Source organism: Lolium perenne, chromosome 3 (assembly GCF_019359855.2).
Source record: "Lolium perenne isolate Kyuss_39 chromosome 3, Kyuss_2.0, whole genome shotgun sequence".
NCBI lineage: Eukaryota > Viridiplantae > Streptophyta > Magnoliopsida > Poales > Poaceae > Lolium > Lolium perenne.
In genome coordinates, this window is record NC_067246.2 from 26150512 (window position 1) to 26294690 (window position 144179).

Below are 144179 nucleotides of genomic sequence, written 5' to 3' on the forward strand. Positions count from 1 at the left end.
GATAACCAAAGTATGGGACGTGCTCGTTCGAGCAGTCGCGTCAATGGGCACATCTTCTTCTTCATCGCTAATATAATAAATTCAGCGACAAGATGAGAAAACAATTCGGAAAAGTATCGACAAGGGACAAATACAGTGCATAAAAAAAACTTACGAGCTGATAAGAGCAGCATCATAAAGACCCAAAGCCTTCTCCCCGGCATCGGGCACAATCTTTTCGGCACGGGAAGTATCGGCTTTGGAGGCGCCAGAGTCAATAGTTTCATCTCTTTTCCTCTTGCCTTTCGGAGAAGCAGCAGGAATAGATGAGCGTGTCGACGAAGTAACCTCCGTTTCATTCTCTTTTTCAAGAGAAGCCGCGGATTTCTGGGAACCCCCGACTCCACTTTAAGGGCGAGAAGCACCCTGGTTGTCGTCGGTGACAATAGCCATTTCTTCGACTTCCCCGCCCTCGGGAAGGGGAGTAAGAGAAGTTAAAGTAAGGTGACCCTGTGGAATATAACGAATATCGGCAAGACAGTTATATTTCTATACCAATAAAGTGGTCAATAGAAGTAATTTGGGAAGACGGCATAATAGTTAAGAAGAACAATTACCTCGGGAAGAGGATTGGCGTTACAAAATGGCTTAACTTTGCAAGAAGATGGAACGGTGTCCTTCTTGTTAAGCTTGGAAATTCGTCGAATTGGCTTCTCCAAGTCCTTTGCAGGAAGATCTGTGGAGAGCCTCTCGACGTCTTCATCACCAGCATACATCCAAAGGGGATTTTTTCGAGCTTGCAGAGGCTGCATTCTAATCCTAAAGAAGTAGGCTGTGATTTAGATACCCGACAGCTCCTTGCCACGGGTACTCTGAAGCTCACGAATGCGAGTCATCAGCGCCTCTGTCGCCAATTTCTCTTCTTCAGTGGCTTCGGCATCCCAGGAGCGGCGGCGAAGAATTTTGGTTTTTCCGTCGAAGGGGGCAATGTTGTACTCTACTGAATCAGAGCTTTCTTCATGCACATACAGCCATTTCTTGCGCCACCCTTGGACGGAATCAGGGAATTTGACGTCGAAGTAATCAACGTCCGAGCGAACACAGATAACGACTCCGCCAATATTATAGGCGACGCCGTGGGAGCCATTGCGGCGGAGGCAGAAAATGCGTTTCCACAAAGCCCAATTAGGATGGACTCCGAGGAAGCATTCGCACAATGTGATAAAAATCGACACGTGCAAGATAGAATTGGGCGTCAGCTGGTGAAGCTAAAGCCCATAAACATAGAGAAGACCGCGAAGAAACTCATGGATAGGAGGGGAAAGACCGCGGATGAGATGATCGACGAAACTAACCCGGTACTCCATTGGAGGAGATGGGTAGCTCTCCTCGTGGGGGAAGCGAAGCGCATCCTTTTTCTTGGCGAATCCCAGCTTCTTCAGCAAGTTCATATCCTGGCTGGAGATCTTGGATCTCTCCCACTCCAAATCTTCGGTGGCCATTGGGGATTTTTTTGGAGCGCGGTGCTGGATGTGTCACGAGGATGATGATTTCTACCAGAATGGAGCAGAACAGAACACCCTCGGAGGAGCACACAAAGCGATGAGAGCAATGGAGGATTTTTTGCAAAGGAACAGAAGTGCGGCGCGGGGGGAAGTATTGATTGAGCAAGACGATGACCTTATATGCAGGTGCGGTGAAACGACGCACCGTTGGATGAATAAGTGGTGGACCAGATGCTATACACGTAGTCCAGGGGTAAAAAGGTAATTTCATCATGACGAGAAATTACAGGTCCTGCAGTACATGTGCCAGTAAAAGCGGAGACGTGTGTCCCCCACTTGCACGACGTGTCCATCAAAGAGGGGATTTTGGACCCACGAGGCAGTGAGAAAAGCGGTTTTCGCATGTTTCCAATACAGTAAATCGTGGCTATCATCAGCAATGACGTCATTAAGGCAAAAAGAAAAACCATACTAAGGAGCATGGTGAAAATATCGACAACACAAGATTATTTCGAGAGCCTTTGATCAAATACAAGTTTTTGCCCAAATGCTCGGGGGCTACTTTGGAAAAAATGAAAAGTTCGAGAAAGACAAAATAAAAATGGTATGAGCCTATGATCAAATACAAAATATTTGCTCATAGCCTCGGGGGCTACTCCCATCGGGAGCGCTGTTCGCGCTCCCGAGAGATTTAAAGATTTCGGGAGAAAAAGAAAATATAGCGGCATAAAACGTGGAGCCTACACCCAAGTACAAGTCCTTGGCTGTAGCCTCGGGGGCTACTCCCATCGGGAACGCTGTTCGCGTGCCTGATGAAATTGAAAGAAAAAAAAGAGATAGAAGTACAAGAGAGTATATTTCGAGTTAAAATAACTCTACATATACTCCCATCGGGAGAGCAATATAAGTCATTCGTTGACTCAATAAAATGTGCTATTCCAACAGCCGAATAAAGCACTCGACAATATATTCTCCGAGCGCCGAAGTTGCGAATAAATCTCTGAATGCCGCAAAATTTGCGAAGGTAAGACCCCAGATCTGTTCTGTGCGGCGTAGCGCCGCCTCTGACGTCGGTTTGCTACTTTTTTCCGTATCAACAGATACGAAGAAAAATCCTAACGGACGCGTTAGGTACCCGATAAATATGACTGGGACTCGACAGAATGGTAAGACCTTAAGCGGCACCTGTCGAAGTTTACACCAGTATCCCGAAATCTTGTCCAGGGATGTGATTTTGAAGTAGGTTTTTGCGGATTGCTACTAAAGCAGTTAACTAGTACCTGATCCGTCAGATGAACTAGCCCCAACTACCATTATCCCTGTACAATATAGAAATTTGTATGCAAAGATATGTGCAAAAATTCAGAGTTGTCGAATAAATATAAAGCTGGAGATTTTCCCTGACTCTGCGATTCAAGCAAAATCTCGGGGGCTACTGACATAGGCATACCTAATGGGCCTGCCGAAGATGGTACCCGGGGTTTACTGAAGGCCCACGACCCGAAGAATAAGAAGATTCGGAAGCCCAAGATACTGTTAAGGAAAGCTAGAGTTATAATAGGAGTCCTCGTTTGTAATCTTGCGGGATGGGTTAGAAACCCTCCCGGACTCTGTAAACTTGTGTATCACGAATCCCTCGGCTCCGCCTCCTATATAAGGGGGAGTCGAGGGACAAAGAAAGGATCGAATCATTGTCTTACAAACCCTAGCTTTTATATCGTCGAGTACTTTTCGGCTGAAACCTTCAAGATCTACTTGCCCTCTACATCCAACGAAATCCTAGTCTACAATCTGTAGGCATTGACAAGTTAATCCCTTGTCAACAGCAGAGGTCCAAAGGATGGAGGTCGTGACCAAGTTGCTTCCGGAGGAGAACCGGATCATGTGACGTGTGTTCACCCACATCTATCATAGGTTGCTTCATTTTATCCGAACTTATGTTTCTTTTGCAACTTTATTAGCTATTGTTTATGCGTACTTTGTGATTGACTAAATTAGCCGTATTTTGAACCACTATTTTTATTGTCTGTATGACCACTTTGTCTCATGACTTACTTTTTTGGTGAATTTAGTTGAAAAAACAAAATTTCGATCGCTGGGCTACCCGATCCAAAGAGACATATGAGCCAATGAGACCAATTTCATATCTGTGGTTCAATTCAAACGAAAACAAACGTAGCACATTCATTTCAAAGCAACTCAACAATTTCAGAGCACAACAACATGATCATATAGACCCGGGTGCCAAAACTCCATTCCCTAGAAATCACTATCATTAATGATTACATTACACAGAATTCTATTTGCGACCATTTCGATGACTACATTTAGAAAAAAATTATTTGATATTATAAGAGCGGCCTATCTATTTATGTCGCTGTTGGTGAGCTAAATTCAATTGTTCCCACACCCATTTATGCTAAACTTTTTTACTTCTATATAATCAATTTTAACACGCAATGTATGCAATTTTTTAGCAACACTTCATTCGTAATACTATCATAAATTTCATACATAAATAACAAACTTAATAACATAATCACGCATCCACATATGAAGATACATATTTATAACATATTGCTAGTTATCATTACAAATATTTTTTAAATTAGATTTCATTGTCAATTATTATTTTTATTCAGTTAGTTCACACTATACAAGATAACAATTTAATAGGATGGGCTTCACCATAAATCCAAGTGAATACACAACATCATATCTTAATGTACCATGGTGTTCTTAAATATCTACAAAACATAGTAAAATATTCTAAAGTATACCAGTCTAACCAGTACACCATAAGGTTTCTAGAGTACAAAACTATCGAGTTTAGGTGTAGATTTTTTTTCCTTGGTTTAGGTGTAGTTTTTTTTTATGTTAGGGTAAATAAAGAGTTTGTAAAGTGCAGTGTTAGTTGGGCCGCATTTGAACAACATCAGGCCGATCGTCCATCACCAATCAGGCCTTCTTCTCCCTTCTCCCGTCAGTCTCCCTGCCCAACCTCCATGGTCGCCTCATGGTAGCGCACTAGCACCACCCCACCCCGCCTCCCGCCCATGGCTCGCCGCCTCCTCGCCCGCCACCTCTCCCCCCTCCTCCGCCTCGGTGCCCGCTGCCCCGCGCACCGCCCCTCTCCGGCTCTCGCCGTCACGCGCCGCCGAACCCTTGGTCCGGCGTCATGTCCCCCGGTCTGGGCTCCCCAAGGTGCGGCTTCTCCGAATTCAGTCCGTCCCTGCCCCGCTCCCTCCCTCCCTCTGATTATAAGATGAATTCCCTGCTCTTATTGTGTCACCACCACCTGCAAATGCTATCTGAACTTTCTCATACCTCGCAGTGACGCATGATATGTTCTAGTGTTTTGTAACCTATGTGTCTGAACTCTGAAGATAACTCAACACTATGATAATTTTTCTGAGCAAGGCACATGAGAAATATACGGTTCCCATGTTGCTTATGCGGTAACTGATCACCTGTGCAGCTACCGGTGAAATCATAAATTATTCAATTTTGCATATGTTGTAAATTTCTGGTGTTTGTGAATTACTAAGGCACTTAGCGGATATGGTACTTTCTGAACTATATGCTGAATAGCAGGGTCTTTATATCGGAAGCAATATGTCTCTTGATCATATGAAATAGCGAGAGTACTATGTTGCCATTCTTTTAGTCAATGCATATGATGTTACTCTCTACGAGTCTGGTGGTTTTGTATCTTTTCACTTGTTGTATGGAAGATATGCTTGCTATGGTACTATCACACTAAATGGTATCATGATCTATTAAAAGTTCCACTCGATGTCATTCTTCATGTTGATGAATGAATTCGTACCGAATCCTTGCTGAGTACAATTGCTTTCCTGCAAATGCATTTTACTGAAGGCATTATCTTTCTCCAGGAATACGATTCTTTGCTGATGATCGTTCACACTACGATCTGTTTGGTAAAAGAAGGCCAGGCGATGAAGGGTTCAGGAAAGCTTGGCAGGAGAATGTTGACGAGGAGGACTGCCTCTGGACAGCCAGTGAGGACGAGGATGAAGAGGAAGAGAATGACACAAAAATGGAGAGGGAGATGAAGAAAGTGAAGAAGCAAGCCAAGGAAAATGCAAACCTCGTAGATGGCGACGACAGTGACGAGTTAAGAAGTATATGCCCTGAGAGCGATGAAGACGATATGAATCTCTGGAGTGGTAGTGAAGAGGACGATGACAACGATATCCCTACCGAGCCACACCCCAATGAACGCAGTGATCCATATATTGATAAGGTGTTTGAATTTGATGAGGCACCCAAATACCGCACAATCTCTGAGCTGTTAAAAGCTGAGAAGGAACCACCAGAGCTTTCGCCAGGAAAGCAAGCAAGAAAACTTGCTGTAGAAAATGCTCTCAAAAAGTTGAAAAAGGGGCCTGATGGACGCTACATTAACGTGTTTGATGTTGTCACTGATATAGATATCCTGATTGGAGCATTTGAGAACATTGTCTCGGGACCAGAATATGCAGAGCTGCGGGAGGGTGGACCAAAGAAGCTCAATATCCAGTTCTTTAAGGATATACAAGCACGCATGAGAGACCCAAATTTCAAATTTTCTCCGGAGTTAAAGTTAAAGCCCAAGAGTAAGTTAGTGCCTAAGAAAAAATGGCAGAAAGCACAATCAAGGAAGAGAAAGAATGACAAACGTTGAGCTGAGATAAAACGGCCTTCAACAGTCATGTAATTCAAATCCATAACACTTTCTTCAAATGGCGGACAAGTTTCTGTTGTGTAGTGTTATCCACAATGAATATCTTCTGTAACATGGCACAAGTACTTAGAGGAGTATCTTTGGCCATATCATTTTAATGTATTCAGTTTGGCAAGCAAATGGTCTCTGAATTCAGCAGTTTATTTTAGTTTAACAGGCAGGGAGTATGATTCTATCCATTCAACTGTAAATTGGTTAGACCTAGGTGGGAATTATGCACTGAAATTCTTGCTCTAGCATACTTCTCTTTTATTTAAGGTATCAATGAACTTTCTTTGAAATACTTGCTCAATATGTGAGTTCCATCAATAATAGTAGCGCTAGAGCGCTAATTACTGCTGACAACCTGTTGTTGCTTCTGAGGATACTAAGGTCAGGCTTTGCCACTCAGACTTGTATTTTTACAGCATTAGAAGCTTGAAACAACTGTCTCCCTTCTTTCATGATAAGGTAACAGCATCATTTGATTAATTGTTCCATATAGAGAACATATATGTCCATAGTGCTGTTTCAAATTGGAGACATGCATTATTCTTCTCAGGTTGCCTTCCTTCTTTTTTCTATTGATTGGGTGCATATGTGGGCATTCCTGGGATGATAAAATCTAGATTTACACTTTCTATTTTCTGCGGTGGTACACGTATGCACTTGGAAGGTCATATGCTTGTTCTCTGTGCTGTCTTAAAACTCCAAAATCCTGGTTTAGGTGATTAAAGCATGATCAGATGTTACCTCTTTGATTGGAGTACTGCAGGTGCACACACTAGTGCGCTAATAGCATAATACTAACTTGTTGTCATGACTGTTGGCACTCCACTACACCATGTCTGATAGGTTGGACACTGGAGAGATTCAGCTTGCATGTTAAGAAAGTTAAAATTTTCCCAGAACAGTCCAAAGCAGCTCAACCTGGCTTGCTTTTAATTTGCAAGCTGGATCAGATTGTCATCCTAACCGTGCACAAAAACATGCCGGCGAGTGGTTATAGATATGCATAGCATCCTGTTGGCAACTGAACTTATCTGGCTTTCAGAATGGCACCCATTACTCTGTATTATCTAGTATATATACATTTTATGAGAAGTTACCTTCTCAGCGTACATAATTGTGAAATCGGCAAGAACAGTTGAAGGTTGATTTAATTATTTATTAAACAAATGGAATATTTTATCTCAAAGACTATGGGGTTGTCGAAGAGTAACATGCTGACAGTTTACCTGGATTTGTTTAGTTCCGCCTTTCAGGAAGAGAATGAGCAGGGAAAGGAAGCTTCGTGTGTAATCATGCAGGTAAGTGCTCGTGCCTCCTTGTAGTTAATCTTATTTATCCATCCACCTGGCCTCAATTATAGCCTCGGCCATATTTAACTGTACCCAAACAGTATTATAAGCTTCGCCGTGCTAAGCTTCTTATCTGGAAGCTCGGGTGCCGAATCAATATTTAATTATTTGAGTCTGCTGTTACTGTTCAAATGCTATTAGTAGGGCCTGAAAAGCATATTGTTCTGAAGTTTCCTGGATGGGTACTGTGTTCAGCTGGCTCCACGCCTATCATTACTTTTTCTAATGCTTTAGACTAGTTTTGTGGAGATACTTGGTTTATTTTCCACTTTTATGCGACAAAGCAAAACTAAAACATGCACTGAAGATTCATCTAAGGTTTTAGGTGAGAAAAGACATTACTTTTTAACCATGGAGGTTTGTTCTATTAATTCAGAACTTCAGACTAGGGGCACTTTCATGAAGATTGTTGTCCTTGATCAATTGGATATGGTAAGTACATCTGCAATTATGACTTGAGCATTTCCTATATGGATGCTTATCAGAGGATTTATATCGCCAAGCCTTCTGTTTTGGTTCTTAGTTTTTAGAGGTAGTTTCGCGACCTCCCTGGAATTAATTTCTTGAGGTTATATTAACTGAAACAGAACCTTTTCACCACAAAAGCAATTTCTTAATCATGTCCTTGATTGGAGTAGTCATTCTCTTGAGTGTTTGGGTGTTATTTTTCTCCTTTCCTGTGAGCTGCCATTCTAAGCTGGTATCCCCAGGAGCATTTGTTGTGTACCGCTAGCCATCTGAGGCTTTCTTAGTTTAAAGCTGGGCTCTTGAGTCTTTTGTCTGAAAATCGTGCAACAGAAATGACACCACTTCACTGCATTCATACAATGTTCGTGCACAGCAACTTTAAAATTCCCCAAATTGTTTTCACAAATATATAACTGGATAGTTATCACCCCAAATATCAAAGCTCTGAAGAAAAACATTACTGTAGCATGTCTATTCAGGTGAATGCTAAAACGCCATCACATACCCCAATGGTTCTCTGCTTTCTTGTTCATGTCGCAGGGGCCAAGTTTCTTGGTAGCTGCACGCACCAATTCACTGTGCTCCACAACTGCAGGTCAAAAAGATATACCCCAACGGTGCTCCTCTGCAGGCCTGGCTGTCCCAAAGCCCCCCTCCTCCCTGAACATTAGCTACTCCTTTTCATGCCGCTGCCCCTTCCCTATCATCATAATCCCCTGTACTAAAAGCAAGCAATATATTATAACCTACTCCAATGATATAATAAAGCTGCCTTGTGCTAAAGTCTAGAGATGGTCTTTTGTGCTTAATTTTACTGTGCTTGGCTTTCCTTGCCCTCAGCTAAGTTCCAGCTTTTGTCCTCTGCCTTTTCTGTTCTGGTCCTTCATCAGTCCTCACTGCCTTGTTGATGAGAGGCCGGCTGTACCTGGGTCTCACTCTCACATGTGTGTGCGTGCGTGCGTGTGTGAGGGAATATGTTGACTGAAATGACGAGAAACCTTTATCTCAACTCCACCAGCATGGTAGCACTGCTATGGTAGTGCCTCTTTTTCATCTTTTTTCTATTTACGAAAAAAACTACTTTCCCACAAAGCCACTGTGTTGGGCACCGATATGGTAAGCGGCACATAGCTTTAGCTGCATCTCTAAGGGCATCTCCAGCGGCGCGACGCAAACGGTCGCTGAGCGACAGTTTCGTCCGCCGTGACCGGAAATGCGTGCCTGTTCCAGCGGGGCGACGCAAAGTGACCGGGCCGTCCGCGGAGACGCAAACCTGGCCCAAATATGCGCCAGGTTTGCGTCTCCGCGGACGCTCGGCGGTCGCGGAAAATGTCCGCGTTGGGTACATCCGGGCCCGGTCGGCAGTGACTAGGTAAGCAAAATATTTTTTCATTACTTTTGATTGGCCAAAAGGACCATCTTTACTGAGATGGTTAGTCGAGTTAACCTAAAACTACAACGGCCGTACCTACTGCCGTCGCGCGGCCTACACCGGCCTCGGTTACTCGCGATCGCGCGCCCTACTATCGGCCGCCGGATGGGCCGGGCGCCGTCGTCGAAGCGGGAGCGCTTCTTGCACTCCGCGCGCCGCGCACGCCGGCGAACGGACATCTCGTCCTGCCCGCTGCGGCGTTCGAGACCTCGGCCAGGGAGTCGTCCCCACGTGGCCGTCACCGTCGCAACGGCCACCTTGGTAGACGCCGCCTTCGGCTGTCGCCGGGCCTCCTCCTCCTCTGCCACCGCACGGACCGCCGCCGCCGCCGGGCCTCTCTCCTCATGCCGCTGGACCCCCGCCGCCGCCGCGTCCTCCTCACTTTGGACCGCCACTGGATCGTCGCCACGTCGGCGACGAGCGGGCCTCGCCCTAGCCGCCGCCACGCTTCGTCCCTGGCGGCGATGGCGACCTCCGCCTCCCGGTTCTCTGCTCGACCCGCGCGGGAGAAGGGCCCCTACGCTGGAGCGAGTCCAGGTCGGAGCACATTAACCCCCGACCATGGCCATCGCATAGCCGTGGGCTTCCTCCTCCGCCACCCAAGCTCGACGGCGCGGGCGTCCCCACCAGGGACTCGAAGGACGCAAGCGTAACGAGCTGGTCACCGGCGCACTCGGCGCATGGGCACGGGGACGTCGTCGTCCGCGATGTCGTGGATGACGGCGTCGGCCGGAGGGCCGCGATGGCCGCCGCGCCTCCGCGAGCTCGGCTCCGGTGTCGGCGAGCTCGGCCATGGCGTTGGCGATCTCCGCTCTGGTCGCTGCGAGGCGCCCTTCCGCGCGCTCTGCCGCCTCCGCCTCCGCGACCTCCGCCTCCGCCGCCACCACCTCCAGGTCCAGCTGCTGCGCCTCAACGCCGGCGGCGGCTACCTCGTCTTCCTCCTCCTCCGGGTGGAGCTGGCGGCACATCTGAACAACGTGCTCCCAATTCATGTGGTCGGCCATGGATGGATGGTAGCTTGAGGTGTGCCCGTCGCCCCCGCCGGTGTCCACCATATATAGCCACGGCGGGGCGGGAAACGGCGTTGGCGCGCAGGGCGTTTCCCGCGCGCGCGAACCGCCGACGAAACTTGCCAATGTATTGGGCGCTCGCGGGAACGATCGTCGCCGCGCGGAACAGTTAATCGCCGGCGGCAGTCCTCGATGGGACGTAAAACGCCATTAGCGACCTTGACGCTGTCCCGGGATAAAATATGCGTCCGCACCGCTGGAGCTACCCCCGACGCAAACGGTTGCCCTGGCCCACAACGCGTCCACGGGCCGGTGCAAACGGACATTTCGGACGTCCGAAATGCGTCGGCCCGCTGGAGATGCCCTAAAGGAAAAAAATAGGGTCCGTGATCTGGGTTTGGCTTGCTTGGTGTCTGTGTGCACATCGTTTTTGTCCTCTGCCATTTTGATTTAGGACCATCAGTTTGGTGAGATGGGAGTCTGTGCTGGGAAATTTATTAACTTGTTCTTGGGGATCAGTGAGCTTGTTAATGTTTTTTTTTTTCAGATAAATTAGCTGCTGACATGCATGTCATAGAAATGTCTTTACCCGCTTGCATTTGTGCTCCAACTCCGATCCATGGAATTTCTTCTTTGCACGTTAGTATGTTTCAGCTACTATAATGCTAGGCTTTTACCCTTCCATCAGCTCCAATTCATGGAATTTCCTTCTCCTGCAGGTAGCTTTGCACGTTACTATTAGTCTATGCATCGTTTCAAAAAAATAAACAATTAGCTTATGCTGATCTTTTGGATCTTGCTTTGAGTTGACCATCCTTGCTGTAGCTGCTGCACACCCGTGCAAGTAAGTGTTTGCAATACTATAATCATCATCGTTTCCAGTTTAACCCAGACATCGAGGAGTAAACAAATCTATGTAGAGCAGTTTTCTTTTCTCTAGAATCCTATACATTCTTACAAAGGGGACTCAATTGCCTGCTTTGCACTTCAAAATATTGTCTTTGTAGTTCGTACAGTTAGCTAACTATTTGAAAAACGGACAAACTGTACACCAAAAGTTCTTTTAGATAGGTGGGCTTTATAATTCCATCTTTGCAGCATGCTCACCCCAGTAAGAAAGATACCAGTTACGGGTATAATACTACCAAAATGAAACTTGTAAACCGCTAATTGCGGCCTTAGATCTACCACTTCATATTTGCTTGTCTCAATACATACTTGTATATTTGGTGGGTGCATTATGAAGATGGGGAAATAAGAATTTATTTTGGTTAGGGTCTTAGGGACCATTGGGCTCGTGAAGGAGATGCAATCATTCCGGTATGCATTCATTTTCAACCACCTTTACCAGCATAAACTTTTCATCATGAAACATGATCATAATTGGCATCTTTGTTTTTTAGCTGGCCACAATGTTTTTTGAATCCTCCCATGGAATGGTCCTCCCTTAGAAATCATCCCTGAATTGATCGCCCATGCTATAGGTCTGCTAGTTTCCTCTCGATTCTTGGAATCTATTTGCAATATATAGCTGCTTTGGTTCTTGGAATCTACTTGCAATGTATAACTGCTCTCCTATTCTGTCCACGATATTTCCCCACCTAGAACACTGCCCCGAGAATTTGTTCAGTGTAAAATAAGGTGTCATGGCTTAACTGCCAGGCCAGTCCTATGTACTTAATTTACTAGCTAATGTTCATTTTCTGTTCACATGGCATGCTCACTGGCTCCACTCATATGTCATGATCATCTTTTAGGTCAGTGTGGGACAATTTCTTCCAGCGGTACAGCACCCCAGTATTGACAGCTAACATTGGATTAACCGTTCACCGTTGAGTCTGATTCCATGGTCACCATTCGCAGCATAGAGGTCCACAACCACAAAAGACCAAATATACAATGCATGGCAAGCCAGGCAGGGCAAAGCACTAGGCAGTCAAAGGTAATTTACACTACACTGTCTGATCATCCTCTGAAGTGCCACTGCTTTCAAACACCACATCTAAGTCAACATCCATGATCCATTCTCGATAGTACAAGAGGAAACAATAAAAGCAGTAAAATACTAGTAAAAAAGTAGTACGACTGCATCGATCACCATTGCCAATCTTCATCACCCAACTCTCTACATTGTAACACCGCTAGATACAAACAATCCTACATGACAACACAGCCCTTGGTGTTCTCGTCACTGAACATGGTCTCGACATCCCCAGTGCCGGCGCCGGTGGGATGGTAAGCAGAGCTGCTGCCCGCAGGTTGTTGGTAGTAGTAGCTGTACGGGTTGTAGTAGGCGGTGTACGGGCTGATCTGGGGAGACCGGTGGTACATCATCTGCGGCTGTGGCTGCGGCTGGTGCATCATCATGTTGCCGTTCAGGCCCCTCATCATCGCCGCCGCGGCTGCCGGGTTGTTATGGAACCCGGACTGCATGCTCGCCATCAGGTTGCTGTTCTGCTGCTGCTGGAGGTGCTGTTGCTGAAGCCCTCCATAGCCGGTGGCAGCATAAGATGGGTGGCTGTAGCCGCCTGTGTAGCCCCCAGAAGCAGCGCCTCCTGCCCCCAGGCCATGGTTCAGGCCCATCAAGCCATTGATGCCGCCGGTGCTCTTCTGTGCACCATTCCCCAGCTTGCCATTCGCCCCCGCAGCCATGTTCATCTTCTGATTCTGGTGGTGGTTTCCCACCGTGGCACCACTACCCCCTTTCTTTCCGTTGCTCTGGTTATTGTTGACATTGGCACCGTTGCCGTTCTTGTTCTTGACATTGGCCGCCGCAGCCGCAGCTTGCTGCCTGAGGATGCCGAGCTGGCTCACCTTGTCCCCGATGAAGCGGAGCTCGTCTTCATAGTCATCGTCAAACTCGTCATCGTCTTCGTCATCATCATACATGTCATCGTCGTCCTCCGAGCTCAGCTCAGGGAGCTGGTGCTTGTTGTGCTGGCTCTTGAAGGCCTTGAGGCCCTGAATGAGGTTCCCAACTCCACCATGCTTGCCGCCCTGGTCCTTGTGGCTGATGTTGCTGTTCTTGTTGTTGCCATCCTTGCTTGGGTTGGCAGCCTGCTTCTGATGCTGCTGTTGCTGCTGCTTCTGCTGATTGTTGTTGTTGTTGCCCTTGTGGTGGCCCTGGTTGTTGTTGCCGCCCTTCTGATGTGACCACAGCTCTGCGTGCTTGCCACCTCTGGTGAGCTTCCTGATCAGTGTCTCAGAGTCCACATTGCCAGTCACCGTGACCTTGTGGTTGTCCACATCGATGGCCACCGAGTAGACGCCTGCAAACAGGAAGCAGAGAGTTCAGTTTCACAGGCTGCTCGTGAGCCACTGTAATTACAGAGTACTTACTACTTACTAGTCACCAATTAATTAAGTATCACAAGATGCAGGCCTGTGCAGTGAGTGGGGGTTCATTCATCCTGTGTGTTCTCCTATGAGCCGTTCGTGAGATTATCTAACAGCAGTACATCAGCTACAAGGGTGTGAATTTGGGCCTATTCACTAGCTCGGCAAATACAGATTAGCTCAAGCTGGTAAACAAGTTCAGGGGTTCTTGTTTCTCTTCACTTCAAACTTACTACATCCATTTAGTCTGAACATTAGTATGGCCATGGACACATCAAAAGTAGGGATTTATTGTCAAGTAAATGCATTTAATTGGCAAGGCTCAGTGGTGCTTTCAGATGCAAGTGGACAAAGCTCCCAAGCTTTTATATCCGGGCAGAAGATATTTACAGCAAAGTAAGTGTCAAGAAAAAAAAGGAGAGCTACAACCAGTACTACCAGCTTAGACCACTGCTAGAACGGCCACATGCGCAGGAAGGAACCAACAGAAAAACCATGGGAGGATTGGAAGAAGCTGTGTGTGTACCTTCAATCTTCTGGAGCATCTTCTTCACCTTGTGCCTGCACCCATCACAGTGTATGTTCACCCTCAAGACATGGGTCTGCAGGAAGCAAACAATCAATCAATCCCCAAGAACAGTTGACCTCTTCCTCAAACACCTCACACAAATCCACACACTACAGAGAGAAACAGGGAGTTCCAACCAAGAGAGGGAAGGAAGGAGAGAGGTACCTGGATCTTGACCAGCTTGAAATCCTCATCTTTGGTCATTCTGAGAGCACTCACTGTTTGCAAGCTGCCAAGCTGTGTGGATGGAGAGAAGATGGAGCCGGAGGAAGAGAAGAGAAGAGAGCGTGTGTGTGTGGGAGCAAAGCAGCAGCAGTGGCTAGTGGAGGAGTGGGGAGGTGATGGTGGCGCTGGTGGTGCTTCTTGTACCGTTGCAGGAGGAGAAGCCACCACTTGCCTGCATTTAAGAATGGGTTCTGCCTCTACTCTTCCTGCTCTTCTCCCTACGGCTACCACTCTTCTTCCCCACCACCACACCTCCAGCTCTCGTATATAACTCACTCACTGGTCACTGCCCCTCCCACATGGGTGAGGGGGCCTTCTCCTCCTGCCCCCACGACTGTGGTAAAATTATATTGCAAATTCTGTACTGCATACAGTTACAGTTACAGTCTCTCCCTCTCACACTCTTGTTAGGATAGTGGTAAAATATCAATTTTGTAGCTTCTCCACGACATTGTCGAGGCCTGTGTGGGCTTTGGAGTTTGGACTCGGCAGGGAGAGAAAACAGCTAATAGCCGTACGTGCGCGTGCGTTGTACACATGTGTAGTAGCTGCCTGGCTGGTGAAGAACATGTTGCAGGCTTAATTAGCATGTTAAGCTGTTTGATCTGCTCCATGGATCTGGTGGCTGTGCTTACGGCTGTGAGAGCTCTGTAATTAGAGCACCGTATTTTAGTAGACTTATTATGCTTTCCTGCGTCAGAGTGGTTAGAAGCCAAGCCAAATTGGTCAGACCAGTTTTAATTGTCTACTAATGTACAGTTTAGCCTCCATCTCTTTTGCTGTGGTTGGAAGATTCATGGTACCATTAGGTTGCCACTTTTTTATTCATAGAGGACTTGAGTGCGGTGTTTAGTAGACCGAGCTACAGGTTGAAAGATTCATGGTACAGTGTAGCTCTTTTTTTTGAATATTTTTAAACTGATATTTTAGATTTTCAAAAATTCTGAAACAATTCTAGATGTAGGTAATGACATATTCTATAAACATGAAAAAATTGAACTCAAAATGCCTTATAATTAAGGCAATCCAAAAATAATAAAAGTGGAAATCTGAAGTACTGCAAACTTTGAAACCTCAAAATATAGTCAGAATGTGTCATTTCAGTGTGGTCCAAAATAAAGAAGGTGTTTTGAGTTGAGTTTTGGCACGTTGATAGAATACCTCATTATCAACACCTAGATTTGTTTTATTTTTTTTACTTTAAAAATGTAATTTTCAATTCTTTTCGGTAAAATTATCTACATGTAGCCTGAGCAACATTATAGTTTCCGTAGGACTTCAGCTATCTAAGTTAGTGAACACCCAGAAGTTGCTAGTGGAATCTGAACCCTTTTTTAAAGAAGCAAAAAAAATGCTATATTAAAGTTTAAAAAATCAAATTTTCAACGCAAAATATGATTGTATGTGGCCTAAAAAAGATAAAATATGTAGATAACACTATAATGATTGGAGTTAACTATTCAAGAGAAACAAATTTCCATTTTATATTGTTTTATGTAGACCATATATAGTCATATTTTGTCTGGAAAAATTTGCACAAGTAAGTATCAATGTCCCGCCGCTATTTTGCCCTGAAGCTACAGGTAAACAGAATAAACAATTTGAAATAGAAATTTGCATATGGTTGCCATTAATTCATAGAGGGCTTCATCTATCTAGTTAGTGAACAACCACACATTTGTAGAGAGTCACAGGTCCAGAGCCTTGATGTCTGCCACTGCCACCGTGCTAGTTGATGTGTCTAACATAAAATGCACAAGATGGATCGCATAAAAATTAGAAATGATGATATTTTACCCTTAAACGTAAAAAAAACAGCATTGTCCTTTCTGAAACTAACCACACCCACGGATTCATGAAAAAGAAGTATTCTTAACCCATTAGTTGTCGGGTTGTCAATGGAACAATTTTGCCAAGCAATACAAAACTGCCGTGCATAATGGTACAGTGGTACCAGACATATGGATCGCTAACATGGGCCCACATGTCGGCCTCGCAACAGTAGCTAATTTTTGCATGCATGAACAAACAAACAGGGAGAAGAGCAGGTGAGTGATGTGGACTTCCAATACTGCTGGGTACCAGTAGCAACGGGAGCAGAGGAAGGAAAAAACTGATGAAAAATCCAGCCAGAGCCCTCAGCCCTGAAGGTGAAAAGCAAACAGCGACGTGACGACGGTACTCCACCTATCACTGCCTCGCTTTCTTGCTCCAAAGTTTCGTACTCTCTCCAGTAGCGAGACACCCTACTGCGATTCAGCTGCTGCTGCTCAAGATTTTGCTGCACGTCATCGGTCCTGCTGTGCTGTGGAAGAAGATGCTAGCCTCCGGAATTCAAGGATGCTAGCTACCGCTAGTCGTCTACTGCTATGCTACAGCTTCGCTTGAAGTCCATCTCCAAGTACCATGTACTATCTATCTATGTATCTATATACCTTGGGTTTTGTGCTACATGTATGTATGAGGACCTGATCCTGACATACTACATTCATTGCTCTACATGATTTCAGATGCCAAGATTTCAGTAGATTTCAGAAGATCTACTGGAAACAGAAACTGAACGCATACATGATTCTCTGAAGACAACACACTACAGGGGGCACGGCCAACTGACCAAAGCTAGGAAGGAGAACAATGCACTGCAGGTCCATCAAAATTCACAACTTGGCTAAATATTTCTGCACTTCCCCATCGATTGTATACACAGATGCTGAGTAATTAAACATTTTTTCAATGGAATGAAATCCCTACCTGCATCAAAATTCAATGGAGTATTTCAGCATTTTTCACAGATGCTGCATATTTCAGCGGTTTTTCAGTGGAATGAAACCCCTACCTGATGACAACAGGAGCTGTTGTTATGATCTGTGGCACCACCAATGCATGTGCATCACGAGACAGTGGCTGGAGCCTGGAGCAGAGTATTGCATCGCCACCGCAATGTACTGTTCCAGCACTGGCGCGCGCCACAGTGCCACTGCGTACTGTAGCTGCTGATCCAAAAAAAAAACACTCTGTTGATCCTTCTGGTTAAATTTTCGAGCTCCACTCCAGGCATGCAGTGCGTGCTCCCTCCAACGGGTAAGAGAGGAGGACGACGACAGTGCACGGGACCCGCGGCGGCAGTGCTTCACGGTGACAGTTTAGCTGTTTGGAGCGTGTCCTCTGGCACAGTGTTATGATGGTGCTGGTGTTACTTATTACCATCACCTTGCTAAGCGTAAAAAGTGAGAGAGGAGGAGAATGTAGGGCCCTTGACAACACCCAACAGTGGCTGCATTTCTTTTGCTGGATTTCAGGGCTGTGCTTTTGGCATCTCTCTGTTGGCCGGCCGGCCGAGCTCCGCCATGGACTTGGGTGGGTCATGGTTGTTGCAGGTGCAAATGGATGAGATGGTGAACGTGTCTCCTTCCATTCCATGTGCATACACCAAAGCAATCTGGATCCTATTCTGCCACGGTCTATGTTTTTATCCAAAAAAAAGTACACTCTGTTGATCCTTCTGGTAAAAAAAAAATCTGGATCCTATTCTGCCACGGTCTATGTTTTTATCTGGGTTCCCTTTTTTTTTTTTTTTTTGCCTCATCGAACTGGATGAAAGTGGATGGTCTGGATGAAGATACGCATGCTTCTTCCCCATCAGACAGCCAAGGAGGCCTCAGAAGCACATGCATTCACTGAAGGATCTGATAAGAAAATAGTGAATAGGTGAGGAAATGAAATCGATGAAGCTTCTTTAGCTGGTGTTATGAGCTGCAGAGCTCTAGATAGTTATTGCTCGATCGATGCCAGTTCTTTGACCTAAGTGACTATTTTTCCAAACTCTAGATCACTTTTATCTCTTTGTAAAAAATTATAACTTGTATAGTTTTTTCTGGTGTTAGTGATGTATTAATAGTTGGCTTTCTATTTCTACCTCTTGGTTTTTCTGTTAGGACGTGGCTAGCCAGCATCCGGTGCTGGTTTGTCCATCCCAGCATCCGGGTGCTGGTTTGTTTAACCCAGCATCCAGATGCTGGTTTGACCGATTCAGCATCCAACCAAGAAAGAGTGAGGCTACACGTAAGGTTAAAACAGCACAAAACAAAGCGTGAAATACAAAATTTGGCAAACTACTCCAGCTCTTCTTTCTTTCTTCAAGACTAACTACTTCTTGGGCTTCTTCCTTTATGCAAGACGAACTACTCCTGGTCTTCTTCCTCCTCTAGAACTCCGTGAAATCTGGATTTAACCGAAAACTGCGAGTAGATTACAAAGTAAACACATCAGCATCCAACCAAGAAAGAATGAGGCTACACGTAAGGTTAAAAAATAGCACAAAACAGAGCGTGAGATGCAAATCTTGGCAAACTACTCCGGCTCTTCTTTATTTCTTCAAGACAAACTACTTTCAGGGCTTCTTCCTTTGTGCAAGACGAACTACTGCAGGTCTTCTTCCTCCTCTAGAACTCTATGGAATGGAATCTGGAGTTAACCGAAAACTGCGAGTCGATCACAAAACAACACATGATCTCCTCCTGCACGAAAACAACTTAGCATCAACGTTAAGGCAACTTTAATATTACCTTGAAAGCAACTTAGCATCAATGTTTAGAAAGGTTAGACATTACTAGAAATAGACTTTACAAGGGAGAAGCGAGAAAGTTAATTAAATTGGATAATCAACTTACGTTGGCCAGCAACCTCGGTGGGCTTGCGCTCACACTGGGCATTATGGACGCCACCACATGCTCGTGCTAGGCGCCATGGCCTCCTCCACTACCGCACAGGAAATGTACTAGCTACGCCACCATGGACTCCACTACCGCACTGGAAATGGTACTAGCTACGCCGACCAGGATCCACCGCTTCCCGGTAAAACTTACCATTATCACATATAAGAACTTTAAACATGTTGACAAGGCAACTCAAAAGAAACAGCTACATAAATTGTACTGATACCCATCAAGACTGGAGCTTGCAACTTCCCCAGATCAGCAAGAACAAAGAGACATAAAGAATAAACCTCATGTAAAATGTTGACTATCAAACTTAGGTAGATTAAGTAAGCAAATTTAGCCGCCTTCAGAAGTCAACTTGATTAAATTTAAAAACCAACTATCCTAAAAGATGGGACACAAAGAATAAACCTCAAGCTAAAATGTTGACAAATCAACTTAGGTAGATTAAGTAAGGAAACTTAGCCATATTCAGAAGCCAACTTGATTAAATTTAGAAGCCAACTATTCTGAAAGATGAGACACAAAGAATAGCCTCAAGTTTAATGTTGACTGGCAACTTAGTTAGATTAAGTAGCCAAACTTAGCCGTGCTCAGAAACCAACTTGACTAATTTTAAAAACCAACTATCACAGAAGATGAGATCCAAAGAATGACCTCAAGTTAAAATGTTGACTGCTAACTTAGTTATAGCTTAAGTAACCAAACTTAGCCTTGCTCAGAAGCCAAGTTGGCTAAATTTAAAAACTAACTATCCTAAAACTAAAAGATTAGATACAAAGAATGACCGCAAGTTAAAATGTTGACAACCAACTTAGTTGGATTAAGTAACCAAACTTAGCGTGCTCAGGAGCCAACTTGAGTAAATTTAAAAACCAACTATCCTAAAAGATGAGACAGAAAGAATGACCTTAAGTTTAAATCTTGACTAGCCAACTTACTTAGATTAAGTAACCAAACTTAGCCGTGTTCAAAAGCGAACTTAAACCAGATTTAAAACCAACTTAACCTCACATTTGCAATGAAAAAGGGTGATATTTCAATTCATTGTGAGAAAACTACCACTCCACTTCAAAATAATTGCCCAAAAATAGATATATCTACACGCTAAACCATGTCTAGATACTTCCATTTTTAGGCAATTATTTTGAACCGGAGGGAGTACTACGTTCATGTTCGTATGTCACTATTATTGTCAAAGAATGTCCATTTATGTCGTAGGTGATACTGGTGCTCTAACAATTCGCTTGAAGTTCCTGTGTTCAGTTGACAGCTCTATGATCTATGATCTAGCTACAGCCGCAACACACAGAAATAAATCGTCCGGCGTTATTTATGCTACTGATGTTGTTGAGTTCATCTGCAACCAAGTACAATGCACTAGACTGTCAAAGACTAGAACTCCTAAATAAGAGGTTGGTTCAGGGCCAAATTCTCCTGGAACAGCTTCAAGAAAGTGTCTCAAAGGGCCAAGATTTTTGGTGCATTTGGCTTTTTTGTTGCTGTTGAGAATATTTACCCAGGAACAATTTTTGATCTTATGCCTGTGAATATTCCCGGGATTCTCATCACAGAAGTTAGGCAAAACAAAGGTAGTTTATCCCAGATGGAACCTTATTGTCAGTGTCACCCATAGACCAACTTAGTTAGATTTAGTGACCAACTTACAACCGAGTGTTCAAAAGCCAACTTAGTTAGATTCAGTAAACAACTTAACCGTGTTCATGACCCAACTTAGTTCGATTCGGTAACCAACTAAGCTAGAAAGATGAAACACAAAGTAAATCTAGCGGGTGATTAACATGAGTTCAGAATCAATGGAGGAAATTCATTACCTGAATCTCTAGATTAAATGTTCAGCGATGTTGTCAGCCGCGACTCAATCCTTAGGTTAGACTATCAAAGGACGAGAGATGAAATTTGGAGCAGTGGTAAGGAATATGGAAATTGGAGAGGTCAGCTATACAGGAACATCAATCCGCTAAATCAACCGACGTGGCCAGGGCCAACGCATAAGCCTTTATTCTGAAGCAATTCGTCAAGCCTGTCTTGGGCAGCTGGGGTTGGCTATGGGTTGGATGGGGTCAGCAAACATTTTGATATGCGTTCAGAAATGCATTTTACACTCTGTTTCATCTATGCGTTAGTGTTATTTGTGGAGGCTGCACCCATTGGTTGTACAGGAGATCCGCCCCCAGTAGGTACCTAGAGGGTGTTGTGCACCATTCAACTAATTTTCCCACGAGGAATTGCAACATCGAGATGAATCGAGCAGGGATTGAATAGAGTGTGCAACATGATAATTGAACAGATATTTACTTCCCAATAATTCGAACCAGCAGTGGGGTTGTGCATGCTCACACAAAAACAAGGGAGATAGGCACCGCGAGGTAAACATCCCCGGCCTCTGTACGAAGAAGTGGCATCTGATTGCCTTTCCAACACAAAGAATTGCACGTATTTGATGGGTTTCGACCTAGGGATTACCTGTGTCGCAAATCCTCGTCTCTGAACGCCCCGTCGCGGACCGCTTGATCTACGCCATGTCGGTCCCGGCCAGCGCGGTCCTCTCGCTCATCGACGCAGAGCTCACCGCACGACCGATTCGTCTCGCTCGTCGACGCAGAGCTAGCTGCACAACCGGTCGTCTCTCTCCTCGACGACAGATTTCGCCGCACTATCGTGCTACCCGCCCATCGCTGGCGAGCACATCTCCCTCCAGCACGCACACGCGCTCCGATCCGCCGACGAACATAGCGCCTGCTCCCTCGCACACCCCCGCCGCTGCCAATGAAATCGACGGAGCCGACGAAACCCTAGTGTTGCTGGGACAGAGAAATGGGGAATGGCTTCGGGAGAGAGAATGGGGCTCTCAGGTGGGGTTTGGTCAGGGCCAGATGATTTTGGTCGGATGTTGGGTAGGACGCGGCGCGCAATCGTCTCGTCGAAGACGGATCCGACGGTCCGTAACCGAGTGCTCAGTTGGCCAAATAGCATCCAAGCACTTTTTAGCACTTGGGTTCTGTTAAATATAAATAGACTGCCTAGTCTCTTTTCATCATTTTGAATGTTTAAAAAATTTAGCTAGTGCATCAATCTTTCATGGTATCACAGCTAAGGGGTCTCAAATTCAAACCCTACTCGTCCAGTATTAAAAACAAAATAAAAAAGATTCTGCAGCATGCATCGAACCCACGGAAAGAACTAAAATAGTCTAGATGCATGTAAGGGAGAGTGTTGAAAGATAAATACACTACTTAGTCTCTTTCCATCAATTCGAATGTTTGGAATATTTAGCTAGTGCATCCATTTTTTATTTTCCTTTCAGACACACTCGTACTTATACCGGCCCTTGGCCTCATTATATTACAAGATGATTTAACATGGTATCTGAGTTTTTTTTTTGACCCTTTAGGTAAGAAAAACATGTAGGTCACACTATTTAGTATAGCTAGACTCAAATGACTTAGTCAATTTTTTTGCACAGATTTTTTAAAAACCTGCCAACAAAAGTGAGTGATGTGTCGTTCATTTGAGTTAACTCAAGGGGCCACGAAAATTTTGAAGTTTCGAAAGGGGCAAAAAAATGGGTATAGTTTGGAAAGGACTATTTAGGATAAAGAACACGGTTGATGCCGGTTGCAGATTCCATCTGTTGATGTGTGGCCACTCTGCGTCTGCATTGTTTATATTTTATCACTGGATTTCTTGCTCGATCGCCCAGTATTTTGGCAATGAAGGTGATATGAGAGAGTGCAGAGCTGGAGTGTCCAAGCAGATGAGAGAGTGGTGCATGGCATGGGTCCTGCTGAAAAGACCAAACAGTGGAGCTAGCCTGCCTGCCTGCCGGGAGGTACGTACGTCGTGTAGAATTTATCTTTGGCGCCCATTGCTGCAGTCATGTCCATGATGTAGATGTAGTCCATGCTGTTCAAGTCGACGTGATGGATTACAAAAGAGTTTCTGGATCTTGGATATCTCCCGGCTGGTTTCGACGTGATGGATGTGTTTCTCATTCTGTGAGCAGGGTTGTCACTTGGGAGATCATGATGTTTTCTCCTGCTCGCCGAGGAAGCTTCAGTCAGGTAAGCCTCAGATAAATCATAACATTGTAGCAGCTCCGTTTCAAAAAAAAAAAAAATACGACAACATTGTAGCAATGTTCAGATAATCCTTAGAGGCATCTTCTTTATGTATAGAAAAAATCAGATAAACTGTACTATGATCCTAACTTATATACTAACAGCTTCAGGCAGGCAGGGATTCAGGTGAGCATTAGGAGAGCGAGTACACGCCTGACCAATGTCTCCCTGCTCGAGTGGTCATTTCGGGAGCGGTACAGTTTAGGTACAGCCGTATGAATATCTACATACACTACACAGGGGCCTGCCGTCATACGTACGTGAGGCGACAACGCCCTTCACTACGGTGGCTGAAATGCGCGCCAGGAAAACTTTTCAAAAGAGAAGAAGAAAATATCGACATGGAAGGAGATGCAGTAGCGATTTTGTCCTGGCTGCCGTAGGGCAATGGCAATCGCACACACACCCTAGCTGCCCCCGTGCGTGCCTATCTAGCTACGGCAACTGTTGGTTGTCTCTTTGGCTGTCACCGGTGTCCCGGTGTCATTGATGCAGTCAAATCAGCTACTACGAAGCAAAGCATAAGCACCACGAGTACTTGCAAGCTTTTTTCCAATGGCGACTATGCATTGGGCTACAGACGTGCATTGCTTTTGGCATCATGGCAGCGAGCGAGCCAGTCTGGTTGCTTGGAAAGTCGCCAACCTAGCTACCATGCATTGGCTAAACCCTGAATACTCTACTGCCGGTGAGAAAGTATCTACTAGTACAGTCTACAGAAGAGAAGTGTGCTATACTGTGGCGAGGAGAAACTGTTTGCTGCAACAGGAGAGGAACTTGTTCGTCGGTCGATCATGTGAAAGGTGTGTGCGTCGCCTACCGTGCTAATTGATTGAGGAGCTCAAGAATTTTCAGGGAATCACTAGTGTTTCTTTCTGTTCCCAAATGACTTCTTCTGAATACGGCATCTCTGGGCTATGTTCTATACTAAGAGCATCTCCACAGGGGCTCTCCAAATAAACGTTGGTAGGTGCGCCGACAATATGATATGGGGGCGCCGACACCTGCTCCCAAATTTAGGGAGAGGTTACAGACAACTATGGCCCCGAACAGGCGATACCAATATAAATTTTATAAAAATTGAACTTAAAATTCGGTGGGTTTCATTAGAATTTGTACAAAGTTTGACAAATTTAAACTTTAAAACAGTAAATCCTAATCTAATGACGGCGGTTGAACGTGCTGAAGTCATGGCTGTTGGCGCTGTCACCACCGCCGCCTTTGGAGGAAGAGCCGAAGTTGAAGTCGCTGCTCTCTTCAGCGTCCTCCTTTTTTACCGTAGTCGCTAGTGCCAGTGACGGTGAAGGGCCGCCAAGGTCGATGAAGTTATTATTGTTGTCCAACGCCGACCACCACACCGCTTGTCGTTGCGTCGCCGCCGACACGTCCTCGTCGATCGACTGGTGCACCAGCAGATGCTGGCCCTGACATGGGTATACCATATCAGGTACTCAATATTATCATACCTGGTGCAAAGTCCAGGAAGGAATAGGCGAAGGCCCATGAAGAAACCTACATGAAGTCGAAGCCCAATTAGTTTGTAAATAGAAAAGCTAGGCCCATATCGGGTGAAGTGACATATACAATGTCATTAGACCCCGATGTGGACTCTGAGACCTAGCCTACTGATACGTCCCGAACGTATCTATAATTTCTTATGTTCCATGCTACTTTTATGATGATACTCACATGTTTTATACACATTATATGTCATTATTATGCATTTTACGGCACTAACCTATTGACGAGATGCCGAAGAGCTAGTTGCTATTTTCTGCTGTTTTTGGTTTCAGAAATCCTACAAGGAAATATTCTCGGAATTGGACGAAATCAACGCCCAGGGTCCTATTTTTCCACGAAGCTTCCAGAAGTCCGAAGAGGAAACGAAGTGGGGCCACGAGGTGACCACACAACAGGGCGGCGCGGCCCAAGCCCTGGCCGCGCCGGGCTGTTGTGTGGGCCCCTCGTGACGCCCCTGACCTGCCCTTCCGCCTACATATAGTCTTCGTCGCGAAACCCCCAGTACCGAGAGCCACGATACGGAAAACCTTCCAGAGACGCCGCCGCCGCCAATCCCATCTCGGGGGATTCAGGAGATCGCCTCCGGCACCCTGCCGGAGAGGGGAATCATCTCCCGGAGATCTCTTCATCGCCATGATCGCCTCCGGATCGATGTGTTAGTAGTCACCCCTGGACTATGGGTCCATAGTAGTAGCTAGATGGTTGTCTTCTCCTCATTGTGCTATCATGTTAGATCTTGTGAGCTGCCTATCATGATCAAGATCATCTATTTGTAATGCTACATGTTGTGTTTGTTGGGATCCGATGAATATTGAATACTATGTCAAGTTGATTATGAATCTATCATATATGTTGTTTATGTTCTTGCATGCTCTCCGTTGCTAGTAGAGGCTCTGGCCAAGTTGATACTTGTGACTCCAAGAGGGAGTATTTATGCTCGATAGTGGGTTCATGCCTCCATTAAATCTGGGACAGTGACATAAAGTTCTAAGGTTGTGGATGTGCTGTTGCCACTAGGGATAAAACATCGATGCTTTGTCTAAGGATATTTGTGTTGATTACATTACGCACCATACTTAATGCAATTGTTTGTTGCTTGCAACTTAATACCGGAAGGGGTTCGGATGATAACCTGAAAGTGGACTTTTTAGGCATAGATGCATGCTGGATAGCGGTCTATGTACTTTGTCGTAATGCCCTGATTAAATCTCATAGTACTCATCATAATATATATATGTGCATTGTTATGCCTTCTTTATTTGTCAATTGCCCAACTGTAATTTGTTCACCCAACATCTGTTTATCTTATGGGAGAGACACCACTAGTGAAATGTGGACCCCGGTCCTATTCTTTACATCTGAAATACAATCTAGTGCAATTGTTCTTTACTGTTTTTCGCAAATAAACATCATCATCCACACTATACATCTAATCCTTCGTTTACAACAAGCCGGTGAGATTAACAACCTCACTGTTAAGTTGGGGCAAAGTACTGTGATTGTGTTGTGGAGGTTCCACGTTGGCGCCGGAATCCCTGGTGTTGCGCCGCACTACACTCCGCCACCAACAACCTTCAACGTGCTTCTTGGCTCCTACTGGTTCGATAAACCTTGGTTTCTTTCTGAGGGAAAACTTACTGCTGTGCACATCACACCTTCCTCTTGGGGTTCCCAACGGACGTGTGTCTCACGCGCATCATGACTGTTTTCTGGCGTCGTTGCCGGGGAGATCAAGACACGCTGCAAGGGGAGTCTCCCACTTCCAATCTCTTTACTTTGTTTTTGTCTTGCTTTATTTTATTTACTACTTTGTTTGCTGCACTAAAACAAAACACAAAAAAATTAGTTGCTAGCTTTACTTTATTTACTGTCTTGTTCTCTATATCAAAAACACAAAAAAATTAGTTACTTGCATTTACTTTATCTAGTTTGCGTTATTTACTATTACTAAAATGAATTCTCCTGAAAACACTAAGTTGTGTGACTTCACAAACATTAATAATAATGATTTGTTATGCACACCTATTGCTCCACCTGCTACTACAGCAGAATTCTTTGAAATTAAACCTGCTTTACTGAATCTTGTTATGAGAGAGCAATTTTCTGGTGTTAGTTTTGATGATGCTGCTGCCCATCTTAATAATTTTGTTGAACTATGTGAAATACAAAAGTATAAGGATGTAGATGGTGACATTATAAAATTAAAATTGTTTCCTTTCTCCTTAAGAGGAAGAGCTAAAGATTGGTTGTTATCTTTGCCTAAGAATAGTATTGATTCATGGACTAAATGTAAAGATGCTTTTATTGGTAGATATTATCCTCCCGCTAAAATTATATCTTTGAGAAGTAGGATAATAAATTTCAAGCAATTAGATAATGAACATGTTGCTCAAGCATGGGAGAGAATGAAATCTTTGGTAAAGAATTGCCCAACCCATGGACTAACTACTTGGATGATTATCCAAACCTTTTATGCAGGACTGAATTTTTCTTCGCGGAACCTATTGGATTCAGCTGCTGGAGGTACCTTTATGTCCATTACTTTGGGGGCGGCTACAAAGCTTCTTGATGATATGATGATACATTACTCTGAATGGCACACGGAAAGAGCTCCACGAGGTAAGAAGGTAAATTCTATTGAAGAAACCTCCTCCTTGAGTGATAAGATTGATGTGATTATGTCTATGCTTGTGAATGGTAGATCTAATGTTGATCCTAATAATGTTCCTTTAGCTTCATTGGTTGCCCAAGAAGAACCTGTTGATGTGAACTTCATTAAAAATAATAATTTCAACAACAATGCTTATAGGAATAATTCCGGTAACAACTATAGGCCATATCCTGCTGCTAATGGTAATGGTTATGGTAATTCTTATGGGAATTCTTACAACAATAATAGGAGTGTACCCCCTGGTCTTGAAACCATGCTTAAAGAATTTATTAGTACACAAACTGCTTTTAACAAATCTGTTGAAGAAAAGCTTGATAAAATTGATATTCTTGCTTCTAAGGTTGATAGACTTGCCTCTGATGTTGATCTTTTAAAATTGAAAGTTATGCCTAATAAGGATAATGAAAATAAGATTGTTACTACAGCAAATGCCATCCAAGTTAGAATTAATGAGAATATAAGATTGATGGCTGAATTGCATGCTAGGTGGGAAAGAGAAGAAAATGAAAAACTAGCTAAAGAGAATAATGTAGCTAAAGTTTGGACTATTACCACCACTAGTAATGATAATGCTTCACATGTTGCTACACCTCCTACTATCAATGATAAAATAATTGGTGTTGGCAATGTTTCTACTCCTAGTGCAAAGCGTGCAAAATTACCTGAAACTGCTTGTGATAAAACTGCTGAAATTTTTTCTAACATTGGGGACAATGATCCCATTGCTGTAGGTCATAATGATTTAGACTTTGATGATTGTCACATCTCTGAAGTTATAAAGTTCTTACAAAAATTTGCTAAAAGTCCCAATGCTAGTGCTATAAATTTGGCCTTTACAAAACATATTACAAATGCTCTCATAAAAGCTAGAGAAGATAAACTAAAACTTGAAACTTCTATTCCTAGGAAGTTAGAAGATGGTTGGGAGCCCATTATTAAGATGAGGGTCAATGATTTTGATTGTAATGCTTTATGTGATCTTGGTGCAAGTATTTCTGTTATGCCCAAGAAAATCTATGATATGCTTGACTTGCCACCATTGAAAAATTGTTATTTGGATGTTAATCTTGCTGATAATGCTATAAAGAAACCTTTGGGGAGGATTGATAATGTTCGCATTATGGTTAACAATAACCTTGTCCCCGCTGATTTTGTTGTCTTGGATATTGAATGCAATGCATCTTGTCCCATTATATTTGGAAGACCTTTTCTTCGAACTGTTGGTGCTACCATTGATATGAAGGAAGGTAATATTAAATATCAATTTCCTCTCAAGAAAGGTATGGAACATTTCCCTAGAAAGAAAATGAATTTACCTTATGATTCTATTATTAGAACAAATTATGATGTTGATGCTTCATCTCTCGATAATACTTGATTCACACTTTCTGCACCTAGCTGAAAGGCGTTAAAGAAAAAGCGCTTATGGGAGACAACCCATTATTTTATTTCTGCACTTTTGTTTTATATTTGAGTTTTGGAAGTTGTTACTACTGTACCAACCTCTCCTTATCTTTATTTTATTGCATTGTTGTGCCAAGTAAAGTCTTTGATAGTAAAGTCAATACTAGATTTGGATTACTGCGCAGAAACGGATTTCTTGCTGTCACGAATTTGGGTATGGTTCTCTGTAGATAACTCAGAAAAATCTGCCAATTTACGTGCGTAATCCTCAGATATGTACGCAACTTTCATTCAATTTGGGCATTTTCATCTGAGCAAGTCTGGTGCCTCTAAAAAATTCGTCTTTACGGACTGTTCTGTTTTGACAGATTCTGCCTTTTATTTCGCATTGCCTGTTTTGCTATGTTTGATGGATTTCTTTGTTCCATTAACTTTCAGTAGCTTTGTGCAATGTCCAGAAGTGTTAAGAATGATTATGTCACCTCTGAATATATGAATTATGCACTGACCCTCTAATGAGTTTGTTTTGAGTTTGGTGTGGAGGAAGTTTTCAAGGGTCAAGAGAGGAGGATGATACAATATGATCAAGAAGAGTGCAGAGTTTAAGCTTGGGGATACCCCCGTGGTTCATCCCTGCATATTTTAAGAAGACCCAAGCGTCTAAGCTTGGGGATGCCCAAGGCATCCCTTCTTCATCGACAACTTATCAGGTCACCTCTAGTGAAACTATATTTTTATTCCATCACATCTTATGTGCTTTACTTGGAGCGTCTGTTTGTTTTTATTTTTGTTTTGTTTGAATAAAATCGGATCCTAGCATTCTTTGTTTGGGAGAGAGACACGCTCCGCTGTTTCGTATGAACACATGTGTTCTTAGCTTTATCTTTAATGTTCATTGCGAAAGTTGGACTATTTCATTCATTGTTATATGGTTGGAAACGGAAAATGCCGCATGTGGTAAATGGTATAATGTCTTGAATAATGTGATACTTGGCAATTGTTGTGCTCATATAGATCATGTTTAAGCTCTTGCATCATGTACCTTGTACCTATTAATGAATAACTACATAGAGTTTGTTAAAATTTGGTTTGCATGATTGATCTCTAGAGTCTAGATATTTTCTGGTTAAGGAGTTTGAACAACAAGGAGACAATGTAAAGTCTTATAATAGTTACAATATGTTCATATATGAGCTTTGCTGCACCTTTTATACTTGAGTTTGCTTCAAACAACCTTGCTAGCCTAGCCTTGTATTGAGAGGAATTCTTCTCGTGCATCCAAATCCTTGAGTCAAATACTATGCCATTTGTGTCCACCATACCTACCTACCACGTGGTATTTCTCCGAAATTCCAAAGTACATTACTTGAGTGCTACCTTTAAATTTCTATTCTTTGCCTTTACAATATATAGCTCATGGGAAAACTAGCCTTAAAAATTATTGTGGTGAAGAATATGTACTTATGTGTCTTATTTCTTAATAAGTTGCTTGTTGAGCAGTAACCATGTTTCTGGGGACGCCATCAACTTTTACCTTTGTTGAATATCATGTGAGTTGCTATGCATGTTCGTCTTGTCTGAAGTAAGGGCGATTTTCATGATCAAATGGTTTGAGTATGCATACTGTTAGAGAAGAATATTGGGCCGCTAACTAAAGCCATGATTCATGGTGGAAGTTTCAGTTTGGACACAAATCCTCAATCTCTTATGAGAATATTAACTGTTGTTGAATGCTTATGCATTAAAGAGGAGTCCATTATCTGTTGTCTATGTTGTCCCGGTATGGATGTCTAAGTTGAGAATAATCAAAAGCGACAAAACCCAATGCGAGCTTTCTCCTTAGACCTTTGTACAGGCGGCATAGAGGTACCCCTTTGTGACACTTGGTTGAAACATATGCTATGCAATGATAATCCGTGTTAATCCAAGCTAATTAGGACAAGGTGCGAGCACTATTAGTATACTATGCATGAGGCTTGCAACTTATAAGATATCTTATACATAACACATATGATTTATTACTACCGTTGACAAAATTGTTTCTATGTTTTCAAAATGAAAAACTCTAGCACAAATATAGTAATCCATGCTTCCCTCTGCGAAGGGCCTATCTTCTACTTTATTGTTGAGTCAGTTTACCTATTCTTTCTATCCCAGAAGCAAACACTTGTATCAACTGTGTGCATTGATTCTTACGTGTTTACCTATTGCACTTGTTATATTACTTTGTGTTGACAATTATCCATGAGATAAATATGTTGAAGTTGAAAGCAACCGCTGAAACTTATATCTTCCTTTGTGTTGCTTCAATGCCTATACTTTGAATTTATTGCTTTATGAGTAACTCTTATGCAAGTCTTATTGATGCTTGTCTTGAAAGTATTATTCATGAAAAGTCTTTGCTATATGATTCATTTGTTTACTCATTATCTTCATCATTGCTTCGAATCGCCGCATTCATCTCATATGCTTACAATAGTATGATCAAGATTATGATAGCATGTCACTTCAGAAATTATCTTTGTTATCGTTTACCTACTCGAGGGCGAGTAGGAACTAAGCTTGGGGATGCTTGATACGTCCCAAACGTATCTATAATTTATTATGTTCCATGCTACTTTTATGATGATACTCACATGTTTTATACACATTATATGTCATTATTATGCATTTTCCGGCACTAACCTATTGACGATATGCCGAAGAGCCAGTTGTTGTTTTCTGATGTTCTTGGTTTCAGAAATCCTACAAAGAAAATATTCTCGGAATTGGATGAAATCAACGCCCAGGGTCCTATTTTTCCACGAAGCTTCCAGAAGTCCGAAGAGGAAACGAAGTGGGGCCACGAGGTGGCCACACAACAAGGTGGCGCAGCCCAAGCCCTAGCCGCGCCGGCCTGTTATGTGGGCCCCTCGTGACGCCCCCTGACCTGCCCTTCCGCCTACATATAGTCTTCGTCGCGAAACCCCCAGTACCGAGAGCCACGATACGGAAAACCTTCCAGAGACGCCGCCGCCGTCAATCCCATCTCGGGGGATTCATGAGATCGCCTCCTGCACCCTGCCGGAGAGGGGAATCATCTCCCGGAGGTCTCTTCATCGCCATGATCGCCTCCGGATCGATGTGTGAGTAGTCACCCCTGGACTATGGGTCCATAGCAGTAGCTAGATGGTTGTCTTCTCCTCATTGTGCTATCATGTTAGATCTTGTGAGCTGCCTATCATGATCAAGATCATCTATTTGTAATGCTACATGTTGTGTTTGTTGGGATCCGATGAATATTGAATACTATGTCAAGTTGGTTATGAATCTATCATATATGTTGTTTATGTTCTTGCATGCTCTCCGTTGCTAGTAGAGGCTCTGGCCAAGTTGATACTTGTGACTCCAAGAGGGTGTATTTATGCTCGATAGTGGGTTCATGTCTCCATTAAATCTGGGACAGTGACAGAAAGTTCTAAGGTTGTGGATGTTGACATAGGCATCCCAAATGGGCCTGCCGAATATAGTACCCGGGGTTTATTGAAGGCCCACTACCCGAAGAATAAGAAGATTCGGGAGCCCAAGATGCGTTTAAGGAAGAAATAGAGTTGTAATAGGAAGTGTTGTTTGTAATCTGGCGGGACGAGTTAGAAACCGTCCCGGACTCTGTAAACTTGTATAGCACGAATCCCTCGGCTTCACCTCATATATAAGGGGGAGTCGAGGGACAAAAGAAAGAATCGAATCATTGTCTGCAAACCCTAGTTTTCATAGTCGTCGAGTACTTTTCGGCTGAAACCTTCGAGATCTACTTGCCCTCTACTTCTAACTAAACCCTAGCCTACAATCCATAGGCATTGACAAGTTAATCCCTTGTCAATTGGCGCCGTCTGTGGGAATTAGAGGCGTAAGGAGCTGATCTCGATGGCACGCTCAAGATCTTCGACATCGTCAACCGCAAGCAACACAATGGATCGAGGTAAACAGATCGCTACTGGTCTTGTCGATTTTGTTCCTCACCCACCCTCCCGTTTGGATGCATATGCGTATCTGGCGGAGCCCATGGAGATGACGTTCGGAAGGTTCCACTTTCGCGTCGAGAAGGAAGGATCGTATCGTGTCGAAATTCCGATTTCGTCGGGATCATCAGTGGCCGATTCCGATTTTTCAAGCTATGCATCGTCAAACGAGTCAGAAGAAGAAGAAACCTCGGCGACACGCTACGTCGCATCGAGCAAGAGAGAAACTCGCCAAGATCTTCAACGACATATCGTTTGAGTCATCTGCGGACTCGTATATAAGCGATGGCTCAAGCGATGTCGACGATCATGACTTCATCGACAAATCTCTCACAAAGGGCAAGGTCTTCATCAATCTCAACGATGATGTCACCAAACCCAACATAGATCTGAGTACAAGGTATCATCAGATTTACGCCATTGAAGGTCAAGAGGAGACATCTGAGGCTTTCGACAGTTTGGGAAATCCATACGTCGATCCCTCAAATCTGCGACAAGGCTTGGGCAACAAATACGTCGGGCCAGAGCCGCGAGATAAAGTTCAACTTTCACAAGCAGCGTGGGACAGAGCTGCGAGAGCTATGAACGGCACAGAACCAATGGCTACCACAGCCACACCAGAAGAATTGCAAGCATATCAATATAGGCTCGCACGAGCTGCCAGGGAATTGGAAAAACAGACACCTGAGTTGAACAGGAGAAAGGAGGCAGCTTCTGCATCCAGCAGGAGAAGGGCAGATCTAAGTCGACAATCTAGAACTACGGGTGATAGCCATCGGGAGGCGCGGAACAGAGCAAGATCAAGGCTGCAACACATACCCGAGGCAGAAAGAGAACACTTGGTTCAAAACCTCGACATGTCCTTTATGTCGATAGATACAAGAGGAAACATCATCCCTAAGACACCAGAGGCTGGGTATATGGCGACACATGCTTTTATCCTTGCATCTAAACCACCTCCGGGTGACCCAAGGGAAACACTGTACAATATGGCGGTAGCAGGAGTTGGAGCTATGGGGACAGCGTTTATATCAACGCCTCCCGAAGGAGTGGCAAGGCAAAATCGTACGCGACCGGCAGCAAGCAACAGCGGCAGCACCGAAGGGCCAAGTGGAGCAAGAGACACAAGAAGCACAAGCAAGAGTCGACAGAGCGCGGCAAAGCAGAAGGGATCATCGGCAATCCCCGTAACTTAACGACGAAGATATGTGCGGCTTACCATGCTTCACGAGGAGAGTCCGAAAACGCGAGTCCCCTCGGGATTCAAGTTACCCGATAATTTCAAGAAATTCGACGGCCTTCAAGATCCAGAGGATTGGCTAGTCGACTATCCGGAGACGGTGAAGGCGACAGGAGGAACTAGGGCAACAGCCATGCAAAGCATCCAGGTGCACCCGAGTGGTGCCGCACGATCATGGATAAAGAAACTCGCTCCAGATCCATCGACAGGCTGGGAAAGTTTCGAGGACGTGTTCGTCAAGAACTTCAGATCCACGTGCAAAAAACCCGCATCGTTAGAGGAGTTGAGAGCGTGTCGACAAAAGCCGATGAGCCAATGAGAAAGTACATCCAGAGGTGGAACATCATCAAAAACTCGGCAGAAAACATATCTGACGAGAGAGCAATAGATGCGTTTGTCGCAGGAGTCAGGCGTGGAGACTTTGTCGAGGATTTGGGAAGGACCAATCCAAGGACAGTATCCGCGTTAATGGAGATAGCAAATAAATGGGCAGATGGAGAAGACGCTGTCCACAACAAACGACACAGTGTCGCCGAGGAGGACCGTGGTCGAAACTATCAACCGAGGCGAAGATTTCCTCGGACGTACCGTAACTACGACGCCCCGGGACAAATTTCGGCAGGTTTTCGGACAAATACAGGAGGCAACAGAGATGATTACCGGAGAAGCGAAGTGAACAGCGAGGAGAAAACAGGGATGATTTACGCAAAAGTCAAAATAGTACGCCGAGATTTACAAGACCTTTCGTGTCCCCCGAGGAAATGCTGAACGGACCGTGCCGATGCACTTCTTCCTCGACAAAGAACGGGAAAAGACCAGGGGCACTGCAGAAAGACTGTCGAAATTTTCAGGCAATGTTCAGATACGCAGAAAATGCTCACGCTCGAGCAGCACAGAGAAACCCTCGGGAGCCTAGGAGCGAGGTTCATCTACCGCCACCTCCCGCGATTACAGAGGACAATCGACACCAGCTAAGAATAGCGGCAGCACCCGCACCACCACCCTATGTTGATCCTAACTCCAACGGAGCAGTGTTGATGATTCAGAAGGGAAGGCCGTCCAATAGAGCTCAAAAAGTAATCTCACGACAGGTGTTTATGGCAGAGAAAATGCCTCCACCAACAGTTGAGTACCTTAATTGGTCAGGACAAGATATCGGCTTCACAATAGCAGATCATCCGCAGCAAGTTCCTCGACCAGGGCAGTCAAGCACTTATTCTCGCCAAAGGTTATCGCAGGATTTGATGTCTCTCGAGTGTTCATAGACGGCGGCAGCAGCTTGAACCTCATGTATGCAGATACATTGAGGAAGATGAACATATCCTTAGCAAACTTGAAACCAACAGACACAAGATTCCACGGCATCACACCAGAGAAACCAAGTTATCCATTGGGAAAAATCAATCTCGATGTTCAATTTGGGACCCGAGAAAATTATAGAATCGAGAAGCTCGAATTTGAAGTCGTGGATTTTCCATCACAATACCACGCTCTGTTGGGACGACCGGCATATGCTAGATTTATGGCAAGTACCACACTATACATACCTGTTGTGGAGGTTGCCCGGACCAAGAGGACCAATCACGGTCAAGGGAAGCTTTGCCTTAGCCGATAAGTGCGACAAGGATTTTCACAAAGTTGGCGAAACTTTCGGGATGCAAGCCGAGTACTTGGCGTCAAAAAGCATGACTGATTACGACGCATCGCCGGACGTTGGAAGGCCAAATAAAGAATCAACTTTCAACACAGAGAAAAATTCTAAGGAGGTGCAGATTCACCCGACAGATCCAAAAAGACGACATCTATCGCAAACGATATGGATATCGCATAGGAAAGCGCGCTCGTCAAGTTCCTCCGTGAGAACTGGAAAATCTTTGCATGGTGTCCAGCTGACATGCCAGGAGTACCTGTGGAACTTGCCGAGCACCACCTAAATTTGGATCCAACAAAGAAAACCAATCGAGACAACCTTTGCGGCGTTTTGAACCAAACCGCAAAGCCATGCTTTCAGAGATAAATCGACTCGAAGAAGCTGGTTTTATCGTAGAAATATCTACGAAGCCACATGGGTAGCTAACCCAGTGATGGTGCCGAAGAAAAACACGACAGTCCTTCGCATGTGCGTCGACTTTACGTGTCTCAATAAACATTGTCCTAAGGATCACTTTCCCCTCCCAAGGATCGATCAAATTATCGACTCCACGGCAGGTTGCGAACGTCTTTCCTTCTTGGATGCATACTCTGGTATAACCAGATCAGATTAAAAGAAGATGATGAAGCCAAGACAGCGTTTATTACACCTTACGGCGTGTTTTGCTACAAAACAATGCCCTTTGGTCTAAAAATGCGGGAGCAACATATCGAGGATGATGCGAAGTGTTTAGCAACACAGATCGGGAAAAACTTGAAAGTATACATCGATGATGTCGTCATAACATCAAAAAAGGGGACAACGTAGATCGATGATCACAAAGAAAATTTTGACAACCTCGACAAATTCTGCCTCAAATCGAACCCGACGAAGTGTTCTTTTGGCGTCCCAGCAGGAGAACTTCGGGGTTTCTAGTTTCGGCAAGAGGGATTGAAGCAAATCCCGACAAAATACAAGCCATAGTAACAATGAGAAAGCCAACAAAGTTGAAAGAAATACAGCAGCTAATCTGGCGAGTCGCAGCTTTGAGCAGGTTCGTCGCCAGGTTAGGAGAAAAGCGTTACCATTTTATGCGCTGATAAAACAAGGAGATAAATTCCAGTGGAACGAAGAGGCCGACGAGCTTTCGAGGATCTGAAGCGAAAAATCTCGACCCCACCCATCCTGGTGGCTCCAAAGGAAAAGGAACCTCTCCTACCGTATATTGCAGCCACGCCCCAAGTGGTTAGCACAAGATTAGTTGTCGAAAGAGAGGAAGAAGGGAAAATCCATGGAGTGCAGCCAAGTATACTTCGTGAGCGAAGTCTTGTCACCTTCAAAACAAAGGTACCCTCGCACCAAAAGCTAGCATATGGAGTGTTCACGACAAAGACGAAAATTGCGCCACTATTTTTCGGCACACCCGATCATAGTGGTCAACGAAGCTCCCTTGTCAAATATACTGAATAACCCAGAAGCTACGGGTCGTGTCTCCCTTTGGGGAATAGAACTTTCCCCTCGGGACATCACGTATGAAAAAAGAAAAGCAATAAAGTCGCAAATACTGCCAGACTTCATCGCAGAATGGATGGAGTTGCAAAATACAGGACCTCCAGATTTATCGAGAACTTGGACCATGAACTTTGATGGGTCCAAGAGACTAGAAGGAGCTGGCGCAGAGTAGTACTCATATCACCCGAAGGCGACAAATTGAAGTACATCCTCCGGATGACGTTCCTTAACGCATCTAACAATGAAGCGAGAATATGAGGCCCTCATACACGGGATGAAGATGGCAAAAGCCTGTGGAGCAACTCGATTAAAAATCTTTGGCGACTCACAGTTGGTGGCTCAGCAAGTTATGAACCAATGTGATGCAATCAATGATAGCATGATGGCATACAAGGAGGTGTACAACGAGCTTGAGAAGTTATTCGATGGATGCGAAGTAAATCATATTAGCAGGTTGAGCAACGACGAAGCCGACGTTCTTGCAAACATCGGGTCACAGTGCCTTCCGGTCCCGCCAGTGTGTATTCTGGGAAGAGATAACAGAGAGATCCACTAAGCCAACAAAGTCAAAACAGAAGGAGAAGAAACCCTCGGGGGCTGCCAAGGAAAAGCAAGAGGACGAAGAAGAGGATCAGGACTTGGTCATGGTGATACAGATACCGTGGATGCAGCCGTACATATCATACATCATGAGGAAAGAAATACCCGATGATCCGGTTGAAGCAAGGCGAGTAATTCGACGCTCCAAAGCTTTTACGGTGGTCAAGGGAGAATTGTATAAGCGAAGTATTTCAGGCGTTTTGCAAAGGTGCGTTACACCCGAAGAAGGAAGAATAATCTGAAGGATGTACACGAAGGAATATGTGGCCACCACGCAAGTAGTCGAGCTATCGCAGCCAAGGTTTTTCGGGCAGGATTCTACGGTTGACAGCAATCGAGGACGCCAAGGACATAGTAAGAACTTGCGACGCATGTCAAAGGTTCGCCGCAAAACCTCACTCTCCGAACAGAGCTAGCACCAATACCATTGTCTTGGCCCTTTGCTCAATGGGGACTTGATATGGTGGGTAAGTTACACAAATCCTGGCCAGGAGGAAAGGAGTACATGCTAGTAGTGTCGATAAGTTTACAAAGTGGATAGAAGCGAAGCCGATAAATTCACCAGATGGAGCATCCGCAAAGAAAATTCGTAAAAGGCCTCGTCTTCAGATTTGGAGTGCCCCACAAAGCATCGTCACGGACAACGGCAGCAACTTCACATCCCATGAATTCAAAGATTATTGCGAAGAGGTGGGTATTAAGCTGAACTTTGCGTCGCTTGCACATCCTCAAACCAATGGGCAAGTCGAGAAAGCCAATGGCATCATCTGCAATGGTATCAAGAAGCGCTTGTTAGGACCACTGGAAAAAGCTCGACATACCTGGCCGTAAGAACTACCAAGCGTGTTGTGGAGCATCCGAACAACACCAAACACAAAGAACGCAGGAAACTCCGTTTTTCCTGGTTCATAGAGCAGAGGCAAGACTACCAATCGAGATAGAGCACAACTCTCCACGTGTCGCTGAATATGATGAAGAAACGTCGAGAAGAGTGCTAGAAGACGACGTCGACGCACTTGATGAAGCTCGAGATGAAGTATTATCTCGGGTAACCAAATATCAACAGGACTTGAAGAATTACCACAGTCGACGTTTGCGGCCAAGATCTTTTCAGGTGGGAGACCTAGTTCTTCGGCTCACGCAAAAAAGTCATGAAAAACTCGAGTCACCATGGCTTGGCCCTTACATTGTCACGGAAGTAATTGGAGGAGGAGCATACAGAATAAAGGACAAAAAGACAGGGGTGGAGGAGCCAAACCCCTGGAACGTGAGCGCAACTTAGGCGTTTTACGCCTAGAGTCAAAATATAGTCTTTGTAAAGCTTCAATGTCTTGAAACGCCCGCGAGTTTTCAGACGCACTCTTTTCCTTCTTCGGGGCACCGAGTGGGGCCGGAGAAGGTTTTTAATGAGGCGGGCTCGCGGTGCTGCAATATAATAAAGATAGTGACAATATAACTTTTCTTCTTTATCGACATGACCAAAGTCTTCGCTCCGACGAATTTCAATATAGTTCATCGACAAAAGGAAAAACTTGCCTTGGTATTCAAATACCTCGTGAGTCAACAAAAATACAAAATAGTACTCAATAAAAAGCTTGGGGGCTCATATTCGCCTTAAATATATAAATGCCTTGGTTCAAAACCTCGCAAGTATACAAATATAGTAAAGAGTCACCGAAACACTCGGGGGCTAAACAAACAGAGAAATATAATGATTGCTTTACAATATAGTCATGGATTACAAAGAAAAAATATTTACAAGAAGAAACTAACTAGTCTTGATTCAATATGTCATCAAGAGTAACCCTGTTTTCCTCAGGAGCAGCACCAAGAAAATCGGCATAATGGCCATCGGCAAAAAAGTCGGCATCCATCCGAAGTAGGTCTTCAATCATTTCTTCGGCTATAGGCGTAACCTTCGTGTTAATCCTGTCAACACCAACTCTCCGACGTTTTACTTTTTGGTGAACCTTCTCGACAACCTGGGTAAGGTCAAGCTTCGAGTGGCAGATTTGGAGCATGATAAGAGCAAATCTGGCGCCAGCTACTAGTTGAGCTTTGACAAAATCATGGATACTGCGAGCATCCTTGAACCTTTCCATCAATTCAGGAAGAGTTTTTGGTTGGACGTTCCGAGGAAACATGGAGTTGTAAACCATGGACAAGGTCTTGGTACAGAAGTCAAGGAAATCGCGAGTTTGAGAGGCGCGATCTTGAAATCTGACAATTTGGCGGGTCCTCTCTGGGGTAGCCCAAAACAACGAACCATGGTCCAGGGAAAGATTAACAAGGAGGGTTGTCCTAGCATTTACCCTCTCTTCCTCGGCAAAGCAGCATCAACAAAGGCACCTATCAAAACAAAGAAGTGGAAACCTCTAAGAAACAGTATCATGAAGATAAAAAATATCAGCGGACGAAACAGGCATACCCGACATATCTGCACTGGCTTCATTCATTAATTCGAGCATGAAATTTTCTCGAGTAGTTGCCTTTTCAGCCTCGGAAGCAGCAATTTCCTTAGCAGCCACGGCTTCGTAAGCTTGTTGAAGAGCAATTTTTTCGGCTTCAGATGACTTACGAGATTGCTCCATCATCACAAGTGTTTGCTTCTTCGCATACTGAAGTTGCTGCCGAAGTTCATCCAGTTCTTGCGACAAGGTATCGTCGACAGTATCGGCAAAAGCTCTCCTCGCACGAGAAGAAGGCGATACATTGGAAGGAGCGGAAGTTGGAGTATAGTTATCAAATATCAACTGAAATTTAGACAAGACAACATCAAATGACAGATAGAGTTTTTCATTAATTTCTTGGAATCATTACAAGGGCACTACAGTAGAGCTAAAGAAATGAGTGTCGCCAAAACAACTACTTTGGCAACAAAAGCAAAAGAAACAGAAAAAGAAACAAGGAGGCATGCAACTAGACCTCCGGCCTCGAGGAGCTAGGAGTCGAAGCTGGCTTGATCCCCAGATACGCCAAGATCTTCTTAGTGTTGGGCTTGGCTGCCTTGATCAGCGACCTCCATCTCGAATGCTCTATCTGGCTGGTGTCGCCAACCTTCATCCAATCAAGCGTCTGTTGGCTGTCGCAACCAGGGCAACAAGATTCTCGACAAAGAACCTTCATATTCTCCTGACGCATCTTCAATCCCAGGTCTTCCGACGAATTGAAAAGCTTGGCAAGGGCAAGGAAAGTCGAAGGTTCCTCTTTCTTCGGGAAGAAGTAGGGGAACAACGCCGACAAACTTGCACTAGCATTGGCCACGCCTTCACGAATTTCGCGCCCATGGAACTCCAGAAGAGAAAGTGCATCAAGGAGAGGGTCATTGACGGGATTCTCCAGATCAAAATCTTGGTTTGTTTGGGCTGCCACACGAAACAAACCATTAGTCAAAAACCAAGAAACAGGAAGTACAATAGAAGGGGTTGATGATATTACTCAGCGTACGTCGACTTTGCGACTTCAGACGCTTGATGATCTCTTGTTCACGCACGCTTGTGCAGTTGTCTGCTCATCTAAGGCAGATTCGGCATCTTTGAGCCTTCTCTGCAGCTCCTCGACACTAGCAGCTTTCACCTTGGCTTCATCAACCTCGGCCTTGGCTTTGCTAGCAGCAAGTTCAGCTTTCTTGCGAGCCGCCTCACTTTGCTCGAGTTTTTGAGCAAGTGCGTCGACACGTTCGTTGGCCTCTGAAAGTTTTTCTGTCGAGATATGAAAAAGAAAGAAAAGAAAGATCAAAAAATAGCGACAAGCAACAGGAATAGAAAGTCAAAGAAAAATAGCAAGTATAAAAGTCGTTACCTTCGGCTCGGCGGCATATTCACGGTACCCAACAAATTGGGACCCGATCCGAAGAAGCTCTTTGATCATTGGCTGTTCAAAGGTAAGTACATCAAAAGAAACGTCGGCATGAAAAAGAGAAAAGGTGTGAAAAAACAAAATAAGGAAAATATAGATGCCGACAAACTTACATCATCTAAGAGCAGAGTCGATTTAACCGCCCAACCGAGGGGCAGGATCAACAATCTTTTCAACCCGTGCCCTTTTTGGTGAAGGGGCACGGGGGCTCGAAGGAGGAGTAGATGTATCAACATTTTGTTGAGGAGGCGACGATTCCTCCCCTTCAACTGGTTTTTCTGAAATAACTAAAGTATGTGACGTGCTCGTTCGAGCAGCCACATCTAAAGTTGGTGTTTCTTCATCATCACTGTGACAAAATAGTGGCAGCATAAAAAGCAAGGCAAAATAAAATTCTTCAAATAGAAAAGGAAAAGAGCAAGGAACCTACGAGCTGATGATACTCTCGATGTATGGATCATAAGCTGCTTTTCGAGGTGAAGGAGCAAGCTTTCTTCGGGTTTCGAGGTCCCGGAATCTTCGGCATTGCTCCTTTTCCTTTTGCTCTTCGGAGAAACAGCAGGAGGAGGAGATTGCGCTGATGTTGTATCTTCAGAGGCAGCATCCTTCTCAGTAGATCCCGCAGATTTTCGAGAATCTGCGGGTTCATTCACAAAAGAGGGGGTCTCCTGGTTGACATCATCGACAACGGCTCTTTCTTCGACCTCTCCATCCTCAGGAAGAGTAGGACGGGAAGCCATAGTAGGATGATTCTACAAAGAAATAGTGACAAAAGAGACTAAGTGAGATACCACTGCAAATAAGATACGAGGAACAGTTCAAAACAAGATAAAACGTCGAGAAGACAAAATACCTCGGGAAGAGGATTGGAAGCACTGTATGGTTCCACTCGACAGGAGGAGGGAATAGGATCCTTCTTGCCTAATCGAGAAATTCTTCGAACCAATTTTTCCAAATCCTTTACAGCACGATCACCGGAGATTCGGTTGGCGTCATTTTCACCAGAGTACGTCCAATGGGGATTTTTGCGAGCCGGAAGAGGCTGCACTCTAATCCTCAGGACGTCGGCCGTACTGTGAACACCAGATAGCTCTTTGCCTCGAGTGTTTTGAAGATGACGGATACGAGCCATGAGCGCCTCTGTCGCCTTTTTCTCTTCTTCAGAAGCTTCGGCATCCCAGGAACGGCGACGCTGAATCCTGGCACTTCCGTCAAAAGGAACTATGTTGTGCTCCACAGAATTGGCGCTTTCTTCGTGGATGTAGAGCCACTTTTTGCGCCATCCTTGGACAGAATCAGGAAACTTGACGTCGAAATAATCGACATCAGTCCGAACACAGATAACAACGCCACCTATGTTATAAGTGACGTTGTGGGAGCCATTACGGCGGAGGCGAGAAAATGCGCTTCCACGAGCCCAATTGGGAGTGATTCCGAGGAAGCATTCGCAAAGTGTGATAAAAATAGAAATGTGAAGGATGGAATTGGGAGTCAACCGGTGCGCTTGAATCCCATAAACAAAAAGAAGGCCGCGGAGGAAATCGTGGATTGGGGTTGAAAGGCCGCGGATCAGGTGATCAACAAAACTAACCCGATACTCCATTGGAGGCTTGGGGTAGCTTTCTTCGCTAGGAAAGCGGATGGCGTCCTCCTTCGTCATGAGGCCGAGCCTCTTCAGCGTATTGATGTCTTGATTGGAGATTTTGGATCTCTCCCACTCAAAATCCTCGGCGGCCATCTTGGATTCCGGCGTGCTGTGGCGAGTCAGACGCGTGCGCGGTGGCATCAACGGCAGTGGGCAGAGCAATGTATGTGCGTACGGAAGATTGGAGAGAGTTGGGCGCGAGGGAAGTTTTGCGAAAAGGAACAGGTGAGCGGCGCAAGCGAGGGGATGAACGAAGGTTGAAGAAGGGTTTATATAAGATTCGAGTGAAGCAGTGTGCCGTTGGATGAAGAAATCGTGTGGTGAGGATGGATCTTCTAGACACAAGGGCAAAAGAGTATTTTTACTGAAATAGGCGTTACCGTACGTGCGCCAGGAAAAGCGGAGGACGTGTGTCCACTACTTGCACGACGTGTCAACGTGGTGAAAGCAATGGACCCACAGGACAGAAAATTCACGACTACTTGTCAAGGATGAAGTAAATTTGATTAAGTGAAGAATGTCGACAAGGAAGTATTCGTAGATTGGCGACAGGATGAAATATTCAATACTTCGGGAGCCTTTGATCAAATACAAGTTTTTGCCCAAATGCTCGGGGCTACTCCGACAAAAAGTAAAATTTCGAGTATGACAATATAGAAAATGTTGAGCCTACAACCAAGCACAAGTTCTTGGCTGTAGCCTCGGGGTTACTCCCATCGGAGCGCTGTTCGCGCACCCGAGAAATATAAAAATAAAGAGAGCGAAGAAGAAGAAGTGGAACGAGTTCATATTGCGAAATAATGACAAAATAGCGACAAGGTGGAATAAAATGTTGAGCCTACAACCAAGCACAAGTTCTTGGCTGTAGCCTCGGGCTACTCCCATCGGAACGCTGTTCGCGTGCCCGATGAAATTAACAAAGGAAAAATAGAAGAGCAAGAGAGTATATTTCGAGTTATAATTAACTCTACATATACTCCCATCGGGAGAACAATATAAGTCATATTTGACTCAATAAAATGTGCCATTCCAACAGCCGGAAAAGCACTCGACAATATATTCTCAGGACGCCAAAGTTGCGATCAATTTACGAATGCCGCAAATTTGCGAAGGTAAGACCCCGTAATCCATTCTTTGGGCGTGGCATCGCCAAAGACTGCGCTCTGTTACTTTTATCCGTATCAACAGATACGAAGAAAAATCCTAACGGACGCGTTAGGTACCCGATAAATTTGACTGGGACTCGACAGAATGGTAAGACCTTAAGCGGCACCTGTCGAAGTTTACACCAGTATCCCGAGATCATGTCCAGGGACGTGATTTTGAAGTAGGTTTTTGCGGATTGCCACTAGAGCAGTTAACTAGTACCTGATCCGTCAGATGAACTAGCCCCAATTACCAATATCCCTGTACAATATAGAATTTTATGAGAAGAAATATAGAAAGTTAAGGCTTTCGGGTAAAAATAAACAGTGGAGATTTTCCCTGACTTTACAATTCAAGCAAAATCTCGGGGGCTACTGACATAGGCATCCCAAATGGGCCTGCCGAATATAGTACCCGGGGTTTATTGAAGGCCCACTACCCGAAGAATAAGAAGATTCGGGAGCCCAAGATGCGTTTAAGGAAGAAATAGAGTTGTCATAGGAAGTGTTGTTTGTAATCTGGCGGGACGAGTTAGAAACCGTCCCGGACTCTGTAAACTTGTATAGCACGAATCCCTCGGCTTCACCTCATATATAAGGGGGAGTCGAGGGACAAAAGAAAGAATCGAATCATTGTCTGCAAACCCTAGTTTTCATAGTCGTCGAGTACTTTTCGGCTGAAACCTTCGAGATCTACTTGCCCTCTACTTCTAACTAAACCCTAGCCTACAATCCATAGGCATTGACAAGTTAATCCCTTGTCAGATGTGCTGTTGCCACTAGGGATAAAACATCGATGCTTTGTCTAAGGATATTTGTGTTGATTACATTACGCACCATACTTAATGCAATTGTTTGTTGCTTGCAACTTAATACCGGAAGGGGTTCGGATGATAACCTGAAAGTGGACTTTTTAGGCATAGATGCATGCTGGATAGCGGTCTATGTACTTTGTCGTAATGCCCTGATTAAATCTCATAGTACTCATCATAATATATGTATGTGCATTGTTATGCCTTCTTTATTTGTCAATTGCCCAACTGTAATTTGTTCACCCAACATCTGTTTATCTTATGGGAGAGACACCACTAGTGAACTGTGGACCCCGGTCCTATTCTTTACATCTGAAATACAATCTACTGCAATTGTTCTTTACTGTTCTTCGCAAACAAACATCATCATCCACACTATACATCTAATCCTTTGTTTACAGCAAGCCGGTGAGATTGACAACCTCACTGTTACGTTGGGGCAAAGTACTGTGATTGTGTTGTGCAGGTTCCACGTTGGCGCCGGAATCCCTGGTGTTGCGCCGCACTACACTCCGCCACCAACAACCTTCAACGTGCTTCTTGGCTCCTACTGTTTCGATAAACCTTTGTTTCTTTCTGAGGGAAAACTTACTGATGTGCACATCACACCTTCCTCTTGGGGTTCCCAACGGACGTGTGTCTCACACGCATCACCTACTATATAAGGTTAGGAGGAGCCACCGAGGGGACAGATTTCACAACTCGCAACACCCTGTAACCCTAATTCTTGATAATATACAATCTCGGCGATTTGCCCTTGATCATACTTTTGTCGGCTACCTAGTTTGGCTGACCAATCTTTAAATTCGCCAGCGTTCTCCTTCCTTGAGACCCAAGTTCATCATTATGGGCATTGATAAAGTTACCCCTTGTCAGTTGGCACCGTCTATGGAAAGGTTGGACGCTTGAAGCACGGATTCGACAACCTCTTCTTCAAGCAACAACTGAACTAGATCTAGTGATCAGGTGTGTTTCTGATCAATCAATTTTCATCCGCACCCGCCCGCCTTTCTCCCTTTTTTGGTTAGCCGGGGGGGGGGGGGGTGTATCTGGCGATCAGAAGCTTCGATTTCAACATCGGAACACAAGGAACCCTTCATCAATCGGAACCGATCTATTCGGGTTTGACGGCGGAAGCATCGGCATCACCAACTGCAACATCAGTATCGTCCATCGGATCCACGGCCGGTACACGCTCGGCCATGATGACAAGGAGCGACGTCGGCTCCGCCACAAGCCTGGGAGATCTCGTCGATTTACTCGACGAACCCTGATTTCTGTACTAATAAAAGCTACTTAGCGCATCAGCATGTGTGTATGGTCCACATAGCTCGACACTCCGGTGAAGATGGGCATGTCGAAGAAGATTCAGATGAAGAGGAGGAGTACGATGAAAACAAGAACGTCAAGATAAATCTGAATTGTCTCGATCGGCGTATAAGAAGAACGGCACAAGAAGATGCTGGCAATGCTAATGTCGGTACCGGCGGAGCAAACGGTGCCCCGAGTACCCCAAGTTCCTCATACAATGCTGCTGGGAAGTAGACGATTCGTCGTCATGAGCTTCGCTCTAGCCTATGATATGGTCGTAGCTAACACTCTCTTTAGGAAGAGAGAATCCCATATAGTGACGCTCAGTAGTGGTCTACACTCTAGCTTGATTGATTTTTTCCTCTCTAGAAGAGAAGACAGACGCGCCTGCATTGATTGTAAGGTGATACCTGGAGAGAGTGTTGTCCCTCAACATAAGCTGGTGGTTGCTGACTTTCGCTTTAGGATCTGTGTCCAGCGGGGTAAGCGCGCCAAAGTCGCTAGAACAAAGTGGTGGATGCTCAAGGGTGAGGCATCCCAGGCTTTCAGGGAGAGGGTTATTAAGGAGGGCCCTTGGGAGGAAGGAGGCGATGCAAACATGATGTGGACGAGTATGGCGACCTGCTTGCGGAAGGTCGCTGTAGAGGAGTTTGGGGTGACTAAGGGAAGTAGAAGGGAAGCTAAGGATACCTGGTGGTGGAACGATGAGGTCTAGAAGGTTATTAGGGAGAAGAAGGACTGTTTCAGATGCCTATATCTGGACAGGAGTGCAGCTAACATGGAGAAGTACAAGGTGGCGAAGAAGGCTGCAAAGCGGGCGGTGAGTGAAGCAAGGGATCGGGCGTATGAGGACCTCAAGGACGTTTAAACACGAAGGAAGGCGAAAGGGACATCTATAAGATGCCAAGTTTAGGGAGAGGAAGATGAGGGATGTCAACGAAGTCAAATGCATCAAGGACGGAGAGGATCAGCTTCTTGTGAAGGATGAGGCGATCAAGCGTAGATGGCGGGAGTACTTTGACAACCTTTACAATGGAGAGGTTGAGATCTCTACCATTGAGCTAGACGAATCCTTTGATGATACCAACATGTGCTTTGTGTGACGTATCCAGGATTCTGAGGTTAAGGAGGCGTTAAGGAGGATGAAAGGAGGCAAGGCGATGGGTCCTGATGGTATCCCCATCGAGGCGTGGAGGGGCCTTGGAGACGTAGCGATAGTATGGCTAACTAAGCTTTTCAACCTCATTTTTTGGTCAAACAAGATGCCCGAAGAATGGAGGCGGAATATTTTAGTACCAATCTTCAAGAACAAGGGGGATGTTCAAAGTTGTACTAATTACCGTGGAATCAAGCTGATGAGCCATACTATGAAGTTATGGGAGAGAGTCATTGAGCACCGCTTAAGAAGGTTGACAAGCGTGACCAAAAACCAATTTGGTTTAATGCTTGGGAGGTCTACCATGGAAGCCATCTTCTTAGTACGACAGCTGATGGAGAGATACAAGGAGCAAAAGAAGGACCTTCATATGGTGTTCATTGATTTGGAGAAGGCCTATGATAAGATACCTCGGAATGTCATGTGGTGGGCCTTGGAGAAACACAAAGTCCCAATAAAGTACATTACCCTCATGAAGGATATGTATGATAATGTTGTGACAAGTATTCGAACAAGTGATGGTGACACCGATGACTTTCCAATTAGAATAGGGCTACACCAAGGGTCAGCTTTGAGCCCTTATCTTTTTGATTTGGTGATGGATGAGGTCACAAGGGATATACAAGGAGATATCCCATGGTGTATGCTCTTTGCGGATGATGTGGTGATAGTCGATGATAGCCGAACGGGGGTTAATAGAAAGTTAGAGTTGTGGAGGCGAACTCTAGAATCGAAAGGTTTTAGGCTTAGTCGAACTAAAACTGAATACATGAGGTGCAGTTTCAGTTCTACTAGGCACGAGGAGGGAGAGGTTAGCCTTGATGGGCAGGTGGTACCGGAGAGACACTTTTCGATATTTGGGGTCCATGTTGCAGAAGGATGGCGATATCGATAAGATGTGGGCCACCGAATCAAGGCTGGTTGGATGAAGTGGCGCCAAGTTTCTGGCGTACTCTGTGACAAGAGTGTGCCACAAAAGCTAAAAGGCAGGTTTTGTAGGACAGCTATCCGACCTGCGATGTTGTATGGCGCGGAGTGTTGGCCAACGAAGAGACGACATATCCAACAGTTAAGTGTAGCAGAGATGCACATGTTGAGATGGATATGTGGCCACACAAGAAAGGATCGGGTACGGAACGACGATATACGGGAGAGAGTTGGGGTAGCACCGATTGAAGAGAAGCTAGTCCAACATCGTCTCAGATGGTTTGGACATATCCAACGGAGCCCTCCGGAAGCGCCAGTGCATAGCGGACGGATAAAGCGTGCTGAGAATGTTAAGAGGGGTCGTGGTAGACCAAACATGACATGGGAGGAGTCCGTTAATAGAGACCTGAAGGTTTGGAATATCGACAAAGATTTAGCAATGGACAGGGGTGCGTGGAAGTTAGCTATCCACGTTCCGGAACCATGACTTGGCTTCGAGATCTTATGGGTTTCAACTCTAGCCTATCCCAACTTGTTTGGGACTGAAATGCTTGGTTGTGCGCATTGTTTTCTTCTTAGAGGCGTTACTTTTCAAAAAAAAAAAGTCCAAATGTTGTTTTAGGTGGTTATTAGAGTGTGTTGTTGCGAGTGTTTCATCATTTCGACGGGTCTTTGTTTTCAATTTCTCAATTTTTTCTTGGCTTTATACATCCTTGATGTCTTCCAACATTTTGTTGGCGCATAGGCTAAGTCGTAATTAATATATTCACCATATTGATATATAGTCCTTTAAAAACGAATATTCTTGACCAGATGAGCAGCAGCAGATTCTCCTGTTGTGGCCTTGTGGGCCTATTGGCTATTGCATTTGCCAAATTCAAAAGGCCCAACTGACGATGCATTTTTGCTAGGGAGAACACAAGCAAAAGGATTCACCCCCACATTTTTATACGGCAAGTATTACTATAGCACAAAATAAACAATGACGGTGTCTTTGCATCGCATGATTTTAAAATGTAGGAATAAGAAAAACATATGATTAAGATGTCAACGAGGGAGAGGTCGTGTTTTGGCTCATAGGTGCGCGGACCTATTATAAAAAAACACATACAAAACCAAATTTAAAATTTCTAAAAATTCTAAAATAAAATGTTCCATGTACATCTAGATATTGATGTGTTCAGGGAAAATGAACATTTTACATGACCTGTGTAAAAAGGATAAAACAAAATGCTACGAGAATAGTCATGTTAAAGCATTAAAATTAATCTTTTTATACATGGGACACAAAAAATGTTATATTTCTCTGAAAAGTTGTATACGAACATAGAATATCTAGATGTACATGCAAATATTTATCTTAGATTTTTTAACATTTCAAAATGTATTTTCATACAACGGATTCATATACACTTATAAGCCGAATTGAATTTCCCCAACGAGGGCCTCTACATGGTTTGCTTATTTTGAACAAGATATATATGCACAATGCACCATCATGTGCTGTTACACATGTTTCCTTGTAACTGTAGTAACAGTTATCAGGAGTTCAAAACAAACTTCACTAAATCATATATATTCATGACCTGCCAGGATCAAGTGTTTCACATAAAACACGCAGTTCATGTCCTGAAGCATCTCAAACTAGACAGACTTATATATTTGCTACCCAATACTAGTCAGTCACAGGTTGCTCTGAACTATCGGCTAGTGTAGCAATTCACTTCTGCAGCTGCACAGCCAATTCTTCAGCATCCATCTCACATTCTAGCATGTGATTAATAGAATAGCAGCAGTAGTACTTACTTTTTTCAGGAATCATCTGGCATGTATAATAGATTAGGGAGCCTCGATTCACCTACATTGCACAAACACGGTCACCTAGCTAGCTGCCACATACGGGAGTAAACTTTGTCGGAAATGTTTCTGTTCGATCTTCATGATACTGACACTAATGCTGCTGGTGCTGGATGGAAACAATGAGCAGTCGCCGTCCTCCGTTGGAGGTAACCCGTCGGAAAGGGTGGTGCTCCTGATCTGAAAATCCAAGGATTGCTGACGACCCGTGGCGAGGCAGCTGGAACCAAGGTGACACTTGAACTTGCGCTTCGTCGTGGCATGGGGGTCAACACACAGGAAAGAGGCGATGTTGCCTAAAGGCGGCGACATGGTGAATTTCACCAGGAACAGGGGCACGCCGTCTCGGCTGTGGAGAACGCGTATCCCTTCTTGGACCTGCAGCGTGAACTTGACATTGTACTTGACCTCCTTGGATCGCCACTTGTGATCTCCGGTGAGATGAGCCAGGAGCTTGACGGTGGAGCCGGTGAACCTGCAGCCGGATTCCGGGCAGGAGCACGGAGCGTGCAGGCACGACTTTCCATGCTTCTCCGCCTCGTGGTAGCGCATCTTGGCGGTGCAACCGTACTTCGCGTTGGAGCAAAGGACACAGAATGACTCCAGAATTTTTTCGAGCGCGACGCAGCGGTTGTAGCCGCCGGTGGTCTTGCACGTGTGGCAGCTGTCCTTGTTTGGCAGGCTGTCGTGGCAGGATGCGCAGATTACATGCCCAACAGCGCACTGTATGTATATCAAGGAAAATGAACCATGATTTATATAACTTATATGGAAGCTTGTGAAAATGATGCAACTGCTGCTCCCATCATGATGAAGACATAGATCTTCAGTTTCAGCTTAACTAGAAAATGTGGGAAAAGAGCGGTGGGAAACCATGCAAAATTTGATGTATCAATTTGTTCTTACTGAAATAATGATGGTGTAACTTGGAAATGTTGTGTAGCTGGCAAAGTCACTGCTATATTCTAAACTTGGAAATGATGGTGTAACTTGGAAATGTTGTAATATGTGACTGAAGTTTAATAATGTAATAAAAGTCTGTATGCATCAATCTATGCAGAGACCGGGAAGTCAAGGAGGCTCAGTTTTGTACTGGTATCTTGGGATTTAAGGAGGTGCATTGGTATTTGGTAGTACAGTTTTGTAAGATGAATGACCGGGAGTTGCCAAAAAATTCCCTTAGATGTTTAATGATGTGGGTTTGTAAGGCGCTCGATGAAATATGAAGAGTGACCTGGTTTAGGAGGATCTTGTGGACGGAGACCGTGCAGCAATGGAAACAACTACAGTGTATATGTTCTATTGTCCACATTTGGATGATCCAGATCGAATTACCTACACTTTATAGCCGAAATCAGAGCTTTCGTTGCAACCCTCTTACACGGTAATGAGGTTTCGTCACAGGTTGCTCTTGTTACCCACACAAATTTCTTCAGAAGATCAATGTTTCATCGAATGTTGAAATTTCCATCTTGCTAGTGCTTCGTAGAAGTATAAAAAAAAAATATATGTGCGTAGGTGATGATCCCCTTTTGCCAGTATCTACGACTTCTATCTGAACTTGCAAGTTTCACTTGCAGGCATGGCATCCAAGTTCCCAGACTCTCAATGCAATGGTAGATCCAATGAGGCTAATAATGGTAGATCGAAGGGAAGTGAAGGTATGAGACCTGGAAGATCGGAGGCCGTAGAGGATTCATACAGATCGTGCAGTCCAGAAGTTCGAGGTCGATGCTGCCATTGGTGCCCGCGGGCTTCTTCATCTGCTCATGCTGCTTCGGCCGTGGATGATCCCCTTTCCTCTTCCTCTTCTTGCCGCCGCCGGCGCCTCTCTCCTTCACGCCCATCGCTCTCACTAGTAGCAGTCGGTGGTGAAATCGGCACCTTGCTTCCTACTCCTCGCTCTCTTGGTCCTTCTTCGGCCTCCGCCTGCCGTGCACAATGTGCAGGTGACAAGACAGAGGCAGAGGGGCAGAGGGCAGAGGAAGGCTAGACTAGCTAGTCCTTTTTTTTTTTGCTATTTTTTTTTTTTTTAACACGGTAAGGGCCATCAAGGCCCGAGAAACTGCATAGATGCGCTCAAAGATTTTTTTTTTTACAAGAAAGCCCTCTACCTTTGCAACAGGGACACTCGAAGTAATTGTTTTTTTTCTGGAAAAGCCATCAAAACCCTCTCTACCGATGCACACGAAGAGCTCGACGCCATGGCTACCCATTGCCATCACGGGGACGGCACCACTTGGGACGACATCAAAACCCTCTCTACCGATGCACACGAAGAGCTCGACGGTACAGCTACCCATGCTGTCATCGAGGAAGACACCACTTGGGACGGTATTAGAGCAAGTACAATAAATTTTAGTCAGCTGTCAATAAAAATTAAAATAGTATATGCATACTTAGTTGGAGGAGAAAGATAAGAAGAGAGAAGAAGAGTGAACTCTTATGCAAGAGCCAGCTCTAGCATATGCTCCTAAACACTTTGTGAGAGTGAAATGTGGATCATACAATGATAAAGTACTACATTTTTATAGCTCACTATTATATATATTGGCTCTAAATTGACTATAGATGACATATCACTTAGCTTATAGCTAACAGCTAGCTACACTATTGGAATTGCTCTTAAAACCCTCTCTACCAATGCAGATGAAAAACTCGATGGCACAGCTACCCAGGCTGACACCAGGGAAGACACCACTTGGAATGGTGCAGGTGATGGACGCCGTGACGCAGCTAGTGATCTCCCATATGGCAAACAGGCCTGGATGAAGAAGATGAAATATTGCATCGACGTGCTGCCGATGCCAGAACTCGGAGCCCCCAAATAGATTGAACACATTTTTTGGCGGAGAAATGCCGAAGGACATATGAATGATCCTTCAAATGATTTTCGCCACTGGGCAGTAAAAAAATAGATGTTGCATTGTTTCTTCTTTATCACAAAAACATCATTTAGAGTGTCCATGTCAATTCCTTTTCACCAGGTTATCTTTTGTGAGAATAACTTTATTATGTAAGAACCACATAAAAATCTTTATTTTTAGTGGAACTTTGATTTTCCAAATATATTTGTGAAGATGTCTAATCTGTCCATTAAGAAAATCAAGATACATTGGTTTAACCGTGAACTCACCTGAAGATGGTAAATTCCAAATGAACTTACCATTGTGAGGCAACAGAGTTATATCCATTAAGCGATGGACCAAATGGATCCATCTATTCCATTTACCCGGTGTTGGAGATTCTTCTAAAGGCTATATTTAGAGAAAATTCTGATAAGACATTTGCAACCATACCATCTTTATGTTGGACTATATTATACAGGGATGAGTATTGTTGAGATAAAGGCTTATCCCCTAACCTATTATCCTCTCAAAAGGGAGTAGCTAGACCGTTACCAATCTTAAAAGAACCCCTAGATAAAATGTCATCTTTGACTCTCATAAGTCCTTTCCAAAGTTAACAAAATATGATGATCAAAATATGATTTGAACAAAATCATATTTTACACAGTGTGTTCAGCATTAACAAAATTTTGTTCACCTACAGCACTATTCACAGTTGGTTTATCTTTTTTGTTTCTCTGCCTGTAGAGGAACTTTTGAGCTGATTTTTTTTGGAGCTGCAGATACAACCGGTAGGTATGTTGTATACAAGTTTGAGATTTTTTTTTGCAATTTCTATGAGTGAATTTTGTGAGTTGATCCTATGATCTCACCTAATGGAGTGATCCTATACAAGTCCCCTCCCCCCGGGTTAGTATGTAGTTGCAGCAATAGTGTCATGCAGGAGGAAGCTGTCAGATTGTGAACCAATATTGTCCACGCGTAAATATTTTTGCGTGTTTGGGTCGTGCCTAAGATCAGCGTGTATTCTTGTTAATATTTGTCCGATGTATTTATCAACCCTTTCATATCAGATTACTAGAACAGTGTTACATATATGCGAAGCAGGTGATGAAAAATTACTAGAAAGATTTGTCTCTGATTTAGTGTTGCTGAAAAGTTCAGAGTTATACACCAGCAGGTGGCTGAAAATTCAGAGAGATTTGTGTTGTTGCCGTTGGAAACATTCTGAAACTGGAAGCCACATTTCGAATGATCAGCTGTATGTCAGTCACACATGTCGTGCTCGAATAATCTTGCCCATTGTTTTCTTCATCCTCCCAGTCGCCGACCAATGGCCCTGGCGACGGTGGCGGCGAACAAGAGCAACGGTTTGACTGGACATGCCGGCGGGCCGTTAAGCAGCAACCCGTGAGAGGTATCTTCTTCCTGAAGAGGGGCGCATATATGCTACGAAGTGCAGTAAGGGTGTGATTGTTGGAGAGGTGGCACCCGCTGTTGTCAAGCTGGAGCTACTCCGCTCTGGCTCAACTGCTCTTCTTCTCTTAGGGCACGTTTGGTTGCCTGAACCAAAATCGTGCACCACTGGCGCAGTGAGATGGGCGCCCCTGCGCGTTGCGAACGGGCCGCCGGCCACTTTTGGCCTATCGTTTGGTAGCCTATTCTGCACCGACCCGAACAAAGTTGCAAATTGTTTGGATGCCTGGAGATAGCGTTTCATCTCTGTTCAGCCACAGCACATGTGTTTGGTTGCCATTTTAGGCACCCTGACAAGAGTTTCTCCTCACCACATTCAAATATGGTGACCTTACCATCATATAACGGCACGTAAACAGCTCAAACATGATCATAAGCACAACAAACACTTATACACAACGAACAGAGTACTTCACAAGTCCTAATCTAGCGTCAGAGTGGTAAGATGCTTGCCTAAACCTGGGGGCAGACTCTCCAGGTCCAAAAGCAGTGTTCAAACGCCTCCTAGAGGCTAGCACAATAGTGAGATATGCACAAAAGTAGTGTTTATCAGCCTCCTAGAGGCCAGCAGATGTAACAGGATCAGACTTAAACATAGGCAGTGATGGAGCAGCAACACCTTAATGGTGAGGATCAGCAAAAGGGCCCTCGCGGTGCCTCTTGCAGCCGAAGACGCTGGATCAAGACGTCTCCTTCCTGAAGACGGTGACCTTGAAGCCATCGTCCTGAGGGGTGAAGACGAGCGTGCCGTCGACGTGCAGCAAAATCCTAGCGCAGAACTCGCTCCATGACTTGATGAACCCGACGCGTTGCCTTGTCCACTGCAGCTGCACCTTCCACTCGCAACGGTCGCCCAAGTACAAGCAGACCTTCACAGGGGGGCCACTGTTCTTGAGCTTGTACTTCCTGATGAGGGGTTGCTCCATGTACGGCGGGACGGTGAGGGCACAGAGGTCCTGGCTCTCCACCTGGACGAAGAACGTCGGCAGACGCGGATTGGCAGCATGCCCCAGGTCAGCAGGACGGCCAGCGTGGCTCCTCGGCGCTGCGATCTGCTGGTGGGCTTGCATGAACGCTACGTTGGGATCACGCAGCTGCACACGGACGACATAGTCGATAGCGTCCAGTATGGGCCCGTCCAAGAAGTATTCCAGGAAGGACCAGTTCTGCACACGCACAAGGAAGCTATGTCAAGCTCAACAAGGCAATGGCATGGACAAGCACAAGCAGGCAATGGCATGGACAAGCACAAGCAGGCAACGACATGGACAATCACAAGCAGGCAATGGCATGCACAAGCACAAGCAGGCAATGGCATGCACAAGCACAAACAGGCAATAACATGCACAATCACAAGCAGACAATGGCAATGCACAATCACAAGCAGGCAATATATAGCATGCACAATCACAAGCAGGCAATATATGGCATGCACAATCACAAGCACAAACAGGCAATGGCATGCACAATCACAAACAGGCAATGGCATGCACAAGCACAAGCAAACAATGGCATGCACAATCACAAGCAGAAAATGGCATACACAATCACAAGCAGGCAATGGCATGCACAATCACAAGCAGGCAATGGCATGGACTTGACATTGTGCCAATGCCAAGAACAAGCACAGTGAAGCAATCATGGTGCTTGAGCTTGGCATTGCCAGCTGCTTGAGCTTGGCATTGCCAAGCTCAAGCAATGTCATGGACAATGGCAATGCCAAGCTCAAGCACCATCATGGACTTGACATTGAGCTTGGCATGGAAAGCATAAGCACATTGCAATGAATCCTATGTACATTAACATCTACAATTTCATCTAGTCGATGTAAACAAGCGACAAGGAGATTGAGTCAAGGTACTTACGATTGGGTGGATCGCCAGCGCCCCACTCTGAGGAGGAAGAGGAGCAAATCCCGGTGGAGGAGGAGGCGGCGTAGCCGGTAAGTAGGTCCTCAGGTCCGACCGCGGTGCAGCGGTCGGGAAGCCGGGCGCCGATGGTGCTGTCGTCTGGCGCCGAGCAAGAGGTTGGGTGAACCACGGCGGCGGCGGGACGGGAGGCGCGCCATAGGGGGAAGGCGGACGCGGCATGCCCCATGGCATCGCCGGCTGCATCGGGGTGGACGCGAACCCCGGCGGGGGCTCCATCTCCCTGCTGGAGCCCGGTGCACCGCCCGCCATTGCGGCCGCCCTCGCCGTCGGAAACCCTAGTGGGGACGAGGGAAAAACCCCTATCCCCGACAGATCCGCCGGTCGAATCCTGGCGGCTCGAAGAGCCAGGACGGCGGCACTCCGGGTTGCGACGCCGATGGGCCTCGTGCTCGCGAACGGCGATGGTCGATTCATCACCGGCACGCGGCCGACATCGATCTTCGCCGCCGAGTCGCCGCCTCCAGCCTCGTACTCGCGGACGAGGCGCATTAGCGCCTCGTTGGACCGGGTGGCCGACGGCCGTACGGCTGGATCCGTCGGCGGTGGAGAGGATGGCGGAGGCGGAGGAGGCAACGAGGCCATGGCGGCGGTTGATGGGACAGGGCGATGCTGTCTGTGCCAGGAGTGAATGGAGAGAGAGAAGAACGAAGTGGTGAGGAGAAGTGGGCAGCGAGGACCAAGACTACACGCTGTCTCCCGCGCTTCTCCACGCGTGCAACCGTTGCATGCGGGCGTGCAAAATGGCACGACAACGGGCCTGACCCCGGAGAAATTGTCGATTCGGACATTCCTCCAGGGCCTGTCCTAGGGGTGTTGTAATATCCCAGGTTTAGAGAAGATCGAGGGGTAGATTTTAGAAAGGGATGTGCATTGCATCGTAAAATCTGGGGAAATTCCGCGCTTTTAAAAGAAAACTACATCGAAGGGAGACATGTTTCTCTCTCGACACCTTACAGGGTTAGGGTTTCGAGAGTGCGATAGACTTGGACCTAAATGACCTAAACTAGGGTTTTCGAGAAGAGAGGGGAACTTTGCACCTCAATTTAAGTTGCATGATTGAATTCAAATAAGATAGGTTTGAATTTCAAATTCAAACATTTAATGATTATAGAATAATTCAAATTCATTAACATAAATAGAAAAGCAAACATATAAAGGAATATCTCATATAATTAAAGCTCATTAGAGAAATTTGAGCTTTATTGATAATCACACAAGATACAATGTCAAATTACAATATCCCCAAAGTGACTTATAAATATTACAACACATTACATAAATTAAAAAGAAATGAAAAGGAAAATAAAAAAATTACAAAGATGATCACATGGCTAAACTAGGAACTAGTTTTCTTCATGAATTCCTGATCATCTTCATCATCTTCTTTGATCCCTGCAATCAAAGACAACAAAGAGAAATAAAGGTTAGGCCAAGTGGCAAAGCCACTTGGCAGGTTAGCAAAAACAATGGAATGGAAAGGATATGATCAAAGAACAGCCGAGCTGATCCATTCCAAAGCTCAAGTACCAAGCACACACACACATGCAGCTCACACTGCATGTGTGCATGCTAAACAGCACACCAAGATTGCTGCATGCACTCCACACACACACAGCCGGGGGAGAAGCACTAGCACAGCATGGCTGTCGACCAGAGAGGCATGGAGAGGGCCAGTATAAAGGCTTCTCACCAGCAAACCCTAACCATTCCATCGCCAGGACTCCAAAGGGTAAGAACACCAAGAACAGATAGAACAACAAGAACAGATAGAACAACAAGAACAGCACACTTCTAGAAAGTATCCAGACACAGTTTCCACCAAGAACTGTGCCTGTTAAGCAATCTCAAGGTAAAGTAGATCAAGCACAAGCTAGCCAGGAGGAGCAGGGCAAGCAAATCAACCATCCAGAAGAAATCCTCTACAGCAACATAAAAATCTAGGAGCTGGAGTGAGGTATACAAAGATCAACCTGAGCAAAATCATGTTTTTCTCATAAATAAGGATGCCATGCATCACAGGAGCACAGAAGGGTGATGTCTACGCACGCTTCTATTCCTGTAGACAGTGTTGGGCCTCCAAGAGCAGAGGTTTGTAGAACAGCAGCAAGTTTCCCTTAAGTGAATCACCCAAGGTTTATCGAACTCAGGGAGGAAGAGGTCAAAGATATCCCTCTCAAGCAACCCTGCAATCACGATACAAGAAGTCTCTTGTGTCCCCAACACACCTAATACACTTGTCAGATGTATAGGTGCACTAGTTCGGCGAAGAGATAGTGAGATACAAGTGGTATGAATGAATATGAGTAGTAGCAACGGCGCCAGAAAATAGCTTGCAGGCATGTAGTAAGTAAAGATGCAGCAGAACAGTAAATAAGCGATGATTGTAGTATTAGAAAACAAGGCCTAGGGATCATACTTTTACTAGTGAACAGTCTCAACATTGATCACATAACTGAATAAACAAATGCTACTTTCTCTACACTCTCTTGTTGGATGACAAACACCATTTATTGTGTAGGGCTACAAGAGCACCTCAATGCCGGAGTTAACAAGCTCCACAACATCCGATGTTCATATTTAAGTAACCTTAGAGTGCATGATAGACCATTGCAATTATACCGAGTACTAACATAGCATGCACACTGTCACCTTCAGACTATGAAAGGGGGAATAGATCGCATCAATACTATCATAGTAATAATTAACTCCATAATCTACAAGAGATTACAATCATAACCTATGCCAAGTACTACATGATGCACACACTGTCACCGTTACATCATGGAGGAGGAATAGAGTACTTTAATAACATCACTAGAGTAGCACATAGATTAATAGTGATACAAAGCTCATCATATGAATCTCAATCATGTAAGGCAGCTCATGAGATCATTGTATTGAAGTACATGGGAGAGAGATTAACCACATAGCTACCGGTACAGCCCTTAGCCTCGAGGGAGAACTACTCCCTCCTCATCATGGAAGCAGCGACGATGAAGATGGCGGTGGTGTCGATGGAGATGCCTTCCGGGGGCACTTCCCCGTCCCGGCGGCGTGCCGGAACGGAGACTTCTATCCCCCGAATCTTGGCTTCGCGATGGCGACGGCTGCGTAACTTTTCTCGTCCCGTGTCTTATTCGTCTCGATGTTTTAGGTCAGGAAGGCTTAAATAGGCGAAGAGTCGGAGTCGGAGGGGGTCTGGTGGCTCCACACAACAGGGGGGCGCGCCCCCCCTGGGCCGCGCCGCCACCATGTGTGGGGCCCACCTGGCTCTTCTCTAGCCCCTCTTCGGTGCTCTGGAAGCTTCCTTGAAATATAAGATATTGGGCGTTGATTTCGTCCAATTCCGAGAATATTTCCTTACTAGGATTTCTGAAACCAAAAACAGCAGAAAACAGGAACTGGCACTGCGGCATCTCGTTAATAGGTTAGTTCCCGAAAATGCATCAAAACGATATAAAGTGTGAATAAAACATGTAGGTATTGTCATAAAACAAGCATGGAACATAAGAAATTATGGATACGTTGGAGACGTATCAGCATCCCCAAGCTTAGTTCCTACTCATCCTCGAGTAGGTAAACTATAACAAAGATAATTTCTGAAGTGACATGCTACCAACATAATCTTGATCATACTATTGCAAAGCATATGAGATGAATGCAGCGATTCGAAGCAATGGTAAAGACAATGAGTAAACAACTGAATCATATACCAAAGACTTTTCATGAATATTACTTTCAAGACAAGCATCAATAAGTCTTGCATAGGAGTTAACTCATAAAGCAATAGATTCTTAGTAGAAAGTTTTGAAGCAACACAAAGGAAGATTTAAGTTTCAGCAGTTGCTTTCAACTTGTAACATGTATATCTCATGGATATTTGTCATCATAAAGCAATATAACAAGTGCAATAGGTAAACATGTAAGAATCAATGCACACAGTTGACACAAGTGTTTGCTTCTAAGATAGAAAGAAGTGGGTAAACTGACTCAACATAAAAGTAAAAGAATGGCCCTTCGCAGAGGGAAGCATGGATTGCTATATTTGTGCTAGAGCTTTTATTTTGAAAACAAGAAACAATTTTATCAACGGTAGTAATAAAGCATATGTGTTATGTATAATATATCCTACAAGTTGCAAGCCTCATGCATAGATTACCAATAGTGCCCGCACCTTGTCCTAATTAGCTTGGATTTACATGGATTATCATTGCATAACATATGTTTTAACCAAGTGTCACAAAGGGGTACCTCTATGCCGCCTGTACAAAGGTCTAAGGAGAAAGCTCGCATTGGATTTCTCGCTTTTGATTATTCTCAACTTAGACATCCATACCGGGACAACATAGACAACAGATAATGGACTCCTCTTTAATGCATAAGCATTCAACAACAGATAATATTCTCATAAGAGATTGAGGTCTGTTGTCCAAACTGAAACTTCCACCATGGATCATGGCTTTAGTTAGCGGCCCAATGTTCTTCTCTAACAATATGCATACTCATACCATTCAACTCATGATAAATCACCCTTACTTCAGACAAGACGAACATGCATAGCAACTCACATGATATTCAACAAAGTTGAAATAGTTGATGGCGTCCCCAGGAACATGGTTATCGCTCAACAAGCAACTTATTAAGAAATAGGACACATAAGTACATATTCAATACCACAATAGTTTGTAAGCTATTTTCCCCATGAGCTATATATTGCAAAGACAAAGAATGGAATTTTAAAGGTAGCACTCAAGCAATTTACTTTGGAATGGCGGAAAATACCATGTAGTAGGTAGGTATGGTGGACACAAATGGCATAGTTTTTTTGGCTCAAGGATTTTGGATGCACGAGAAGTATTCCCTCTCAATACAAGGCTTAGGCTAGCAAGGTTGTTTGAAGCAAACACAAGTATGAACCGGTACAACAAAACTTACATAAGAACATATTGCAAGCATTATAAGACTCTACACTGTCTTCCTTGTTGTTCAAACCCTCACCAGAAAATATCTAGACTTAGAGAGACCAATCATGCAAACCAAATTTTAACAAGCTCTACAGTATTTCTTCACTAATAGGTGCAAAGTATATGATGCAAGAGCTTAAACATGAGCACAACAATTGCCAAGTATCAAATTATTCAAGACATTATACCAATTACCACATGTAGCATTTTCTGTACCGACCAAATAACAATGAACGAAGCAGTTTCAACCTTCGCCATGAACATTAAAAGTAAAGCTAAGAACACATGTGTTCATATGAACGAGCGGAACGTGTGTCTCTCCCACACAAGGATGAATTTAGTCAGAGAATGAAAATAACAAAATGAAAATAAAAGCACACAAACGCTCCAAGTAAAGCACATAAGATGTGACGGAATAAAAATATAGTTTCAATAGAAGAAACCTGATAAATTGTTGATGAAGAAGGGGATGCCTTGGGCATCCCCAAGCTTAGACGCTTGAGTCTTCTTGAAATATGCAGGGATGAACCACGGGGGCATCCCCAAGCTTAGACTTTTCACTCTTCTTAATCATATATCATCCTCCTCTCTTGACCCTTGAAAACTTCGTCCACACCAAACTCAAAACAAACTCATTAGAGGGTTAGTGCATAATCAAAAATTCACATGTTCAGAGGTGACACAATCATTCTTAACACTTCTGGACATTGCCCAAAGCTACTGAAAGTTAATGGAACAAAGAAATCCGTCAAACATAGCAAAAGAGGCAATGCGAAATAAAAGGCAGAATCTATCAAAACAGAACAGTCCGTAAAGACGAATTTTTCTGGGGCACTTAACTTGCTCAGATGAAAATTCTCAAATTGAATGAAAGTTGCGTACATATCTGAGGATCACGCACGTAAATTGGCACATTTTTCTGAGTTACCTACAGACGGGGCTACTCAATTTCGTGACAGTAAGAAATCTGTTTCTGCGCAGTAATCCAAATCTAGTATCATCTTTACTATGAAAGACTTTACTTGGCACAACAATGCAATAAAATAAAGATAAGGAGAGGTTGCTACAGTAGTAACAACTTCCAAGACTCAAATATAAAACAAAAATTGCTGTAGTAAAATAAAGACATGGGTTATCTCCTAAGAAGTGCTTTCTTTATAGCCATTAAGATGGGCTCAGTAATTTTAATGATGCACTCGCAAGAAATAAGTGTTGAAGCAAAAGAGAGCATCAAAAAGAAAGTATGAAACAAATTTAAGCCTAACCCACTTCCTATGAAAAGGAATCTTGTAAATAAACAAGTCAATGAAGAACAAAGTGAGTAGCATAGGAAGACAAAACAAGTGTAACTTCAAAATTTTCAGCATGTAGAGAGGTGTTTTACTAACATGAAAATTTCTACAGCCATACTTTCCTCTCTCATAAAGATTTTCAGTAGCATCATGAACAAACTAAAAAATATAACTATCAAAGGAAACATTCTTATCATGAGCTTCATGCATAAAATTATTACTACTCCCAACATAAGCATAGTCATTCTTATTAATTGCAGTGGGAGCAAATTCAACAAAGTAGCTATCATCAAATATAGGAGGCATATTGTTGTAGGGATTCGTAGCATAGAAAACAAAAAATTTCCTACCGCGGGAACGCAATCCAAGCCAAGATGCAATCTAGAAGATGGGAGCAACGAGGGGATGAACGAGACTAACCCTTGAAGATTTCCAAAGCCTACAAGAGGAGGCTCTAGTTGCTGCGGTAGACGATCACTTGCCGCTTTCAAAAGCGCGTAGAAGATCTTGACAGTGCCACAATCGGGCAGCACCTCCGTACTCGGTCACACGTTCGGTGTTGATGACGACGTCCTTCTCCCCGTTCCAGCGGGCAGCGGAAGTAGTAGATCCTCCTCGGAATCCCGGCAGCACGACGGCGTGGTGGCGGTGGTGGTGGAGAACTCCGGCAGGGCTTCGCCTAAGCGCTGCGGGAGTAGTATGTGGAGGAGGGGCGCTAGGGTTTGGGAGAGAGGGAGGTAGGGGCGCCGGCTAGGGGCCCCCTATGGGTGGTGCGGCCAAGTCATGAGGGCTGCCCCTCCCTCTACTCCTCATTATATAGGTGGAACCCCAAGGGTTTGCCCAAAGTCTTCGAATAAGACCCCAACAGAAAAACTGCCTTATGGACGAAACCTAGAGGGACAGGGACACTCCCCTTTCCCCCTTTGTTGGCCGGCCAAGGAGGTGGAGTCCACCATGGACTCCACCCTCCCACTTGTTTGGCTGGTTTAGAGTTGGTGGAGTCCCTCCGGGACTCCTCCTTCCATAGTGATTTATTCCGGATAATTCTAGAAACCACCTTCCATAAATTCACCGGATCATTTCCAAACTTGGAAAGTGACTTCCTATATATGAATCTTATTCTCCGGACCATTTCGGAACTCCTCGTGATGTCCTGGATCCCATCCGAGACTCCGAACAAAACTTCGAACTCCATTCCATATTCCATATCTACTTAAACGACATCAAACCTTAAGTGTGTCACCCTACGGTTCGCGAACTATGTAGACATGGTTGAGACTTCTCTCCAACCAATAACCAATAGCGGGATCTGGAGATCCATAATGGCTCCCACATATTCAACGATGACTTAGTGATCGAATGAACCATTCACATACGATACCAATTCCCTTTGTCACGCGATATTTTACTTGTCCGAGGTTTGATCATCGGTATCACTCTATACCTTGTTCAACCTCGTCTCCTGACAAGTACTCTTTACTCGTACCGTGGTATGTGGTCTCTTATGAACTTATTCATATGCTTGCAAGACATTAGACGACATTCCACCGAGAGGGCCCAGAGTATATCTATCCGTCATCGGGATGGACAAATCCCACTGTTGATCCATATGCCTCAACTCATACTTTCCGGATACTTAATCCCACCTTTATAACCACCCATTTACGCAGTGGCGTTTGATGTAATCAAAGTACCTTTCCGGTATAAGTGATTTACATGATCTCATGGTCGAAAGGACTAGGTAACTATGTATCGAAAGCTTATAGCAAATAACTTAATGACGTGATCTTATGCTACGCTTAATTGGGTGTGTCCATTACATCATTCATATAATGACATAACCTTGTTATTAATAACATCCAATGTTCATGATCACGAAACCATGATCATCTATTAATCAACAAGCTAGTTATACAAGAGGCTTACTAGGGAATCTTTGTTGTTCACATAACACACATGTATCAATGTTTCGGTTAATACAATTACAGCATGGTATGTAAACATTATCATAAACACAAAGATATATAATAACCATTTATTATTGCCTCTTGGGCATATCTCCAACAGTCTCCCACTTGCACTAGAGTCAATAATCTAGTTTACATTTGTAAAGATATAACACCTTGGCCTTCCGGTGCTTTATCATGTTTTGCTCACGGGAGAAGTTTTAGTCAATGGATCTGACATGCTCAGAAACGTATGTATTTTGCAATTCATTTGCGTCTCAACGCATCACTCATTTTCCAAATGAGTCGGCATTATATGTTTGGTCTTCTGGTGGAACATTAATTCCGCGGTCTGAAATATGTCACCAATATTGTCACACACAATATAGCTTCAAAGTTCTGACACTATCGGAACTACACCAAGTTCTCAAAGAACTTCTTGACTTAACATCCTTAATCATTGTTAAAACAATGACATACTCTGCCTTCTTCTGTAGAATCCGTCACAATATTTAGAACACATCTAAATCTAGCATAGACTTATTCTAGCTCATTGTGCTACCTCTTAAACAACACTTAGCCTAATTGAGATTGAAATTTATTTTTATATGTGACCAAACTAATATCGGTGCAACACATTACATCGATTTGTTTGTCATTACCCCATACAAAATTATATATATATATCCTTGGTTCTTCTAAAGTACTCAAGGATATTCTTACTGTTATCCAATGATCATCACATGAATCATTCTGGTATATGCTCATAACTCTTTAGAGCACAGGACATATGATTTTGTACATATTATTCGTGATCTAAAATCACTCATGTGGTTTTTACTCATTGAGTGTCAAATACACTCAAGTCTTGTTAAACCTTGAAAAGAACACCTTCTTAATATTTTATATTGAACTACTTCAATATTCATTCTATGTACTTTTAACTTAAACTTATTATGTGTTTCAATCTATCTTCATAGTTCTTGACACTAAATATGTTTCAGTTCATATCCTTTCATTGAAGTTAATTCTCAATGAAACCTTTTAATCAAGTATATAATTATATCATTTATAACCAACTATATGTCATCTACACAAAGTATATGTCTAAGCGCTCCCACTTAATTTCTTGCAAATGCAAGCATCTTCATCATCTCTGATGAAATCAAAAAACTCTTTGACTATTTCATCCGGTGAAGATTCCAACTCCGTGATACTCACTTCATCCAATTGAAGTTCGTATACCTATCTAGTATTCCACGGACTAGCAAAAATCTTGGTTGTATCTTGTATACACCTTTAATACACACTTCTGTTAAGTAATGTATTTTGCCATCCTACTAGCATATCTCATAAAAGAAATATGTAGTGATTACTAGAATAATCCACATAGATTATAAGCATTGCTACGGAAGATCTAATCTTATTGTAGTCAACTCTTTGAATTTTGTCGTAAACAACTTTTCGACAAGTCAAGCTTCATCAATTTTATAGATCCATTTACTTTCAAAAAGTATTCATCTATCTTGGATTTCATGGCGTATAGCCATTTTAACGGAGTCAAGGGCCCATCATAACTTCTTTGTTTGTAGTTAGTTTATCATTGTTCAAAATCAATCCTTTGTCCACAAATCATTTATTTGATCACAAAGTAAACCATACCTACAAGGTTCAATAAGTACTTCGATCTCCATGGCCAAAATACTTTATAGTCATGGAAGCCATGATCATCGTGGCCGCTTCCGGAACCAATTTCTGATGCTGCGCTACTCTGATCATTATGCTCGGGTTCATAAACCTTATCAAGTTCTTTTGTCCTCCCACTCAAATACTTCGCTAGAAAACAATTTCTTGGAAATAAATAAGAAACATCGACAAACACTTTTGTCTTTGTATCCATAGTGGAAAGAATTCCCAATCAATTCTTTGGGATAACCAACAAAGACATTTATCCGTTTTTGGTTGTAAACTTTTTAGACCAAAATTTAAAAAAAGGACTATTAGAGTTTATACCCATGCCATATCTTGTATGGTGTCATTTCAACGGATCATGATGATACTCTATTTAGTGTAAAAGCGGTAGTCTCTAAAGTATAATCCACAAATATTATAATGGCATTAATATTTTATCTCATCATTGACCCAACAAGGTTTGGATACATCTCTCGGATACTTTATCATCACTATGATACTCCAAGAAACGTGAGTTGTAGAACAATTTTCATAACTCTCTTAGATGTTCGCTAAAACTAGTAATTCAAATATTTCCACTATGATCCAATCATAGATATTTGACTTTTCTATTACGATGATTTCCACTTCATGCTGAAATTTATTTGAATCCATTCAAATGTTTCAAACTTCTTCCTTATCGAATATATCCACATATATATATACTCAATTCATTGTTGGAAGTTTTCATGAAGTATAAGAATCTCCCGCACACAACTATGCCCAGTGAACCACATATATCATCATGTATGTTTTCACTAAGTTAGTTGCCCGTTCAACTCTTGGCCTATGAACGGTATTTCAGTTATTCCTTTTAGAAGAGATTTGCAAGTGCCAAACGATTCAAAAATCATATGACTCCAAAAATCCATTTGCATGGAGTTCCTTCATGCGTTTCTTTCTAACATGACCTAAATGGAGGTTCCACAAATAAGTGGATTTCAAATCATTTGCCTTATGGCATTTTAGCGTCAGTATTATGTGTTTGTGTTTCACCATTAAGATTTATAATAACTTATCCATCGTACATGGAGTAATGTCATAATTTGAACAACTCATTGTTTTCATTTGACCAGAGCAAAATAACAATTATTAAGTTCTTTATTATAAATTCTAAGGGCTAGATAGAATGCCAACGATGAACATAATAACACTTTATTTTTGTTCCAGACGTGCATTCCTATCATATTCCTTGTCAGTCACTTAGGCCATTGTATTCTTGTACTGCGTTGTTTTGTATGACACTTCATACCAACCAATATGGTACAAATACCCAAGAATTTTATTGTGTGACCAAACGAGGAATACATCCATAACATGTACATCATTTATATACACCTGAGCTAGACTTTCTAGTCTTTTCTTTCTTTCTGCCAAAATATCTTTTGTAGTTTTTCTTTTAGTTTTCCTCATTCTCAGAAAATACTTCACCTTCAATAACTTCTAGGTTTGTTGGTCAAATACCAATAACCTTGAGGTTCTTACTTTGAAGTTGATCATCATATGACAAGTGTTCCAGATTTTACTATTAGTAACTTTATAATATGATGAACAATTTCACTCATAATTTTATCCATCAATTCATGAGGACTTTTCGAAACCATGTCTGTACATGCTAGGTTCGTGAAGTTTAACCTCAGTATTTGCATGTGCAAATCTAGCTTGCACCCATTTTATGCACACGTAGAATCTATAACACCCGATCATCACGTGATGCTTCGAAACTACGAGTCATAGCAATGGTGCATACTAAGGACGATCACTTCATGGATATGCGAATATCGTTAGTGCCCCAATAGTTGGAGGATTGGGACGCCTTGCGTCTTCAACCTTCGTACATTCCCATAAAACTTATGAGTTTATATTCCTTAATAATACGGTACCAGTCCGTAAAGTTTCTTGTCAGATTTTAACAATATTTCTATCTCAATTACAAGACTAACGCATGGTAGAATACGGATGCCAATACTACAAAATTAATTCAAAATACTACTCAGACTATGTTTATGATAATAAGTTCATGTTTTAATCTAATTACTAATGAACTCCCACTTAATACAACATCCCTCATAGTTGTTAAGTGGTACACGATCCAAATCCACTACACCAAAACCGATCATCACGTGAGATGATGTAGCTTCAATGGTGAACATCAACATGTTGATCATATCATCCATATGACTCGTGTTCAACCTTTCAGTTTCCGTTGTCCCGAGGCCATGTCTATACATGCTAGGCTCGTCAAGCAAACCCAAGTATTCCGCGTGTGCAACATGGCTTACACCCGTTGTATATGAACGTTGAGTCTATCACATCCGATCATCACGAGATGCTTCAAAACGACGGACTTTGGCAACAGTGCATACGAGGGGAGAACACTTTATTATCTTGATATTAATGTGAGGAATCATCTTATAATGCTACCGTCGCGTTCTAAGCAAAATAAGATGCATAAAGGATTAACATCACATGCAATTCATATGTGATATGATATGGCCCTTTAGTCTTTGCGCCTTCGATCTTCATCTCCAAAGCACGGACATGATCTCCATCATCAACGGGCATGATCTCCATCATCGTTGGCGTAGCGTCAAGGTCCATGGCGCCGTCTTCATGGTTGTTCACCTCATGTAGCAACTATTACAACTACTTTGAAAAACTACTCAACATGAAATTTAAAGACAACCATAAGGCTCCTGCCGGTTGCCACAATACAATAATGATCATCTCATACATATTCATCATCATATTATGGCCATATCACATCACCAAACCCTGCAAAAACAAGTTAGACGTCTCTAATTTGGTTTGCATATTTTACGTGGTTTAGGGTTTTCAAGTAAGATCCAATCTACCTACGAACATGAACCACAACGGTGATACTAGTGTTGTCAATAGAAAGAGTAAATTGAATCTTCACTATGGTGGGAGAGACAGACACCCGCAAAGCCACTTATGCAATACAAGTTGCATGTCGAACGTGGAGCAAGTCTCATGAACGCGGTCATGTAAAGTTAGCCCGAGCCGCTTCATCCCACCATGCCACAAAGATGCAAAGTACTCGAACTAAAGACAACATAAGCATCAACGCCCACAAAACAATTGTGTTCTACTCGTGCAACCATCTATGCATAGACACGGCTCTGATACCACTGTAGGGATTCGTAGCATAGAAAACAAAAAATTTCCTACCGCGGGAACGCAATCCAAGCCAAGATGCAATCTAGAAGATGGGAGCAACGAGGGGATGAACGAGACTAACCTTTGAAGATTTCCAAAGCCTACAAGAGGAGGCTCTCGTTGCTGCGGTAGACGATCACTTGCTGCTTTCAAAAGCGCGTAGAAGATCTTGACAGTGCCACAATCGGGCAGCACCTCCGTACTCGGTCACACGTTCGGTGTTGATGACGACGTCCTTATCCCCGTTCCAGCGGGCAGCGGAATTAGTAGATCCTCCTCGGAATCCCGGCAGCACGACGGCGTGGTGGCGGTGGTGGTGGAGAACTCCGGCAGGGCTTCGCCTAAGCGCTGCGGGAGTAGTATGTGGAGGAGGGGCGCTAGGGTTTGGGAGAGAGGGAGGTAGGGGCGCCGGCTAGGGGCCCCCTATGGGTGGTGCGGCCAAGTCATGAGGGCTGCCCCTCCCTCTACTCCTCATTATATAGGTGGAACCCCAAGGGTTTGCCCAAAGTCTTCGAATAAGACCCCAACAGAAAAACTGCCTTATGGACGAAACCTAGAGGGACAGGGACACTCCCCTTTCCCCCTTTGTTGGCCGGCCAAGGAGGTGGAGTCCACCATGGACTCCACCCTCCCACTTGTTTGGCTGGTTTAGGGTTGGTGGAGTCCCACCGGGACTCCTCCTTCCATAGTGATTTATTCCGGATAATTCTAGAAACCACCTTCCATAAATTCACCGGATCATTTCCAAACTTGGAAAGTGACTTCCTATATATGAATCTTATTCTCCGGACCATTCCGGAACTCCTCGTGATGTCCTGGATCCCATCCGAGACTCCGAACAAAACTTCGAACTCCATTCCATATTCCATATCTACTTAAACGACATCAAACCTTAAGTATGTCACCCTACGGTTCGCGAACTATGTAGACATGGTTGAGAATTCTCTCCAACCAATAACCAATAGCGGGATCTGGAGATCCATAATGGCTCCCACATATTCAACGATGACTTAGTGATCGAATGAACCATTCACATACGATACCAATTCCCTTTGTCACGCGATATTTTACTTGTCCGAGGTTTGATCATTGGTATCACTCTATACCTTGTTCAACCTCGTCTCCTGACAAGTACTCTTTACTCGTACCGTGGTATGTGGTCTCTTATGAACTTATTCATATGCTTGCAAGACATTAGACGACATTCCACCGAGAGGGCCCAGAGTATATCTATCCGTCATCGGGATGGACAAATCCCACTGTTGATCCATATGCCTCAACTCATACTTTCCGGATACTTAATCCCACCTTTATAACCACCCATTTACGCAGTGGCGTTTGATGTAATCAAAGTACCTTTCCGGTATAAGTGATTTACATGATCTCATGGTCGAAAGGACTAGGTAACTATGTATCGAAAGCTTATAGCAAATAACTTAATGACGTGATCTTATGCTACGCTTAATTGGGTGTGTCCATTACATCATTCATATAATGACATAACCTTGTTATTAATGACATCCAATGTTCATGATCACGAAACCATGATCATCTATTAATCAACAAGCTAGTTATACAAGAGGCTTACTAGGGAATCTTTGTTGTTCACATAACACACATGTATCAATGTTTCGGTTAATACAATTATAGCATGGTATGTAAACATTATCATAAACACAAAGATATATAATAACCATTTATTATTGCCTCTTGGGCATATCTCCAACAATTGTAATCATAATCAAATTTATCGTCCATAGTAGGCGGCACCAAAATACTACTATCATTATAATCATCATAAATGGGAGGAAAAGTATCATCAAAGTAAATTTTCTCCTCCATGCTTGGGGGACTAAAAATATCATGCTCATCAAAACCAGCTTCCCCAAGCTTAGAATTTTCCATAGCATGAGCAACAATGGTGTTCGAAGCATTCATACTAATATCATCGCTACTAGCATGCAAATAAGGTTTCATAGGTTTTTTAATTTTCGCATCAAACAATCCATATCTTAACTCAGGAAATAGTTTAAAAAGCTCACAGTTGTTTTCCATTATGCCTAACTAGTGTGAACAAGAAACAAAAAGATGCAATTGCAGGATCTAAAGGAAATAGCTTCGAGCACTCACACACCGGCAACAGTGCTAGGAAATAGCTTAGTAGTCGGAAGATGTGAATACCTTTAACCTTACCTCCCCGACAACGGCGCCAGAAAAGTGCATGATGTCTACGCACGCTTCTATTCCTGTAGACAGTGTTGGGCCTCCAAGAGCAGAGGTTTGTAGAACAGCAACAAGTTTCCCTTAAGTGAATCACCCAAGGTTTATCGAACTCAGGGAGGAAGAGGTCAAAGATATCCCTCTCAAGCAACCCTGCAATCACGATACAAGAAGTCTCTTGTGTCCCCAACACACCTAATACACTTGTCAGATGTATAGGTGCACTAGTTCGGCAAAGAGATAGTGAGATACAAGTGGTATGAATGAATATGAGTAGTAGCAACGGCGCCAGAAAATAGCTTGCAGGCATGTAGTAAGTAAAGATGCAGCAGAACAGTAAATAAGCGATGATTGTAGTATTAGAAAACAAGGCCTAGGGATCATACTTTTACTAGTGAACAGTCTCAACATTGATCACATAACTGAATAAACAAATGCTACTTTCTCTACACTCTCTTGTTGGATGACAAACACCATTTATTGTGTCGGGCTACAAGAGCACCTCAATGCCGGAGTTAACAAGCTCCACAACATCCGATGTTCATATTTAAGTAACCTTAGAGTGCATGATAGACCATTGCAATTATACCGAGTACTAACATAGCATGCACACTGTCACCTTCAGACTATGAAAGGGGGAATAGATCGCATCAATACTATCATAGTAATAATTAACTCCATAATCTACAAGAGATTACAATCATAACCTATGCCAAGTACTACATGATGCACACACTATCACCGTTATATCATGGAGGAGGAATAGAGTACTTTAATAACATCACTAGAGTAGCACATAGATTAATAGTGATACAAAGCTCATCATATGAATCTCAATCATGTAAGGAAGCTCATGAGATCATTGTATTGAAGTACATGGGAGAGAGATTAACCACATAGCTACCGGTACAGCCCTTAGCCTCGAGGGAGAACTACTCCCTCCTCATCATGGAAGCAACGACGATGAAGATGGCGGTGGTGTCGATGGAGATGCCTTCCGGGGGCACTTCCCCGTCCCGGCGGCGTGCCGGAACAGAGACTTCTGTCCCCCGAATCTTGGCTTCGCGATGGCGGCGGCTGCGTAACTTTTCTTGTCCCGTGGCTTATTCGTCTCGATGTTTTAGGTCAGGAAGGCTTAAATAGGCAAAGAGTCGGAGTCGGAGGGGGTCTGGTGGCTCCACACAACAGGGGGACGCGCCCCCCCTGGGCCGCGCCGCCACCATGTGTGGGGCCCACCTGGCTCTTCTCTGGCCCCTCTTCGGTGCTCTGGAAGCTTCCTTGAAATATAAGATATTGGGCGTTGATTTCGTCCAATTCCGAGAATATTTCCTTACTAGGATTTCTGAAACCAAAAACAGCAGTAAAACAGAACGGCATCGCGGCATCTCGTTAATAGGTTAGTTCCCGAAAATGCATCAAAACGATATAAAGTGTGAATAAAACATGTAGGTATTGTCATAAAACAAGCATGGAACATAAGAAATTATGGATACGTTGGAGACGTATCAAAGGGTAGAAACCCTATTTGTGTCATCATCTGGTTATCAAACCAATTGGTGCAAGCAAATATGGGAGAAGCCAATAGGGAAATCACCAAAGGGAACATTGGTTATGCCAAACCAGTGGCATAACCAAGGAAATCCAGCAAGCATATGACCCTATCTAGCTAGCCAAAGTCACCTAGCACCTATGACTATTACACCATCAGACAGATAGACAACCTAGTGTCTATTCATGTTTGTCAACATCAAAAGCCACGGTAAATCCAACCATGGATCAAACAGATAGCATGTGAGAGCCACAGCAAAGCCACAGAGGGGGAGCTACCCTTGGACAGCACCAAAGAGCTGTCAGGGCCACCTCAAACCCACAGCCAACACACTAAGCCACCACATCATCACCCAATAGGGTTCAGAAGTGAGCTAGGGTTCCCAACCAGTGGTTGGCATCCATCTAGCTACAATTATTCAGTTAATAGGATCACCGCTGCCAAGCAGTTCACCTCATTTATCCATTTAATAAACCAGGACTATACAGATAAATGAGATAGACAATTAGAGCATGCATCAGGAACTTGCATATGATCCTAATGGATCACTGCAAGCATCAGCTGGTGCTGAAACAAGCAAGAGCATGCATCAGCATAAGCTTTGGTGCCACACAGACATCAGGAGAAGCACAATTAAAGCACCGAACCATAGGACAGCAGTCAACCACCAACTACTGATGATCATATGATCATCAGGACTTGACAAAGCATGCCAGTAAATGCTAGAACCAAGCCTAGCACCAATCCATGGATTATATAAAAGAAATAGCCACAATTAAGCAACAATTGTATCACAGATATTCAAATCATTCATATTCAGAAGCAAACCATTGATGACCCACAAGTATAGGGGGTGTATCGTAGTATTTTCGATAAGTAAGAATGTCGATCCCAACGAGGACCAGAAGGTGTTGACAAGCAGTTTCGATGAAGGATTCACTGTAAATGCTCACAGACAAGTATTCAGGGGGTTTAGATGTAACAGTTGAATAAAGTACGAGTAAGTAAAGTGCGAGAGTAACAATTGCAGCGAGTGGCCCAATCCTTTTTAGCACAAAGGACAAGCCGGTTTGTTTACTTATAATGACCAAACGTTCTCGAGGACACATGGGATTTTAGTCTAGTGCTTTCGCTACATACGGCTAAATAATCTTCATTGTTATGATAAGTGTTGTGTGGGTGAACCTATGCTAATGTACCGCCCTTCCTAGGACTAATACATACTTGTGATTATACCCCTTGCAAGCATCCGCAACTACAAGAAAGTAATTAAGATAAATCTAACCACAGCCTTAAACTCTGAGATCCTGCGATCCCTCCTGCATCGATATACCATCGGGGGTTTAGGTTTCTGTCACTCCGGCAACCCCGCAATTGGCAAACGAATACAAGATGCATTCCCCTAGGCCCATAAATGGTGAAGTGTCATGTAGTCGACGTTCACATGACACCACTAGAAGAATAACACCACAACTTAAATATCATACCATTGAATATTACTCAACCATAGTTCACTACTAACATTTAGACTTCACCCATGTCCTCAAGAACTAAACGAACTACTCACAAGACATCATATGGAACATGATCAGAGGTGATATGATGATGAATAACAATCTGAACATAAACTTGGTTCAATGGTTTCACTCAATAGCATCAACAACAAGTAGAGATCGATACCGGGAGAGTTTCCCCTATCAAACAATCAAGATCAAACCCAAATTGCTACGGCGGTGACGGTGTCCAGCGGTGGAGACGGCGGTGATGATGGTGGAGATGATGATGATGGTGATGGTGATGATGTCCAGCTCGATGACGGTGACGATGGCGTCGATTTCCCCTCCCGAGGGAATTTCCCGGCGGATTCCTGCCCGCCGGAGAGCTCTTTCTCTCTCTCGGGTGTTCTCCGCCCCGCAGAGGCGGTCAGAACTCTTCGCGAGGTACCCTCTCGTGGCTTAGGTTTTCGGGACGAAGGGTTTCGCGAAGAAAAGGAGGCGAAAGGGGCTGTGGGGCCCCCACACCACATGGTGGCGCGGCCAGCCATGGGCCGCGCCGCCCTATGGTGTGGGCCCACCTGGGTCCACCTGGCTCCTCCTTCCGCTTCCTTCGTCATCTTGAAAAATAAGATTTTTGGTATAATTTCCTTCCACAGTTGATCTTCCGAAATATTGCGTTCGACGGTGCTTTTTCCAAATAGAATCCTGGCTCCGGTGCTTGATCCTCCAATAATGATGAAACATGCAAAATAGATGAAATAACATAAGTATTGTGTCCCAATATGAAATATATCAATGAATAACAGCAAACTATGATATAAAATAGTGATGCAAATTGGACGTATCAACTCCCCCCAAGCTTAGACTTCGCTTGTCCCCAAGCGAAACTGAGCTCGATAAACAGGACCACATGTTTATGGAGTGAAGAGTCAATAAATAAAATACGGACAAGAAGCATCATATTCATTCGCACAAGACATTATAGTAGTCAACTTCCTCATATAACACAACTTGAAACAAGTATAAGGTAATCACAAATAAAGGTGCATAAGAAATCATAATTGGTGATGGCAAACTTCGTTCTTGGTCAGAGAACAATTAACAGATTATACTTATCTCATTGAGCAGCGCTCTCATGTTAAAGTTTATATGGCACAACTTGCATACTCAATCATAATAGTCTCCTTGTAATCATTGATAACTTGCAAAGTTATATTCATTCAGATAAAACTTGTACTAAACAAAGAAGAATAAAAGACATGATGAAGCAAATCACAATATAATGGTTTGATCACAACTACTCAAATGCTTGCTTGAGATGGAGGGAAATAGGTTTACTGACTCAACATAAAGTAAAAGACAGGCCCTTCGCAGAGGGAAGCAGGGATTAAATCATGTGCTAGAGTTTTTTCAGTTTTGAAATCATATAAAGAGAATAAAAAGTAACATTTTGAGAGGTGTTTGTTGTTGTCAACGACTGGTAGCGGGTACTCTAACCCCCTTGCCAGACAAACCTTCAAAGAGCGGCTCCCATATTATTTTCATTTTATGTGGCACTCCTTCCAACCTTTCTTTCACAAACCATGGCTAACCGAGTCCTCGGGTGCCTGCCAACAATCTCATACCATGAAGGAGTGCCTTTTTATTTTAGTTTTATTATGATGATGACACTCCCCCCAACCTTTGCTTACACAAGCCATGGCTAACCGAATCCTTCGGGTGCCTTCCATCAATCACATACCATGGAGGAGTGTCTATTTAGTTTAATTAATTTGGGACTGGGAATCCCATTGCCAGCTCTTTTTGCAAAATTATTGGATAAGCGGATGAAGCCACTAGTCCATTGGTGAAAGTTGCCCAACAAGATTGAAAGATAAAACACCACATACTTCCTCATGAGCTATAAAACATTGACACAAATAAGGATTGCTAAGTTTTGAATTGTTTAAAGGTAGCACATGAAGTATTTACTTGGAATGGCAGAAATTACCATGTAGTAGGTAGATATGGTGGACACAAATGGCATAGGTTTGGGCTAAGGTTTGGACGCACAAGAAGTATTCCCTCTCAGTACAAGTCTTTGGCTAGCAAGGCTAATTAGCAAGCATAAGAGTTGAAGGAAACAAACAAATATACATGTGATAGAAACAATCATGCATCTTCCTTGTAAGCACAAACAATTTTAACTTCAGAATAATAAGCTATGAGCTAACAAGAAAGAAAGACAATGAAACAACTACATGTATTTCTCTTTTCTACTTAAGCCTCAAAGTGTTGTTGCTATTGACCAATGCTAAGTTTGCCAAAACCAAATAGATTTATTCAATGCTCCCAAAGTGATACCAATACTAATGACAAGATAAATCATATAACAGAGATTGCAAACTAGAATAAGATGTGCAATATGTAAATGATAAGACTTCTCATTAATATTCCATAACGATAACTCACACCAAGGGATACATAGATAACCAACTAAAGGAGAGATACTTCCAAACTGCAACCCATCTTATATGATAACTTCCCTACTCATGATATGACACTACTTGACAATAAAAAGTAAAAGATAGTGATGATGTGATACCGCGGCACTCCCCCAAGCTTGGAACAAACCAAGGGGATGCCAATACCGATGATGAATTACTCCTTTGGCGATGGTGGTGATGAATTCCTGACAAGCTTCTCAATAAGCTCCTGAAGCTCATCAATCCTGTATGTGAGATTGCGAATCATCTCTGAATTGTGCTCGACGCGGTTAAGGAGTCTGTCCGACGGCAAGTCCCAGCTCTTGGAGTTATTTCCCCACTCTTCAGCCTCAGGCTCCTTCCCTCCTGCAGTGTTAGAACGATCTATATCCCACTGGCTAGGCAATGCTGCCTTTGGAGTCCCTTCAATTTGATTATTGAAAATTAGATTGTGGAAGGGATGGTGAATGCCTGATAGAGATGTTTTCGGAGCTAGGTAATGACGTGGAACCGCTCCTCCAGTGCGAATTCTTGCGCTCTTGTTTGCACTAAAAGGGTTGTCCACCACCTTGATGCTTGCGATGGTAGCACGCGGGTGTGCGCGCGAATCTTCCTCCTCCTCTTCTTCATCCTCTTCCTTGACGTCCTTGTCTTCCTCTTTCCACCCAAGATCTCGATCATCTTCATCCGGAAACTCCTTGCCCTTGTTCTTGGAGACCATGGTGCTTCTAAACTGAAAACAGATCCTGGCAGAAACGGCTCGAAACAAAACACGTCGAGAAAACGATATACGGACCTCCAGGGGTCCGGGGGATTATATAGCAAAAAGTTTCACGACAAACAGAAAGTACCAGATCGAACCAGAGTTGGAAAGGGGCGACGGGGCGGCCAGACCATAGGTCGGAGCGGGCCCAGGTCAGGCCGCGCCGCCCTATGGTGGCACCCCCTCGTGCGCCCTTTCCACTCCGTTTCGAACTCGTAATTTTTCATATTTTCCCGAAACAGCAAAAATATTGTTCGGAAAGTAAATTGCGTACTTTTCATTACCAGTACTGTTACCTATTCAAAGTCGAGTTCTGGCGGACTGTCAATTTGCCCTTTGATGAAAGCCTCCGGTGTTTCCACTTGAATAATATCAACATCAACATTATAAGAATCACCCGAGATATAATGCTTGAGTCTTTGTCCATTCACCACTTGCGTGGCATTGCCTTGGAGAGAGCTAATTTTAATTGCTCCTGAACGATACACCTCCTCGACAACATATGGTCCTTCCCATTTCGAGAGTAATTTCCCTGCAAAGAGTTTGAGACGAGACCGATACAATAGGACTTTATCCCCAATATTAAATTCTCTTTTGATAATCCTTCTATCATGCCATTTTTTAACTTTCTCTTTAAAGAGTTTAGCATTTACATAAGCTTCACTTCTCCATTCATCTAGAGAACTTAATTGCAACAACCTTTATCACCGGCAAGTTTAGGATCTTTATTTAATTCTCTAACAGCCCAATAAGCTTTGTGCTCTAGTTCTAAAGGTAAATGACAAGCTTTCCCATAAACCATTTTATAAGGTGACATTCCATGGGATTTTTATAAGCAGTTCTATAAGCCCATAGTGCATCCTTCAATTTACTAGCCCAATTTTTTCTAGTTTTATTAACGGTCTTTCCCAAAATAGATTTAATTTCTCTATTTGATAATTCTACTTGACCACTAGTTTGAGGATGATAAGCGGAAGCAATTCTATGATTAATACCATACTTAGCAAGAGTTTTTCTAAAACCTCCATGAATAAAATGAGAACCTCCATCAGTCATAATATATCTAGGCACTCCAAATCTAGGAAAAATAATGTCTAAAAGCATTCTTAAAGAGGTCTCACCATCAGCACTTTTTGTAGGTATGGCTTCCACCCATTTAGTAACATAATCAACAGCAACAAGTATATGAGTGTTACCTTCTGAAGAGGGAAAAGGTCCCATGAAGTCAAATCCCCAACAATCATATGGTTCAATAACAAGAGTATAATTCATAGGCATTTCATTACGTCTGGAGATATTACCAACCCTTTGGCATTCATCACAAGATAAAATAAACTTTCTCGCATCCTTGAAGAGAGTTGGCCAATAAAAACCTGATTGTAGAACCTTTTGCGCGGTTCTTTCTCCGGCGTGATGTCCTCCATAAGAACTACCATGACATTTACTCAATATCTCTTGTTGTTCATATTCGGGAACACATCTTCGCATAATACCATCCACTCCTTCTTTATATAAGTGTGGGTCATCCCAGAAATAATGCTCAAGTCATAAAAGAATTTCCTCCTTTGCTGAGCTGAAAAGGTTGGAGGCAAGTACTTGGAAACAATAAAGTTAGCATAATCAGCATACCAAGGACTGTCTCGCGAGCTCACCTTTATTACAGCTAATTGTTCATTTGGAAAACTATCATTAACAGGAACAGGATCATAAGCAATATTTTCCAATCCAGACAAATTATCAGCAACAGGATTATCAGCACCTTTCCTATCTACAATATGTAAATCAAATTCTTGCAAAAGAAGTACCCATCTAATAAGCCTCGGCTTAGCATCTTTCTTTGTCATAAGGTATCTAATTGCAGCATGATCAGTATGAATCGTAACTTTTGAATCAACAATATAAGATCTAAATTTATCGCAAGCAAAGACTACACCTAATAATTCTTTTTCAGTTGTAGCATAATTTCTTTGAGCAGCATCAAGAGTTTTACTAGCATAATGAATAACATTCAGTTTTTTATCTACTCGCTGTCCAAGAACAGCGCCTACAGCAAAATCACTAGCATCACACATAATTTCAAATGGTAAATTCCAATCAGGAGGTTCAACTATAGGAGCAGTTGTTAAGGCTTTCTTTAGAGTTTCAAAAGCTTCCTTACAATCATCATCAAAAACAAATGGTACATCTTTTTGAAGGAGATTAGTAAGAGGTTTTGAAATCTTGGAGAAATCTTTAATAAATCTCCTATAAAACCCAGCATGACCAAGAACACTACGAATACCTTTAACATCCCTTGGATAGGGCATCTTCTCAATTGCTTCAACTTTGGCTCTATCAACTTCAATGCCTCTCTCAGAAATTTTATGTCCCAATACAATTCCTTCATTGACCATAAAGTGGCATTTCTCCCAATTAAGAACAAGGTTAGTTTCTTCACATCTCTGCAAAACTTTATCAAGGTTTCGCAAGGAACTATCAAATGAATTCCCATAGACGGAAAAATCATCCATGAATACCTCTACAATACTCTCACAAAAACCATGAAAAATAGCAGACATGCATCTTTGAAAAGTAGCAGGAGCATTACATAAACCAAAAGGCATATGTCTATAAGCATAAGTTCCATAGGGACAAGTAAAAGTGGTTTTCTCTTGATCTTTAGCTTTAACAACAATTTGTGAAAACCCAGAATAACCATCAAGAAAACAAAAATGAGTATTTTTAGACAATCTTTCTAGCATTTGATCAATAAATGGTAAAGGGTAATGATCTTTCTTAGTAACTTTATTAACTTTTCGAAAATCAATGCACATTCTATACCCTACAACTACTCTTTGAGGGATGAGCTCATCATTATCATTAGGCACAATAGTCATTCCTCCTTTCTTGGGAACGCAATGCACAGGACTAACCCATCTACTATCAGCAATAGGATATATAATACTAGCTTCAAGAAGTCTTAATACCTCATTCCTTACCACTTCCTTCATCTTCGGAATTAGACGACGCTGATGTTCAAAAACAGGCTTTGCATCATCTTCCATATTAATAGCATGTTGGCAAATAGAAGGAGAATCCCTTTCAAATCATCAAGAGTGTAGCCAATAGCACCTCGGTGTTTCTTCAATATTTCCAATAGCCTTTCTTCTTCAAACTCTGAAAGCTTAGAACTAATAATAACAGGATATATTTTCTTATCATCAATATGAGCATATTTAAGATTATCAGGCAAAGGCTTTAAATCAAAAACAGGATCTTCCTTTGGTGGCGGTGTTGTACCCAAATCTTCCACCGGTAAATCATGCTTGAGAATAGGTTGGCGAAGAAAAATTTCCTCAAGCTCATCTCTTTCTTTCCTAAAAACTTCACTCTCGCTATCCTCCAAATGTTGCTGCAAAGGATTGTTAGGAACAAGAACAATAGATGCACATTGCTCCATTTTAAAATCATCACTAGGCAAATCAGCTTTATAAGGAGTTTTGGTAAATTTAGAGAAGTTAAACTCATAAGATTCACCAGCAAATTTAGTCAAAATTTTCTCTTTCTTGCAATCTATAATAGCTCCACAAGTATTTAGAAAAGGTCTACCGAAAATAATAGGACAATAATCACTAGCAGCAGAACCAAGTACCAAAAAGTCAGCAGGATATTTAATCTTACCGCATAAAACTTCCACATCTCGAACAATACCAATTGGAGAAATAGTTTCTCTATTAGCCAGCTGAATAACCACATCAATATCTTCAAGTTCACAAGAATCAATTTCGTGCATAATCTCCGTGTAAAGCTCATAAGGAATGGCACTAACACTTGCACCAATATCACATAATCCATAATAGCAATGATCACCAATTCTAACAGATAGCATAGGAACACTAGCTTGTTTGGGTTTATTAGGATGTGAAACAATATTAGAAGCATCTTCACAGAAAATAATATGACCATCCTCCACATTTTCAGTCACAAGATCTTTAACTATTGCAACAAAGAAGTTCAACTTTTATTTGTTCTTCAGGTTCTACAGGTTTCTTTTCACTTTTATGAACCGCACTATTTATAACAGAGTACTCCCTCATTTTAGCAGTGGAAAGGAGTTTTTTCAATATAAGCTTCAGGAATAACATGATCGCAGCTTTCAACTACAACGCATTTATTAATGGATGAATCAATTTTATCTTTATACGGTTCATGATACTTATCAAAATTCTTCTTTGGCAATTCATAATGAGAGGCAAAAGCTTTATAAAGATTTGCAGCAACTTGAGAATCAAGACCATATGTAGCACTCATATTACGAAATTTATCAAGATCCATAAAAGCTTCAATGCATTTATAATCATAAATTATACCCGATTCTCTATCCTTGTCGTTCTCCCAACCTTCGCATTTTCTTGGATCCGATCAAGAAGGTCCCTCTTAAACTCTTCTTTGTTGCGTGTAAATGATCCAGAACAAGAAGTATCCAGCAAGGTCTTGTCTTGAAAAGAAAGTCTTGCATAGAAATTATCAATAATAACATTACCAGGAAGCTCATGAATGGGGCATTTGAGCATTAAAGACTTCAATCTCCCCCAAGCTTGGGCAATACTCTCTCCATCATGAGGCCAAAAATTATATATGCGATTCCGATCCTTGTGAATTTCACTTGGAGGATAGAACTTGGAATAAAACCGGGCACAATATCATTCCATTCAAGAGAATCCCCATTATCCAAGAATTTATACCAATGCGCCGCTTACTGTACAGCGATAAAGAGAATAGTTTCTTCCTCACTTCATCCATAGCAATACCTGCACACTTGAATAAACCGCATAATTCATGTAAGAACAATAAATGATCTCCAGGGTGGACAGTTCCATCCCCTTCATAGCGGTTATCCATAACACGTTCAATAATTTTCATAGGTATCTTATATGGTATCACTTCCTCACCTGGCGCCTCATCCACTACCGTTGCAGTAGTAGTAGATTTCCCAAATAGAAATTGAAGAGAAGATCTCTCCATAATGACTTATAGCAGAAAGTGCAGAAATAAAATCAGCACAAACAGTAAAGGTTTTCCTTACCAATTCCACTTACCAATAGCGCTTCACTCCCCGGCAACGGCGCCAGAAAATAGTCTTGATGACCCACAAGTATAGGGGTGTATCGTAGTATTTTCGATAAGTAAGAATGTCGATCCCAACGAGGACCAGAAGGTGTTGACAAGCAGTTTCGATGAAGGATTCACTGTAAATGCTCACAGACAAGTATTCAGGGGGTTTAGATGTAACAGTTGAATAAAGTACGAGTAAGTAAAGTGCGAGAGTAACAATTGCAGCGAGTGGCCCAATCCTTTTTAGCACAAAGGACAAGCCGGTTTGTTTACTTATAATGACCAAACGTTCTCGAGGACACATGGGATTTTAGTCTAGTGCTTTCGCTACATACGGCTAAATAATCTTCATTGTTATGATAAGTGTTGTGTGGGTGAACCTATGCTAATGTACCGCCCTTCCTAGGACTAATACATACTTGTGATTATACCCCTTGCAAGCATCCGCAACTACAAGAAAGTAATTAAGATAAATCTAACCACAGCCTTAAACTCTGAGATCCTGCGATCCCTCCTGCATCGATATACCATCGGGGGTTTAGGTTTCTGTCACTCCGGCAACCCCGCAATTGGCAAACGAATACAAGATGCATTCCCCTAGGCCCATAAATGGTGAAGTGTCATGTAGTCGACGTTCACATGACACCACTAGAAGAATAACACCACAACTTAAATATCATACCATTGAATATTACTCAACCATAGTTCACTACTAACATTTAGACTTCACCATGTCCTCAAGAACTAAACGAACTACTCACAAGACATCATATGGAACATGATCAGAGGTGATATGATGATGGATAACAATCTGAACATAAACTTGGTTCAATGGTTTCACTCAATAGCATCAACAACAAGTAGAGATCGATACCGGGAGAGTTTCCCCTATCAAACAATCAAGATCAAACCCAAATTGCTACGGCGGTGACGGTGTCCAGCGGTGGAGACGGCGGTGATGATGGTGGAGATGATGATGATGGTGATGGTGATGATGTCCAGCTCAATGACGGTGACGATGGCGTCGATTTCCCCCTCCCGGAGGGAATTTCCCCGGTGGATTCCTGCCCGCCGGAGAGCTCTTTTCTCTCTGGTGTTCTCCGCCCCGCAGAGGCGGCTGTAACTCTTCGCGAGGTACCCTCTGTGGCTTAGGTTTTCGGGACGAAGGGTTTCGCGAAGAAAAGGAGGCGAACGGGGCTGTGGGGCCCCACACCACCAGGTGGCGCGGCCAGGCCATGGGCCGCGCCGCCCTATGGTGTGGGCCCACCCTGGGTCCACCTGGCTCCTCCTTCTGGCTTCCTTCGTCATCTTGAAAAATAAGATTTTTGGTATAATTTCCTTCCACAGTTGATCTTCCGAAATATTGCGTTCTGACGGTGCTTTTTCCAGCAGAATCCTGGCTCCGGTGCTTGATCCTCCAATAATGATGAAACATGCAAAATAGATGAAATAACATAAGTATTGTGTCCCAATATGAAATATATCAATGAATAACAGCAAATTATGATATAAAATAGTGATGCAAATTGGACGTATCAACCATCCAAGGATGGAGCTACCTTGTAGCAAGCATGCTCAACAGGGCATTTTTATGAATAACAGCACAAGGGATAGCACACCAGGAGCACTGGCACTTGCAAAATGCAAGGACTATGCACAATAATCAAGCCAGGGGCTAGGAAATGAACACATATGAGAGGCATGACACATACAGCAATAGCTGGAGCAGCATAGCAAGCCATGAGCATCACAGCATGCTCATGAGCAAGTATAGAAGCACCACAGGAAAAGGAATTGCATGTACATGAGCATAAGGTTAGCACACACATAAGCTAGGAAGAGAAGAGCATCAGCACAAGCACCGTAGCAGCACAAGCACAGGCATGGCCACATAAGCAATGACCATGGCAAGTAAAGCGCAGCAGCAGCCCACACAAGAGCAGGCATAGCAGCCATGGCGCGACAAATAGCAACAGCAGCACGGCACAACACAGCATCTCCCTGAGGAGAGGTAGCAGCAGCTAAGCTAGAAGGAGGAGGAAGATCAGAAGAGAGAGAGAAGAGAAGCACTTACATGCAAAGCAGATGAGCACGACCATGGCGGCACGGCGGCACACGCCGGGCGAACGGTGGCGCCAGGCCAAGCCAGGCTAGGCGGCAGCCTCGCCGCAACACCAGCACCTCGCGGCGTCGCCATGGCACCAAGAGCACCAGGGAACGGCGGCGAATCTTCACTGATATGTGCGGCCGCGGCGCAGCAAGGTTGGGGGCGAGCGAGAATGGCGGCGAAGCTCAGATCAGCGCGGATAGGATGATGCGCCGTCGAACGGCGGTTCGATTGGCACCCATCTCACCGCCGGCGATGGCCGGTGGTGGCCAGAACATGCCGGCAGCGGCGCGGGCGACGCGGGCGTCGCGGGAGCGATTAGGGTTAGGGTTCTGCGCGAGAGAGTGAGGAAGGGGACGAATGGGTCCGACCGAGCCGAACGTGCGGCTCGGGTTCGACGTAACCGCTGGGCCACCCTGACAGGTGGGTCCAGGGGCAAAAAGGACATTTCACATTTTCAAATTAACCAAAAACTTTGAAAATGTATAGGAAATAATTAAAAGCTCTAGAAAAATAAATAAAAATATGAAAACCAATCAGCATAAAATTCTCTATCATAATAAAATATGAAAAGGAATTTTTGAGAACAAATAAGATTAAGTTCTAATTTGATGAATATTATAATCAAAGTTATAGCACTTTATATTTTTAGTAATTAAAATAAGTCCATAAATTCATTTGGACATTAAAAACTCCTTGACAACATTTCAAGGTAGTATTTTACCCTAAACAGAGTATCCCTAAATTGTTCTTAGTAATTACTTCTTACATGAAATGATAAAACACCGAAAAAGGGGGGAACAAACCCTAAAAGCTGAATCATGCATAAATGCTTCTTTAACCATTGCCCTTATCGGACAATGATGCTATTTTTCAGCAACAGAGGACAAAGGTCAGTCCACACCATCCAAATGCAACACTTTACAGTCTTCAGGCAAGTTCATCGCTTGCTCATGTCATTTGAGTATTTTTACCAAATTACTTGCAAAGTACTATGTTTATCACTATTGCATCAAAAGCAAAACCACTATTTTCATAACTATGAATATGACTATGTGGTTGGCAATGGAACCATGGAATGTGTTGACATGGTGGAGGTTCCATTGCAATGGGTTTATATTCATCTAGGATTAAACAACAAATGTCGTCCAGTGATTCTTGTGCCGTAAAACTCGTGATAACCATAAGATCTGGAATGGGACGGGCTAGTCAATTGTATTTCCACCTCTCGTACATCAACGGATACGCTTACCGTAGCAGTTATGGCTTGCGAGCATAACCGGAGGGTGGGGATCCCACCCTAATTCCCCACGATAATGTGGTCTATGATGGGTTGCATCTACCGGCGAAGGAGTTTATGGTAGAGCCCAGAACTGTTGTCGCGGTCGGGGGCCATCCTTAATTGGAGTAAGTACATCGGCGAGGACCCAGGGTCGGGGATTGCAACAAAGGGTGGGTGTGCGAGGTAGCGGAGGTTTATAATTGGTTATGACCTTATACCGGGCCTCACACCAAAGGAAGTGTGGACGGGAAAGCTGCCCGGTTGGCACCAAGGTTAAGATCTCTTATGGGTAAAGCAACACACCTCTGCAGAGTGTAATGAATCTTGACCTGTCACTCCCTGTCCCAGGTTTTGGAACTGCGAACGCTGCTGGAAAGGAACTCCATGAAGTTCTAGTAAACCGGTGAAGGCTGACGGACATAGTTCTTCTGAATAAAAGCAACCTCTTGAAGAAATGATTATCAAAACCTGCATTGGTATTAGACTTTCTGGTCTAATATCGTAGCTAGTGCATTAAACACCTCTTTTTTATAATTAACTTGTTGAGTACGCTCGTACTCATACCACTCTTAAATCCCCTGCTTAGATTGTCTGAATCGACTTGAGGAAGACAACGACAACCAAGACGGAGCAGAAGACATCTGCTATGAAGAACCAGACCTCTCCGGAGGTATAGAAGGAGTTTACTACCTCATCGTCTACGGAACCGGGGAGGGTTCCGGAGGAGAAAAAGCATAGACCTATCTATTAGTAGTAGTATCCGAGCAGTACAAACACTTAGTAATTAACTGCTCGTTGAGAGTAAATGTATAACTTGGTAAGACTTCTATATTGTAAGTTGAGTCGGGTTCACCTCGAACCCAGGAGTATTCCTCTTAGGACCCAAGAGGAACTCCGAGATGACATGTATATATGGCTTGTAATAATAAATGAATGAGTTATGGACCTGCTATGTTCTGTTGTACTACTCTGAGGGATGTAATATTTGCGGATTGGTACTCCGTGAATGTTATATCAACGACTGGCATACTACAACATGCAGTGGTATGCAGGGTCACCACAGTTGGTATCAGAGCAAAAGCTTTGACCTTAGGTTGGAACCTAGTAAATGGGACGAAACGTTAGGAGTCAAATAGGATTAGTAAAGAATTCTCTAAAAATGTGGTGTATATTCACTTGAGAATAAAAAGATCATATCTTTTAGTGCGATAATTCTTTATTATCACTATTATGATGCATTATTACTAACATTATACTCTTTCTTATTTACATCCAACTATGGCAAGTTCACGTTCTGGACGTAACGTGAAAGTGAAGGAATCAACTTTGAACGATTATGACGGAGGACTCGCGGATATTCTTCATGCCATGTTACTTGAATTTGGGTTCGATCCCCAAATCCAAGTAATGAAATACATGTACTACGATGGTACAGTATTGGCGAAGTGTAGGGTAGGATTACGACTCCCAGAATCCCTAGGAATGAGTGTAGTGATGCCAGCAGGTGAGGCTCGAACCATTAGAACAGCCTACCACATAGCCATAATGAAAGCCATCACATATATTCGGGAACATAAGACTAAGGAGCTTATTGGTTCCGAATTCGCACATATTCCACATATGGAGGAGGAAGATGACCCTATGCTGAACCACTTCAAGCTTGCAAAGCGAAATCCAGCAGAAGCCGCTAAGTACATGGATAACTGCCGAAACCTACTGACATTGTTCTTTCAGTTGAACCAACATCTGTCGGGGGCAATTGACACAATGTTGGAAGAATTCACTGAGCCCAAGGAGGAGTCAAAGGGAAAGGAACCAACGGAGGGTGAGGTTCACACACCAGTTTATTCAGCTGGTGACTTTATCAGTATTGATCATCCAGAACAACAAACCACCCCTATAACACCTAGGTACTTTCCTAGTAGCTCCCAAGGAGGATATGAGGGTGGAGAGGAATCCGGAAATAATCAGCGTTCCGAGAATCCTATAGAGAACTCCACGAGTTGGCGTTGGGGATCATTCATGGGAACCTATAGTGATCCAGTTAGATGTGATACTGAGATTGATGAGGACGCCACAACCCAGCATCAGAACCATCAGTATAATAGGGGAGATTATGAGGAGTATCCGATACTAATCGAGTCGGATACAGATGGTGGGAATGCCTACGGCGGAGTCACAGGGGAGTACACCCCAGGGGAGGATTATGCTGCATTGAATAATCATTTCATGAACACAGATTTCTCCCTGGGATCATCCTCTGATTCTGACTACCAGCCGACTGGAAGACCATATGTTCCAGATTCTATCAGGAGGACTACTCGTTCGACCGGATGGAAGTCTGGAATGTACCGGGAGTGAAGCACGATTAGAGACCACGATGGGAGGCGAGACTACAATACAGATGTACCACATGTATTGTAGTATGTAACATTTGTATAAATTGTAATTATACTTCAATAAGTGAGTTTGCATACTCACACTACTACTGAGTATTGTAATAAACCACTTATGTATGTATATACATGGTATATGTTTTGTATGATTTGGATTTGCTTCTTGATTTCCATTACGTGACTAGTTCTGTGCACAAGGTTGAGCTCAGAAAGCTTGCGCATGGAGTAACTATGAGTACCACTTTGTGTTGCAGAACAAGGGGAAAATGTCTGGAGCGACGGGTGAGGAGAGTGAAGCACAGCGCCTCGAGCGCGAGGCCAAACAGAAGGAGGAGGCTGAGGAAGCTGCCAGAAATCAGTTTCCACCACCACCACCACCCATGACGCAACAGAATTTTCTCCAATACATGCAAATGTTGGAGGAAAGGCAACGTTTGACCATGGAGCAACAGACCAAGTTCTTTCAGGAGTTGCTGCAGCAAAACAGGGTGGAGAAGCCAGAAAATCAGGGAGTTACTTTGTCAGACTTCCAGAATATGAAGCCAATATCCTTCGCATACGCGCCAGAACCTATGGACGCGGAGGATTGGTTGATGGATACTGAGCGAAAGCTCAATACTGTTGGATGCAACGACCTGGAGGTCATATACGCAACACATTTGTTGTGTGGACCCGCCGCATCTTGGTGGGATAACATTGTAGCCGTTTATCCGGCTGAGAAGGTGTTCACTTGGGAGGAGTTCAAACGGAAGTTCAGGGAATCCAATGTCCCTGAAAGTATAGTGGAGTTGAAGCGTCGAGAGTTTGAAAGTCTCGAGCAGAAGGATAAGGCTATCCTGACTTACATCAGGGCGTTTTCAGGATTGTCCCGGTATGCAGTTGAGGAGTTCAACACCGAGGACAAGAAGAAGAAGAGGTTTATGAGAGGATTGAATCCTCAGTTCAAGGTACAGCTCAGGATGTTGAGAGCTACCGAGTTCCAGGAGTTGGTGGATGCAGCCATCACTCTCGAGGATGACTTCAAACAACTGCAAGAAGAGAAAAGGAAGAAGGCCAAATTTGTGCCGAAAAGGTTTGTCAGCAACAAGCCCAATACTAGCTTGAGTTTCAAGCCGAGGTACAACAACAACAACAACTACAACAACAACAATAACAGGAAGGCTCCAAGTAATCCTAATATGGCACAAATAGTTTGCCGAAGCCGTGGATTCTCAGGACACTACTCGAAGGATTGTAAGAAGCCAAAGGTGATATGCTTTGGTTGTCGTCAGGAGGGGCACATGCTTCGGGATTGCCCTAAGAAAAAGAATGGAGGAGGACAGTCAGGAGGAGGAGGAAATAGAAGCGGGAATACCGGAGGGAGCTGGAAAAATAAGAAGCCCTTCGGAAAGTTGAACTGCACCAGCTTGGAGGAGGTGGTGAACTCCGATCAAGCAGTGATAGGTACGCTTCAGATACTCACTCATCCTGGCAAAGTACTTTTTGATACTGGTGCAACTACATCATTTATATCTCAGAAATTCATCATCAAACATGGGATTTGTTGGGGGGATGACCCCCGGTATGCCAAAGGCATGCCAAACCCGATGGTTTGAGCCATCGAGATACCAGTTTAATGTTTATTCCGGAGCTCAGAGTTAAATGTTGGCTGAATAAGTTGATACCGGTATCCACGAGAGGGATATACCGGTATGAGCTAAGAAGATGCCGGAGGTCCGGTAAGAAGTGCGCTGTGGCACGTCGGCAAGACTGGTCAAAGATTCTCTCCAGAGCTAGAGGACAAAGATGAGCTAAGCAAAGTAGCTTTAAACGAAGCCCTGGCACCAAAGAGGAAGGTGACGCCAAAAGCAACCGGAGGACGTCAGCCTCCCTGATTAAAGATACCGGCGCCACCATTCATGATTAAAGTTACTTTGTAAAGTAGTTTGTCTAGTCAAAGATGCCATTAGGATTTCTTGCCCTGTAAGCCACCTCTCCCCTATATAAGGAGAGGGGGCATAACCCTTTGCGGGCACGCACAAACAAGTTAGTAGGAGACGAGGAGATGCTGTACGCAGAAACTTGTAACCTCATGAGATCAATGAATACAAAGATCTAGAGCAGAGTTCTTCCTTGTGTCTCTCTTCTTCTACCTTTGGCTTTGGCTTGGTTCTTGAGGAAAGCACCCGGAAGTTCATCCAATCTAGTCCAAAAACCCTCCCCCGAATCCTCTAGCGTCCATCCGGCCCCAACTTGATGGAGTAGATGGCATCTGCTCGTTCGCCACGACGACAGTTGGCGCCCACTGTGGGGCAAGAAGCAGCGCTTGACGGAGTTCACATTCGGGCGGGCCTCCTTGACGTCGCCGGCCAGCGTACGGTGTCCGCGCTGGTGCAGCGCATCTACTCCATGAACTTCATCAATGACAACGCGGGCTGCTTCGCCAACGGCGGCATCTTCCCCAAGAACGGCCGCATCATCGAGTTCGGCAGCCACCGCGTCTACTTCGGCACCGTCCCTGTGCGCCAGCGCCTTTCGTCGGTGCTGGTGGCGCCGGATCCGCCAAGGTGGCTATGTGCTGGCCGTGCCGCCGGCAGCGTGGAGGTGATGATGGCTGGCGCGGTCGGTGCTGGCAAGGAAGCTGTGGAGGAAGGAGCTGGGCGTGCGACATCGACTCGTGCGGCCAAGCCACCGCTGGAGTGCGAGGCAGGCGCTGTGGGAACATCTTCCGCACCATCGAAGCTGCTCGAGAACGGCAAGGACATCATCCGGGCGCAGCGCGAGCTGAACCTAACCCTACGTGAGTATAGTGCTGCCCATGGCTTTGCTTCTGTTAGCGCTCAGGCTGCTAGGATACCGGAGAACCGGCTTAGAGCTCGCAATCTAGATCAGGATTTGCGTAAGGAGATTCTTACCGGAAAGAGCACTTCTGCATCTGTGAGCATCATAGAGAAACCTAAGTACAGTAGCCCGGATAAAACCATAAAAGCTGCTAAGGCTGCAGTAGAGCTGTGTGAATTGCTTTCCGGAGATGCTCTGGCAAAACAGCAAGAGCGTGTCAGGGAGTTGCTTGATACCATCGAGCAGCAAAATGCTGAGCAGCTGGCTAAGCTGAACAAGGCTGTGGCTTCAAAATCCGCGCGTTCAACAAAGAATGCCGGTAGCAAGTCCCAGGGGCAGGCATCATCCCCCCATCCGGACAGAAGGAAAGAAAAAGAGATGAATGCGCAGCAGATGACTATGTATGATCCGGTCCTTGCCGGAAAAAAACAAGCCGGGCAACATGATGCCGGAAGAAAAAGCCAAGGGGCAGATCGAGGCTACGCCAGAAGGGGCTATGCCGGAAACAATCATGCCGGTAAACACGAAACCGGGAAAAATTATCAAGCTGCAAGGGCAGCGTATGAAGAGGAAGAAATGCTTCCCCCAAGGTACCGGCAGGCAAGGGCCGCGGTACCGGAACCTTACGATGAAGCTGATTCGACAGCTGAAAGACTCACGGCGTACCGGAACCCGTTGGGGGAGCGCATGGGCGAAAGACACCTGCCGGAACGGGATGCGAGGCACCGTCTGGATAGAGTGTATCTGTCTGAAATGATCGAGGCAGAAGGTCCTTCGGGCCAAAAGTGTTTTGGTCCAAGGATCATGAAAGAGGAACCACCAGTTCGCAACTTCCAGTTGCCACGTGATACAAAAACATACGATGGAACCACTAAGCCGGAAGATTGGCTTGCGGATTACGTAACCGCAGTTTATGTTGCCGGTGGCGGAGGAACCGTCACTGGTGGAGGAAACCGGCGCTGGGCCGTGAGAATTGTACCATCATTCTTGGTGGGACCAGCACGAATCTGGCTGAACAACTTACCGGCAGGAAGCATAAACGGTTGGTTGGACTTTGAAGAAGCTTTTGTGAGTAACTTCAGCAGCACATACCGGAGGCCCAACAAGCCGCAGCAGCTCGCCTTGTGTGTGCAACGCCCAAACGAAACAGACCGGGATTACCTGACCCGGTGGAACTCCACGAGAAACTCTTGTGAAGGAGTAATCGAAGCGCAGGCCATAGCGTGGTTTTGCAATGGCTGCAGAAGAGGTTCGCCGCTGTGGCAAAAGCTGCAGCGAAACATGCCGGCAACTCTGGCGGAAATGATACGTGTGGCAGATAGCTACGCGTTGGGAGACCCAATGCAACCGGCAGTGCAAGTGGATCCAGCGCAAACAAGCCAGCCGCGCCAAGATCAATACCGGGACAACCGGCACAACAAGAGAAGGGAAGATTTTCCGGATCGAAGGTATGGTCCACAGCAGGTATCTGCGGTGCAGGATAACTCCGGCCCCAGCGGGAGCCAAAGGCAAAAAACCGGATCGCAGCCATGGGCGGGTCCTAAAAAACAATGGGTTAAAAAGGAACCCTGGGGCCAGAAAAAAAATTGGCAAGAACATATGAGGTACACTATGGAAGCAGCGATGGAGCAACCATGCCGGTTCCACACTCCGAATCCGGCGAAGCCGGCGAACCATTTGACAAAAGATTGTTCTTGGATCAAGCACTTGATGCTGAGAGGTGCGGCAAAAGTTGCGCAGGCACAAGGATGCTCCACAATATTGCCTCCCTCGCATGACATGTTACACCAACACCCGTTACCACCACCACCACCGCTTACCGGAGCTAATGCTATACCGGTGCAGCCTCAACAAGTTCACCAGGTCGCTGATGGCAATGGCCAACCGCCTCCACCGGCACCTTTGGGCCGGAATGTGTACCACGACCCAGACATGTGCTGCGTTGTGTTCGTCACTGAGCCAACAGACAAACAAAGCTTGCGTCGCCGTTCCATGGAGGTGAAAGTTGTGATGCCGGCAGTACCAAAGTACATGCTGTGGTCTGATCAAGAGATCTCCTGGTCATTCAAGGATCACCCCAAGATAATGCCTAATCCGGGTGGTTATGCTCTTGTGGTTGACCCAATCATGCAGGGGCCATCGACTCGAGTCAAGTTCAGCAAAGTGCTGATAGACAACGGAAGTAGCATAAACATCATGTACCGGCACACCATGAACATGCTGGGCATAACAGAAAACATGCTGCAGCCAACTCGCACTACGTTCCACGGAATCGTTCCGGGCTTGTCCTGCGCGCCGGTAGGAAAGGTCCGTGTGGATGTGTCATTTGGAGGGCGGGACAATTGCCGGGTTGAAAACGTTGAGTTTGAGGTGGTGGACCTAGACAGTCCCTACCATGCGTTGCTGGGGAGACCGGCATTGGCAGCTTTCATGGCCTCAACTCACACGGCTTACCTCAAAATGAAGATGCCGGCACCTCGAGGACCCTTAACTGTGGTGGGAAACTATAAAGTCTCACTGGAAACAGCTTCAGCCAGATCAAACCTGGCAGAATCACTGGTGATTGCAGAGGAAAAGAAAAGAATGCAAACTGCGGTTGCGCTGGCTCAGTCCTCACAGCTGAGCTTAGCGGCAATGAGCGCAAACTTGGGCACACCGGCATTCAAGCCGACAAAGGAAATGAAGGACATTGTGCTGGACCCGGCTTACCCTAAGCGCACCGTTCACATCGGTGCCGGCATGAATGAAGCATAGGAAAGCGTGCTCGTCAGCTTCCTCCGTGAGAATCGGAATATCTTTGCCTGGTCCACTGATGACTTGGTAGGTGTTCCGAGGGAGCTGGCTGAGCACTCTTTAAACGTCCGGAAGGATGCTAAGTCGGTAAGGCAGCCGCTGCGACGATTTGCTGAAGACAGGAGAAAGATCATTGGAGAGGAGGTGACAAAGTTGTTGGTTGCCGGCTTCATTGTGGAAGTGCTGCAAACTAAGTGGCTAGCCAATCCGGTGCTGGCCGAGAAGAAAAAAGAAGAGAACCTAGAAGCAAAAGCTCCAAAGGTGTGGCGCATGTGCATCGACTACACCAACCTAAACAAAGCTTGCCCGAAAGATCCTTTCCCCTTACCCCGGATCGATCAAGTGATTGATTCCACCGCTGGATGTGAACTGTTGTCTTTCCTGGATGCTTATTCCGGTTTCCACCAAATCCCCTTGAAAAAGGAAGACCAAATAAAGACTGTGTTTATCACCCCGCACGGGGCTTATTGCTATGTCACTATGCCTTTCGGTTTGCGCAACGCTGGTGCAACGTACCAGCGCTGTATGCAAAAAATGCTTGTTTGATCAAATTGGAAAGAATGTGCAAGTCTATGTGGACGATGTCGTAGTAAAAACTAAGAAAAAAGAAACTTTAATCGACGATCTCCGGCAAACATTTGATAACTTGAGAAGATTCCGGATGAAACTCAATCCGGCAAAATGCACCTTCGGTGTTCCCGCCGGCAAATTGCTTGGTTTTCTCGTATCAAGCCAGGGCATTGAGGTTAATCCGGTAAAAATCCGGGCAATCGAAAGAATGACTATACCGCGAGATCTCAAGGACGTGCAAAAGTTTACCGGAAGCTTGGCATCGCTAAGCCGGTTCATAAGCAGGTTGGGAGAGAAGGCTCTGCCGCTCTATGCCTTGATGAAAAAATCCGATACGTTCGTCTGGACCCCTCAGGCAGACGCAGCGTTCAAAGAGCTAAAAACGATGCTAGCTACTGCGCCTATATTGGCTTCACCGCTAGAAAGAGAGCCTATGCTATTATACATAGAAGCAACAAACCGGGTTGTGAGTGTGGTGGTCGTAGTTGAAAGAGAAGAGGAAGGAAAAACCGTGCAGAGACCGGTATACTACCTGAGCGAGGTGCTCTCCCTCTCAAAGCAAAACTACCCACACTTCCAGAAAATGACTTATGGCGTGTTCATGGCCGCCACAAAGCTTAAGCATTACTTTGAGGAGCACCCCATGAAAGTGGTAAGTGAAGCACCCATTTCCGATATCATGTGCAACAAAGATGCTAGCGGTAGGATTGCAAAATGGGCAATCCAGATATCACCATACGTACCGGTGTATGAAAGAAGGGATGCCATAAAATCGCAAGCTCTGGATGATTTCCTAGTTGATTGGGCGGAAATGCAATACAAGCCACCAGACCAAAAAATAGAATACTGGAAGATGCACTTTGACGGATCCAAACTCAAAGAGGGTCTAGGTGCCGGTGTGGTACTTACTTCACCTAAAGGAGATCACCTCCGGTATGTTTTGCAAGTGCACTTCAGAGCGTCTAACAATGTCGCTGAATACGAGGCTTTGATTCATGGGCTTAAGGTCGCAAAAGAAATCGGTGCACACCGGATCATTTGCTATCGAGATTCAGATCTAGTGGTGCAGCAGTGTTCCGGAGATTGGGACGCAAAAGATGCCAACATGGCTTCATACCGGTTTCACATGCAAAAGATTGCCGGCTTCTTTGAGGGCTGTGAATTTCACCATGTGCCACGAGCGGAAAATGAAGCCGCGGATGCTTTGTCCAAACTGTGCTCGTCTAGGCAAGAAATTCCTCCCGGAATAGCCTTGGCACACTTAAGAGTACCATCGATCAAACCGAGCCCGGAATCGGAATCAATTTTCGTACCGGAATCACATGTTGTACCAATGGATATCGATGAAGGAAACCTGGGGACTATTCCGGTAAACTCAGGGACTGTTCCGGTAAACTCGGGGACTGGTGCGTCCATACCGGGAGAAGCAATGATGGTGGATAACATGGAGATAGACGTACCGGTGTTTCTGGTTCGAGAGGCACCATCTTGGGTTAAACCTATTAAGGAATTCCTGATCAACGGCACCTTGCCGGTTGACGAAAATGAATCCAGAAGAATACAGAGAAGGTCCAAAGCATACACCATCATCAATGGCGAGGTGTACAAGAGAAGTGTAACCGGTGTCCTCCAAAGATGTGTGGAACCGGAAGAGGGAAAAGAAATGCGTGTGGAGATTCACCAAGGGGAATGTGGGCACCACGCTTCGTCAAGGGCGTTGGTAGCAAAAGTATTCCGGCATGGGTTCTATTGGCCCACTGCTTTGGAAAATGCTGAGGATTTGGTACGAAAATGCAACGGATGCCAGAGATACGCCAAACAAAATCATACCCCAGCATCCGGTTTAAAAACCATACCGCTAACTTGGCCATTTGCTGTTTGGTGCCTTGACATGGTTGGCCCATTCAAAACCGCAAGAAGTGGCTTTACCCACATCCTAGTGATGGTGGATAAGTTCACAAAATGGCTTGAGGTGAAGCCTATCGCAAAATGTGATGGGCATACGGCGGTGAAGTTCTTGAAAGATGTCATTTTACGGTATGGATACCCGCATAGCATCATCACTGACAATGGCACAAACTTTGCTCAAGGTGAGTTCAAAAGATTTTGTGAGGATAACAATATCCGGCTGGATTTATGTTCAGTCGCACATCCGCAAGGCAACGACCAAGTGGAGAGGACCAATGCCTTAGTGCTTTCCGGTATCAAACCAAGGCTCATTGAACCTCTTGAAAAGACACCGGGGTGCTGGCTTGATGAGTTGCCATCAGTGCTGTGGAGCATAAGAACGACTCCAAACCGGTCTACCGGATACACTCCATTCTTTATGGTTTACGGAGCAGAAGCGGTCATACCAACCGACATTCTCCATGACTCACCAAGGGTACAACTCTATACCGAACAAGAGGTAAAGGAGGCCCGAGAAAACGATGTGGACTTGCTAGAAGAAGCAAGAGAGTTGGCATTGGCTAGAACAGCCATTTACCAGCAAAACCTCAGATGCTATCACAGCCGGAAGGTTAACCCGAGAGTATTCCGGGAAGGAGATCTGGTGTTACGCCTAGTGCAACGCACTGAAGGCCGGCATAAGCTATCACCCCCATGGGAGGGAACTTTCATTGTGAGCAAAGCTCTCCACAATGATGCCTATTACCTGATTGATGCACAGGAATGGAAAGAAGGAAAGGCGGACAGATCCGGAGATGAAACCAAACGTCCGTGGAACGTAGCTCTGTTGCGTCCTTTCTACTCATGAAGTTGTGGTGTAAGAAGTTCATTTTTTGTACCTTATTTGCTATGAATAAAAGATGTTGGAACCTCGAATGAATCTCGGGGACTACCCCTACTGAAATTGCATGCGATATGTTTATTTTTTCAGTTCACCGGTTGCTTGTGGAACATTTTTTCTTTCCGGTTTAGTAACGTGTTAAAACCTACCGGAGTCTTCGACTCTGCTGCTGTCCGCAACCCGGCTTCATGGCAAGCAAGATAAACCGGTAGGAATTAAGCACGTGAACGACGGAAGGAGATAGTGGGAACGAACAATCCGGAAAAATTTAGCTAACCCCGGTTAAACCGGTTTTTTGTGAAAATTTCGAGTTGTTTCTAAGTTCAAGAAAGTGCTTGCTTGGCAAAAGAACTGTGTGCCTCATACGCCAAAACACCCAAAAGAGGTAGGCAGAGCCAAGGTAAAAGAGCCAAGTGTGCATCGGATTGGATGCGAAAACGATTCTGAAATCTTTGCGGTACAGGATCAAAGCAAACAATAAGCAAGGTGCTAAAGTGATAAGCAAACATAACTTAATAACCTACCGGTAAAGCATACCGGCAAGCAATATGGTAGCACAACCAAAAGGACGGCTGAGTTTTATGTACATCATAACGCCCGGCATACCGGCGAATTTAATAGACATTGTTTCAAGTCACACAGGACACAGCAAAGCAGATAAGCATTTTCAAGCAAGGGGAGCTTCAGGAGGAGCATCACCGGCATCAGGGCCTTCCGGAGGCGCATCTTCGCCGGCATCTTCATCCTCGTCTTCCTCCTCTTCGTGGTCGCTAAGATAATCGGTGACGCCCGGAGGAGGAGGAATGAAGGTGCGGACTGCCGCATACTCAGCTATCCGGTAGGCGCGATCCTTCCGCTTGGCGGTGAGGGCTGGATCCGTATCGGTAGGAGCGTCTTGGCGCACGGCAACGAAGGTGTCCAGGTCCAGGTCTTCATACCAAGAACAGGCGGTGCGTAGCGCCTCGTCTGCTCCGGCACGAGCCGCTGAACACTGCCACTCGCGGATCCTCCGGCCGGCACCTTTCAGGTGGTCGGAGGTGAGCGACAAGCTAGCCGACACCTCCTCATTAGGCCACAGCACCTTGAAGAGATGGATCGCCATGTCGGGGATGTCGGCAAGGTTCCGGTCCACTGCGCGCATATGCGAGACCCGGGTAGAGAGCGCGACCAGATGGTCATAAGGGTCCCAGGCCGCTGATATGTCTCAAACGTATCTATAATTTCTTATGTTCGATGCTACTTTTATGATGATACTCACATGTTTTATACACATTATATGTCATTATTATGCATTTTCCGGCACTAACCTATTAACGAGATGCCGAAGAGCCAGTTGCTGTTTTCTGCTGTTTTTGGTTTCAGAAATCCTAGTAAGGAAATATTCTCGGAATTGGACGAAATCAACGCCCAGGGTCCTATTTTTCCACGAAGCTTCCAGAAGTCCGAAGATGAAACGAAGTGGGGCCACGTGGTGGCCAGATGATAGGGCGGCGCGGCCTGGCCCCTGGCCTCGTGGCCCTGCCATCTGGGCCCCTCGTGACGCCCCTTGACCTACCTCTTCGCCTACTTAAGCCTCCGTTGATAATAGCCCCAGTACCGAGAGGCACGATACGGAAAACCTTCCAGAGACGCCGCCGCCGCCAATCCCATCTCGGGGGATTCAGGAGATCGCCTCCGGCACCCTGCCGGAGAGGGGAATCATCTCCCGGAGGACTCTACACCGCCATGGTCGCCTCCGGATTGATGTGTGAGTAGTTCACCCCTGGACTATGGGTCGATAGCAGTAGCTAGATGGTTGTCTTCTCCTCATTGTGCTATCATTGTCTGATCTTGTGAGCTGCCTATCATGATCAAGATCATCTATCTGTAAAGCTACATGTGCGTTTGTTGGGATCCGATGGATAGAGAATACTATGTTATGTTGATTATCAATCTATTACCTATGTGTTGTTTATGATCTTGCATGCTCTCCGTTATTAGTAGAGGCTCTGGCCAAGTTTTTACTCTTAACTCCAAGAGGGAGTATTTATGCTCGATAGTGGGTTCATGCCTCCATTAAACCTGGGACAGTGACAGAAAGTTCTAAGGTTGTGGATGTGCTGTTGCCACTAGGGATAAAACATTGATGCTATGTCCGAGGATGTAGTTATTGATTACATTACACACCATACTTAATGCAATTGTCTGTTGTTTGCAACTTAATACTGGAAGGGGTTCGGATGATAACCTGAAAGTGGACTTTTTAGGCATAGATGCATGCTGGATAGCGGTCTATGTACTTTGTCGTAATGCCCAATTGAATCTCACAATACTCATCATGTCATGTATGTGCATTGTCATGCCCTCTCTATTTGTCAATTGCCCAACTGTAATTTGTTCACCCAACATGCTATTTATCTTATGGGAGAGACACCTCTAGTGAACTGTGGACCCCGGTCCATTCTTTTACATCGAATACAATCTACTGCAATACTTGTTCTACTATTTTCTGCAAACAATCATCATCCACACTATACATCTAATCCTTTGTTACAGCAAGCCGGTGAGATTGACAACCTCACTGTTTCGTTGGGGCAAAGTACTTTGGTTGTGTTGTGCAGGTTCCACGTTGGCGCCGGAATCCCTGGTGTTGCGCCGCACTACATCTCGCCGCCATCAACCTTCAACGTGCTTCTTGGCTCCTACTGGTTCGATAAACCTTGGTTTCTTACTGAGGGAAAACTTGCTGCTGTACACATCATACCTTCCTCTTGGGGTTCCCAACATCACAAGGAAGCTACTACGCCCACATCAACTGTGCGCAAGCAGCTCTTTTTCTGGCGCCGTTGCCGGGGAGATCAAGTCACGCTGCAAGGGGAGTCTTCACAATCCAATCTCTTTACTTTGTTTTTGTCTTGCTTTATTTTATTTACTACTTTGTTTGCTGCACTAAAACAAAACACAAAAAAATTAGTTGCTAGTTTTACTTTATTTACTATCTTGTTTGCTATATCAAAACACAAAAAAATAGTTACTTGCATTTACTTTATCTAGTTTACCTTATTTATTGTTGCTAAAATGAGTAATCCTGAAGTTGAAGTTCGTTCGTTTAAACAACAAGGTGGAGAAAGTTTTAAAGATGCTTGGTATAGAATTAGTGATGCTCATCATAGGTGCACTAAGAAACACTCCACTATTATCCTACTTAGGAACTTTTATGTTGGTATATCTAGTTGGAATAGGTATGTTCTTGATACTCTTTCGGGGGGTAATTTCCTAGGTACTCCTGCTTTAGAAGCTAGTTGCATGATTGAGAGTCTAGTTGGAATACCACCTGTTAATGAAACTAAAAGCGAAATATCTCTTGAGGATGTTATGGAAAAATTGGAAACCATAGAGAAAATTTTTCCAAGTGTTGAAACTAAATTGGAAATGTTACTTGATAAAACTGATGAACTTGATAAATCCTTAGGAGGAATTGATGAAAGAATTAGTGTTCTAGGAACTTGTGTTGTCCATGATAATCAGATCAATAGGATTGGTGAACTTGAAGAAGCTATGGGAACCTTGGGTTCAACCTTTTCTTCTCTTAAGTATAAGGAGAAAGCTTATGTGGGTAAGGAGCAAAAGTTTATGTATGTCTCTAAGGTGCCTAAACCAAAAAAATTTATTATAGGCCTAAAATTGACAAATCCCTTAGTACCACCACAGATGGGGGAGCTAATGATATCAATGCTCCACCTCTTGATAATACTTGATACACACTTTCTGCGCCTAGCTGAAAGGCGTTAAAGAAAAGCGCTTATGGGAGACAACCCATGTTTTTACTACAGTACTTTTATTTTATATTTGAGTCTTGGAAGTTGTTTACTACTGTAGCAACCTCTCCTTATCTTAGTTTTATTGCATTGTTGTGCCAAGTAAAGTCTCTAATAGAAGTATGATACTAGATTTGGATTACTGCGCAGAAACAGATTTCTTTGCTGTCACGAATTTGGGTCTAATTCTCTGTAGGTAACTCAGAAAATTATGCCAATTTACGTAAGTGATCCTCATATATGTACGCAACTTTGATTAGTTTTAAGTTTTCTCATCTGAGCAAGTCTGGTGCCTGTTAAAAATACGTCTTTACGAACTGTTCTGTTTTGACAGATTCTGCCTTTTATTTCGCATTGCCTGTTTTGTCATGCTAGATGGATTTCTTTGTTCCATTAACTTTCAGTAGCTTTGTGCAATGTCCAGAAGTATAAAGAATGATTGTTTCACCTCTGAATATGTAAATTTTGATTGTGCACTAACCCTCTAATGAGTTTGTTTTAAGTTTGGTGTGGAGGAAGTTTTCAAGGATCAAGAGAGGAGGATGATACAACATGATCAAGGAGAGTGAAAGCTCTAAGCTTGGGGATGCCCCGGTGGTTCACCCCTGCATATATCAAGAAGACTCAAGCGTCTAAGCTTGGGGATGCCCAAGGCATCCCCTTCTTCAACGACAACATTATCAGGTTCCTCCCCTGAAACTATATTTTTATTCCGTCACATCTTATGTACTTTGCTTGGAGCATCTGTTTGTTTTTGTTTTTGTTTTGTTTGAATAAAATGGATCCTAGAATTCATTGTGTGGGAGAGAGACACGCTCCGCTGTTGCATATGGACAAATATGTCCTTAGGCTTTACTCTAAGTATTCATGGCGAAAGTTTCTTCTTCGTTAAATTGTTATATGGTTGGAATTGGAAAATGATATATGTGGTAATTGGTATAATATCTTGAATAATGTGATACTTGGCAATTGTTGTGCTCATGTTTAAGCTCTTGCATCATATACTTTGCACCTATTAATGAAGAAATACATAGAGCTTGCTAAAATCTGATTTGCATGTTTGGTCTCTCTAAGGTCTAGATAATTTCTAGTATTGAGTTTGAACAACAAGGAAGACGGTATAGAGTCTTATAATGTTTACAATATGTCTTTTATGTGAGTTTTGCTGCACCGCTTCATCCTTGTGTTTGTTTCAAATAAACCTTGCTAGCCTAAACCTTGTATCGAGAGGGAATACTTCTCATGCATCCAAAATCCTTGAGCCAACCACTATGCCATTTGTGTCCACCATACCTACCTACTACATGGTATTTCTCCGCCATTCCAAAGTAAATTGCTTGAGTGCTACCTTTAAAATTTCCATTCTTTATCTTTGCAATATATAGCTCATGGGACAAATAGCTTAAAAACTATTGTGGTATTGAATATGTACTTATGCACTTTATCTCTTATTAAGTTGCTTGTTGTGCGATAACCATGTTTCTGGGGACGCCATCAACTATTTCTTTGTTGAATATCATGTGAGTTGCTATGCATGTTCGTCTTGTCTGAAGTAAGGGTGATTTATCATGATCAAATGGTTTGAGTATGCATATTGTTAGAGAAGAGCATGGGCCACTAACTAAAGCCATGATCCATGGTGGAAGTTTCAGTTTGGACAACAAACCTCAATCTCTTATGAGAATATTATCTGTTGTTGAATGCTTATGCATTAAAGAGGAGTCCATTATCTGTTGTCTATGTTGTCCCGGTATGGATGTCTAAGTTGAGAATAATCAAAAGCGAGAAATCGAATGCGAGCTTTCTCCTTAGTCCTTTGTACAGGCGGCATAGAGGTACCCCTTTGTGACACTTGGTTGAAACATGTGCTATGCAATGATAATCCATGTAAATCCAAGCTAATTAGGACAAGGTGCGGGCACTATTGGTATACTATGCATGAGGCTTGCAACTTATAGGATATAATTTACATAACTCATATGCTTTATTACTACCGTTGACAAAATTGTTTCTTGTTTTCAAAACCAAAGCTCTAGCACAAATATAGCAATCGATGCTTTCCTCTTTGAAGGACCTTTCTTTTACTTTTATGTTGAGTCAGTTCACCTATCTCTCTCCACCTCAAGAAGCAAACACTTGTGTGAACTGTGCATTGATTCCTACATACTTGCATATTGCACTTGTTATATTACTTTACATTGACAATATCCATGAGATATACATGTTACAAGTTGAAAGCAACCGCTGAAACTTCATCTTCCTTTGTGTTGCTTCAATACCTTTACTTTGAATTATTGCTTTATGAGTTAACTCTTATGCAAGACTTATTGATGCTTTCTTGAAGTACTATTCATGAAAAGTCTTTGCTTTATGATTCAATTGTTTACTCATGTCATTTACCATTGTTTCAAATCGCTGCATTCATTACATGTGCTTACAATAGTATTGATCAAGATTATGTTGGTAGCATTGTCACTAAGAAATTATCTTTGTTATCGTTTACCTACTCGGGACGAGTAGGAACTAAGCTTGGGGATGCTTGATACGTCTCAAACGTATCTATAATTTCTTATGTTCCATGCTACTTTTATGATGATACTCACATGTTTTATACACATTATATGTCATTATTATGCATTTTCCGGCACTAACCTATTAACGAGATGCCGAAGAGCCAGTTGCTGTTTTCTGCTGTTTTTGGTTTCAGAAATCCTAGTAAGGAAATATTCTCGGAATTGGACGAAATCAACGCCCAGGGTCCTATTTTTCCACGAAGCTTCCAGAAGTCCGAAGATGAAACGAAGTGGGGCCACGAGGTGGCCAGATGATAGGGCGGCGCGGCCTGGCCCCTGGCCGCGCGGCCCTGCCATCTGGGCACCTCGTGACGCCCCTTGACCTACCTCTTCGCCTACTTAAGCCTCCGTCGATAATAGCCCCAGTACCGAGAGCCACGATACGGAAAACCTTCCAGAGACGCCGCCGCCAATCCCATCTCGGGGGATTCAGGAGATCGCCTCCGGCACTCGCCGAGAGAGGGGAATCATCTCCCGGAGGACTCTACACCGCCATGGTCGCCTCCGGATTGATGTGTGAGTAGTTCACCCCTAGACTATGGGTCCATAGCAGTAGCTAGATGGTTGTCTTCTCCTCATTGTGCTATCATTGTCTGATCTTGTGAGCTGCCTATCATGATCAAGATCATCTATCTGTAAAGCTACATGTGCGTTTGTTGGGATCCGATGGATAGAGAATACTATGTTAGGTTGATTATCAATCTATTACCTATGTGTTGTTTATGATCTTGCATGCTCTCCGTTATTAGTAGAGGCTCTGGCCAAGTTTTTACTCTTAACTCCAAGAGGGAGTATTTATGCTCGATAGTGGGTTCATGCCTCCATTAAATCTGGGATAGTGACAGAAAGTTCTAAGGTTGTGGATGTGCTGTTGCCACTAGGGATAAAACATTGATGCTATGTCCGAGGATGTAGTTATTGATTACATTACGCACCATACTTAATGCAATTGTCTGTTGTTTGCAACTTAATACTGGAAGGGGTTCGGATGATAACCTGAAAGTGGACTTTTTAGGCATAGATGCATGCTGGATAGCGGTCTATGTACTTTGTCGTAATGCCCAATTGAATCTCACAATACTCATCATGTCATGTATGTGCATTGTCATGCCCTCTCTATTTGTCAATTGCCCAACTGTAATTTGTTCACCCAACATGCTATTTATCTTATGGGAGAGACACCTCTAGTGAACTGTGGACCCCGGTCCATTCTTTTACATCAAATACAATCTACTGCAATACTTGTTCTACTATTTTCTGCAAACAATCATCATCCACACTATACATCTAATCCTTTGTTACAGCAAGCCGGTGAGATTGACAACCTCACTGTTTCGTTGGGGCAAAGTACTTTGGTTGTGTTGTGCAGGTTCCACGTTGGCGCCGGAATCCCTGGTGTTGCGCCGCACTACATCTCGCCGCCATCAACCTTCAACGTGCTTCTTGGCTCCTACTGGTTCGATAAACCTTGGTTTCTTACTGAGGGAAAACTTGCTGCTGTACACATCATACCTTTCTCTTGGGGTTCCCAACATCACAAGGAAGCTACTACGCCCACATCAACTGTGCGCAAGCAGCCGCATCCAGGTTCTTGAACGCTTGTGCGACCCAGCGCTCTGCTAACTTCTGGATCGCGTACGCCTGTGAATCCGGAAAGAGCCCCGCAAGACAAAGGAAAGAGATAAGGACATGCTACCGGAAGGTATAAGCTTATAAGCAGAAGCCGGAAAAGAAAGAAGAAAACTTACGAAGGGCGAGTGCGTCCGTTTGCATGACCAATAGGTCGTACTCCTTCTGCTCTGCCTCTAAGTGGGCGACCCGGTCTTCGGCTGCTTTCCACGCCTTCCCTCCCTCCTCCAGCTCTGCCCGCAGCACCGCGGTGGAGTTAATAGAGTCCTCCAGGGCCTCATTCAGCTTAGCTTCAGCTGCAGCTTGGGCATCCTTCATCTCCTTATCATGCCGCAGCCCGAACTGGATGAGCTGGTCCTTCAGCCCCCTGGAGGCGAGCTCCTGGGCGTCCAGAGCCTTGCGATGATTCTGGATAAGCTGCTCCTTTTCACCTAGAATCCGGAAAGAAAATGTTAATAAAGTTGTAACTGATAAAACACAGGAAGGCAACTCAACCGGAAAAGGACCGATACCTTGGAGGGTGCTGAGCTGGGCCTTGAGGGCCTCAATGGAGGATTCTGGGATAGCTGTTATGCAAAAGTTTGTAAGTGACGAAAAAAGAAAACCAACCGGTAAAAAGAAGCCGGAGGTAAAAGAAAGAACCAACCGGTAAAAAGAAGCCGGAGATAGAAGAGCTTACCTTGGCAGCGGCTGTGGGCCTCAGAAATGTCCCGGTGCTCCCAAAGAAGCTCCTGAAAGAGGCGCTTCCGGGCGTCTGCCGTGCTCTGTCCAAATGAACATGATTATGAGAAGAAGCCGGTTTCTTTATGTTTTTGACTAAGTTTCGCGCTAAGAGCTACGCTCTCAACACGAAACTCGGGGACTGAGGAGATATGCATAATCTGGAAAAAGGGAAACCGGCTTGAGTTAAAAAGATTGCAAGGAATTGGTGAAACTTACCACCACGTTGTTGGTGGCATCGTGCCACGCATTGTCGAGCTCCTTCACCGCGCGCCGCAGCCGGATGAAGTGCTGCTCAGTCCACCGGGGCTAGCGGGGTCTACCGCCGGAAGCTGGTCCTTCCCCAAGCCGCGCGTAGCCGCGGACACATCCGCTCGATTCCACCTTTCAGCGTATTCGAGCTGGCCTCCGTGCTTCAGCTCTGTGATCCGCCCAAGAAGCTGATGGCTGTTTCTCCCGCGGGCTGGGCCTGCGGCGGTGTGGCCGGCTCTTGCAGCGCCAGCGCAAAGTGCCGGGCTTGACAGCAGTGCGAAGGCTTTCCCCTTGGCCGCAGCGGGTCCTTGGCTTGGAGATGGCTCGGGTCCTTGGTTTGGCGGTGGCGCCGGTGAAGCCCCAGTTGGCTCGGCGATGAGAGCTTCTGGTGGAGGCGCGGACGAAGTCCTGCGCCGCGAGCGGGCGACGGATGCATCCTGGCCCGGAGCGGAACTTGCTGGCGCGGAAGAGTCCGGCACGGACTTGGAGGGGGAAGAATCTGTGGTCTTCTTCTTCTTTCTTTTAAGGACGGGAGGAACATGAGGTTCCGCCCTCCCGGCAGCTTCAGAATCGGCGCCGATGTTGCTGGCGCCAGTGTCTTGTGTGTCAGGAGGGGAGACATGCTCCTCCTCCGCGCGGTGATCTGGAGGTGTAGGGGCCGCGCGCCCCGCACTTGGAGTGCCTCCCAGAGGGGAGGCAGAGATGTTGCCGGCACCAGATGGTGCCGGGCTTGAGTGAAGAGGAGATGAGGTCCTTGCGGTTCCCTCAGAGCTCTCAGGCCTTGGGCCGGTGACGCTCTTGGAGAGCTTAAGCGCAGGGCTGAGTGAGAAAAAGAAAAAGGATTGTAAAAAAGCAATCGGAAGAAAAAGTTTGTAAAGCAAAGCATAAAGAGAAACGAAGACTTACCCGGAAGCAACCGACATTTGTTTGCATAGGTGGCGCTTCTTGGCCACTGCTTTCCCTCCGACAACCTCGATCCGGGAGCGTTTGGCGGGAGGGCCTTGGCTCGAACCGGCTTCAGCTGCCGGAGCATTGTGCTTCTTGCCCTGGGTGGCGAGCTTCTCCATGTACTCCCGGCCAACTTCGGCCTGCAGAGGAGCCACGTGCTCATGAACTTGCGGTTGGGTGCTAGCCGAAGGAGCATCTACAGAAAGGAAATAACAAAGAGCATGAGAAACCAGAAGAGAAAGCTACCTCGAGGATAACGACCTCATCATCAGAACCGGAAGCTTCGGATGAGAAGTTACCGGGGCGCGGGGTGTGGGTGCGGCCCATCTTGAGGTCGGTCCAAGGAATGTAAGGATCGGGGTCGACCTTGTCAAGATCCCGCTTCTGCTTAGGGCCTCGCCTCTCCGCAGCGATGCGAGGAAAACGCTCCTCGGCCTGAAAAAGAACGGGAACACAATTAGCCACAACACAAAAGCTACCGGTACAACAACCCGGGTGGCACAATCTCTTACTTCAGCAGTTGGAGGGTTGGTGGAGCTGAGAGGCCGGAAGCCCCACTCCCAGTCCAGCGGCATGTCGGTTTGGCAGATCTGCCTAGCCTTAAGCACTATATCCTCCTGACTTAGAGGAAGGCCGGTGATCTTTGTGGGACCGCGAGGGCCGTACATCTCGCTAATCTTGTGCGCCCGGCGCTGAAGGGGAAGCACCCGGCGAGAGATGAAGGTGCGGATGATGTCTTCGGAGCAGAGGTCCGTATCCTTCCTCAGATTTTCCATGAAGCGGATAATCCGGTTGGTTTCAACATGGTTAATCTTCGGATTGAAGCGCCAGTTGGCCTTCGTGGGCACCGCCGGATTAAAAGCCGGCAGGTTGATGAGATCAGCCTCGCCGGTGTTCTTCACATAGAAAAAGGTCTCTTGCCATGCCCGGCATGACTCGAGACCGGTGAACTTAAAAAAGGGGCTCCCTTGGCGGGAGCCGATGATGCAAGACCCGCATTGAACGGGGGGTTTGGGTTTAGGAATGTCTTTGCCTTGGACTGAATTGATCCGAAGGCTAAAGAAGCGAGCAAAAGTCTCCTTCGAAGGACGGAGGCCGATGTAGCCCTCCATGAAGGAGGCGTTGCCGGGAAGGTGGTGAGGCTGGAGTCCGTAGAAATCCAGGAACTCGCGGAAAAAGTCGGAAGCAGGAAGGCCGAAGCCGCGCTCAAAGTGAGCAAGAAAAACGACGGACTCACCGGGTTCGAGTACCGGTTCGATCTCGTCACACGGAAGCCGGCAGGAAACTCCAGCCGGTATCCTCCGGGAGTGGTACAGCCAATCTATCTCGTGCTGCGTCACGTCGGAACCTCTCCAGGCCCCGCGGGTGATACCGGATAGATCAACCCCGGAAGCCTGGCTGGAGCTGCCAGTCTCTTGACTTCTTCCGGTATCGGTTTCCATCCGGGCGAGCTCGGCGGAAAGGTTATCGGAGGCCTCGCTCTGGCGGCTACCGGAGGAGGATGCAGAAGAATAGCCCTCGCTAGACATAGCCGGATTCTACCGAAAAAACAGGTTTCCCAAGATCTACCCTTGCGCGAAGATCTGCGAGTAAGAGAAAAAGCAACAGAAAAGGAAAATAAATATCCTACCGGCCCAAGATCTAAAGAGCAACGAGGAAGAAGAGAATGCGTTTCGAGCCTGACCTGGAGCGGCGGAGGCGCTGAGGAAGAAGGTCGCCGGAGTAGCGGCGAGCTCCTGGACATCGGCGAGGGCTGACGACGAAGAAGGGCGAAAGCCGCGGAAGAAAGCTCGAGGCAGCAGCAGCGAAGAAGCACTGGTGGATCTCTCCGCGCCGAAGATCTACAGCGCAGCGAGAAGAGCGGCGCAAGTTCGTCGGAGCGGGGCTCAGGTGACGACCGGCGGCGACGAGGTTGCACGAGGGGAGGAGCTCGAAGCGCTGGAGAGTTTGCGAATGCGGGGAAAGAGATGAAGTGGAACTGCACTCCCCCTTTCATAGGAGAAGGAGTGAGTGGGCCGGCAACCGTTGGGCCACGGCGGTTCGTTTCGTGGGCCGCCACGTGGCGTGATGATACACAAGCAAGAGATAAAATGCCACAGGGAAGCCGCACGGATCCGGAATGGCAGCCTGGATCTGGTGTGGCGCAATAAATGTGAGCGTAGAAGCCGAAGGAAGGTGACCCCTGACACTGGCGCGTCAGATACAGTGCGCATGTCTCTGACAGGCACTGTTCCCGAGAAATTCTCGACTTCGTCGAGGAGGAGTTTAATGACATAGATACCGGAAGGGGAGATACCGGAAATACTCCGCGAAAAGAGAGGAAGGTGTGAGTCCGGCAAAGATGCCGGGAGATATCAACTGAGCACCGGAAGAGATCAAACCGGTACCTTAAGACATAAGAACCTGGCATGGTCCGTCGGATAAAATCCACCGGACTATACCAGCTTCGGGGACTAATGTTGGGGGATGACTCCCGGTATGCCAAAGGCATGCCAAACCGGATGGTTTGAGCCATCAAGATACCGGTTTAATGTTTATTCCGGAGCTCAGAGTTAAGCGTTGGCTGAATAAGTTGATACCGGTATCCACGAGAGGGATATACCGGTATGAGCTAAGAAGACACCGGAGGTCCGGTAAGAAGTGCGCTGTGGCACGTCGGCAAGACTGGTCAAAGATTCTCTCCAGAGCAAGAGGACAAAGATGAGCTAAGCAAAGTAGCTTTAAACGAAGCCCTGGCGCCAAAGAGGAAGGTGACGCCAAAAGCAACCGGAGGACGTCAGCCTCCCTGATTAAAGATACCAGCGCCGCCATTCATGATTAAAGTTACTTTGTAAAGTAGTTTGTCTAGTCAAAGATGCCATTAGGGTTTCTTGCCCTGTAAGCCACCTCTCCCCTATATAAGGAGAGGGGGCATAGCCCTTTGCGGGCACGCACGAACAAGATAGTAGGAGACGAGGAGATGCTGTACGCAGAAACTTGTAACCTCATGAGATCAATGAATACAAAGATCTAGAGCAGAGTTCTTCCTTGTGTCTATCTTCTTCTACCTTTGGCTTTGGCTTGGTTCTTGAGGAAAGCACCCGGAAGTTCATCCAATCTAGTCCAAAAACCCTCCTCCGAATCCTCTAGCGTCCATCCGGCCCCAACTTAAGCCATCCCATGGCATCTGCTCGTTCGCCACGACGACAGGATTAGTTGCACTAAGTTAGATACACCTATCACCATTCTATCTGCGGCGGGAACGATAGTAGTAACCCATATTAAACAAGGACAGGTCATTATGATCAATAAGTGTGCGTTTGATGCAGACCTGTTGATGAGGACATCCCTACTACACCAGTACCTCCGTCATTGATAAATGAAGATGAACCTGCTGTGAAGCTCAAGTCCAATGAAGTTCGGATTGGACCAATTACAAGGGCTCGTGCGAAGCTACTTAAACAACAGGTGAACTTGTTTCTAAGCGATACTTTGATTGATGAGAACTTTATACTGCCTAAGTCCTATTACTTATGTATCATCAGGTATCAAGAGGAGACGAGCATCGCACGAGGAGTAGAGGAGTAGCTGGACATGAAGACGGACGTCAAGATGGACGTGAAGCTGGACATGGAGCTGGACATGAAGATATCTCATGGTCGCGCGAGGGAGGAGCGGGATGCATGCGCGAGAGGAGAAGAAGAAGTCCAGGCCAGTCCACAACCCGGTCAGATCGGTCGGCACGGCGGCCCGTCCGGTCCCTGGCCCGGTCAACCGGGCGGCAGACCGGATTCACCCTGGCGCTAACCGGGCGTCGTACCGGGGCCAACCGGACGAAGTTTTGCGACCTTTCCGGTTGGCGCCCGGTCAACCAGACCCCAGACCGGCCAGCCCGGTCCCTGGTCCGGTCAACCGGATTCCAGACCGGACCAGTCCGAGTCTGTCTCGACCAGATCTATTCTGGGTCGGTTTTACTTGTATCTTTCGACCAGAACTCGTCCCGGACGCCTATATAAGTGCCTTGGACGACCCCCTAGCTGCTTCAGACCACGTTTAAGATAAACCCTAGTTCTTAGTTGTTTGCTCTGCAAAACTATTGAATTCCCTACACCATATTGCTTGATATTGTGTAGATCCTGTTAAAGTCTTGTGTGATCTGCTGTTCCATTGGGAATTAGACGGTTGCAACTTACCACTTCGTGGTCGGCGGCTACGTGCGCAAGTGTGTGGAGTTGCGAATATCTTGCAGGGTTGAGAGCTGTTGCATTGGTGTCAGGGACCAATCGAGAGATCTTGTTGCGTCATACAAGTTATCTTCCACTACATCGTCGTGTTCCTCCGCTGCCATCACCCCGTGATCATCATCACCACCATTGCTTACTGAGAAGATCGGGCCACCCCATATCATCTTGGTATCAGATTTCCAGTTTTCCTCGGTAAGCCATCCACAATCCACCCCATAGTTGAGTTGTGAGTGTTTTCCTATCCAGAAAAAGCCAAAAAAATAGGGTTAGGGTTTGCCATAGCCTTAGATTGCACTAATTCCGAGTTTTAGTTACTTTTCATAGTTGTTTTTGCGTATCTTTTTCTTGCATCTAGTATTGTTAGGGTTTGAGTCTCTATTATTATCTAGTTTCTGTTTTGTTACTCCGAGTCCACATAGCGTACAGTGTGCTTGTTCCCAACCATAGACACAACCTATCGATATAAAGTGACTAGGAACTTCCCCAGAAGAGACTAGTTTTACCGCTCGACAGGCTGCCCGTTAGGTTATTGGTGCTTTGCATATTTTTGTTGGCCGTGTTATCAAGGAGTTGTGTCATAAAATCAGAAAAAAAGAGAAAATAGAAAAGAAGCAAAAAGAGCTACATAGCTGCGTGTTATACAAAAATAAAAATCCAAAAAGAAGTGAAGTGCTAGAAGAATCAAGTGAAGGCCTAAGTTTACTTTACTGCACCCGTAGTTGAGCAATCTTGTGCCTGTCTCGTTGAGCTTTGCTAGCGTCTCTCTAGTGCATTGCAACTTTTCCTCCAAATAGTTGCATTGCCCCATTATATCGCCTTGTGTGAGTATCATTGGTTGTCTACGATCAGCGCTAGAGCTTGTTATTGGTGCAAATAGGTAGCCCACCTACAGCCCCACATATATCCTGCTTTGTCGTGTGATTTGTTCTTATACCCTTGATATTCGCTTCGCTACATCCGTGCACTAGTTCTTACTACAAGTGGTAAGCAACACTAATTTACTTTGGAACGGTAAGATCTCCTTTTCTTATCATTTTTTGAGTGAGTTGTGAGAGTACCACCATATACTTTGATTTAGTGCACTAACCTACTAACGATGTCTGCTAGTGATCATAAACTTGTTAACCAGGAAAATAAGAGTGCTGCAGATATCATCACATGGAGGGAGTTTGAGGCTCTTCGTAATGAGATGCGACGTGAATTCTGTGCTCAGGACGATGTGCTTAATGGGAAGGTTGAAGAGATCAACCAAAAGTTGGATGCTACTAATACAACCGTCACTACAATGGCTGATCAAATGACGGATATTCAGCACACTCTTCGAACTTTGACAATGTCGGTTGAGAATCTTAATCAACATCGACAACAACATGAAGATGCTGATGAAGCCCCTGGTCGTGGCGATCGTGCTCGCGGTTGGGCTCCACTTGGCCGCAATGGTCGTGGACAAGATGAGGAAGATGGTTTGGGTAAGCCCAAGTTTTCTATACCCAAGTTTGAAGGAGGTGCTGATGTTGAAGAATACCTTACTTGGGAGCTCAAGATTGAGAAGTTGTGGGGTTTACATCCACAATATACTGAAGATAGGAAGATAAAGCTTGCTTCTTTTGAATTTGATGGTTATGCTTTGCGTTGGTGGGATCGATATGTAAGTGCTCGCGAAGAAGATGGTGAACCGCCTATTATCACATGGCGTGCTATGAAGGCGGCAATGACAGAGCGTTTTGTGCCCACAAATTATTTGCGCAACATATTTGATAAGTTGACTCTCTTGAGACAAGGTGTCAAGACTGTTGATGAATACTACATGGAGATGGAGATGCTCATGCAGCGTGGTCGTGTCAAAGAATCCCTTGAGATGACAATGACTCGTTTTCTCAATGGTTTGAAGTATGACATCAAAGGCATTGGTCGTCATTACAGTTACAACACTATGAATGAGTTGCTACATCATGCAAGAGAAGCTGAATCACAGTTGGCTGACGAAGCAAAGATTAAAGAACGAGCTACAGGAGCTAGGCGTTTCACACCCCGCACGGCACCATCTACGGTGCCGGCGCCTTCGATGCGCTCCGCACCTTACTCTACTCCGCCTAGCAAACCGGTCTCCAATGTGTCTAACACAAAGAAGTCCGAATCTGCTGCAAGTACGAGTGGCTCTAATGTGTCTATGGAACGTAACCGAGATGTGGCTTGTCACACATGTGGTGGCAAAGGTCATTTCAAGAGAGATTGTCCTAACCGCAAAGTTATGATTATCAATGAGGACAATGAGTACGAGACTGGAGATGATGTTGATCCTAATGCTCCAGAAGATGATGACTATGACACTGATGGTGAAGATGCATATCCGTCTGATGCTCGCACCATTGTTGTGTCGCAGCGTGCTCTTAATGTGTTGCCTAGTGCATCTACTCAGCGCTGTAATTTGTTCCAAACAAAGGCTTTAGTTGGTCCTGACAAGGCTTGCAAGGTCATTATTGATGGTGGGAGTTGCCGTAATTTAGCACGCAAGGAGTTGTGTACCAAGCTGAAGTTGAAGTATCTACCGCACCCGCATCCATACTATATTCAGTGGTTGAGCGACAATGGTGAGATGAAGGTAAACCACATGGTGCGTGTTGAATTTGCTATTGGACCGTATAAGGATAGCATTGATTTTGATGTTGTTCCTATGACGGTGTGTCACCTACTATTGGGTCGGCCTTGGCTCTATGAACGTTCTGTGCAACACAATGGCCGTGCCAATACATATCACTTGGAGTTCAAGGGCAAGAAAATTAACTTACAGCCTATGACACCACAGCAAATTGTCAATGAATCTCGTCAGAAGATTGAAGTCAACTTGGAGGATGCATCTTTAGATAGGCGAGAGAATTGTAATGTTGTGAGTGATATAACGAAAAGTGAGAGAGTGAATTCCTTAGTCTCATTAGCCACCAACGAAGACATGAGAGAATTTAGTGAGGATCCTCCAGCCATGCCTCTTGTGCTCTTGTACAGGGGTACGGTTTTGTTTTCTAACGACATGACCCCTCTTCCTCTTGGTGTTTCTAATGTTTTGCAGGAATTTGGCGACGTGTTTCCGGATGAGGTACCCGCAGGACTTCCACCATTGCGAGGTATTGAGCATCAAATTGACTTGATTCCCGGAGCTTCGCTACCCAATCGGGCACCATATAGAACGAACCCCGAAGAAACGAAGGAGATACAGAAGCAAGTACAAGCGCTACTCGACAAAGGTTATATCCGCATAAGCCTTAGTCCTTGTGTTGTTCCTGTTATTCTAGTTCCTAAGAAAGATGGTACATGGCGTATGTACGTAGATTGTAGAGCTATAAACAATATCACTATTCGATATCGTCACCCTATTCCCCATTTAGAGGATATGCTAGATAAATTGAGTGGTGCTGCTGTGTTCTCTAAAATTGATTTGCGTAGTGGTTATCATCAAATTAGGATGAAAGAAGGGGATGAGTGGAAAACAGCCTTTAAAACAAAATTTTGTTTATATGAGTGGTTAGTAATGCCTTTTGGTTTGACTAATGCACCTAGCACTTTCATGAGACTGATGAACCATGTTTTGCGTGAATTTATTGGAAAGTTTGTGGTTGTGTATTTTGATGACATATTAATCTACAGCCGCAATGAATCGGATCATACTATAAATATTTGACATGTTTTGCAAGTGTTGCGTGATAATAAACTCTATGGTAATCTTGAGAAGTGCACATTTTGCAAAGATAAGGTCATATTTTTGGGTTATGTTGTCTCTAAGCATGGAGTAGAAGTAGATGTGTCTAAAATTGAATCTATTCAAAATTGGCCTACTCCCATGAATGTGAGTCAAGTTAGAAGTTTTCATGGTCTAGCTGGGTTTTATAGAAGATTTGTGCCCAACTTTAGTACTATTGCTGCACCTTTGAATGACTTGACAAAAAAGGGTGTTATATTTGAGTGGGGCGCAGCCCAAGACCATGCTTTTGATGAACTTAAGAGATTGTTAACTTCTGCACCGTTGCTTGCACTTCCTGATTTCAATAAACAATTTGAGATTGAATGTGATGCTAGTGGTATTGGAATTGGTGGTGTGTTGATGCAAGAGGGTCGCCCAATTGCATATTTTTCTGAGAAACTGTCGGGTGCTAAGTTGAACTATCCAATCTATGATAAAGAATTGTATGCTTTAATTAGAGTTCTTGAGGTTTGGCAACATTATCTGTGGCCAAAAAAATTTATCATACATTCTGATCATGAAGCTTTAAAATACCTGAAAGCTCAGTCTACTTTGCATAAGCATCTTGCTAAGTGGGTTGAGTTCATTGAGTCTTTTCCATACATTATTAATCATAAGAAGGGAAAAGATAATATTGCTGCTGATGCTCTATCTAGGAAGAATATGCTATTAACTCAACTTGATGTTAAAATTCCTGGATTAGAAGTACTATGTGATTTGTATGCTACTGATCATGATTTTGCTGAACCATATCGCTTATGTTGTCTTGGTAAAGCATGGGAAAAATATCACATACATGATGGGTTCTTGTTTCGAACTAACAAACTTTGTGTTCCAGAATTTTCTGTGCGTTTGCTCTTATTGCAGGAATCACATGCTGGAGGTTTGATGGGTCACTTTGGGCGTGAGAAGACGCTACTCATGCTAGCTGACCACTTTTATTGGCCAAAGATGAGGCGGGATGTGGACAGGTATGTGAAGAGATGCATTACTTGCAACAAGTCCAAGTCCAAGCTGAAGCCTCACGGTTTGTATACTCCTTTACCGGCACCTACTACACCTTGGGAGGATATTAGTATGGATTTTGTGTTAGGTTTGCCGCGTACTAAGAGAGGCCATGATTCTATATTTGTGGTAGTGGACATATTTTCTAAGATGTCACACTTTATTGCCTACCACAAAAGCGACGATGCGTCGCATGTTGCTAACCTGTTTTTAAGGGAGATTGTTCGCTTACATGGAGTCCCGAAGACTATTGTTTCTGATCGTGACGTGAAGTTTATGAGCTACTTCTGGAAGACGCTGTGGGGAAAGCTAGGGACAAAGCTGCTGTTCAGTACTACTTGTCATCCCCAAACTGATGGACAAACTGAAGTGGTGAATAGAACATTGTCACAGCTGTTGAGATCTATGATCAAGAAGAACCTGAAGGAGTGGGAAGAGTGTTTGCCGCATGTGGAGTTTGCTTACAACAGGGCGGTACATTCTACCACGGAGCTGTGTCCTTTTGAGGTGGTGTATGGTTTCAAACCCATTACTCCACTTGATTTGTTGCCTTTACCCATACATGAGAGCATCCAAGAGGGTAGATTTTGTGCGTAAGATCCATGTGAAGACTAAAGAGTTGATAGAGAAGAAAGGCAAGAGCAATGCTGCAAGCATGAATAAGAAGCGTAAAGAGATGTTGTTCAAGCCTGGTGATATGGTCTGGGTACATTTTCGCAAGGATAGGTTCCCGAAGCTGCGGAAGTCTAAGTTGAAGCCTCGTGGTGCTGGTCCTTACAAAGTGCTTGCCAAGATCAATGATAATGCATACTCAATAGATCTTCCAGTTGATGAGTTTGGTGTCAGTAATTCTTTCAATGTTGCTGATTTGACACCATATGACGGAGAAGACCTTGGAGCATCGAGGTCGACGTCTTTTGAAGGGGGGGGGGAGATGATGAGGACATCCCTACTACACCACTACCTCCGTCATTGATAAATGAAGATGAACCTGCTGTGAAGCTCAAGTCCAATGAAGTTCGGATTGGACCAATTACAAGGGCTCGTGCGAAGCTACTTAAACAACAGGTGAACTTGTTTCTAAGCGATACTTTGATTGATGAGAACTTAATTTATACTGCCTAAGTCCTGTTACTTATGTATCACCAGGTATCAAGAGGAGACGAGCATCGCACGAGGAGTAGAGGAGCAGCTGGACATGAAGACGGACGTCAAGATGGACGTGAAGCTAGACATGGAGCTGGACATGAAGATATCTCATGGTCGCGCGAGGGAGGAGCGGGAGGCATGCGCGAGAGGAGAAGAAGAAGTCCAGGCCGGTCCACAACCCGGTCAGACCGGTCGGCACGGCGGCCCGTCCGGTCCCTGGCCCGGTCAACCGGGCGGCAGACCGGATTCACCCCGGCGCTAACCGGGCATCGTACCGGGGCCAACCGGACAAAGTTTTGCGACCTTTCCGGTTGGCGCCTGGTCAACCGGACCCCAGACCGGCCAGCCCGGTCCCTGGTCCGGTCAACCGGATTCCAGACCGGACCAGTCCGAGTCTGTCTCGACCAGATCTATTCTGGGTCGGTTTTACTTGTATCTTTCGACCAGAACTCGTCCCGGACGCCTATATAAGTGTCTTGGATGACCCCCTAGCTGCTTCAGACCACGTTTAAGATAAACCCTAGTTCTTAGTTGTTTGCTCTGCAAAACTATTGAATTCCCTACACCATATTGCTTGATATTGTGTAGATCCTGTTAAAGTTTTGTGTGATCTGCTGTTCCATTGGGAATTAGACGGTTGCAACTTACCGCTTCGTGGTCGGCGTCTACGTGCGCAAGTGTGTGGAGTTGCGAATATCTTGCAGGGTTGAGAGCTGTTGCATTGGCGACAAGGACCAATCGAGAGATCTTGTTGCGTCATACAAGTTATCTTCCACTACATCGTCGTGTTCCTCCGCTGCCATCACCCCGTGATCATCATCACCACCATTGCTTACTGAGAAGATCGGGCCACCCCATATCATCTGTTCATACTACCTATGAAGGACATTGATGTCATTCTTGGTATGAACTGGTTGGAGGCAAATGGAGCCTTGATAGACTGCGCCAACAAAACTGTGTCTTTGAAAAGCCGAGATGGAGGCCGGATGATTTATCAAGGAGATAAGCATACCCAGATTGAGGTAGAGTTACAGTTGAATAGTATGAAGGAGGTGAAACTGGAGGATATACCCGTAGTTAAAGAGTTCCAGGATGTTTTTCCTAAGGAATTACCTGGAATGCCACCAGATAGGGAGATAGAGTTTACTATCGACCGAATTCCAGGAACAACCCCGATTGCTAAGGCACCATACAAAATGGGGCCTAAGGAATTAAAGGAACTAAAGGAACAATTGGATGACCTAGAAAAGAAAGGATTCATTCAGGAGAGTATCTCACCATGGGGATCACCAGTGATATTCGTGGATAAAAGGGATGGAGGCCGAAGAATGTGTGGAGATTACAGGAATTTGAACAATGTTACTATCAAGAATAAGTATCCGCTTCCAAGAATACAAGATCTGGTTGATCAAGTTAGAGGAGCAGGAGTCTCTTCCAAGATTGCTCTGAGATCAGGATACCACCAGATAAAGATCAAGAAGGAGGATGTTCCGAAAAATGCCTTTGTCTCAAGTACGGACATCATGAATACCTAGTAGTACCTTTTGGATTAACCAATGGCCCAGCAATATTCATGAATCTTATGAATAATATCTTCATGCCTTGTCTGGACAAGTTTGTCATCGTATTCATCGATGATATTTTGATATATTCCAAGGATAAAGCCGAACATGCTGAACATTGATGTCTACGCACGCTTCTATTCCTGTAGACAGTGTTGGGCCTCCAAGAGCAGAGGTTTGTAGAACAGCAACAAGTTTCCCTTAAGTGAATCACCCAAGGTTTATCAAACTCAGGGAGGTAGAGATCAAAGATATCCCTCTCAAGCAACCCTGCAATTAAGATACAAGAAGTCTCTTGTGTCCCCAACACACCTAATACACTTGACAGATGTATAGGTGCACTAGTTCGGCGAAGAGATAGTGAAATACAAGTAATATGGATGATTGTAAGTAGTAATTGCAATCTGAAATAAAAATGGCAGCAAGAAAACTTGTAGCAGAACTTGTTGGAAACGGTGTTTCAATGCTTAGAAATAAGGCCTAGGGATCGTACTTTCACTAGTGGACACTCTCGACAATGATCACATAATTGAATAAATAATTCTACTTTCTCACACTCTCTTGTTGGATAACAAACACCATTAATTGTGTAGGGCTACAAAAGCACACCTCAAGCCGGAGTAAACAAGCTCCACAACGTCCGGAGTTCATATTAAAGTAACCTCTAGAGTGCATAATAGACCGTTGCAATTTAGACCGAATACTAACATAGCATACACACTGTCACCAATAGCTATGAAAGGGGGAATAGATCACATCAATACTATCATAGTAATAGTTAACTTCATAATCTACAAGAAATTACAATCATAACCTACACCAAGTACTACATGATGTACACACTGTCACTTTTACATCATGGAGGAGGAATAGACTACTTTAATAACATCACTAGAGTAGCACATAGATTAATAGCGATACAAAGCTCATGATCACATAAAGATCACATGGGAGAGAGAGATGAACCACATAGCTACCGGTAGAGCCCTCAGCCTCGGGGAAGAACTACTCCCTCCCCATCATGGGAGACAGCAACGGCGATGAAGATGGCGATGGAGTCGATGGAGATGGCTCCGGGGGCAATTCCCCATCCCGGCAGGGTGCCGGAACAGAGACTTCTGTCCCCCGAAACTAGGTTTCGCGATGGCGGCGGCGCCTCGGGAGTCTTTCTAGAGTATCGTCCATGTTGTAGGGTTTTCACGACGGACAAAATATATAGGCGAAAGGGCAGAGTCGGAGGAGTCCCAGGGTGCCCTCACCACATGGCGGCGCGACCAAGGTTGGGCCCGCACCCCCCTATGGTGTGGGGCCCCCTTGGCCCCCCTCTGGCCCTTCTATGGCTTTCCGGGTCTGTCTCGGCAAAATATTGACTTCCGTCTTCGTGGGGTCCAATTCCGAGAATATTTCCTGTGTAGAAGTTCTGAAACCAAAAACAACAGAAAACAGGAACTAGCACTTCGGCATCTTGTTAATAGGTTAGTTCTGGAAAATGCATAAAAATGATATAAAGTATATATAAAACATGTGAGTATTGTCATAAAACTAGCATGGAACATAAGAAATTATAGATACGTTTGAGACGTATCAAGCATCCCCAAGCTTAGTTCCTACTCGCCCTCGAGTAGGTAAACGATAACAAGGATAATTTCTGAAGTGACATGCTACTATCATAATCTTGATCAATACTATTTGTAAAGCATATGAGATGAATGAAGTGATTCAAAGCAATGGTAAAGATAATGACTAAACAATTGAATCATATAGCAAAGACTTTTCATGAATAGTACTTTCAAGACAAGCATCAAAAAGTCTTGCATAAGAGTTAACTCATAAGGCAAAAAATTCTTAATAGAAGGTTTCGAAACAACACAAAGGAAGATATAATTTTCAGCAGTTGCTTTCATCTTCAACATGTATATCTCATGGATAATTGTCAACACAAATTAATATGATGAGTGCAATAAGCAAGTATGTAAGAATCAATGCACACAGTTGACACAAGTGTTTGCTGCTAAGATGGAAAGAAGTAGGTAAACTGACTCAACATAAAGTAAAAGAAAGGCCCTTCGCAGAGGGAAGCAGAGATTACTCATGTGCTAGAGCTTTTTATTTTGAAAACATGGAAACAATTTTGTAAACGGTAGTAATAATTCATATGTGTTATGCATAAGACATCCTATAAGTTGCAAGCCTCATGCATCGAATACCAATAGTGCTCGCACCTTGTCCTAATTAGCTCGGATTTCCATGGATTATCATTGCATTACATATGTTTCAACCAAGTGTCACAAAGGGGTACCTCTATGTCACCTGTACAAAGGTCCAAGGAGATAGATCACATTTGATTTCTCATTTTTGATAGATCTCAACTTGAGGACATCCATACCGGGACAACATAGAAAACAGATAATGGACTCCTCTTTAATGCTTAAGCATTCAACAACAGATAATATTCTCATAAGAGATTGAGGATTAATGTCCAAACTGAAACTTCCACCATGATACATGGCTTTGGTTGGCGGCCCAATGTTCTTCTCTAACAACATGCATACTTAAACCATTCAACTCATGGCAAATCACCCTTACTTCAGACAAGACGAACATGCATAGCAACTCACATGATATTCAACAAAAAGTGTAACAGTTGATGGCGTCCCCAGAAACATGGTTACCGCTTGATGGCGTGTAACCCACACGTTCGTTGGGAACCCCAAGAGGAAGGTATGATGCGCACAGCAGCAAGTTTTCCCTCAGAAAGAAACCAAGGTTTATCGAACCAGGAGGAGACAAGAAGCACGTTGAAGGTTGATGGCGGCGGGATGTAGTGCGGCGCAACACCAGGGATTCCGGCGCCAACGTGGAACCTGCACAACACAACCAAAGTACTTTGCCCCAACGAAACAGTGAGGTTGTCAATCTCATCGGCTTGCTGTAACAAAGGATTAACCGTATTGTGTGGAAGATGATTGTTTGCAGAAAACAGTAGAACAAGTATTGCAGTAGATTGTATTTCAGTAAAGAGAATTGGACCGGGGTCCACAGTTCACTAGAGGTGTCTCTCCCATAAGACAAACAGCATGTTGGGTGAACAAATTACAGTTGGGCAATTGACAAATAAAGAGGGCATGACCATGCACATACATATCATGATGAGTATAGTGAGATTTAATTGGGCATTACGACAAAGTACATAGACCGCCATCCAACTGCATCTATGCCTAAAAGGTCCACCTTCAGGTTATCATCCGAACCCCCTCCAGTATTAAGTTGCAAAGCAACAGACAATTGCATTAAGTATGGTGCGTAATGTAATCAACAACTACATCCTTAGACATAGCATCAATGTTTTATCCCTAGTGGCAACAGCACAACACAACCTTAGAACTTTCATCCTTTGTCCCAGTGTCAATGCGGGCATGAACCCACAATCGAGCATAAGTACTCCCTCTTGGAGTTACAAGCATCTACTTGGCCAGAGAATCTACTAGTAACGGAAAGCATGCAAGATCATAAACAACACGTAGATATAACTTTGATAATCAACATAACAAGTATTCTCTATTCATCGGATCCCAACAAACGCAACATATAGAATTACAGATAGATGATCTTGATCATGTTAGGCAGCTCACAAGATCCGACAATGATAGCACAATGGGGAGAAGACAACCATCTAGCTACAGCTATGGACCCATAGTCCAGGGGTAGACTACTCACACATCACTCCGGAGGCGACCATGGCGGCGTAGAGTCCTCCGGGAGATGAATCCCCTCTCCGGCGAGTGCCGGAGGCGATCTCTGGATCCCCGAGATGGGATCGGCGGCGGCGGCGTCTCGATGGTTTTCCGTATCGTGGCTCTCGGTACTGGGGGTTTCGTCACGGAGGCTTTAAGTAGGCGGAAGGGCAAGTCAAGAGGCGGCACGGGGGGCCCACACCATAGGCCGGCGCGGCCAGGGGTGGGGCCGCGCCGCCCTAGGGTTTGGCCACCCCGTGGCCCCTCTTCGTCTCGTCTTCGGACTTCTAGAAGCTTCGTGGAAAAATAGGCCCCTGGGCGTTGATTTCGTCCAATTCCGAGAATATTTCGTTACTAGGATTTCTGAAACCAAAAACAGCAGAAAATAGCAACTGGCACTTCGGCATCTTGTTAATAGGTTAGTTCCAGAAAATGCACGAATATGACATAAAGTGTGCATAAAACATGTAGATAACATCAATAATGTGGCATGGAACATAAGAAATTATCGATACGTTGGAGACGTATCAGCATCCCCAAGCTTAGTTACGCTCGTCCCGAAGCGGTAAAACGATAACACAGATAATTTACGGAGTGACATGCCATCATAATCTTGATCATACTATTTGTAAAGCATATGTAGTGAATGCAGCGATCAAAACAATGTATATGACATGAGTAAACAAGTGAATCATAAAGCAAAGACTTTTCATGAATAGCACTTCAAGACAAGCATCAATAAGTCTCGCATAAGAGTTAACTCATAAAGCAATAATTCAAAGTAAAAGCATTGAAGCAACACAAAGGAAGATTAAGTTTCAGCGGTTGCTTTCAACTTATAACATGTATATCTCATGGATAATTGTCAACATAGAGTAATATAATAAGTGCAATAAGCAAGTATGTAGGAATCAATGCACAGTTCACACAAGTGTTTGCTTCTTGAGGTGGAGAGAAATAGGTGAACTGACTCAACATTGAAAGTAAAAGAATGGTCCTCTATAGAGGAAAAGCATCGATTGCTATATTTGTGCTAGAGCTTTGATTTTGAAAACATGAAACAATTTTGTCAACGGTAGTAATAAAGCATATGCATCATGTAAATTATATCTTATAAGTTGCAAGCCTCATGCATAGTGTACTAATAGTGCCCGCACCTTGTCCTAATTAGCTTGGACTACCGGGTCATCACAATGCACTGTTTTAACCAAGTGTCACAAAGGGGTACCTCTATGCCGCCTGTACAAAGGTCTAAGGAGAAAGCTCGCATTGGATTTCTCGCTATTGATTATTCTTCAATTTAGACATCCATACCGGGACAACATAGACAACAGATAATGGACTCCTCTTTTATGCATAAGCATGTAACAACAATTAATAATTTTCTCATTTGAGAATGAGGATATATGTCCAAAACTGAAACTTCCACCATGGATCATGGCTTTAGTTAGCGGCCCAATGTTCTTCTCTAACAATATGCATGCTCCAACCATAAGGTGGTAGATCGCTCTTACTTCAAACAAGACGGACATGCATAGCAACTCACATGAAATTCAACAATGAATAGTTGATGGCGTCCCCAGTGAACATGGTTATCGCACAACAAGCAACTTAATAAGAGATAAAGTGCATAATTACATATTCAATACCACAATAGTTTTTAAGCTATTTGTCCCATGAGCTATATATTGCAAAGGTGAATGATGGAATTTTAAAGGTAGCACTCAAGCAATTTACTTTGGAATGGCGGAAAATACCATGTAGTAGGTAGGTATGGTGGACACAAATGGCATAATGTTTGGCTCAAGTATTTTGGATGCATGAGAAGTATTCCCTCTCGATACAACGTTTAGGCTAGCAAGGTTATTTGAAACAAACACAAGGATGAACCGGTGCAGCAAAACTCACATAAAAGACATATTGAAAACATTATAAGACTCTACATCATCTTCCTTGTTGTTCAAACTCAATACTAGAAATTATCTAGACCTTAGAGAAACCAAATATGCAAACCAAATTTTAGCATGCTCTATGTATTTCTTCATTAATAGGTGCAAAGCATATGATGCAAGAGCTTAATCATGAGCACAACAATTGCCAAGTATCACATTACCCAAGACATTTATAGCAATTACTACATGTATCATTTTCCAATTCCAACCATATAACAATTTAACGAAGGAGAAACTTCGCCATGAATACTATGAGTAGAAACCAAGGACATACTTGTCCATATGCTACAGCGGAGCGTGTCTCTCTCCCATAAAGTGAATGCTAGGATCCATTTTATTCAAACAAAACAAAAAACAAAAACAAACCGACGCTCCAAGAAAAAGCACATAAGATGTGATGGAATAAAAATATAGTTTCAGGGGAGGAACCTGATAATGTTGTCGATGAAGAAGGGGATGCCTTGGGCATCCCCAAGCTTAGACGCTTGAGTCTTCTTGATATATGCTGGGGTGAACCACCGGGGCATCCCCAAGCTTAGAGCTTTCACTCTCCTTGATCATGTTGCATCATACTCCTCTCTTGATCCTTGAAAACTTCCTCCACACCAAACTCGAAACAACTCATTAGAGGGTTAGTGCATAATATAAATTGACATATTCAGAGGTGACACAATCATTCTTAACACTTCTGGATATTGCATAATGCTACTGGACATTAGTGGATCAAAGAAATTCATCCATCATAGCAAAAGAGGCAATGCGAAATAAAAGGCAGAATCTGTCAAAACAGAACAGTTCGTATTGACGAATTTTAAAATGGCACCAGACTTGCTCAAATGAAAATGCTCAAATTGAATGAAAGTTGCGTACATATCTGAGGATCATGCACGTAAATTGGCTTAATTTTCTGAGCTACCTACAGGGAGGTAGACCCAGATTCGTGACAGCAAAGAAATCTGGAACTGCACAGTAATCCAAATCTAGTACTTACTTTTCTATCAACGGCTTAACTTGGCACAACAAAACACAAAACTAAGATAAGGAGAGGTTGCTACAGTAGTAAACAACTTCCAAGACACAAAATAAAAACAAAGTACTGTAGGTAAAAACATGGGTTGTCTCCCATAAGCGCTTTTCTTTAACGCCTTTCAGCTAGGCGCAGAAAGTGTGTATCAAGTATTATCTAGAGACGAAGTGTCAACATCATAATTTGTTCTCATAATAGAATCAAAAGGTAACTTCATTCTCTTTCTAGGGAAGTGTTCCATACCTTTCTTGAGAGGAAATTGATATTTTATATTACCTTCCTTCATATCAATAATAGCACCAACAGTTCGAAGAAAAGGTCTTCCCAATATAATGGAACAAGATGCATTGCATTCAATATCCAAGACAACAAAATCAACGGGAACAAGGTTATTGTTAACGGTAATACGAACATTATCAACTTTACCCAAAGGTTTCTTTGTAGAATGATCAGCAAGATTAACATCCAAATAACAATTTTTCAGCGGTGGCAAGTCAAGCATATTATAAATTTTCTTAGGCATAACAGAAATACTTGCACCAAGATCACATAAAGCATTACAATTAAAATCTTTAACCTTCATCTTAATGATGGGCTCCCAACCATCCTCTAGCTTTTTAGGAATAGAGGCTTCACGCTCTAGTTTCTCTTCTCTAGCTTTTATGAGAGCATTTGTAATATGATGTGTGAAAGCCAAATTTATAGCACTAGCATTAGGACTTTTAGCAAGTTTTTGCAAGAACTTAATAACTTCAGAGATGTGGCAATCATCAAAATTCAAACCATTATAATCTAAAGCAATGGGATCATCATCCCCAATGTTGGAAAAAATTTTAGCAGCTTTATCACAGGCAGTTTCAACGATTTTAGCGATTTGAGGCAGTTTCTCGCTTTGCATTAGAAGTGGAAACATTGCTAACACCAATTCTTTTATTATTATTAGTAGGAGGTGCAGCAACATGTGTAGCATTAGCATTACTAGTGGTGGTAATAGTCCAAACTTTAGCTACATTCTTCTCTTTAGCTAGTTTTTCATTTTCTTCTCTATCCCACCTAGCATGATTCAGCCATTAATCTTATATTCTCATTAATTCTAACTTGGATGGCATTTGCTGTAGTAACAATTTTATTATGATGATTTTCATTAGGCATAACTTTCGATTTCAAAAGATCAACATCAGCGACAAGACTATCGACTTTAGAAGCAAGTATATCAATTTTCCCAAGCTTTTCTTCAACAGATTTGTTAAAAGCAGTTTGTGTACTAATAAATTCTTTAAGCATGGCTTCAAGTCCAGGGGGTGAACTCCTATTATTGTTGTAAGAATTCCCATAAGAATTACCATAACCGTTGCCATTATTATAAGGATATGGCCTATAGTTGTTACTAGAATTGTTCCGGTAAGCATTGTTGTTGAAATTACTATTTTTAATGAAGTTTACATCAACATGTTCTTCTTGTGCAACTAATGAAGCTAATGGAACATTATTAGGATCAATATTAGTCCTATCATTCACAAGCATAGACATAATAGCATCAATCTTATCACTCAAGGAAGAGGTTTCTTCGACAGAATTTACCTTCTTACCTTGTGGAGCTCTTTCCGTGTGCCATTCAGAGTAGTTGATCATCATATTATCAAGAAGCTTTGTTGCTTCACCAAGAGTGATGGTCATAAAGGTACCTCCAGCAGCTGAATCCAATAAATTCCGTGAAGAAAAATTTAGTCCTGCATAGAAGGTTTGGATGATCATCCAAGTAGTCAGTCCATGGGTTGGGCAATTTTTAACCAGAGATTTCATTCTTTCCCAAGCTTGAGCAACATGTTCAGTATCTAATTGTTTAAAATTCATTATACTACTCCTCAAAGATATAATTTTAGCAGGGGGATAATATCTACCAATAAAAGCATCCTTGCATTTAGTCCATGAATCAATACTATTCTTAGGCAGAGATAGCAACCAATCTTTAGCTCTTCCTCTTAATGAAAAAGGAAACAATTTTAGTTTAATAATGTCACCATCTACATCTTTATATTTTTGCATTTCACATAGTTCAACAAAATTATTAAGATGGGCAGCAGCATCATCAGAACTAACACCAGAAAATTGCTCTCGCATAACAAGATTGATAAAGCGAGGTTTAATTTCAAAGAATTCTGCTGTAGTAGCAGGTGGAGCAATAGGTGTGCATAAGAAATCATTATTATTTGTGGTTGTGAAGTCACACAACTTAGTATTTTCAGCGTTGGCCATTTTAGCAACAGTAAATAAAGCAAACTAGATAAAGTAAATGCAAGTAAACTAATTTTTTTGTGTTTTTGATATAGCAAACAAGATAGCAAATAAAGTAAAACTAGCAACTAAATTTTTTGTATTTTGATTTAGTGCAGCAAACAAAGTAGTAAATAAAACTAAGCAAGACAAAAACAAAGTAAAGAGATTGAGAATTTGAGACTCCCCTAGCAGCGTGTCTTGATCTCCCGGCAACGGCGCCAGAAAATATGCTTGATGGCGTGTAACTCACACGTTCGTTGGGAACCCCAAGAGGAAGGTATGATGCGCACAGCAGCAAGTTTTCCCTCAGAAAGAAACCAAGGTTTATCGAACCAGGAGGAGACAAGAAGCACGTTGAAGGTTGATGGCGGCGGGATGTAGTGCGGCGCAACACAGGGATTCCGGCGCCAACGTGGAACCTGCACAACACAACCAAAGTACTTTGCCCCAACGAAACAGTGAGGTTGTCAATCTCACCGGCTTGCTGTAACAAAGGATTAACCGTATTGTGTGGAAGATGATTGTTTGCAGAAAACAGTAGAACAAGTATTGCAGTAGATGGGTGTATTTCAAGTAAAGAGAATTGGACCGGGGTCCACAGGTTCACTAGAGGTGTCTCTCCCATAAGACAAACAGCATGTTGGGTGAACAAATTACAGTTGGGCAATTGACAAATAAAGAGGGCATGACCATGCACATACATATCATGATGAGTATAGTGAGATTTAATTGGGCATTACGACAAAGTACATAGACCGCCATCCAAGCGCATCTATGCCTAAAAAGTCCACCTTCAGGTTATCATCCGAACCCCCTCCGGTATTAAGTTGCAAAGCAACAGACAATTGCATTAAGTATGGTGCGTAATGTAATCAACAACTACATCCTTAGACATAGCATCAATGTTTTATCCCTAGTGGCAACAACACAACACAACCTTAGAACTTTACATCCTTTGTCCCAGGTGTCAATGCAGGCATGAACCCACTATCGAGCATAAGTACTCCCTCTTGGAGTTACAAGCATCTACTTGGCCAGAGCATCTACTAGTAACGGAAAGCATGCAAGATCATAAACAACACGTAGATATAACTTTGATAATCAACATAACAAGTATTCTCTATTCATCGGATCCCAACAAACGCAACATATAGAATTACAGATAGATGATCTTGATCATGTTAGGTAGCTCACAAGATCCGACAATGATAGCACAATGGGGAGAAGACAACCATCTAGCTACAGCTATGGACCCATAGTCCAGGGGTAGACTACTCACACATCACTCCGGAGGCGACCATGGCGGCGTAGAGTCCTCCGGGAGATGAATCCCCTCTCCGGCAGGGTGCCGGAGGCGATCTCTGGATCCCGAGATGGGATCGGCGGTGGCGGCGTCTCAGTAAGGTTTTCCGTATCGTGGCTCTCGGTACTGGGGGTTTCGTCACGGAGGCTTTAAGTAGGCGGAAGGGCAAGTCAAGAGGCGGCACGGGGGGCCCACACCATAGGCCGGCGCGGCCAGGGGTGGGGCCGCGCCGCCCTAGGGTTTGGCCACCCCGTGGCCCCTCTTCGTCTCGTCTTCAGAATTCTGGAAGCTTCGTGGAAAAATAGGCCCCTGGGCGTTGATTTCGTCCAATTCCGAGAATATTTCGTTACTAGGATTTCTGAAACAAAAAACAGCAGAAAACAGCAACTGGCACTTCGGCATCTTGTTAATAGGTTAGTTCCAGAAAATGCACGAATATGACATAAAGTGTGCATAAAACATGTAGATAACATCAATAATGTGGCATGGAACATAAGAAATTATCGATACGTTGGAGACGTATCACCGCTCAACAAGAAACTTATAAGAAATAAGATACATAAGACATATTCTTTACCACAATAGTTTTTAAGCTACTTTCCCATGAGCTATATATTGCAAAGACAAGGAATGAAGTCTTAAAGGTAGCACACAAGCAATTTACTTTGGAATGGCAGAAAAATACCACATAGTAGGTAGTTATGGTGGACACAAATGGCATAAGTTTTGGCTCAAGGTTTTGGATGCACGAGAAGCATTCCCTCTCAGTACAAGGCTTCGGCTAGCAAGGTTGTTTGAAGCAAACACAAGTATGAACCAGTACAACAAAACTTACATAAGAACATATTGCAAGCATTATAAAACTCTACATTGTCTTCCTTGTTGTTCAAACACTTTTACCAGAAAATATCTAGACTTTAGAGAAACCAATCATGCAAACCAAATTTCAGCAAGCTCTACAGTAATTCTCCACTAATAGGTTCAAACTACATGATGCAAGACCTTAAACATGATCTATTTGAGAACTCAAAACAATTTCCAAGTATCAAATTATTCAAGACCATATACCAATTACCACATGAAGCATTTTCTGTTTCCAACCAAATAGCAATAAACGAAGCGGTTTTCAACCTTCGCCATGAACATTAAAGTAAAGCTAAGAACACCAGTGTTCATATGAAACAGCGGAGCGTGTCTTTCTCCCAGACAAGGAATGCTAGGATCCGATTTTATTCAAACACAAACAAAAATAAAAACATACAGATGCTCCAAGTAAAGCACATAAGATGTGACGGAATAAAAATATAGTTTCACTAGAGGTGACCTGATAAGTTGTCGATGAAGAAGGGGATGCCTTGGGCATCCCCAAGCTTAGATGCTTGAGTTTTCTTGAAATATGCAGGGATGAACCACGGGGGCATCCCCAAGCTTAGACTTTTCACTCTTCTTGATCACATTATATCATCCTCCTCTCTTGACCCTTGAAAACTTCCTTCACACCAAACTCAAAACAATCTCATTACAGGGTTAGTGCATAATCAAAAATTCACATGTTCGCGAGGACACAATCATTCCCAACACCTCTGGACATTACCCAAGGCTACTGAAATTTAATGGAGCAAAGAAATCCAATCAAACACAGTAAAAGAGGTAATGCGAAATAAAAGGCAGAAGCTGTCAAAAAAGAACAGTCCGTAAAGACGAATTTTTTGAGGCACTTAACTTGCTCAGATGAAGAAGCTCAAATTGAATGAAAGTTGCGTACATATCTGAGGATCGCTCATGAATTTTCGCAGATTTTTCTGAGTTTCCTATAGAGGGATCTACTCAAATTCGTGACAGCTAGAAATCTGTTTCTGCGCAGAAATCCAAATCTAGTATCAACTCTCTATCAAAGAGTTTACTTGGCACAACAATGCAATAAAATAAAGATAAGGAGAGGTTGCTACAGTAGTAACAACTTCCAAGACACAACAAAACAGTAGCAAAATAAAAACATGGGTTATCTCCCAAGAAGTGCTTTCTTTATAACCATTAAGATGGGCTCAGTAAATTTAATGATGCACTCGCAAGAAATAAGAGTTGAAGCAAAAGAGAGCATCAAAAGTAAATAAGATACACTTTTAAGTCTAACCCACTTCCTATGAAAAGGAATCTTGTAAATAAACAAGTCATGTAAGCATAATGCAACAAGCATAGAAAGGCAACACAAGCGCAACTTCAAGATTCTCAACATAAAGAGGGGAAACTTAATATTATTAAGATACATATAACCATGTTTCCCTCTCTCATAATAACTTTCAGTAGCATCATTAATAAACTCAACAATATAGCTATCAAATAAAGCATTCTTATCATGATCCACATGCATAAAAGTATCATTACTCTCCACATAAGCATAATCATTACTATTAATTGTAGTGGGAGCAAATTCAATAAAATAGCTATCATTATTATTCTCATCACCATAATCATCATATATAGGAGGCATATTGTAATCATAATTAACTTTCTCCTCAATAGTAGGTGGACTGAAAATATGATAGTCATCATTGTAATCATCATATATAGGAGGTAAAGTATCATCAAAGTAAATTTTCTCCTCCATGCTTGGGGGACTAAAAATATCATGCTCATCAAAACCAGCTTCCCCAAGCTTAGAATTTTCCATAGCATTAGCAACAATGGTGTTCAAAGCATTCATACTAATAACATTGCCATTAGCATGCATATAAAGTTCCATAGGTTTTTTAATTTTCTCTTCAAACACCTCATGTCCTAATTCAATATAAAGTTCATAAAGATCTCTAATTTTTTTGTTGTTTTCAATTAAGCCTAACTAGTGAAAATAAAAACAAGAAACAAAAAGATATAATTGAAGGATCTAAAGGAAATAGCTTCGAGCACTCACACACCGGCAACAGTGCTAGGAAATAGCTTAGTAGTCGGAGGATGTGAATACCTTTTACCTTACCTCCCCGGTAACGGCGCCAGAAAATAGCTTGATGTCTACGCACGCTTCTAATCCTGTAGACAGTGTTGGGCCTCCAAGAGAAGAGGTTTGTAGAACAGCAGCAAGTTTCCCTTAAGTGAATCACCCAAGGATTATCGAACTCAGGGAGGTAGAGGTCAAAGATATCCCTCTCAAGCAACCCTGCAATTAAGATACAAGAAGTCTCTTGTGTCCCCAACACACCTAATACACTTGACAGATGTATAGGTGCACTAGTTCGGCGAAGAGATAGTGAAATACAAGTAATATGGATGATTGTAAGTAGTAATTGCAATCTGAAATAAAAATGGCAGCAAGCAAACATGTAGCAGAACTTGTTGGAAACGGTGTTTCAATGCTTAGAAATAAGGCCTAGGGATCGTACTTTCACTAGTGGACACTCTCGACAATGATCACATAATTGAATAAATAAATGCTACTTTCTCACACTCTCTTGTTGGATAACAAACACCATTCATTGTGTAGGGCTACAAAAGCACACCTCAAGCCGGAGTAAACAAGCTCCACAACGTCCGGAGTTCATATTAAAGTAACCTCTAGAGTGCATAATAGACCGTTGCAATTTAGACCGAGTACTAACATAGCATACACACTGTCACCAATAGCTATGAAAGGGGGAATAGATCACATCAATACTATCATAGTAATAGTTAACTTCATAATCTACAGAAGATTACAATCATAACCTACGCCAAGTACGACATGATGTACACACTGTCACTTTTACATCATGGAGGAGGAATAGACTACTTTAATAACATCACTAGAGTAGCACATAGATTAATAGCGATACAAAGCTCATGATCACATAAAGATCACATGGGAGAGAGATATGAACCACATAGCTACCGGTAGAGCCCTCAGCCTCGGGGAAGAACTACTCCCTCCCCATCATGGGAGACAGCAACGGCGATGAAGATGGCGATGGAGTCGATGGAGATGGCTCTGGGGGCAATTCCCCGTCCCGGCAGGGTGCCGAAACAGAGACTTCTGTCCCCCGAAACTAGGTTTCGCGATGGCGGCGGCGCCTCGGGAGTCTTTCTGGAGTATCGTCCATGTTGTAGGGTTTTCGCGACGGACATAATATGTAGGCGAAAGGGCGGAGTCAGAGGAGTCCCAGGGTGCCCTCACCACATGGCGGCGCGGCCAGGGTTGGGCCCGTGCCCCCCTATGCTGTGGGGCCCCCTTGGCCCCCTTCCCGCCCTTCTCTGGTTCTCCGGGTCCGTCTCGGCAAAATATTGACTTCCGTCTTCATGGGGTCCAATTCCGAGAATATTTCCTGTGTAGAATTTCTGAAACCAAAAACAGCAGAAAACAGGAACTGGCTCTTCGGCATCTTGTTAATAGGTTAGTTCCGGAAAATGCATAAAAAAGATATAAAGTGTATATAAAACATGTGAGTATTGTCATAAAACTAGCATGGAACATAATAAATTATAGATACGTTTGAGAGGTATCAAACATCTTAGGATAGTGTTGCAAACACTAAGAGAACATCAACTCTATGCCAAATTCAGCAAGTGTGAGTTTTGGCTAGATCAAGTAGAATTTCTTGGTCATGTTATCAGTAAGGATGGAATAGCAGTAAACCCAAGCAAGGTAGCAGCAGTTTTGGAATGGGAAGCACCAAAGACTGTCAAGGAAATCCGAGGATTCTTGGGAATGGCAGGATACTATCGGAGATTCATAGAAGGATTCTCCAAAATAGCAGGACCGATGACTAAGCTGTTAAGGAAGAACACACCGTTCGTGTGGTCTGATGAGTGTGAGAAGAGTTTTCAGACTCTGAAGGAGAAACTCACCACAACACCGATGATAGCAGTTCCGGAGGTTGGCAAGGATTACACCGTGTATTGTGACGCATCCAAACATGGATTGGGTTGCGTACTCATGCAAGATCGGAAAGTAATATCTTATGGATCAAGGCAACTCATACCTCATGAAGTGAACTATCCAACACATGACCTAGAGCTAGCAGCGGTCGTATTTGCACTAAAAACATGGAGACATTTTCTCTATGGAGCCAAGTGTGAGCTCTATACTGATCATAAAAGTCTCAAGTACTTCTTCACTCAGAAGGAACTTAACATGAGACAGAAAAGATGGCTTGAATTGATCAAGGACTATGATTTGACGATCAATTACACTCCAGGAAAGGCTAACGTTGTAGCAGATGCCTTGAGTAGGAAGAGCACTGGAGGAGTTGAACAAGAAATAGCATCGGAGTTGAAGAAGGAAATAAGCCAAGCCCAGATACAACTTTGGGAGAAGGAAGCTCGTGAAGGACTATCAGCTTTACAAGTAGCCGATGAACTAAGTGTAAACCTGAAGAACGAGATTATCATGGGTCAATTGGACGATCCATTCATCGTGGAGGAGATGAGAAGGATTGATGAGGGAAGACCATCAGAATTTCACCGAGGAGAGTCGGGATCACTTTGGTTTCAGAAAAGGATTTGCGTTCCGGATATTGATGAGATCAAGGAAGTTATACTCCGGGAAGCACATCAAACACCGTACTCGATACATCCAGGAAGTACAAAGATGTACATGGATCTTAAAGAATTGTTTTGGTGGAATAACATGAAAAGGGAGATAGCACAATATGTGGCAGAATGCCATACATGTCCAAGGGTGAAGGCTGAACACCAAAGTCCAGCAGGACAGTTGCAACCTTTACCAATCCCAGAATGGAAGTGGGAAGAGATATGAATGGATTTCATCTCCGGACTACCCATGACCAATAAAAAGAAGGACATGATATGGGTAATCGTGGATCGGTTGACGAAGAGTGCACATTTCTTAGCAGTGAACCAGCAGGACAAAGGTGAGAAACTCATCGATCTTTATATCAAAGAGATTGTGAGTAAGCACGGAGTACCCAAGAAGATAGTGTCAGACCGAGGATCCGTGTTCACATCAGCATTTTGGAAACAACTACATGAAGCTTTAGGATCCAAGTTAGACTTTAGCACCGCTTATCATCCTCAGACTGGAGGACAAACAGAGAGGACAAATCAGATAATGGAAGATATGCTTAGGGCTTGTGCCCTAGACTTCGGAGGATCATGGGAGGAACACTTACCACTAGCAGAGTTTTCTTACAATAACAGCTATCAAAGCAGTATCAAGATGACACCGTTTGAAGCTCTGTATGGAAGAAAGTGTAGATCACCTATCTGTTGGTACGAGGCAGTTTCAAGCAAGGAGTTCAATCCAGATTATGTTAAGGAAAAGCAGCAGATCTCGACATCATAAGAGATAGACTCAAAATAGCCCAAAGCCGACAGAAGAGCTATGCAGACCAAAAGAGAAGGACATGGGAGCCAAAAGTTGGAGACATGGTTTACCTTAAAGTAAGTCCGATGAAAGGTCTCCAGAGATTCGGAGTGAAGGGGAAGCTTAGCCCTAGATACATCGGACCTTTCAAAATACTGAGTCAGAACCGAGGGTTAGCCTTTGAATTTGATCTACCAGGAAGGTTAGCTCAAGTACACAATGTGTTCCATGTATCACAACTCAGAAAATGTTTAAAGACCCCAGACGAGCCAGTATCTCATTATGAGCTAGAACTACAACCAGATTTGACCTATATCGAGAAGCCAGCCATGATTCTAGAGGAAAATTGGAAAACAACTCAGGAACAGAGCTATTAAGTACTGCAAGATTCAGTGGAAGCATCATCCTGAGAGAGAAGCCACCTGGGAGAAAGAAGAAGATCTGAGAAAGTCATATCCAGAACTGTTCAGGTATTACAACCACAACTTCGGGAGGAAGTTTTATTTAAGGGAGAAAGGCTGTAATATCCCAGGTTTAGAGAAGATCGAGGGGTAGATTTTAGAAAGGGATGTGCATTGCATCGTAAAATCTGGGGAAATTTCGCGCTTTTAAAAGAAAACTACATCGAAGGGGGACAAGTTTCTCTCTCGACACCTTACAGGGTTAGGGTTTCGAGAGTGCGATAGACTTGGACCTAAATGACCTAAACTAGGGTTTTCGAGAAGAGAGGGGAACTTTGCACCTCAATTTAAGTTGCATGATTGAATTCAAATAAGATAGGTTTGAATTTCAAATTCAAACATTGAATGATTATAGAATAATTCAAATTCATTAACATAAATAGAAAAGCAAACATATAAAGGAATATCTCATATAATTAAAGCTCATTAGAGAAATTTGAGCTTTATTGATAATCACACAAGATACAATGTCAAATTACAATATCCCCAAAGTGACTTATAAATATTACAACACATTACATAAATTAAAAAGAAATGAAAAGGAAAATAAAAAAATTACAAAGATGATCACATGGCTAAAACTAGGAACTAGTTTTCTTCATGAATTCCTGATCATCTTCATCATCTTCTTTGATCCCTGCAATCAAAGACAACAAAGAGAAATAAAGGTTAGGCCAAGTGGCAAAGCCACTTGGCAGGTTAGCAAAAACAATGGAATGGAAAGGATATGATCAGAGAACAGCCGAGCTGATCCATTCCAAAGCTCAAGTACCAAGCAAACACACACATGCAGCTCACACTGCATGTGTGCATGATAAACAACACACCAAGATTGCTGCATGCACTCCACACACACACAGCCGGGGAGAAGCACTAGCACAGCATGGCTGTCGACCAGAGAGGCATGGAGAGGGCCAGTATAAAGGCTTCTCACCAGCAAACCCTAACCATTCCATCGCCAGGACTCCAAAGGGTAAGTTTCCACAAAGAACTATGCCCGTTAAGCAAGCTCAAGGTAAAGTAGATCAAGCACAAGCTAGCCAGGAGGAGCAGGGCAAGCAAATCAACCATCCAGAAGAAATCCTCTACAGCAACATAAAAATCTAGGAGCTGGAGTGAGGTATACAAAGATCAACCTGAGCAAAATCATGTTTTTCTCATAAATAAGCATGCCATGCATCACAGGAGCACAGAAGGGTAGAAACCCTGTTTGTGTCATCATCTGGTTATCAAACCAATTGGTGCAAGCAAATATGGGAGAAGACAATAGCCAGGGGCTAGGAAATGAACACATATGAGAGGCATGACACATACAACAATAGCTGGAGCAGCATAGCAAGCCATGAGCATCACAACATGCTCATGAGCAAGTATAGAAGCACCACAGGAAAAGGAATTGCATGTACATGAGCATAAGGTTAGCACACACATAAGCTAGGAAGAGAAGAACATCAGCACAAGCACCGTAGCAGCACAAGCACAGGCATGGCCACAGAAGCAATGGCCATGGCATGTAAAGCGCAGCAGCAGCCCACACAGGAGCAGGCACAGCAGCCATGGCGCGGCAAATAGAAACAGCAGCACGGCATAGCACAGCATCTCCCTGAGGAGTGGTAGCAGCAGCTAAGCTAGAAGGAGGAGGAAGATCAGAAGAGAGAGAGAGAAGAGAAGCACTTACAGGCGAAGCGGATGAACACGACCATGGCGGCACGGCGGCACACGCCAGGCGAACGGTGGCGCCAGGCCAAGCCAGGCCAGGCGGCAGCCTCGCCGCAACACCAGCACCTCGCGGCATCGCCATGGCACCAAGAGCACCAGGGAACGGCGGCGAATCTTCACGGATCCTTGCGGCCGCGGCGCAGCAAGGTTGGGGGCGAGTGAGAATGGTGGCGAAGCTCAGATCAGCGCGGATAGGATGGTGCGCCGTCGAACGACGGTTCGATTGGCACCCATCTCACCACCGGCGATGGCCGGTGGTGGCCGGTGGTGGCCGGTGGTGGCCTGAACAAATCGGCGGCGGCGCGGGCGACGCGGGAGCGATTAGGGTTAGGGTTCTGCGCGAGAGAGTGAGGAAGGGGACGAATGGGTCCGACCGAGCCGGACGTGCGGCTCGGGTTCGACCTAACCGCTGGGCCACCCTGACAGGTGGGTCCAGGGGCAAAAAGGACATTTCACATTTTCAAATTAACTAAAAACTTTGAAAATGTATAGGAAATAATTAAAAGCTCTAGAAAAATAAATAAAAATATGAAAACCAATCATCATAAAATTCTCTATCATAATAAAATATGAAAAGGAATTTTTGAGAACAAATAAGATTAAGTTCTAATTTGATGAATATTATAATCAAAGTTATAGCACTTTATATTTTTAGTAATTAAAATAAGTCCATAAATTCATTTGGACATTAAAAACTCCTTGACAACATTTCAAGGTAGTATTTTACCCTAAACAGAGTATCCCTAAATTGTTCTTAGTAATTACTTCTTACATGAAATGATAAAACAAAGGAAAAGGGGGGAACAAACCCTAAAAGCTGAATCATGCATAAATGCTTCTTTAACCATTGCCCTTATCGGACAATGATGCTATTTTTCAGCAACAGAGGACAAGGGTCAGTCCACACCATCCAGCTGCAACACTTTGCAGTCTTCAGGCAAGTTCATCGCTTGCTCATGTCATTTGAGTATTTTTACGAAATTACTTGCAAAGTGTATGTTTATCACTATTGCATCAAAAGCAAAACCACTATTTTCATAACTATGAATATGACTATGTGGTTGGCAATGGAACTATGGAATGTGTTGACATGGTGGAGGTTCCATTGCAATGGGTTTATATTCATCTAGGATTAAACAACAAATGTCGTCCAGTGATTCTTGTGCCGTAAAACTCGTGTTAACCATAAGATCTTGAATGGGACGGACTAGTCAATTGTATTTCCACCTCTCGTACATCAACAGATGCGCTTACCGTAGCAGTTGTGGCTTGCGAGCACAACCGGAGGGTGGGGATCCCACTCAAGTTCCCCACGGTAATGCGGTCTATGATGGGTTGCATCTACCGGCGAAGGAGTTTATGGTAGAGCCCAGAACTATTGTCACGGTCGGGGGCCATCCTTAATTGGAGTAAGTACACCGGCGAGGACCCATGGTCGGGGATTGCAACAAAGGGTGGGTGTGCGAGGTAGCGGAGGAATATAATTGGTTATGACCTTATACCGGGCCTCACACCAAAGGAAGTGTGGACGGGAAAGCTGCCCGGTTGGCACCAAGGTTAAGATCTCTTATGGGTAAAGCAACACACCTCTGCAGAGTGTAATGAATCGTGACCTGTCACTCCCGGTTCCGGGTTTTGGAACTGCGAACGCTGCCGGAAAGGAACTCCATGAAGTTCTAGTAAATCGGTGAAGGCTGACGGACATAGTTCTTCTCAATAAAAGTAACCTCTTGAAGAAATGATTATCAAAACCTACATTGGTATTAGACTTTCTGGTCTAATATCGTAGCTAGTGCATTAAACACCTCTTTTCTATAATGAACTTGTTGAGTACGCTCGTACTCATACCACTCTTAAATCCCCTGCTTAGATTGTCTGAATCGACTTGAGGAGGACAATGACAACCAAGACGGAGCAGAAGACATCTGCTATGAAGAACCAGATCTCTCCGGAGGTATAGAAGGAGTTGACTACCTCATCGTCTACGGAACCGGGGAGGGTTCCGGAGGAGAACAAGCATAGACCTATCTAATAGTAGTAGTACCCGAGCAGTACAAACACTTAGTAATTAACTGCTCGTTGAGAGTAAATGTATAACTTGGTAAGACTTCTATATTGTAAGTTGAGTCGGGTTCACCTCGAACCCAGGAGTATTCCTCTTAGGACCCAAGAGGAACTCCGAGATGACATGTATATATGGCTTGTAATAATAAATGAATGAGTTATAGACCTGCTATGTTCTGTTGTACTACTCTGAGGGATGTAATATTTGCGGATTGGTACTCCGTGAATGTTATATCAACGACTGGCATACTACAACATGCAGTGGTATGCAGGGTCACCACAGGTGCTTTGAGAACCGGTTGGTACACAACACGAACCTCTTACAGGCAACCAAACGGGCCGGTTTTTGCTGGGCTGATGCGAGCCAAGGGGCTCACAACCTACCAAACGCGCCCTTAGGGCAAGCATCACATAACATACCCCACGCACCTGCAGGAGCTTGAATGAGCATATAAGAAAGGGGTCTTTTCGCCAGCTTTATATCCAAGGTTATCAAACTGGAAGTTCCAGTGCCAGATGTCTAAGATGCCATATTGCTTTGTGCCTAGATGATATTTGAAATTAATCATATTTTTTTTGTGAATTTCGAAAAACATGTGACACTTGAATTAGCCTCCTCTATTTTTAAGACGGATAATTGCTTCGGACCTCAAGGGAAAGAGGTATATTTGAAATATGGCTTTGTCGAGGAAACTGACTTTATTTATATGATATGATCTGCCACTGCACGGATTCTAATACTCCGTAATTATAAAACAATAATAACAAAAGCACTAGGTAAATGTCTGTTAGATTTTGCAGCATCAACAATCTTTGCTTGAACATTACAAACATCAATGTACTAACAATTTTTTCTCACATAATCAATGCATTAACATTTATTTTCAGTATGCCCAGTTGCATTGGTTAAGACAAACAGTAAGAAACACATATATTAACGAAAGACTTCATGTGAACCAAATTAAACCATTATTGAGACTGATCTTAAACTCAAAATGGAATCATCATCATTCTCAGTTTAGTGCGTGAATTGGCGATAGAGAAAAACAGACACCAAACCAAAACCAGATAATATTTGGTGCTATGCATGGAAAACATACACAATGTGAAACCTTATTTGTGTTCATCAGAGATGAGGATAGGTAGAATGCATCACCTTCCAGAAACACATGATTTCTGTCCATCTTTTCTTTCAGTACAAAATATTGCAATTAACTGCAAGTATATGTTACAAAAATAACAGTAAGACTAGGTGATTTCAATAATAGGCATTCTAATGTAAAATACCGAAACCACCTGAAACGATCTTATTTCGAAATCACTGTATTTGGATTTTTTACCACAATTTCTAAACCTGCACATGGTGTTGTAACCATCTAAATCGAAAAGCTATTGTTTACCCAACTTTGATCCACCTGCAATCTTAGCATATGTAAACTCAGCAAAGAGAATGTACTGAAAACCAGAATGTGCTTGATTCCAAAACATGCTTGCACACCATGGGCACTTATACTCTATTATCAAACATCACAGATGTTTTCTTTCCAAAAGTGGATAGATTACATTGCACCACGAGTGCTCCTCTCACTAGTGGAAAATAGGGCTTTCGTGGGAGCCTTTTGTCGTGGGCGCGCCTGCACCCGCGACAAATGGCGTGGCCACGTCGCCCTGAAACCATTTGGAGCGAGCCGGGCCTTTTGTCGCGCCCTTTTGTCGCGGGCCGTATCACAACCCACGACAAAAGAGGTCTGAGACCTGGCGCCTCCTTTCGGCACCCCTTTTGTCGCGGGTCGTAATACCGCCCGCGACAAAAGGGCCATGCCTATATATACAAAGCCAGCCCCCCCATCTCCCTACATTTTTTTCCTTGGTGGTGAAAGGTGGAGGTGTATGCTAGCTCATTTTTTCTACATGTGCACAAGAGGTGTTTGATGGAATGCTTGTGAGGGATGCCACTTGATTTTATTTGATAAGATTTCTCCTCTTTTTGATCCTAAAAGGTTAGCAACTATTTTCTTGTATATACATAGTCCGTACAATACTAATTTTAGCAAGGTGATTGCATCTGATACATAACTGTACTTATGATGCAGATGAGTCATCCATGGATGTACGGTAACCGATGTGCTCCCGCTTTCAGAGAGGGCGTGAATTCTTTCTTGCTTGTGGCCGAGGCCAACAAGTCGAAGCAAGGTTTTATGTGTTGTCCATGTCTTAAATGTAAGAACGAGAAGGATTACTCTTGCTCAAGAGACATTAAGAGCCACCTGCTTAGGTTTGAATTCATGTCCATCTATAATGTTTGGACCAAGCACGGAGAAGAAGGGGTTATGATGGAAGACAGCGATGAAGAAGAAGATAATGATGAACAGTACCGATCTATGTTCTCTGAATGCGATGATACCGCAATGGACGACAATGAAGAAGAAGGAGGTGAAGAACAGGCAGTAGATGATCCTGTTGATGATGATCTTCGTCGGGCCATTTCTGATGCAAGAAAAGACTGTGGCACGGATAAGGAGAGGTTGCAGTTCGACAAGATGTTAGAGGACCACCACAAATTGTTGTACCCAGGTTGTGAAGATGGGCAGAGAAAGCTGGGTAGCATATTGGAATTGCTGAAATGGAAGGCAGAGGTCGGTGTGACTGACTCAGGATTTGAAAAATTGATGATAATACTAAAGAAGCTGTTTCCAAGAAATAACGAATTGCCCGTCAGTACGTATGAAGCAAAGAAGCTTGTCTGCCCTCTAGGATTAGATGTGCAGAAGATACATGCATGCATTAATGACTGTATCCTCTACCGTGGTGAGAAGTACGAGAATTTGAATAAATGCCCGATATGCGGTGCATTGCGGTATAAAATCAGAAAAGATGACCCTGGTGATGTTGAGGGCGAGCCACCCAAGAAGAGGGTTCCTGCGAAGGTGATGTGGTATGCTCCAATAATACCACGGTTGAAACGTTTGTTCAGAAACAAAGAGCATGCCCAGTTGTTGTGATGGCACATGGAAGAACATAAGAAAGACGTGATGTTGAGGCACCCCGCTGATGGTCGGCAGTGGAGAAACATCGGGAGAGAGTTCCCAGATTTTGCAGGTGAGGCAAGGAACTTATGGTTTGGTCTAAGTACAGATGGCATGAATCCTTTTGGGGAGCAGAGCTGCAGTCACAGCACCTGGCCCATGACTCTATGTATCTACAACCTTCCTCCTTGGCTATGCATGAAGCGGAAGTTCATTATGATGCCAGTGCTTATCCAAGGCCCAAAGCAACCCAGCAGC

The 144179-nt window shown here is 44.0% G+C and overlaps 3 protein-coding genes and 1 long non-coding RNA gene across 4 annotated transcripts; 1 reads left to right on the plus strand and 3 right to left on the minus strand.

Annotated features, from left to right (window-relative positions):
- Positions 1-4527: 4527 nt before the first annotated feature.
- LOC127340997 (uncharacterized) lies at positions 4528-6512 on the plus strand. The gene is made up of 2 exons (XM_051366766.2): positions 4528-4688; positions 5381-6512. The coding sequence occupies exons 1-2, from the start codon at positions 4541-4543 to the stop codon at positions 6169-6171; spliced, it is 939 nt and encodes a 312-aa protein (XP_051222726.1). The 5' UTR covers positions 4528-4540; the 3' UTR covers positions 6172-6512.
- A 5972-nt stretch (positions 6513-12484) lies between these two features.
- LOC127340998 (uncharacterized) lies at positions 12485-14860 on the minus strand. Its single transcript, XM_051366767.2, has 3 exons — positions 14551-14860; positions 14344-14419; positions 12485-13750 (listed from the first exon to the last, which is right to left on the minus strand). The coding sequence occupies exons 1-3, from the start codon at positions 14587-14589 to the stop codon at positions 12639-12641; spliced, it is 1227 nt and encodes a 408-aa protein (XP_051222727.1). The 5' UTR covers positions 14590-14860; the 3' UTR covers positions 12485-12638.
- Positions 14861-18494: 3634 nt separating this feature from the next.
- Positions 18495-22204, minus strand: LOC127340999 (uncharacterized). Its single transcript, XR_007875123.1, has 2 exons — positions 21816-22204; positions 18495-19127 (listed from the first exon to the last, which is right to left on the minus strand). It is a non-coding gene; the product is annotated as an uncharacterized lncRNA (long non-coding RNA).
- A 28259-nt stretch (positions 22205-50463) lies between these two features.
- On the minus strand, positions 50464-52738 carry LOC127341000 (E3 ubiquitin-protein ligase SINA-like 11). Its single transcript, XM_051366768.2, has 2 exons — positions 52431-52738; positions 50464-51483 (listed from the first exon to the last, which is right to left on the minus strand). Exons 1-2 carry the CDS (start codon positions 52605-52607, stop codon positions 50785-50787), a joined length of 876 nt encoding a protein of 291 aa, XP_051222728.1. The 5' UTR covers positions 52608-52738; the 3' UTR covers positions 50464-50784.
- Positions 52739-144179: the final 91441 nt, after the last annotated feature.

What these genes read in the sequence shown, in the direction of transcription:
- LOC127340997 (XM_051366766.2), top strand. Translation starts at nt 4,541, where the DNA reads ATGGCTCGCCGCCTCCTCGCCCGCCACCTCTCCCCCCTCCTCCGCCTC. An exon ending in CCCGGTCTGGGCTCCCCAAG is followed by an intron (nt 4,689 to 5,380) that starts GTGCGGCTTCTC and finishes ATCTTTCTCCAG; the next exon opens with GAATACGATTCTTTGCTGAT.
- LOC127340998 (XM_051366767.2), bottom strand. Translation starts at nt 14,589, where the DNA reads ATGACCAAAGATGAGGATTTCAAGCTGGTCAAGATCCAG. An exon ending in TCAAGCTGGTCAAGATCCAG is followed by an intron (nt 14,420 to 14,550) that starts GTACCTCTCTCC and finishes TGCTTCCTGCAG; the next exon opens with ACCCATGTCTTGAGGGTGAA. An exon ending in GATGCTCCAGAAGATTGAAG is followed by an intron (nt 13,751 to 14,343) that starts GTACACACACAG and finishes TCCTGTTTGCAG; the next exon opens with GCGTCTACTCGGTGGCCATC.
- LOC127341000 (XM_051366768.2), bottom strand. Translation starts at nt 52,607, where the DNA reads ATGGGCGTGAAGGAGAGAGGCGCCGGCGGCGGCAAGAAGAGGAAGAGG. An exon ending in TACGGCCTCCGATCTTCCAG is followed by an intron (nt 51,484 to 52,430) that starts GTCTCATACCTT and finishes ATATACATACAG; the next exon opens with TGCGCTGTTGGGCATGTAAT.